The following is a 144,179-nucleotide window of genomic DNA, read 5'->3' on the forward strand; positions in this document are numbered from 1 at the left end:
TTTGTATGACCTTGGTTTCTGTTCCGTAACGATAATGTATTTCATTGTATTGTGATAATATTTAAAAACTAATATATGTCATCAACGTTTAAAAACACAATGACTCCTAAACGATACATGGTTATGAAAAATACACTCTACCGTCAACCTAATAAACTTTAAAGTGCATAAACATTAAATGGCTGGCACATCTCACAACTTTTATCCTTGCTGAAAATTAATCTTCGATGACAGCTGAAATTTTCAATTATATTGATTAAATACTCCTTGAAGAAACCCGAAATATCTTGTTGTTTTTACCTTTTCCGATAACAGTGCCTTGTTCAATTACCCAAGAGCTTAAATTAAATGTGCTCCATGCTTGTAACATTATTGATTTTAGGCGACATTTCATCAAATCGTTTGTGTGTACTTTCAAAATGAATAGATAACAAAACAATCTGCATTCAAGGTCATTCTTTACCGATGTGAATTTCATTATTAGATCGCTTGTAATTCTACTTCAACATCAGCAGTAAGAAGAATTAGTCTAGACTGATAGTTTTATGATAGGTCAATCTTTTGTTAGATGTTTTATTCAATTATGTAAGCAGATATGAATACAGTAGATATTCTTTGTTACCTACCATACATTGTTATAATAAATAAACAATAAAAGAGATGCCGAACTTCTAGGGCAGCCTGTCCCTTTATAATCACCAATATAAAGCAAACAAGGTCAATGGTATTACATTAACAATGGAAAATCGAAGATGGCAATGCAATGGAAACAAATACGTATTATAAAGTATAATATTGATACTAAATTACTAGATCTTATGAATTAATGTTGAATAATGTTAAAACAAGTGAATACTTAACATCTATACCGTAATGCTATTTTATACAATGTAAATATATATATTACATGAAGGGCCACAAGCCCTCCACCTCTAGGTCGCAATTTCGAATCTTATGTAGGGCGGTTGTCAGGTACTGACCGCTGGTCGGTGGTTTTTCTCCGGTTTTCATACCTGACACGTCCTTAAATTACCCTGACTGTTATAAAACTAAACAAACAAGTATATATATATTATGTACACGAGATTAAATATTGTCTTTGTAATTACTGTATCGGTTCTAATTATAAAACTAAACAAACAAGTATATAATGTACATGAGATTAAATATTGTCTTTGTAATTACTGTATCGGTTCTATGTTTATTCAATAACTATTTTCAAGGTCAACACAGCTAAATTCAATCTGATTAAAACGAAAGCAAGTCTTTGCAAGTTAAGTATCGCAGTGTATCATCAATCCAACATCATTGGTTTTTTGTTTGTTTGATTATTTTAACGTCCTATTAACAGCCAGGGTCATGTAAGGACGGACTCTCCAATGCATGCAGTGTGAAGCGTGTATGAAGTGCGAGGTGCGTGTTTTGAGAGACTGTGGTATGTTCCGTTGTGTCTTCTTGTATTGTGGAACTGTGATCATTGGAAAGCCATAATTGAGGTATAAAAATATATAGTGATATTTACGTCAATTGCAACTCATGCTGTTATTTATGAATGGAGTACGGATATTTTACCTAATCATATAACATGTCTTTTATAAGACATCTTATAATATATCTAAATATATAGTATATCTAAATGAACAATATTATTAGTTTTATTCTCAATATATTTTGGGGACACTTGAAGTCATAGACAAAAAACGGAAGGACATTCCTCATAGACGCGAATGTTCGGTTTGCTAGTTATCCTAATGCACATTGAAACAGAAATCAGCTTAGCAAAATCCATTTTGAACTTCTTGTTATCAATATATATCAAAAAGTTTTAGATGGATTTAACATAGCGGTTTTATGTATCTGTGTGCTCAATTATGGCCAAGAGGCCGGAAAGTTTTAAAGGAAGAGACAATTTGATTGTTTATATTAAATCAGTAAGATCAGAATTCAATACCGTGTGATCTAGTTATCTATATGACATATGACATATCATTCTTCTTGTCTTTTTATTTTCATGGAGACGTGAATTATCGTGTATGCTTCCAACATACAGTTAATCTGTCATACAGTTAGGAATCAAAATTTTAGTTACAAGTGTTTAGATGACGATAGCTTTATGATTTCGTCTATTTCATCGGATTGTCTATTTGGTTGTCTAATCGATGAAGAGGAATTAAATCATTTGAAATAGTTTCTCCGTGTTAATAATTTTGTTTGTTTTAGCTTACGGCCAATCGACAACTAAGGTCATTTAGGGCCAGACTACATTTATGCATTAGTTTTAAAGATTCAAATAGAAGATAAAAAATAATTGCATCTAAACTACCATAATACATAGACATATAAGCTAAAACACAATATTGTAAATTATTATTATATAAAAATATTGTATGGGATAAAATAGTTTTGGCTGAAACACATATAAAAACCCATGCACAATGTTGATGAGACGATAAAATGTGGATGAAACGATAAAATGTTGAGTTGATACGATGATTGGAAGGGAAAACGTTCATATACCTTGTTATTCAAGAAATAAAACCCATAAGGATAGCGTGTTGTGGCATACGACAAGCTATGACATGAGGGACAATGATACTGTTGATCAACGGACTAAACTTTACGCTGATGAACTATGTTTTGGTCATTTCCACAGCGATGAACATCATGATCATATAACTAAATACTAAGTCAAGTCGGCACTGACCATGTAAAACCATGGCCATGTAAACCGCTTCCTCAGCCTACGGCCTCGTGAAAACAGTTCACATGGTTCGTAACAACATCTGGAAAAACAATTTTAACTGATAAGGCATGAAGCAATGTAAACTGTGATAAACCCAAACAGAAATAATCACGCGAGGGGAACTGTTCCCATTGTTGGTCTCGCGAAATTTTCGTTCTCTTTAAGCTATCTTATAAACTTTTCTTCGTGATATCTCAAATACTTCTTTTATACCGGTTCACTTTCCTTTGTGTTGAGTGTTCACCCTTATGAGGAAGAATATGAACATTGTTCTCTTGCTCAAACACATCATCGTATTTTAAAGTGGTAGTTTCTGCTTGTGTGCCCTTTGTCAGTGTATTGTGTCCGTGTCTTTTAGTGAGATAACATTCTCCCAAGACACGCATGCACTTCACGCATATAACTCTTCGCATACGCCGTCCAGGGGTGTAGACTTCGTATGTGATCGAAACCGCTGGAGAATCGAGGATGACGCCGTTCTTTAATGGTCCAAATTGTTAATATGGTGTTAAGCACAACAATCAACTAATTAATTACAATAGCATATTAGCGCACACTTAATTACCTTTATTCTGTGATATTGAATATTAGAACAAAACTTCTGGGTTAAGAAGTGCAGATCAAAACGGCTAGCCTCAAGGGAAATATCAGACCTGAATTCAAAAACATTGAATGGCAATTTAATTTAGAAGCACAACACCATCTGATGAAATATTGCAAGCTATTTTTAGATTGTTTACTTCCATTTCAAATCAATAAACAGATAAAATGTAAAGTGGGCTTGATGGAAACGATGTTCCCTTGTGGCAGGTCATATGTCTTAGTCAAATCCACAATCCACTTAAAGGAAACGGAGACGGGCATTTCAACGAGACGCGGTCACAATACGGTGAAACTGGACCACGGGGAACTCGGTGCTTTTAAGGGTGGCTAATTTGTTACCTTAAGAAATAGCATTGATCACGCACAACTGAGGGGTCATAGGGGTTTTATGAGCGACTCTTAGTGAAATATCAACTGTATGGCGCGGTTAAAGGTTGAACATTGGCCGTCTTATTAAAGAAGATGTAGAGTGTTACCATTGTACGAGGTTTGTGAAGACGGCTGTCTTTTTGTAACAAGAAACTTAAATAAATAAGTATAAACTGTCACTTTCTTAAAACTAAAATAAGCGCAGTATCACCTAAGTACTAGCAGCCGATGTCTCCTGCAGGTCCCAACACTTTTTAACGACCTGCTTTTGGGAGAACATACTACATATAAAATTTGAGACAGATCGCTTCAGTACTCTCTGAGAAATAGCAGTAACAAACTTCAACTATTAAAATCCAAGATGACTCTTTGGCAGCCATCTTGTTGATTAATCTTTTGGACCGATCGGTCCCAAAACGCAATATGCACAACGAGGGCCCTAGGGGAACCTACATATGAAATTTAAGAAAGATCCCTTCAGCACTTTCTGAAATAAATAGTGACTATTAATATTTAACTATCAAAGTCCAAGATAGCTGCCTGGCGGCCATCTTGTGGACCGATCGGTCCCAAAACGCAATATGCACAACTAGGTCCCTAGCGAAACCTACATTATGAAATTTGAGACAGATCCCTTCAGTGCTTTCTGAGAAATAGCGATAACAAACTTTAACTATCAAAACCCTAGATGGCTGTCTGACAGCCATCTTGTTGACTGATCGGTCCCAAAACGCAATATGCACAACTAGATCCTTAGGGGAACCTACTTATGAAATTTGAGAAGGATCCCTTCAGTACTTTCGGACAAAAAGCGATTTGAATAGTCCACCACCTGATGATGGTGGGCTAAATAATGTGATGGTGTTCTTCATTTTGAGCTATTATGGATCAAGTCTGGGTATTTGACGCAAATTGTGATTTTGATGGAATTTAATTGTTTTAAGCATACATATAGGTACACGTTAAACTAAAGTAATATTTGAAAAATTTGTTGTCTGATAAGTATGGATATTCGCAAAATTGACAAAACCAATGATTTCCTTAAGAAAATAATGATATCACACAGTTAATCCATTATTTTTTATCAGAATAGCTGTATATGCCCTGCCCCTCATATTTTGAAGATAAAAATACCTGGTTTTTACAAATTTTCACACATTCAACGCTTCACAGAACAAGAGTTCTTATGACTAACTTACAGTTTTTAATATTTTCAGTTCAAACGAAAACAACGTTGCTGTTTCTTAAACCATTATAAAATAGGGGGCAGTGTGCTTGATTTTTTGCCCGTTTTTGCTCCGTAAAATGTAAGATATTTACTTTCTTTCAGAATGACCGCCAAATATGTCCTTTCTTAAAATGCGTGTATAAAAGCAATGTAAGTCTATTTTAGGCATATTTTCTATATGGTAACTTGCTACAAATACAGACTATTAATTATTTAAATGATAAAAACTTTGATTGAAATTGAAACGAGTCTTCAAAGAGACAGGTAATTAAACACAGGAAATCAATTTATATAAGAAAGAAATGTTAAAATATACATGTATCAACCATATTCCACGAGTTACTACCACTGTCGTCACATCCACCCTGGAAACTTCGTCATGGTAATCTGAAGGCAGTTCAGGATAGAGATAACTTACCAATCACAAGGCTGCATAGAATTATATTTGAAAATTACAGAGAGAAGCCCAACTTAAACCACATAATGGCCGTTATACGATTCCTTTGAAGTAAACCAATGGACTAAACAGACTACCTGTATCATTTGCTATATCATACCATATGGCCTTCAGCGTTGCTATGGCGTAGTCAAGGGAGAATATAACAACAGCCCATTTGTAAAAGTGACCCCTGAATTGTGTAAGATTGACACAGATTCGGTTATAACCGGAACAAGAACGTTAATCCATATCGGTCAATCAAAGTAACCCCTTGAATAAGCAAAGGGAGTACTGACAACCGTTTTCAGGAAATATAACAACACTGAAATGACTTTGACCTAAATATTCTTGGTAATCTATGAAGATATGAAACTGTTAAAGTGAGTATGATGCTGTTTTCTTAAAATAGTTACGATGACGTTGACCTTGATCGGTAACCTTGAAATTCGACCTTGACCAATACATGTTGATTATCTATTTAAATAGATTATGAGATAATCAATGAAAAAAATGAGCAGTGCAAACAATCTCCAGCAGGATAAATGGAGATGACAATTTACTTGTTATAGCGAATTCCAATTTGTAATCATTGGTTTAATACATAGAAGGTCTGCAACAATAGAAAGTACAATTACTCTTAAAAGTTAGTCAGGTATGACGCATGTTTGGCGCTGTGGTAAAACATTAATCTTCAACCAATATGAGAGGTTCGATTACTTCATCGGACATACAAAGGTATGGTGTAATGGATTGACGGCTTAGTTTTGTTATATTTCATGAAAACACTTGTAAACATGTTTTGCTTTTAACTATGCGGACTAGAAGTATATGTTACAAGGGACGTAACTCGAACGGGTCATTCTGAAATCCGAATAATACAAAGTCTAGGATACTTCTACAAATTTCAGTACGTATGCTTTTGCATAGGTCTCAGTTTCAATCGATTTACCTGGTACCGAAATTTTAGTTTAATTTATCCATGAATAGCATTATCTCTACAGTCAGTGTCACTCAAAGACCTGAGCGTTTATGAGGATAAACAAAAGCAGTAGTGCCTGGAGAAACTACTAACCTATTGTGAATTGTAAGTCACGCGTGGGGGATACGTAGGCAATGTATGGGTAACGTTGATTTGATGGTTTGGGGGCTCGTACCTAATCTATCATGCAAATTCAATTGAATTCTTTAAAATATGCTACGTTCAAGTCATCGAGATCGGGTTATCTCAGTCCCAACCGAGGTCGGAATGTTACAAAATCCTAGCCAGAGAATGAGATACCCGATGTCCATCACTTAAAGGTAATAGATCTTTTTCTTGCGTCTCTAAGATATAACAAACCCAATCTATATAAAATTATCCCGTCTTGGGCCTCCTTGTTCAAAGCCGTTTAAATATGTCATCTGTGCTTCGAATTCAGTCATTCCGCGTAAAACTTTAGTTCGGTTACATCAAAGAAAACTATGATCAATTCGTAAATACTGTTTAAATAATTATAAACAACAACCAAACAATGCTTGTTAAATGACTGAATGTAAATTTTATTAATAATATTGATTATCTGAAGCCTGTTACGTCAGCAATTCGAGAGTATGACGTCACATGCGCGGACTGTTAAAAGAATGGCGTAAAATTCTGCTAAAAATCACCAGACAGCTCGGACAAGATAGAAAAATCTAGCACTAGCATCATGTGAGATTTCCCTGTCCGAGGTGCCGGACTTGTGAGATTTCCCTGTCCGAGGTGCCGGACTTAAAAGCAATGAAAGCATAAAAAATGCAGTCCAAACAAAGAAATGACAAAAGTCTCATACAAATTTACTTTGAGCACTTTATTAATGTCAAAAGATTCATTCAATCACACAGCCATATAGTTACATAATTTCAAAAGGAACATTCTTTCATTCGCAGACGGGGTTATTAAGTGTTAAAATGATTAAAAGAAAGGTAATTACACGTTCTCGATGACATTCAGTAATACCGTACAGCTAATTTCGCCAGACATGGCTATCCGCGAATCATCGAGAAATGGTTGAATCGTAAGAACCCTCGATGCAAAATCGAAGAAAGTTAAAACCGCGAAAAATTCGACTGACTGGTTATGCGTTATACTGGATGGTTCATCTCGGAATTGCAAGGAAAGTGAATACGGGTGATCAAAAAATGTAGAGTATCGCTCAAGTCTGCAGTTTTTATATTCAATAGATATATGTAATGTTAGTAGCACTGGCTATATATGCATCACTTTACGATACATTAGTCAGTAACAAACGAAACGTTCCTTTTTCCGGATTCGTACCAGTTGTATATGTACATGTATATACTAAATATTACTCAAAATTTGCTAAGGATCACATTTAAAAGTTTAGTTATAAAAGACATCATTATTTTTTTTTATGTGCATTGAAATAAATTTGATACACTACAAAATAAGAGTCATCCTTGGTAAATTACTTATTTGATGTGACATTTAAAGGTACGCTTTTACATTTTCCAAAATGGCGACACTCATATGAAACCCAAGCTTCAAAATAGATAAAAGGATATTAAAACAAAATCTGTAATAGTTTTGGCATATTTTGAAATACAGACAAACCTGTTAATAAAGTCCACCCAAGGGACAAATGAAAGAAAAAACTGAATTCTAAAGCGCAGTGGTCTTTTTACACGGGTCAAATGATGTTGGGCATTGGAAATCCTTACAAATTTGTATTTAACGGGAAGATTTTATACAGATGTTGTCACTAAGGCAGGTTTGAGTGTACAAATATATACACGATTATCTTAAGAGAAAATTATGTTTTCTTTTCAAGCGATAAAGAATGACTGGTTCGAATCCGGTAATTGAACACACGGCAAGTTTCTAACTTATAGAGAAAGCAAGTCTACCTTATGAATACATTAACTACTTATTATAACTATTAATTAATTATTAAATTCATTAATTACATTATTAACTACAGCCTACAAAAAGTATTCTAAACGAAATAATTTTCGCGTTTCAATGCCTATTAAATTTAATATCGCGATTTATGCTTCTATGTATTTAATTTACCTCGATTTGAAACATTTTCATGGCTATCTAATTTCACGATTTATTCTTATCTGTATTTAATTTACGATTTGAAACATTTTCACAACGATTTAATTTCACAATATATTCTTTTACTAATTCAATTTACCTCCATTTGAAGCATTTTGCGGAGATTTCATTTCGCGTTTTCATGTGTAATGACATTATCACAACGATGTAATTGTGTACGTACTGTATTTAATTTACATAAATTTTTAATTTGTGAAACATTTTCACGGCAATTGAATTTCGCGTTTTCATGCATAATGATATTTTCACAACGTTTCTATGTATTTAATTTACGATTTGAAACATTTTCACGACCATTTACTTCTTATTGCCCACGGAATACGGATTATTTAATCGCACGCGAAAATAAGTGGATTTACAGTATCCTGCTTTGGAACCATACACAGCAGATTACCGTAATTAAGAACTGATTAAGAATAAAAGTAATTAATCATGGTTCTTGGTCAGAGAACAGGATTCTATAGTACAAAAATTGTATTGTTCAACTGTTAGTAATATACCATCCTCGACACTCAATGGGTACTATCGTTAAAGTTCAAAGCAAAACTGCATGCAGTAAACAACGATCAACTGGCCAATCACAGGTCTTCAGAGACGTTTTAAGTCTTACCATGTTACGTTATTGGATTCTTTTGATGTACCTCATTGGACCTAACTACACGTACATGTACACCGTTATCGCACACTTAGCCTTCACTTTTGCTATAACATGCAAATGTAATCCAGGTGTAGATATAACGACAGGGATAGTAAGCCATGGCGAATCGAGGATGGAGAAAAAAAAACATACATATGTGGATTTTATCTATTAAAAAAAACATATAGATATGTACATGATAAGTACGGTTTTAATGTAAAGATTTATAGTGTTTTCTCATTATCACTGATTAAATAACAATTGAATTGATACATGTGCCACAATTGGAGGAAAATGTTAAAGTGAACAGTCGGCCAAGGATGGCTAAAGTCGGTATAATTGTGTGAATGTATCCAGTATAATTTCTTATGAAATGGAAAAATAAAATTTCTCGCCAAAATCTGTGTGCGTACGAAGAAATTAATTTAAAGTATAGGAATCCTAATACGTCCTCCCTGCTGACTATGTCCGTGGTTACATTTACACGCAGCCTCGCTTTCAATGCTTTCAATTTTCCTTTACTTTAATGGTCAGAACTGGGAAACGTAAGCAGAACTTGGCCGTCGTATTAATATGTGAGAACTTTTGGAAGCCCAATGAACGCATTTAGACTGGTTTTCTTTGCCCGACTATTCACTTTAACATGTTATTTTTTCTTCAGAAATCTATTAGAAAAAAGAAGTTTGATGAAAAAAGCTATGGAAAGGCACATACAAAAATGTATCATGCCGTTAAAACATAAGTTACAACACATATTTTGTGGACTGTAAAAGTTATTATTTTTATGCTTCATGAATGTTAAGATGAAAAATGTCTGCAGAAGTCACTTAACAATTACTAATAACACTGCAAAATGTGCAATGAAATTGCAGACATCAATGGATTCATAATCTGACCATATGTACTCATTTCACTTCACTGTTAACATACATATTATCATTATTGGCAGTACTGTCAAAATTCATTTAGAGATATTATTTGTCTGTGTTAAATGAAAACTATGGATTGTATGCAGTGTTATGCATTGTTATTTTCAAAACGTTGGTAATTTTTGGTAGTGAATAACGTATTAAAAGCTCTTCTTGACTGGTGAGAAATAACGGTACATATAACTTTAATTAAATGCTAAAGCTAAAATTATTGGTACCATTCCATGCTTGTACTTATTATAACATTTATTAATAATAATTGTGCTTGTATCTTCATATTAAAAATACACAAAGGTGTCAAGAGCGAAAAAACATAGCTATATCTAGCTATTCCATTATCTAACGTAATTGTACTTTTCAGTGAATATTTGATTTAAAAAAAATACTTCAGTATAAATGATACTCGCGTAAATTATAAATCGATAAATAACAACCATGATAGTAAAAGATGAATTACAATATTAAAGGTAATATTGAATATGTCTGACTATGTATTCGGAAGTGTACTGTCTCTCATTTTTATTTTCTTAAGTTTGGATTTGAATGACGGTTTCTTTGTCTCATTGTGGTGCTTCCGAATGTGCTTATGAAGATCGGATTTTTTCCAGAAGTCGGCCCCACACTCTGTACATATCAGCTCCACAGGTTCGGGAGTATAATGGCTTTGTTCGTGATTATCCAATTTTTCTTGATTCACAAACGTCTCCTCGCAGACAGAACATGCATACACCACCGGTGTAGCATCGCATGCATCATCATCTGGTTCTGTTTTGATTTCGGCAGAAGCCGTTGAAAATGCTTCATGGCTTTCTCGATCCTGCAGAGACTGGTCGCTTTCCCCAATGTCCATTTGTGTATCACTGTATGCCGCAGACATTGGTTCCGTTTCTCTACCAGCGTCCGTTTCCATATCAACATATCCATCAGAAATTGGTTCAGTTTTAATAAAACTGTTGTCTATATCGGAGACAGCTTCCGTTGAATTTTCACAGGCGTAGTGTTCTTTCATGGTAGCTTGTTCTGATAAATTATCATCTGTTTCCTGCGACTCTGTACCTAAAGAAAGCTGTGTTTTCTCCTTTATGGCGGAAACAAATGATTCTAAAGAAAAATTGTTCTTTTTATTTCGTTTTTTCGGCCTAGATACACCTGAACTAGTCTGTTTATCTTTATCGTGTTCCAGTGCATCCGACGGACTTTTGTTTTGCGACTGATCTTGATCAATAGTGTCGTCTCCTTTCTTTGATTTGTCACTGCGACTTTTAGGTGTCATTTCTTTATCCTTATTATGACTTTCTTCGTGACTTGATAAGCTGCCCTTGTTAATGTATCTTTTCCCACATATCGAACAGCTGTATGGTCTGGCTTTGGCGTGCATAGCGGAGTGCGTCCATCTTTGACCTGCAGAAGGAAACACTTTATCGCAGAATTTACACTTAAATTGCTTATCTGTTTGTTCCTTAGAAGTTTGTTTGCCCTTTTTACCCGCTTTTGATGGGGTGAGTGTCTTGTTAGATGGCGGAGTAGATGTTGTGTCTAGTATGCTTCCATCCGATAAGTGAGAATCCATATGAGACGAGAATGAAATCTCTGTTCGGTAATTTGTAATACAAATCTGACACTGAAATGGGCTGGCAATAGAATGGCCATTTAAATGAGTACAGAGGTCATCTTTGTCCTTAAAATCGTGACCACATATACCACAGGTATATGACTTGGAGTCTACGTGAGTTGTTTCGTGTTTCTCTAGCCTATTCATCGTATCAAAGCGAAGACAACAGAGAGTACAAACATGCGTCTTCCCGAAGAAGTGTGAAGTTTTCACATGGGATATGGCGATCTTCATATCCCCGAACGTAATGTTACAGACATTACAACCAAATGCGTCTGCGTCACATGGACCACGCCGGTGTTGCTGAAATAATGTGAGATCCTTGAACACCTTTAGACAGTGTCTGCATTCAAACGTTCTCTCCGTCGTGTGGGTTAGTGTATGAGACCTAAGACCACTTTTCTGACGAAATGTCTTGGGACATTTGTCGCACATGAATGGTTTCTCTCCAGAATGGATCCTCCTATGGGCGTTCAATGCTGACGCGGACTGGCAGCCATGTCCGCAAATATCACACTTGTAAAGTTGTATCCCAGCATGTTTCATCATAATGTGTTTCTTTAACACGTTGTTGTATGCGAACATATCGCCGCATATATGGCATTGATGAATGTTCAACTGGAGATTCATCGTATCTGCCACTTCAGTAAAACGCAAGCCTGTATTTGATCGTTTCACACTTTGCCATGTCTCGTTTGAACTGTTTGGTATTGGTACTTTGGTTAGTCTTTTAACCGGAATGCTAATTGGTGTTCCTGTAGTGGGCGCTCCGGTTGACTTTAGTGCATCAAAAACCACAGGATCATTTGACTCATCCACATGACCGTCAACATTTCCCCCTATGTTTTGATTGTTTTCCACGTTAGTCAAAACCGCATCTGGATTTTGTCCCGTCTGCATTTCTATCCCATTACGTTTCTTGATAGGTTGTCTTAGTAACTGTTCAAGACAAGATATCGAAGACGATTTTTCCACAGTATTATCATCCTTCTCGGTACTGTCTACGGTTCCAGTCTCCGTGTTACTTTCTATTAAAGTACTGCGATCGCTGTCCTGGCCATCTGTTCCATTCTCATCACTGCCATTGTCACTCTTTGGCGTTTCCTGTTGTGTACTATTACAAGCATCACCATGGCCAGCATCACCAGAATCACCAGCGTTAGCGGCATCACCAGAATTACCAACATCTTCTACCACCTTCGTTTCGTAATTGGCGGATAAACTATAAGGCACTGAATGTTGTCTCATGTGAATTCTCAACCGATCTACTGTCCAGAAGCCTTTCTCACAGACTGGACAAGTATAGGAAATTTCCCCAGTGTGAACACGCAAATGACTCTTAAGTGTAGTTTCATGGAAAAATTGTTTTAAACAGTGAGGACAGTTATAGCGTTTAGTGAAAGAATGGCTTTGCATGTGGTTTCTAAGCTGTGTTAAGACAATGAATTTCTCGCCACAATGGCAGCATCTGTATGGTTTGGCTTCAGGGTGGATGTCCAAATGCTTCATTAGGTCTTCTTTACTGTCTACGATTTCCTCGCATATACCGCAACTTATTTCTTCACACTGGCCGTCATGTAAGGCTTTGTGAAACTTCAAATCATCCGTGTTGGAGAAACGTCTGCTACAGATATCACAAAAACACCGCTTGTCGACAAAATGAGCGTCCATCACGTGGTTTCCAATTTCAGCAAAATCTTTCGCCACAAAAATGCACATGCTACAACCAAATGGTGACAAACCGATGTCCGATTTAAAGCTATCTCCAGATGCATCTAACGGTTGATAACTGGCAGGCAGGGTTAAAGAAATCTCCTGTGCCTTCTTTGTTAGCATGTGGTTGGTAATGTGATCCTTTAGTTCTTTCTTTATTTTCAACTTCTCACCACAAATACTACACAAGTACATTTTGTCCGATCTGTGTACTCTACTATGAATATCATGACTAAACTGGGTATTAAAACCAAGCTTACAGTGCTTACAGTTGAAGGGCAAATCTCCAGTATGCTTCTTCATATGTTTCTTAAAGACACTCTCATAGGTGAAGATGTCTTTACATTGCTGGCATTTGAAGATCTTAACCTGAAGATTTTTAGAGGTGCCCTTAATACTTAGAAGATTCCCTTCGAGATTTTCAAAGACGAATTGTGATTTCTCCCCTATTTCCGTGTCTTCCCTCACTGTGTTTTTCACTTTTTCATTGCTATAGTTATATGGTGTGTATTCTTCTTCCGATACTCCATCATGATCACTCGGAACATAGTCTTCATCACGTTCATCACCTTCATCTATATTGAATTCATCACCAAATTTGTTATATAACTTTTTCGTAGCCTTTCGCCTCCTCCTTTTGCTAGGCGGTGCTGTTTCATCAATGTTTCTGTGTCTCTTTGGATTCTGTTCACTTTGCTGAACAATGTCGTTATTGGATTCATCGTTTATGTCATTCCCTTTCAGTAGATATTCAGAGAAAACATCGTTTCCTGTATCATTTTCAATCACATCATCCTCGTCTGTCAGAGGTTCCTGTTTTATCACATAGGACACGGTATCTTGTGAGTTTTCAGAATGTATATCCAGATCAGTTTCGGTTTTTACTGACGATGCCATCATTCCTGGAAAAACGGTCTGTGAACTTGTCTGATAGTAGGTCCCAACTGCTTCCTCTTCATCAGACACCGGTTCTTTCTTGATGTCATTTACCAGCAGATCTGTAGAAACGTTCTGACCAAATCTTTCAGAAAACACCATGCTGTCACTGGAATTGATGAGAGACTGTGCAGTGATTTTGCTGTCATTACCTGACATGGCGTATCCTTCCGCTGAACACTCCGACATGGACCCGCTGCTGAACATGACATCGTTTTTAAACTGAGCAGATTCAAGTGCATGCCCAATGGGTGAGCAACTCCTTCCATTCATAAAACTGTCAGTTGAGCCGATTTTATTTTCTGTTGTAACAGGTGACTTTGACATACCTTGGAGCTTTTGGCGTTCTTGTATCAGAAAGTTCAGTGATTCGTTATATATTTTGGACAAATCCATTTCGGCACATCCACTACCAGACTCCATTTGTTGTAGTTCCCAAACTGGTCTCTCAGTAAAGATTTCTGGAGCTTGTACAGCACATCCTCCAAAATCTCATGAGTCTCAGTCTGAAAAAGAAGAGAACAGAATTGTCATTTAATAGATTACAATGTGTTGTTAACATCATAAATGTATTTTAATTTATCACATAATTGGTCGGATACATGTATCCAGTGATTTAATTCATCCTTGTAATATTTTTGCATATATCACTATAGTTTAATAAGTAAATTATATGATCATGACATGTTTGGAAATTCATTGTGATGTCATTCATGACATAAACAATAAAATGACGTAAGGAAAAATTATAGGAGATCAAGATTTCAGAGGACAGCGGACAAAATGGCAGCCTCCACTGGATAAAGCAATATATTTTGATATTTTGAAATTTATGTTGATGTAGTTATGTGATACAAAATACTTTTAAATTGTGTTTGTTTATATGACATTTTAGGAAACTTGTCTCAAAATTTGAATTTTTGCTTGTCAAGGCTTGAAAACTTACTTATAAAGATGTTCTATCACCGACAGTGCATACACATGATTTGAACAATAACTGATGTTTAATCGTGTGTATATATATATATATATATATAATTAACACCAAATATACTATAAAATAATTTGTTTTGCCTTTGGTGGAAGCGTAATCAATGCTTTATTCCATATAGGGCATAGTGCCATGGAATTTATTCGGAATACAATCATTTATTTTTAATCATATTTTGTATCATAAAGTAAAATAAGAAGCTCAAATTTTACACTGATGGTAATAGTGTAAAGTAAGAAACTTTTATAACTGAAAATAAATACTAATTTGCCTGCGCCTGATTTTCATTGAAACATCTTTAAGATCCTATATTACAGTACGTAAATACCCAATGAACATCTCTGTTCCTATAAGCACCCTTCCCCTTTTTGAAGCCTCTGATCACATGCCCTGATTTTGAATTTCTATTGTTATGCAAATTGAAAACATGTATTTATTATACAGTGAATGATACACTGTAGGAGAGCTTCAATGCATTGATATAAAAACAGTATGCCAGTAAAACCAGTGTCACCAATATATACCCAGGGGTTACTATCACCGACATTATATCCATCCCTGGATTATCTCATAGTAAAACTGACCAATCACAGGCCTGCAGAGACCTCTTTTGAAGATTACAGAATGAGTGATTCAAATTCAGTGATGCCAACCTTCAAACCAACACAGTCAACCGGTACCACAGTTCACCATTAATTAATTCCTTTGATGAACATCAAATTGCTTATATATTCAGTTTCCTTCAGTTTTACTATAAGATAGTCTAGGAGTGGATATAAAAACCCTGGAGTATCGAGGATGGTATGTACATGACCCGGTAATCAAAATCATTTCTCAAAACCAAGACATAACACTTAGTGATAACATAAATTGTACTAGGGATGTATCATTACATCAGACTATTGATGTATTGCTATTATATGTCTCTCAACTCAATCAACCAATAGAAAATTCAAGCAAGTGACTTCATGAAGTTCACAGCAATTGCAGATATTTCGCCAAGCTATTGATAATTTTAATATAGTCAAATATTATTCTGTAACATAGACTAAAATGTACTCACAGAAGTTTGATACAGTAACCACTAACAGTCACAATAAAATGTTACTTTTTTCATGCCATTCAATCAAAAAGCAAACACTGACAATATTCTCAATCCCAATGGTCAGTGTGTTTCAATTGCTACAGATGCTTACAGGTATTGGTATATTACCAATTGGTGTGGGTATTGATAAAGATGTCGAGTGCATGCAAGCGCAATGTCAAACACTTTTAAGAGAAAATGACACAAGTTTTGCTCTCAAAATCATGACATAACAATAAATACCAACCCCCCCCCCAGGGAGATAACTCTGTAACAATAAATACCAACCCCCCAGGGAGATAACTCTGTAACAATAAATACCAACCCCCCAGGGAGATAACTCTGTAACAATAAATACCAACCCCCCAGGGAGATAACTCTGTAACAATAAATACCAACCCCCCAGGGAGATAACTCTGTAACAATAAATACCAACCCCCCAGGGAGATAACTCTGTAACAATAAATACCAACCCCCCAGGGAGATAACTCAGTAACAATGTAATAACAATAAATACCAACCCCCCAGGGAGATAACTCTGTAACAATAAATACCAACCCCCCAGGGAGATAACTCTGTAACAATAAATACCAACCCCCCAGGGAGATAACTCTGTAACAATAAATACCAACCCCCAGGGAGATAACTCTGTAACAATAAATACCAACCCCCCAGGGAGATAACTCTGTAACAATAAATACCAACCCCCAGGGAGATAACTCTGTAACAATAAATACCAACCCCCCAGGAGAATCTGTAACAAAAATACCACCCCCCAGGGGAGATAACTCTGTAATAAGCAAAGCCGGAATACAAACTTGTTGACAGACCACTACTTCAGTCTGCAACTTTAAGCACTAATCTGATGCCCATGACTAGTAATATTACAGCTGGACTAGTGCTTATTATAATGAACTAGTCCCCTTGGACGAGTGGCTCCCAAACCATTTAAAATTGGTAAATATCATATTTTCAAGAGCGGTGGTCAACAGCATTTTTCAACACATTTTGAGTACATTATGTATGAGATTATTTCAGTATGGATTCATCAATTTAACATGAGAAAAATATTACCATTTCCGGATGTTTGGTTTCCTTTTTAGAAAACTAACATGGGTTGCTTTGAAGACTTTTGACTAATAAATCATGGCCATGCAGATACTTTTGCCAAATAAAAGGTCCATGGAGAATATGTATGAACAAATTCAATGTCTGTGGTTTAATTTTGAATATTAAGGTTTTATTTTTTCATACCATCGAGTATTACACGAAATGAACAAAACAACTTTTAATTTTCATCACGGTGTGGTTTCATTGTTTTGATGTGCACAGGCTTGCAGAGCGTACGGAAGAATGCTGTTTCACAGCATCAAAAATGCAATACCGTCCAGAGAAAAAACAGTAACTGTCACATCAATGTTTTGAACCCTCAACCTAGAGATAGAGAATTTGAATGTGTCAGAACTTCATGCAGCACTTACAATATATACCAAGACCATGAAGTCAAAAACCATCTGAAGAATAAATAAATCACATTATTTTGTAAGATGTATTTACTCTAATCATGCAGGGGAGGCAATCCTCCAATTTCACCTATGCAGATTACTGAGTTACCTCCCTTGTCAGTAGCTATAGGTATCTGTTGTGGCGTCATTATTTAGTGAGTGAAACCAGTAACTATAATCTCACTTTTCTAAAAAGTATGACATTACAGCTACCCACACTAACACAATGACATCACAATCAATATCTACAATATATGTTTACCAGCAAAGACAAATTATGTAATTTGAAAATACAGAATAAATTTAATTACACCATTAAGTTTTTCTTATTACTTTTTGATGAAAACCTGAAATAAAATGTTATACTATTCTGTGTTCATCTCCACATTTGATAATAATAATAATAGTATTAAATTCGATGTTTGTTTCACTTTTCTATCAATGCTGTACAGCTGGCGTAAGGTAGGTTTGTGTAAAGCCTGTTTGATTATTGGTAAATATAACTTCCAGGGCTTTTTTTCACTGAATTGGTAAGGAGCCTTTTTACTTTATTTTGAGAAAGAAATTGGCTGTGGGATGGAAATTTCCAGGAGTAAATTGTATTTTTTGGGAATTTGGCATAAAATTGAAATATTTTTCATTGGGAATGGGGCCCATTATCGGTCCCAAACAGCCCCTAGAAAAAGCACTGACTTCTAAAATGACATGCAATGTTTAGGTGGTAGAGGAAAGCCAGAGTAACGTTAACTGGCAGTCAGTACGTACCTAACCCAGAGTAAAATGACTGAACAGTGGTCAGTACCAACCTGATAAGATACTGACCACTGGTCGGTGGTTTTTCTCCAGGTACTACAGCTATCCTAAATTAATAAATTTTGTTTAGTTATGAAAGTAATAGCTTATTCAAATTACCTTTACAATTCATTTTACAAATACACAACAAATATATCTATACTGCAAATATTTGGAAACACACACCTGCAAGCAATTTCCACTTGCTGATGGATCATCTACTTCTCTTTGTATTTCTTGTAACCACAGTTGTACCTGTAATAAGTATAAAATAATGACATAAGATAGATGGCTTTGATGCTCTACCTACTGAGCTAAAGAGAAATTTCCTTAACACAAAGCTAGAAGCTTGTGATGACTGTATCACTAGTACTATGCGCATTTAAAACCTGCTACAATATTCCCCCTTTCCAAATACGTTCCCGAACACAACTTGACACATATATATATGTGATACAGTTATTACTAGACCAACCCATGCCAGGTTCTCATGATCTCCAACGAAGCCTCTAAATCTATTATAGGTTTCGCTTGGAGTGGTCTACAGCAACATTTCAAACATATCTAGGACGAGAGTAGCACGAGATACTCTTGCCCTGACGCCAGAAGTAGGCATTATGACAGATAGATGTCTGGTGAGGGCCAGAGCACAGTGCTATATCAAAAGGTGAAACTCGCCGACACCGTTTAGAATTGGTCCAGGTCATCTCCATTTGAGACTGCTTATAAAATATTACCTCCGAGAAGTGTCACTTAACTTGGTCTTTTCAACAAATGAATAATTTATCTACCCACAGCAATCCATTTCATCGATATCATGCATGCAAGTTATATTATATCAATACAGCAGTTTCCTTTACGTAACTTTAAATCTTCCTCCTCCTCAATGGCATTTTCACAAAGTATGCAAAATTGCAAATCGCCCCTAATCTTGACGAATTGCTATATTTGGGTAGATAAATTATTCATTTGTTGAAAAGACCAAGGAAAGTGAGGTTTCTCGGGAGTCAATCTGAATATTGAAGATGACCTGGGCCGATACCAAACGGTGTCGGTGAGTTCCACCTTTTGATAAAGCACTGGCCCTCACCAGACATCCATGTGTCATAATGTCTAAGCTTAAGTCTGGTGTGAGGGCCAGAGTATCTCGGCTAGGGTGAGAGTAGCGTAGATGTGCCACCAGCAGGGTTCGAACCTGTGACCCCGGACTTACTGGTCAGCCGCTCTACCTACTGAGCTAAAGGGAAATTCCCTCTAGCACAAAGCTAGAAGGCGACAATAGAACTATAAATAAAAAAAATGAATAAAAAAGTGTCTTAATTGTCATGTCAAGTTGTCGACAATTCTTTTTCAAAATGTGTGATGATACATGTATGTGGATAACAGTATTTCAGTTGTATAGTCCATCTGCTTGCTTTTTTTGTTATTGTGCAGATGAGTGTCAGTACAGTCAGTGTAATGTAGTTATTATAAGAAACGGTGAGAACAGTCAAATCAATATCTCGCATGGGTGACAGCTCTGTTTATTCGGGCACAAGCCTCGGCACATTACAATAGATGAAATTAGCTTTCATTAATAGAGCAGCTCTAGACAGATAAATTCATAGGATAATGTACATTTTTCTTTCTATAAATTTCGAATCCCCAATTGCAAGCAACCAGTCTTCAGAGCAAGTTACATTAACTTGCACATATTCAGTTATTGAATACATATCAGATTAAGTTAACTAACTTTGAAATAAACTATAACATGCGAATTACAGTATTTAATTACAGACACACACGTAACGACAACCGTACGTATACAGAGGTCTACGTTAGATAATTGTAAACTAGGCTTTCATGTAAACAAGACATTAATACTAAAAGGTGGGCACGCCTTGGAAAGAGTCCTGCAGAAATAGGCCATGCGCAATCTGGTTAAGCATATGCAATCTGCTGAAAGAAATGATAATAAATTACCGTGATATATTACCTAGGCTTCATAAGGATATAGAGTTGGTACATTATCTAAAATACGATCTCACATTGATGATACTCATTTTCAGCTCTTGGTCACAACTATACCGGATATCGAGATGTCATACTAAATAGGAGGCGGAGGAATCAAAATTCCGGATATAAAGAATGTGTAGCATTTTAGAAAAAGAAAAAAATATAAATAAATACTAATAAGACTAGATAAGAGAACAATACAATAATAGTTAGATAAATGAATAATCTATCGCTATAATACAGTAATAACTTGTTTTAGGTTATGCTATATTAGCATGTATTCTATCAACATTTTTAACCTATGCCATATTGCAATCATTGGTATTGTACGAACCTTGTCTAGATGTTTTTTTTTAGTTTGATTTGCAGAATGTAGCATGGAACTTTTCATACAGCATCTCGTTTAGCTTTGCTTTTGTAACATGTCCCATAGAATGTATCTACTATATATTGTGAGTACATTGTATTCTGTTTTGAAACTAAACTGCATGCTGTATTAAATTTAAACTATTTATAACTTGACATTGTTATTACTATTATATCTTTTACATTAATACAATCTCCTCTGATGTTATAAAATGTTTATACCTTTGTTTGTCGTAAGTCGTAAGAATAGCTCTACAAAGCTAATGTTATTTCATTGTATGTATACGACACTAAATAAAACTTCTTGTATCTTGTGTCTACATGTAATTCATATGCACGTTACAGATACATGTACACAGAGAAATCTGTGATGTACATTATGTACTGTACAATGTATACGTACATGTACGTACAATATTGTATGTTTCAAAGCTTTGTTTGAGTGTACTGTACAGTACATAATGTACAATGTATACCTAAACCGAAAAGGTTTTTTTTTCAAAATGGAAATGTAAATTAACGGGTTTGAAAATTTTGTAGAATAGCAAAAATATTAACTTACCGTTAACACTATATACGTATACATATGTACACATCATGAATCAGAGATCTATCTTAATCTCTGAATAAATCAAATGTTAAAGGCCCGCTACTTTTCCGAAGCAAAATTTAAATGATTCTTAAAAACTTTAATAATATAAGAAAACTATAGAGATGACCTAAAATGAGGAAATAACACCAAACATATGCAAGATTCCCTGCCATCTGGCGCAATGATATAGAATATATATACATTATGTATATATTTAACTACCGCGCGGTATTTAGGACGACGGCGGGAAGACAACCCGCGTTATGAAAATTAACATTTTATTTCTTTTGATTAAATTTTTCAGAAGATGACGATGAGTGTAGTATTAACGGTAAGTTAATAACTTTCGCAACTCTAAAAATCCATCGAGCTCGTTTTACATTCACAATTTAAAAATCGAAAGTCGTTTCAGAAAGGTAGTAAATGTCGATTGCAGTGTACTTTTTCCAAAACAAAAATTAAAGTTTCTTAAAAACACTAGAAACCGAAGAAAATGTATTTTATAGCCTAAGATAGGGTTACAACACAAAATAAATACAAGATTTCCTCCGGCCGTAATCTACATTTGTATGTTGACAATGAAGATTCATTTCGATCGTTGTTGTGTCGTTTATCTGACGCAGTGAGAGTCAAATATATATGTAGCTATCTACCTGTATGTAGCGATAATTAGGACGATGACGGAAAATCTAAGACGACCCGAGTTGTCAACATTAATATTTTTTTTTATTTTAATTAAATTGTTCAGAAGGTGATGATGAGGGCAATATTAACGGTAAGATAACAATGTTTGCGACTCTATAAAATTATCGATCTCATTTTGCATTTCCATTTTAAAACTTAAAAGCTGTTTAGGAAAGTTAGTGGGCCTATAACAGGTGTTCACAATGCGGGTCTTCTTACATATGTACGTACAATGGATAATGTACATATATATATATATATATGTATGCTTCCCACCATCGTCCTAATTTCCATGTGTTATGTTAGCAGGTAGCTGGAAGCGGACATAGAATAAATAAAATTATTTCATCTGAACGAAATATTACTGCAGGATAATTTTATTTATTTCATGTTCGCTCCGAGCCATATCGTATTACGTATCCACACTATGTACGTAAATATCAACTAATTATAAGGTCAAGTTATATTCGCCCCCGATATTGTTAGCATTTGTATTACAGTTGAATCAAAGAACAAAACTTCGGTTTGTTTGACTAAATAGGACCCACTTAGCGATGCTCAATACTTATTTGTTTTCTATCAAAACATTTCTGAATCATTATTCCTCATGTTGACTTCGATTCCGTCCTGTCTCTGCATGATTTATGACAGGAATTTATAAATTGTTCTCAACATTCTTCTAAATCATGAAAAAATAAGACAGATACGGGTATTGGAACTTTAAGGAACATCTCAGGAGAGGAGGGCGTCCTGATGCCCCAAAAAACTATCTGGATCCGCCATATCATGGGGCCGAGACTTAAGAATGTATACGTACATGTATATAGTTGTGGTGATCATCGAGACATGAAGGTTGGAGTGGGGGGAGGGGGGCGAGTCAAGTTCTACATGTACATGTATTTGCCTTGTGGTCTAGTACGATGAAACAAAACTGGTGATGCGTGGATGTTACAGAAAAAAAGCCTGACGAATTTTGAATATTTTGGTTTGATTTGATATTACCAAAAGTTTTGTTAAAATCTAATGTTGAAAAATAAGACCATTAAAACCCGTAAAATCGACTATGGACACAATATCTGGTTGGTCCAAACGTATGTATAAAGTTAACTGTAACTAATTCATACTCAGATCGCTGTGGACAGAAACTGTGATACTATACTCCAAACCACAATACAATATACAGTGTATATTACATATATACATTGTAAATGTTGGCACTGTACCAAAGACGTAAAAAAACATTTACATTTAATATTTACATATATTTACGTTTTTCCCATCTGTCTTTGCTAACATTGTCAGTATAATGTGACCGGGTGAAGCGTGTTGCTTGGTATCTTCGACGGCATGCTTCAGTGATATAACACTATAAAAAGGACAACAGTTCCACTATACAAGAAAATAATGTATGGTCCAAGGGAATACATTGTATCTATCTTTGGCTTTCTCGTGTAGCAATAAAGCATCGATTTATGACGCGCGTCAACTAATTTCGACTAGTCTTTAAAACGGAGACATCTTGCAATAGGTAATTGTCATGCACCGCCCGAGAACACCAATTTCAGTTGCGATACTGTCTTATTTTGACAGACACAAGCTTAATAAGTAAACAAACGAATATATGTGTTTCATTTCGTTTACTTTCGTATAATTTTCATTTAAATTACACAGTACATACAATCACGAATTCGAACTCGTCTGTACTTTTCGAAAGAAATACACGCATTCATAACGTTAAAAAGTGAACAGAAATACTCATTTCCACATATCAAGAATGTTTTCTAATCAACACAGTGCCAATACAGATGGATAAAGATGATGTCTTTATAGACGACCACAATGAAGCTATGACAATTGAACGCATGGGCAGTTCTACAGTGGATTTGGGACTAGCATAAGAAAAAACTCAAATATTGCATCAATTTAAGTTCAGGCGGGCAACATTGTAAATACCCGTAAATTTGCAGTTAATTCATTAACACGTTCACCTCTGAAATTTCAGAATGAACAAGTCTAGTCTTTCATTTTGAATGACGTAAATGGGTCGTCAGGGGTGAAAGGGATAATTGCAATTAAAACTACGCCTGATGGCTTTAGATAGCCGCCTTAACTTTCAGGTATATTATAAGTAAAAATCTCAGGATTTTCCGGACTGTATACTCTGCTGAATGATATCTAGAAATCTGTTCATCACTTTCATCTCCTCATCATGCCATTCTTTCATGCATTTCAAGCGTTTTTCCTCCCTATCCCGCTGCTCGTCACAATAACGCTCAAATGTGGCCAAAAGATAATCCAATTCTGTCTGTTTCCGTCTGCGGCCTCTCTGAAATCGGGAGGTCTCGGATTCGTCTATGTTACCCGATGAGCTTCCGAGTTCCGAAGACCCATGGTCGTCACTTGCGAATGTTGGCGGTCTTCGTGTGTGGTTCGTTTCGCTATTGCTACTATTTACGACGGTGTGATTTGGATGGTGTGTGCTTATACTAGACCCGCCACTGACGTTACGATGGTGTGCCGTTTGAGGAAATCGTGGAAAATGCTGCCGATTAAAGTTTTCTGTTGGTGAGGAGACAGTGTTTACGGGACTACTTTGATGCGATACAGCTACTTGGTCATGCCTGGTTACCATGGAAACATGATTTGCCTTGGCCCCGGAAACGGCGTTGGTTAGTCTGTTCAGATATTGCGCGTTGGATTGCGCCGATGCTGCATCATTCTTCATGATAGGGAATGCTGGATGTGGTGCGGCCATTACGCCCCCTCTATCAGACGAAGGGGCATGCATCGGTCTGCTCATGTTGGAGGACATAGTGTTTGTACGATCATCCTTATTGCTATTATTCTCCATACCAAACGTAGATACTTCACCATTTCCTTCGAATTTGAAAATACTGTTGAGTTGGTCATAGAAAGCACAGCGTTTCTGGTTACCAGTTTGTAAATTATGATCAACTGTGTATCTGTATGTTGTTTTTAGATTCAAGAATTTTCGTTCACATTTTTCCGAATCAAACATATGACCAGCTTCATTCAGTCTTTCAGAAATTCTTCTCCATAATAGTTTTTTCTTGATGTGGGGACTGTTGAACTTGTCTTCATTTTGGATGTATAAGTCTAACAATAAACCGGTGGCGGGTGTTGTCCACTTGCTATCGCCCACAATCACAAGGGGGCGGTCGATCGAATCATCAAAAGCGGAAGTAGTTATGTGCTGCATATCCGGTTGCGGTTGCGCAATTGTTCCTGTGGAGCTCAGAGAACTATCCATGTAGTAGGTGCGTGGCCTCTTGGCTGCATAAAAGCTTAGGTCAGTGGATGATGCATCTGAAATTACAGATATACAAACGGACATGTATAACCCATTTTTACAAATAGATTAATTTTGTTTAATAGCAAATGCACATTTCAATCAAAGACACAAACTATGAAAGCTGTTAAGCGGCAACTTAAGCCCCATAATGTTTATGTAAATAATTTGTTGATCAGGCTTTTCATACAGACTAGGAATAACCCAAATACATGTATAGCAAGAAATCCCAAGCCAAAGTTGAGTGGCACAGACTTTGACCTTAGCTATGTTTGCCAATACAGATGTTGTTGGCAACGCTAGGGCATAGCTTCATCTATTTTTCACAAGAATGTGGACACTATCAATATTGTCGATAAGGCATGCGCAGAGACGCTCATTCTTCTGTAACACATGTACAGTTTTGTTCGTGTATCTGTTCTTTCTCTGAGGTCACCGGTACTCAATCTTTTTCTTTAGTTATAACTTACTTTCTTTTAAATAAAATAGAGATTCTCACTATTTCTAATATTTTGAAAATGTTAAATGTCTGCTTTGTTTAATATATTACGTACTCAAATGCAAAGTGTACGTATCACGGCAGTCAACTGCAACATGTCGGAGAAATTTCCAGCAATTTTCGGAAATATTTCCGGAGATTGCCGGAAATATTTCCGAGATGTTTCGATTGCAGCGGTGGTATGTTCTTACCATTGCTTTCTTCTCCGGATACAACCTCAGTCTTGACAAACACGGGGTCTGAAACAATAACAGAAGTCAAACCTCATTAGAATTTTTCTGGAAATCAAAATACATTAACAAGTATTGTGACATAAGGCCCATAATATTATCAATTTTTTTCAAATCCTAATGGAATTGTAATATACACTGCCCTCCACATGTTCTGTTACACGTGCAGTTTTACAAATATACCTAAAGTACAGAAATATGTACACATTTTAATACAGGCATTAGTATACATGTGTGTTGTTTATCAACTTATCTATCTTTTCTAATTCATTTTTTTTTTCGAAAGTGTTCTCAGGGGTAAATCGCAAGCAAGTGTTTACCTATGTAACAGAACTTTTAGAGGGCAGTGTATAGTCATGCTACAATTGTCTTGAATGATATATTGATAAATATTGTACTTTATTCCTAAAATTATACATTTTTGGAATCTTAACTAATAAGCAATTGATAAATGTAATCATTATATATTATAGATAATACAGTGATTGCATAATGCTATTTAACATTTGCTTATAGGAACATCATACTCGAAGCAAAACGATTTGACAGGTGATCAACCCATGAACCCACATATCAATAAAATATCACAATACCACTTATTTTTTTCTTGTTTTAACAAGATACAGCTACACAATTATGTTTAGTAACAGTATTGTTGATTAAATATCTTTCTTTCGCTCATGCATAGATTTCAACTACTATCTCAACTGTATGTGCTCTTAAACTTTTTCAGGCAATATTTCATTGTCAAATATAATGTGATATGAGACAGATACATATTCGGTTACATGCAGGTAACGTGAAACTGAGTAAGTATTGATATTATTAGAATATGGGATCGACAGTATAATATTCTGTTACATGCAGGTATCATGACATTAAATAAGTATTAAGAATATTAGCATATTGGATATTCAGTGATAGATCCTCGATACTCCAGGTGTTTCGATCACTTACGATCATCGTGAGTGATCGGAACTCCTGGAGTATCGAGGATACAGTATATAGTATATTTCAGTACTGTTGTGCGTAGACAAAAAGATTGTAAAATAACAGTAAAATGAAGAGCTGTTAAATGAAAATGTCACTATACATTTTGTATTTATAAAATAACAAATTTTGTAAAATCGATTATATACATTGTATCACGTAATTATAGAAAACATATAAGTAGATATCTATATCTGATATCAATTAAACCGAGAATACAACTGTATACGTACGTTCGTGATTATAGGTAATGGATACGTATTTTAATAACCAGATTGACAGCAGAAATTTGCTAATTGTTCAATTTAACATTGTTGGAAACTGGAAAGGCCGAGTTAAGTTTTTTCAACGCTTCAATGAAATCAGACCACCTATCATGATTGGATTGGCCAGTTTTTCTTAAAATCAGACTCCTATAATATTTATATGTATACGTAGTAGCAGAACATTCATATGTGTAGTCATAGTCAATGCTAGTCGAGCATACTTGTGCTGATTTTTGGACTTACAGGTACAAGAGGATATAGGAGCGTAAACATTACATTATTTTCTTGGGTCGATCATGTCTCTAGGCCTTTGCTATGCACATGTGTAACGTACGGGGTGTATGTGCGTCTATCTACACTTGTACATAGAGAGCTCGAGCCGAGCTGTAGATGTAGGTCAGTGTGTGATCCCAGTCGATAAATAGATTACAAGAACTATTTTATCGAGGCATTAGATGTAGGACATGTTGACATATCTCATTCGGCACTACAATGTGTATACGGAGTGTCAAGTTATCATGTTGAGTGCATATTTATAACACAATAAAAAGAAGCGTGAAATTAAACGCCGTGAAATACCCTGCTGGGAGCCCCCCATAGTATAGTTTTGCTACAGCCGTAGGCAGCTATCATGATTTCACGATGATTGTTCTGTTTTAGACTGAAAATGCAAACATTAAGCGACATCATGGCAATTTGTGGAAGTGAAACATTCTTACCACTGTTGCCATCAAATCCAGACACATCACTCGCTGTTTCACTAGACGAGGGAGCCAAACTGATATCCTGCATTGATCGACTGTTTACCTCCGAGTCCGCCATATTGTATGCCCAGGCCGACAGCGATTTGTCAATCATGTTTATGATTACAAGTCGAAATGGGGCCAATATGGGGTAACCGTAGGATGATTGATTGATATTTAAGTAGGCAACATACGGTGTAACGTATGAGAGCGAATCTGTAGAGAGAAAAAAACCTGATAACAATCTCTCGATGCCTGGTTATAACTTGATGGTTACAGTACATTTCCACATCTGCATGTACATTCGGTATATTCATACATATAATTATTGTATGCATGTGAGTACGTATGTATGGTGTGCGCCGTTGCAATTAGTTTAAGTTATATATAATTTATTATTCAACCTAGATTTATACTTTATTATATTTCTCAAAATTTTATGAACTTTTCAAGCTTGATTTAATAAACGATTAATTAAAGCATTAATTAAGTTAAGCTTATTTCGTTTTAATTAATTATTGCATGTTAATTATATCTATGTTTTTCACTTAATTCATGTTACAAGATCCTATATATATATAAAGGCGTTCACACGCAATAAAATGTTGCTTTGCACGTATTAGGTAATACGTAAAGTTAACACGTAAAAACATTGCATTAAAGGGACAATTCACTCAGGCTAATTCTTTAACATAACCAAAAAAACAAAATATGACATAAATGTATTGTTTTACATTTCTTATGAAAAATGTAACATAAAATATTGACAAATCCACGTCATTGTTTAGTATTTTAATTGATACCATTGTAATTACAAATCGTTGGTCGATACGATTAAGCAGGTACAATATGTTCGCTGTACCCATACCCGAGCCAATGTCACGCACGTTAAACAAATGAACTACATAACCACTGAAGAGGTGATAAAATTATTTTTAGGCAAGACAATTAATCTAATAAGGTAAACACACTACTGTCGGAGCGATTTGAGCAGTTCTAGACAAAAGTTGCATTACTCTACGAGCAAGGGACAGGGTTCGGCATACATGATGTTTGACCACAATGTGTAATGGCGGACAGCGAGCGAGTTTGAACATTTCACACGCATTTCACCACCATGGGCTTCTCTGGCATATCACAGTAAAACCGACTGATCTAATTTCCATTAGAACTGGGGTTTTTTCCGATATATGTACAAATGTTAATGTTCTCTTAGACTGAATTGTCCCTTTAATATTTGTATGCATTTTTATTTTATTCTTATTAAAACAAAAATTAAAAGAATGCCGTGTCAGATTTTCAATGGTATGTGATTTGGTCGAAAAACTATCTTGTAACGATTCGATATCATTACACGATTGCGTTATTTTGGACTGAAGAAGGCCCTATAGTGGCTGAATATCTTTTCCATAGAAACGATTTTGATTTTACTTTGAATTTATTTTGGCTTTTTATTTCGGATTATTAATATACTAGCTTTATACCATTTTTACCTCTTTATGATTCGATATCAGATTGGTCATGTGAGGCCAATACATTTACATGTTGCTCCTATTACAACTATTGCCATATTGCAGCGGGGAAAAAAGAAATTAACCAATGACACTAATATTGAAATAATTCTTTCGAACCAACCTAAATTATTCATTCATCGATCTTGATATAAACCAGAAATAAAAGATACTGTACTTTTCTTTTTTACAAAAAATTGTTCCCATCTCCTGAAATAGTGCGAATATTTGTTAATAGTTTATTACTACTTTTAGCACAAAATTGGCATAATCTCCTGCAGCCTCGATACTCCAGGGGTTACTCTCATTGAGGTTTTATCCACTCCTGGACTATTTTATGGTAAACTGGAGACAGGAGCAAATAATTGACCAATCACAAGAATTTCTGTGGAGATTACATGGGAGCGACGCCAAACTTCAAAGCAACACTTTTAAACACAGTATTTTGTTATACAGTTCCTTTAATGTACATAAAATAAACATTTTTGTGTCTCATGTTGCCTCCAGGGGTGAATATAACATAAGTGGTAGTAACCCTTGAAGTATCAAGGATGGATCGCCGGTATCATATCATTACATATTGTTGTATCTGGTTTTCTTTAACAGAAATACCTATGTTTCCCTGTGAGGTAGGTGTCTGTGCCCTAGTTAAGAAACATATATACGTTTTATGGATAGGTTAAATACACAGTTTTATTACTGATCACGTACAAGATGCACGTACCGGTTCTGATTCTGTTGATTCTGTGTCTATCTCAACACGTTCTAGCGAATTGGACGACATCAGAACCGATGTTTCCGGACCCGTCCGATTCTGCCCGTCAGACAACTAATGACCCAGAACACCCGCTGGCTTCAAGAGACGAAATTATCCGTCAACTAGAAAGACGAATTCAACACCAAAATGACGACTTTATGGAGCTTAAACAGAGAGTTGTTGAACTCGAACAGCTAGTAACTCGTTTAAATTCGCCCTCCATCGTCAAATCATCAACCGGTTCTTCAAAGTTTTCTCGTAACCTGCGGCCCGGAGTTAGCGTATACGTAACGAACGACTTGGATTTGTCGGTTGACAGTGCTTTTAGAGTCATTGATGGTTCTACTAAAGAGAATCGTAAGTTTTGGTTATTTTGGAGTTTCACCTCATGTAAGGGTTAACTAATTAACTAATTAATCAATTCATAATTAACTAGTTAATTAATTTACATCATTTGAATTTATTAGTTAACTTATTTTGAATTTTGGGAGACTGCAGTATGTTCGTGTTGTAATAGTGAACCTTTTGCCCTTTTTAAAGTTCTATCTCAATGAAACATGCTGTCAGAGACACAGAACAACACACTTTACTCGACATCCTAATACTGAGAACGGACGAACCAGTCGTCACACTCCCTTGCATTCTGCTGGGCGTTTAGTAAGAACAGCAACTACCACTAGACTATATGGTGTGTCTCAGCCATAGTCTTAAACTCAAACACTGTTCAAAATAGGTACATTTTATTTATGACTAAATTCAGTTGGGAGCATAACGTTAGGCAATCAAAAGCAATAAATACAACCTTACTATAAACTCACTTATGTTTTCATGCCTAAAGACTTTTGATATACTTCATAAATAACATTTATGCGACAATTTCCGCGGGGAGGATAAAACAAATCATATAATTAAAAGCAGGTTGCGAAATTAAAACCCGTTGAAATCCATTTACATTTATTAACTATAACAGCGAACACCGAAATTTCATTCCGAAAATAACCAGGCCAAAATCTGTAATTCATTTTCAGGTGTATCGTCTCTCCATTCTGTTGCTTTCCACTCCTACCTATCTTCAACAGTCACAATAGGAACTCAAGCCACAGTCGTCTTCAACCACGAGTCTCTGGACTTAGGGAACGGATATAACCCGAGTGATGGAATCTACACTGTACCTGAGTCGGGGGTGTATGTCTTTTCGTGGACGATACTGTGTGATTTACACAAAGCCTTCCAGACACAACTCGTCGTTAACGGAGTTGTCAAGGGAACGTCCTACACCGATTCGGACGAAATCAACGACTATCATCAAACGTCACAGTCAGTGGTTTTGGTATTAAGTCAGGGGGATCACGTATTCGTCCGTGTCGGTGACGTCTTCCGTGACGGGAAGGCTGTCGTGAAAAGTGATAGTACATTAGCTCGTCCGACGTTTTCATGTTGGAAACTTCAGTAGTTTGTTTATAACTCATTTATTACTTGTAAACAAATACACCTGTCTAATGCGACTTTATTTTGAACTTCCATTGGTAGGTCACTTTAGACAAGTTTGACTGTATTGTTGGATATTCTTACTCCTGTAATTATATTTGTTAAAAAAAACTTTTCCCCTGCAAACTTGGTGTGTGGTTTTAGTTATATCCTGCGATACAATTAATTATTGTTATTCCTTTAATGATATTGGTTGTACTTGTGGAATAATTACATTTATATTTTTAGTTAGGAACACAGTTGATGATTGGTCTTTGTTAAGAAATGAACCAGCATACTATTCTCTACGAAAGCTAGTCCTCGTATATTGTTTTAAACATTGATCATAATGCTGTGTTTCTTTAACTATGATTACATTTGGTAATACTTGTGAAATAATACGATTTTCTACCACATTGTTGCATAATGGTTAGCCGGTAAAACGAGGGATCATCGGGATATTTCCATATATAGCTATTTCTAGTAAATGGTTTTAAGTACTGGACAAATGTTGACTTGTCTCTTGCTATTATTATATTTGTTGATATTTGTGAAATTAAACATTTAAAAAAATATTTTAAAAGTTGATGTAGTAGCCTCAAAAATCTTTTTCAAGATATATTCTTTTTATTGATATACATTATATTAACATCTTGTTTGTATGGGTGATTGGCTGTATAATTTTGAAGGCTGCATTATCTTAGCGTTATGTCCTTTTCAATGGTAGACACTATTGTTTAATTTACAGTGCCATGTCACTGAAGCATGTCACTAGTGACTAATAGAATCTTACATTGGTCTGTGAAGGGGACAGGGATCTCTCAACCCGAGTGAAAGATTTTGGCCCGTCAACCCGGGGCTCGCCGAAGGTTGACGGCCAAAAACTTTCACGAGGGTTGTGATATCCCTGTCCATTTCACAGACCCATGTTTGATTCTTTTTCTCCCATACTAAGCAGAAAAAAATGAGGAAATTCCACTTAGTTTCAAGCTTTTTCATCGCGCCATTATTACAGAAACGTCGTTAAAATTGATGACGTCATCTACAATGCGCGCCGCAGTTACGCCGCATGTATTGATGACGTCACGTTATGGTCTAGCGCGTGTAAGCTGTCTTACACCCCCCTGTGTAAGATAGAGATATTTTTCCCTAGCAACCATGGGATATACATGTGAAGTATGGGAGAAATATATGCTGACAATAGGCAAACCCGTCGTCCCTCAGCGTTAAACTGGAGCACAACTTACCACTTGTATAGACCATGGTATCGGTGTCACAAATTAACAGCGGTAAATAAAAAACAACCCGGGTTCGATTATCCGTCGAATATTCGTCTGTACATGTAACTGTGTAACCTCCTTTGCGTGTATGTATCCATTTTGACATTATTATTTTATTATTATTTTTTATTTGTTTTCATATTCAATTCGACTTTCTGATTGACAAATTCTTTTTCTTCATAATACTATATTTATTTTTATTTGTTTTCATATTTAATCCGACTTTCTGAATGACAGATTGTTTTTCTTCATATACTATGGGAAAAAAATCAGAGAATGACGCGAAAACCCGACGTTATCATGGCGTCACAATAGAGACGTCGACGGTGCATATTGATTCAGAAAAAAATAATCCATTGTAAAATCAATGGAATCGTACGTTTTAGCGTTATTCATATTAGCAAGTAGTTAAAATTTAATTATAAGCAATGATGTCACTATTTTTCAAATTTAATTTTTTTAAAAACTTTTCCAAACTTTTATGAGACTCCGCTATGCGCGGGTTCGCACAGTTTGTAAACACATGACGTCACAATCAATACCTACCTACAAAGGGCAGACAACTCTAAAATATGCAAATCCAGAAAAGTGATATATAGGCTATTAATTGCTTGTAGACACGAAATTTCCCCTGCCATTTAATCTAGAAAACAACTCAAGTAATTACCATCGAGTCATCAAACTTATTATTGTAAGCTGAAATAACATTCACAATAGTTTTGGAAGTTATAAAATTTATTTCGTTAAAAAACAGCTAAAAGAGTTTGAAAGAAATGGTAAACAATAACCAAGGACGTAGATGAGATTCTTGACAATAACAGACTGAACTTTAGTCTCTCCATAAACCATACTACTCACAAGTGATCTAAAAAATTAAATATGCACAAAAACTAGGTAAGATAAAACCTAGCAGATTTCACATGTGTGCTACTCACAGGGGAGTAGAGTAAAACACGATGGTATAACATAGATAATATGGTAGATAAAACAGTGCCTTTTGATGTACATACATTATTAACTTTGAACTGTCTTCTTGTTCACAATTCTAGTTTTATTTGTTGGCTATTCATTCTCAATAAACGTTTGAAAAATCACATTAATATTTTCTCACCATAAGCACAATAGTATTGTATATTTAGAGTACAAAGTATGTACTTCTGTATTCCAAATCGTCGTAAACATGTATCAGTTTGGTTTGACTTTATTTTATCGATAAAAACATAGAAACATATCTGACTCCGATCCTCATTTTCATAAAGTCATCCGAATTAATTGAGAGCGTAACCAATGCCAAGAGCTACCATAAACACCACTGTCGATACGAGGACAGTGAAGAGAAACAAACGGAGAAAACTTTTATCTAAACGCTGGCCAATCTCTATCCAAGTAAAACTGTCCTCTGCAACGTAATTATTACTTTTAATTGTGTCATTATTGTTATACTTCGTTGGGCTTTTGCAGTTTTGCTGTTGATCAGTTTCCAAACAGTCTATGTCATTTTTACGCTTGCCAGTTAAGCAACACCCACTGCGATTGTTTGATCCTTTTTTCTGGAAGGTGATTTTCATTAGAAAGGTTAAAGTGTTGTGCAGCCATTTTGGAACTTCCTCTTCCGGGTCAGTGTAGTGGCATTCTAGTACCAAAATAGTCAGCAAGACTGACACCATACCGAGGGCCAATATAAATACAAGGTATACAGCTGAAACACAACAGACAAGCAATCAAATATAACTCTAAAAGTACAAAAAAGAAGAAGAAAAATCTATAGTAGTGTACAAAAAGAAATATAAACAAGCATTTAAATCTACATGTAACTCTAAAACTAGAACGTGCCCATGATACAAAGTAATATTTCATTTTATACTTTTTGAGTTGTTGAATTGTGCGTTATCTAAAAAATTGCAATTGCTTGTATTTACTGCTCTTTGCCATACAGTTGAAATGCTGACAGCCAATTGCAAAGATATAGTGTTGCGATTCAATACACAAAAGCGACAAAATAAAGCTTAAAAACATTGCATTCATTTCAATTTTCTACTTTTCTTCCATCCTTTGTTTAACCCTTTTTTATTTTACATCATATTTTTTTTTCAAATTATTTTTTTTAAACAACAGTACTTACACAGTAGTGATGTTTTGACGGAGGTAGTAGGGATATTGGTAGATACTAGAGTAAGATACACTGCGTATGACAACAGCACCGTGAGACAATATCCAATCCTCTCGCCAGACTCTGGGGGCAGTTTAAACGCCATACAGCTCAGAAACGCCAGCAAAATAGTAGGGGTAAGCGTATTAAGAACATGGTACGTTGGGCGACGCTTCAGAATCATGTGAAAAGTCAAAGAAAAAAACGAACTACCTCGACGTCTGTTGGTGCTCCAACTGGTGTAATATGATACGAATTCCCATTCGCCGTTTTCTGTGAAGTAAGTGGTGTCCACAGGTGTAGAATCCAGAGCAAGTGTGATTTCCCTGGCAGTGTATCCCCATGTACTTATGGTGATGCCGCAAGTTTGTGTATCGAATGGGTAATACGACACATCCGTTTCACACTGTGTTTCGTAAATACCGGACGGTGTCCAACTGACTGTTCCATCTTTGAAAACACGTATCGGTATTGCATTATCGCTCATAACAGATATGTCGCTGACCCTGAAATAAATATATCAAAGCAATCCATTAATTATACTTTTTTGTGTTATTATTTTTAGATAAAAATATATACTGTTTGTTGAATGTTTACATAATCTTTTATTCATTCCGCTCGTTGATTTAATTGATGATATGTCATTTTACTCACTTTTTGCTATTATGTACATGCATATTAGAGATTTATCTGCGCTGGCGTTTAGTTCCCGAATGTTACGTCATGTTTTTGATGGGTTTAGCGGCATATTTGTCGTCGAAAACGGCGTAAATTATGTTCCAGCTATCCTGATGTAGGCTAACAATCGATACCTACTCGTAACGGAAATAACACTGCAATATGCATAAAAAGGGAATTTCAATTCTCCTTACATTGGAGAATAATAGAGATGTACAGAAATATAACACTTACGAATTCGACAGGATGACAGGCGGTCGCCATACTGTGTCCTCATTGGAGTAGAACACAGATACATCCCGACTATAGGTCGCATTATTAATCCAAGAGAGCCTGTCATCACTCCAAGTCTAGAATAGCAAACATTTACTATAAGATTATAAATTATATCATCCCGACAATCTAGGGCTTATTACTATCGTAATACATTATACACATCTTTGGACAATGTCATAGTACAACTGAGGGCGCTGTCTACGACAATGGATGCGCAGTTAAATTGGTCACTTGATATACGTTAAATGAATCTAATAGCGGTATATTGTGTATGGTTTTGTGACTTATGAAGTTCGACGTCACTCTTTGTAATCTTTAGAAGAAGTTTCTGCTTTCTTGTAATTTGTCAGTGTTTTTTCTCATGAACTGCCACTAGTTTTACTATTTCATTCTATATAGTCCATGGGTGGATATAACGACAGTGAAACAATGGCATAGGAAGATGAAACGTAATGGAGGGAGGGGAGGGTCCTCAATATTTTGTAACAACACCCCCCCCTCGCGAGCCCCACACCCACAGGAGATACTTGATATACTTTTTTCCATTTATCATTACACACAATCCTTGTACCCACCAATAAACAGTGGCGTCGCTATCAGGAAATTAATGAATACGCAAATTAGCGTGCGAGGTTGTGGGGTCCGGGGTAATCCCTGGAAAAAACCATTACGATTTAGAATGGTTGAGATGAGTTTTTACGATGCATTTTGTTGAATTTTCGAGCGCCGAAGGCGCGAGATTTATGTGTTTTGGGGGTCTCCCCCGGGAAAAAATATACGATATAGAATGACGGAGATGAGTTTTACAATGTATTTTGATGATTTTTTCGAGCGTCGAAGGCGCGAGATTTGAGTGGGTTTTTTTTTTATCCGGGGGTGAGTGGGTTTTTAAAAATTTGTACGATTTAGAATGATTGAGATGAGTTTTACGATGCATTTTGTTGAATTTGTGAGCAACGTAGGCGCGGGATCTTTTGTTTTTGTAGGGTCCGGGGGTCTAGCCCGAGAAAAAATATTAATATTTTGTATTTCAATGATTTTAAAGCGTTCTTAACACGTTAATTTTTCGATTAAAAGTTACCTCCAATTAGAAATGATAATTGTGAGTGTCGTCTTACCATTATGCAACAGTGCGCGATCTGAACATATCGGATTCACACCATCGGCACATTGTTGTGTAATTCAAAATAATATTGAATTGATTGTCTTGCTAAGACATATAAACAAATTAATCTTTAAAGAAGCTTTTTTTGGGGGGAAGGGGGGGGGGGGGGGCAAAATACATGCCCCCCCCCCTCCTGGGGAACGGGGAAAAATGCTTAGAATAGCTTACTTTCTGCAGTGTCCTGAATATAAATTTCGAGAAAACAAAGGTCAAAATATTAGGCATGACTCGGTTTTGTCTCCTGATGTTTGCTTAACTTAACGAATGCTGCTAGTTTTGGACAGACTGAGTGTATACATCAGAAATATAGTAAGACAGTGCGTAAGGGTCATCAGCACATAATTGCTGGTGTCAAGTCTTCCATGACAAAATGAGAACTAGGATTTCACTTTATCACCACTGACCCCACTAAAAACTCCGAGAAAAATATTTGGGTTATTTTAATTAAATTGTTCACTAATTGATGATAAGTTTAGTATTACTGTTAACCTAATAACTCTTGCGACTCCAAAATTTATCAATGTCGTTTTAATTTCCCAGATTTGAAAAAAAAGTAGGAAAGGTAGTGTGTCTTATTCCTTAGGATAACTACATGTATGTTGCGCATTTTAGCCAAGAAAACCATCATCTGATAATAATTAATGTTCAATAACCTGACCATATCATTTCCACTGAGAACCTTCGAATCTTATGTTAACTAATTTATGTTATTGAATATACATACAATTGTAGCATATCTTCACCGCTACAAAATCAAACACGATTATGGTAATGCAAACACGAATATTAATTTATGGAATCTTTCCTTACCTAGTTAGAGTGACAACGATATCACAACCCGATGGGTAATTCATGAACGTCTAACCCGAAGCTTGCCGAGGGCTGGACATTAAGGAAAAGCCCCTGAGAGTTGTGATTTTGTTGTCACACCCTCATAGGTATGGAACGATTCTTTTTCTTCCTTATAAATAAAGGAAAAGAAGAAATAATAGCCTAAAAAGAAACATTTTTACCTCGAGATGGACATGGTTTCGTGGACTGCATCTTAATATTGATGATGCTACGATTACACCGCATGAAATCATGACGTCGTGTAATTGTTTTCATGTTCAATCTGTCATACCCTAAGAGTTGACAAAACAATCTCTCACTAAAACCGATGACAAATCCTTTGATCATAGGAGAACATATTGTAATTAAATGATATTACCGGTAATCATTATGTTATAAAAAAATACATACCAAACTGAAATAGCCAGTAGTTGTCAAAGACTGGCCTCGAACATCCTGTTAGAAATAAAAAAAGATCATCTATGCATTATCACAAAGTACTAAATTAATATTCTATTAAGAATATTTTCATCATAATAGATATTAAGTACGCTGGCAAATTAGTTCCAAGAATCCCAATTGGGAACTTTTACTGTATAACCGTTAAAATACGATCACATAGGTGAATTGGTCCAAATATAATGGAAGTTTAAGATAGTTTATTGCTAAGACTAATCATTAATGACGTCACAACAAGTTACGTCATTATTTATTGACTGGACATTATAAAAATTAAAAACATTATAGAAAAAAAATGTAAATGTTGAAAGTATTTTTTTATTTTAACAATATTTCGATCATCACTTTTTAACTGCAGCGTGACATTTCGTTTCAGTATACAACATGTAATAAACATTATTCCCTTTGAACTAAAATCCTATAAGGACTTGGCACTGCACATTAGTGCAGATCATAAAAAAATCTGACATAAAAATGTCTACCTGTCAAGGTCGGACATGTGTTGGATATCTCCAGTTTACTGACCTTTCTCAAACTGATGCACACACTTACAGTGGCTATCGGGTTCATTTTTAATAAAGAAACCGAAACACCTGACAATGTTGGGGACACACTACAGATACAAATATTCTGTAGCTCTCCATTAATGGAATCCCTTTTGTCATCCACACAAACAGTACATACCAGGGTGTTAAACGTCAGAACACTGAATGTGACATGAACTTTCACTGTGGCAGTCGGTCTAGTCTGGACCTGGTAACCGTTTGTTTTGAACAGCTGGGTCCGTAAATCAGCCTCCAGAGCGTATATAGAATGCACAACAGGTAATCCTTGGAGAAAAGATAGGCCATATCATATCAATGCAGGTCAATCTACAATGCAGGTCAATCTACACATTGGAAACATTTCTCTATATTAATTTTATATGTGTCGTAACTGGGCGAACATTTAACATTTTACTTTTTCTTCAGTCATCATTTGAAGACCATCATGTTTGATAAATCTATTCAAATGAACAGAGAAACATCTATAATGTATTATTATCATTAGATATAACACAAATGTATATGTCGTATGTATGTTTAGATGGAAATATAACTGCAGAATTTACTTTACAGTTACCAAATCACACTACATGTAAATACGTTAAATTAATCTTACACCACAACTTCATGGTATGACCATATGTGCCTATTTCACTCCAATTTAGATGTAAATATGATGACGTTTAAAGTTCTTTTTCTTTTCCTTGTAAAATGAAAACCTTTACAACATTATAGGTATTGTAATTCTCAACATGGTGAATAACATATGAAAAGCTCTTATTGATTCGTGAGTGTGGATATTACGGCACATATACCGGTAACTTCAGTGCTGTGTTACTGTATATATATATAAATGTCTTCACGAGTAGTTTGTGCTCAGTTCCCTTTCTCTACAGACATATGTTTTGTTTTTCGTTTGTATAAATTAATTAAAATTATTAACACTTTCTTTCTTACTAAGTAATCATAATACGCGCAATTACTACGAATGCAATGTATTTAAATAATAAAATTTCCTCAAATCGACCTATTTCTCAGATGCATTTAAGTATTTACTCATTTAGACTAAAATAGCTCTGGCGAATGTTTTTATTGTCAGATAACAAATTCTCAAGACTCTACACACACTAGTACTGTAGCTTTGGTTTACATGATATACTTTATTTTCATTCATTATATACTGCTATAATATAGCCAAATATATAATATGAAGATATTAAAATAATGATAATGATGATAAAAATCAAATACCCATCGTACGAATTCAATGTTGTGTGACGATTGGATCACCTGCTTTATTGATAGCACAGTATTGTAAACACTTTAAAAAAACGAATAATAAAGTTATTTTAAACCCCTAAAACAGTGTAAGTAGAGTAATGTATGAATTATTAATTTTTCGCTGATTCCGCGTTTGGTGAACATACCTGCTGTAATCAGTAGAATAACAATTACCGGCGACTTGTCCATTTTGCCGTCCAATCCCATCCAAAAATTAAAACAAACCCGAACAACAGATATATGACCTAATATAGGCTACATTGTCGCGTATTAATCCTTGTAAGTAGATTTGTTATTAAAGTAATCGCACCTTTAATACTTTCTTGATAGTGCTCGAAGCCGACGACTTTACCTTGTAGGGTCGGCTACCACTATAATACCCTTCCTGTAAATCCTAATGGTTAAAGACACTCGTCACGTTTATGGACTAAATGCTATAATAAGTATTATTTAATGCTCATACAGATTATGTTATCGTTATAATTCAAAATTGGATTAGGCTAACCATTGGTATATTGTACATGATTTATTATTTTTATTTAATGGATAACGTTTGGCTAATTACTACTTGATGTTTATGTGTATATATGTGTGTGTGCTTTATATACATTTATGTCATAATCCGCCTGTTGTTCCGCATATGTTACAAGTGTAATGGTTCAAGTTCAAGTTCATCGTCACCTTGAATTTTAAAGTTTATCAGCGTAAACACTAATATTTTGTCATCGATCATCATATCATCATCATCATAATCATATTATCATCATCACCATCACCATCAACAGCAAAAACAACAGCATCAGTGACTCATCATTTATCATGATCATGATCATATCATCATCATCATCATCATCATCATCATCAACAACAACAACAACAACAACAACAACAACAACAACAACAACAACAACAACATCATCACCACCAACAACAGCAACATTACATCATCATCATCATCAACAGCAACATTACATCATCATCATCATGACCATTTCATCATCACCATTAATCCCACGTTGCGATGAGCAAATTAGAAATAGAACAAAATAGCATTATCAAACATATAGAAACAAAAAGATTTGAATTTGTACTAAAGATTATTCACGTTCAACTTGCCCCAACTAAATAGAATTCTAATGAATTCATACGACGCGTTTCGTTAATCGAATTGACCGTCTGGGCAACGACAAGTCAATACGTCAAAGCAAACGAAAAATACTGACGCATCAACTGCATTGTATTCGACGCATACAGATCTACAATATAATATATTTGTATGTAAAAAGGTAACTTGAACTTATACGATATAAAAAGATTATACAGTACAGTAAAACAAAGACTCAAATTATATATATATATATACCAATTAGACTCACTAATATTTGACCGAAATACTAATATTTGACCGAAATATTACTGGTTTCAAGACTGATAAGCACGACATAAAAGTACGTATTAGAGCGATTATTTAAAAAAATAAACATTAAAAAAACTACGAAGATTTTCTTCACAGCATATTATTAAAATAGCTGTACTGTGAAAAGTAAAGTCGAATTTCTATTTTCATTTTCACTGGAATATATGTTAATTCCGACTTTTAATGTAAGATTTCTTTCGTCTTTTATTGCTACTGTAATTTCATGGATGTTAAATCAAAAATTCTGAAAAACCCTTTTCATCCTTATTAAAAAATGGAAATCTCCTAATAAGCTCATTATTGTTTTTTTCGCGTCATTTGAACTTGTAAATACATCTGAGAAATTCAATATTGTTTGAAAATTATGTAATGTTATTTTATCCTAATATTATAGATGCTCCACCGCTGACAGAGCACAAACGATACTCATCATTTGAACAATAAGTGGTGCTCAATCAATATATTATAAATGTATGACTAATTAACACAAAAATAATATCAAATAATTCATTTTGCTTTTGGTGCATCTGTAATCAGAACTTCATTTCATATAGGACATAGTACCTTTGATTTTTTTTTCGGAATGCAATTAATTATTTTAAACAGTTTTATCTTTAAACAAAATTTGAAGCTCACTTTAATTCGTCTGCTCCTGTTTTTGAGAGAGAAAAAAATACCACTTCTCAGCAGTGGAGCATTTTAATATTCGCTGTGAATGTATACAATGACTGCTATTTAGTTATGATATTTTTCTTTTCTGTTTTAATTTTGCTTTCATCTAATAGATATCGGTCAATGCGTGTTTATATATATTTTTTTCAAACAGTTTAAAAATATCTGCACTCGGTTTTACCTCACTGAGAAACATATATTCTCATATATGTTTCTAATGCAGTAAATTATAAGTGATCAAAATCAAGTTCTTTTGTAGATCAGTCGATATATAGACCTATATATGAATATGAAACTTTTGGCTGGTAGATTAAAATTCATAGGAGTTGCTTCTTTTTATACTAACTCATAGAAATTCCGGATCAAGGTATTTTCTCTTGATCGTGACATTAGTCTCTCCATCAGAATTCCTATTTCCGGTTTAGCACTTCCGGTTATGGTTGCTGACTACCATGCAATCGACATGCCGTGCGGTTAGACGTATTGTGAGGTATATTCAATCAACACTTCCTGTCGACCCGTCGAAAAGAATGGCGCACTGTTATGTCCGATCTGTTCCTGACGAAGAACGTTTGAAAATTTCATTTCAGTATGGCATCGAGTCAAAACCGCAGAGGTTATTTAATTTCGAACGACGTTTTGACGAAACTGTTGGCGAACTGGTAAATCGGGTCCAAGCAGGTATCGAAAAGAAATGTTTAAAAAAGAAAAAGAAGAATAGTGAGACAAATGAAGAACCAGTCCTCCCACATATTTCAATTTCTTTAAACGGAGTCGACTTCAACAATGAAACGACCATCAAAGATTCAATGGTGGACGGTAGTGTCTTAAAAATAGCTGATTGTAAACTTTCGGTTGTTGTCAACGCACCAACAATAACTAAAATATCACTTCCAGACTCATCAATGGCTGATTTCCCTGTGATTCCTCTGATAGACGCTGAATTTCTTGACTTAAATGACTCATTATTTATATGGAGTAGATTTAAGGGAGATAATGCAGCTTCAAAAGTACCAGATTTCAGCGACTGTGAAGAATTAGGTCGTGAATGTGTTTACAATACGACTGTTGACGACATAGGTTGGACACTCATGTTGAAGTGTATTCCGAAGAGAGGAGAAATATCGGGAGTCGAATCGTCTGCAGTAATGAAGAGTCCAATATCCCCTGGGCCGGGCATTTGTCCGTTCCAAGCAAGACATTTGTTTACAGAACCTGTTTCAGAGACAAACTGGTAATTCAATATTTAAAAAGTCTATTATCAGGTTGAAAGTATCCTGAAAAGATGAGAGTCTCAGAAATACAAAACAAATTTTATTTATAGCTAGTTTAAATACAAGTAAAAGTCAATTTTTATTGATCAAATTGCAAAATGTATACCATATTCGCCATGATAAGTCCCCATGGCACTTAAAAAATTGTAATATAGGGGGTTCTTATTAGCGAATCAAAATGTAAGCTGTGGACAAAAAAAATTGGCAATATTTGCACGCGTTCTGTACACATGACACAATATTCTGTTAAAGTAAATATGCATATGCATTTCTAGCCAATGAGACGCATCATTATGTCATGATTCACATCTAAAAGACTCACAAGTTAATGTAATATTGGATTCAATGCTGATGTTTTCATATGTTCTTTTAAAACATAATTAAATTCATGGGATGGGTCCTTTATACAACTTCAACTCCTTCTCCAGAAAAGGGAAGGGGCATTTAGAGGAAGGGGTGCTAATTTTAGGGAATAGCTGAATACGATGGTCGTAATATAATTATTTTATGTGTAGAGTGTTTATCAAAAATATTGTACATATCTTCAGAAAGTGGTAAAACAATGGAACCCTTATAATATAATCCTCTTTGTAAATGTATTCTGAACTTTTCTTGGATTTTTTATTGTGGTTCTAAATGAACACAAGTTGAATTACCTTGAGGTCATGATTGGTCATGTTAAGTGTAGATATTTAATAATAAAATCCCTTTTTTTTCATAAAGTCATAGTGAATCTGGTTTATCTGTATACAAGCAATGTTAATTTTTATCTTGATTAATATGAATATTAAATGCTACATATGTTTGATCAATTAAAATTCATATCCATCCATATTATCCGGTCTTAATTGCAGACCAGTGCAAATAATTGTAACAAATTAAATATGGGTGTTTTATTAATGAACCAAATTTTAAAGTTGTTGATGAAGAAAATATTTTCAATCCTTCTGAACTCGTGGTACATTAATTCTGTTGCAGTATACATGCATATGCCATTTATTCTTTACGACACATTATTATGCCGTGATTCACATGTCGTGATTCACATGTAAAAGACTCGCAGGGGCCGCGGTGGCCTAGTGGTTAAGATGTCCCGACATATTACCACAAGCCCTCCACCTCTGGGATGCGGGTTCGAATCCCATGTTGGGCAGTTGCCAGGTACTGACTGCTGGTCGGTGGTTTTTCTCCGGGTACTCCGGCTTTCCACCACCAACAAACCTGGCACGTCCTTACATGACCCTGGCTGTTAATAGGACGTAAAAATAAACAAACCAAAGTAAAAGACTCACAAGTTGATGTAATAAGGGATTATGGGATACAATACTGATGTCAAAGGCATCACATGTACATGTTGTGAAAAACTGTTATATCCATAGGATTGGAGTGTTTATACAACTTCAACTCTTCTCCAGAAAAGGGGAGGCACGCTTATTGGGGGATGGGGGCTAGTTATGGCGAATACAGTATATAAAAGTGTTGATACCAGGTACCATATTCAATAGAGACATATGTTCTGTCAAACAGCTCTTGTTTTAACATACAATGTATATTCTTATATGTTGATAGATTCGTGGTGATGACATATTCTAGATAGCGACATAAAATATTTTATAAACATAAGTGCTTTAAAAATGATAATCTTATACATTGATTCAATGCCTTTGAATGTCAAATTCTATATTGATAGTATTCGTGTGATGAGCTATAACATCCTGGCAGACTTCTATGCAGACACAGACTACACCAAAGATATTTTATACAGCTACTGTGCACCCTACGCTCTTAAAGGGGACTACCGTAGACCTCTCATCATGAAGGAGATATATGGTAAACACTAGATAGCGACTGAATATTTAGATATCTTAGTAGCATTAAGTGTTTAAAAATGAGCCAGACATATATTGGTGTAATCAATTTGTTTTTATAGTACAGTTTTTATAATGTAGTGTATAATATTGTGTTTGGTAAAGACAACTGTTGTTTACAAAGAGTCTAGGACTTAAGATCATAAAACTGTTTTAAGACATTCTGAAGATCCTGGAGTTTTGACTGCCGCTATATTTTCTGAAATTTTGAAACAAAAATTAAAAATTGATTATTAGCATATAAGTCAGAACATTGATATTGATGGCCAAAAATGAAGTGAAAACACCAATTAAATGCGAGATTCCCTATGTAAATTTATGTGTTGTAATGACAGTCAACTGCAGCGTGATACATGTAATTAGAGAGATGCCGGGAAACATAAGACAACCCACATCATAGAAAAAAAAGTTTAATTTATCTCTTTGAATTGTTGTCAAAATGTGATGTTAAGTGTACTGTATTAACAGTAAGCTGATGCCTTTTGGGACTCTATAAAATTATCAAGCTCATTTTACAATTAGAATCTATAAATCTGTTTCAAAAATGTAGTGGGCCTTTGAATATGAAAATAAAATATGATATTTTGAATTTCCAGGCTATAACTGTGATATAATGTGTCTACAAGAAGTGGACAGGAAGGGTTTTAACTCTTATCTAACATCAGCAATGGATTCCATAGGCTACACTGGGTTTTCACAGTGGAAGGGACCTAATGCACCAGAGGGGGAAGCAATTTTCTTCAAAAGTTCCAAATTCAGGTATGTGATCTTTGTTGTTTTTTCTCCTGCATACTTAACAGAGTTATCCCCTGTGCCTGGTTGTTTAAAAGGTGATTAGATTAATCACTGTATAAGAATTAATTTCTAATTAAGATAAATTAATTTCATGAAATATCAACTTTACAGAATTTTATAAGACTCTCATGATCTCCATTCCTTACTTACTGATTTAAGTGAAGATATAACAGTTTTTGTAGCAAATGAGAAATGAAAAGTTCACTAATCATGTGATAAAGCTAATCACTTCTTGAGCAATGTACAGGGTCCTGGTTGTTAGAGAAAAGATGAATCTGTCTTCTACCAGGTTATAGTGAAACTTCAAAGTGCTACATGATGATGTGATGTCAATACGGCGCTCATTGTCGTTGACATGATCAATTTTTGTGCATCACCATGTTCCTGTTAGGTGGATAGGATATATCTCGACCTTTATGTAAGATCAATATATCTTGCACAATGATTTGGGAGCTGACCACTTGACAGACATACGTAAGATATTTTAATCAAAATTTGAGTTCAACTTTATTTTAGACAAGTTACTAGTTTCTTGTCTTGACAGTGTATGATTTTCTAAAACATGTGGATGTAGAGTAAAAGATATAAAAATACCATTTAATATATTATAAATCCTTTTCATTTTTGACAGCTTTGTAGCAGATCACAGCATTCTCCTATCTGAGCAGCTGAAGACTAATCCTGTGTATGCTGATATAGCAGAGAAAATCAGCGTAGATAGAGAATTAACAACGCTGATGGAAGGTCATGGAGCTGTGCTGCAGGTTTGTAAATTCATAAACTTAGCCCAGCTGATGCATTGTGTTTGCATCCTTTAAAAAACGATGTACATATGCTGCAGTAAAAAATGCCCGTTGTATGATTGATGGTTGTTTTATGTCATTAATGGACAAGCCAGGTTTAAGAGGTGTAGGAAAGACTGAGTACCGTATTTTCCGGACAATAAACCGCACCTGTGTATAAGCCGCAGAGGCCTTTTTTACGATTTTTTCAGGTTTTGTACACGTATAAGACGCACCGTTAGATAAGCCGCACCCAAAAGTTAGGCCCATGCACCCACGTAACCATCTATGTATACGATCAGAAACATACGATCGATCTCTATTGAAGTATACGGTAATGCTTATCGATCGTTTAGAATTACGAAAATTGTCTGTAAACTTGTACTGTAAATATATAACAATAAAACTCACTATGATGTAAATATCTTTAGCAAAATGGACTTGGTCATGTTTCTGTTCGTTGTTTATTCTGCCATTACATAAGCCTACTTGTGTGTAAACAAACATGGCGGCCGTACGAATTCACGCTTACTCTCTCTCTCTCTCTCTCTCTCTCTCTCTCTCTCTCTCTCTCATATTTAAAAAAAACCCTCCAAGCTGTGGTCAGTATCTGACAACTGTCACATATGATGTTTTGTTACCATGTCATTGTCTTTAGTGTCATTATAACAACATATCTTATTTTAACAACTTTGTCAATTGTTGGCCTGATAATGTATAATTTATTAATTGATATGCTTAATATGGAAGCATAGCATGTATCCACTATATTATAATCCTTTCATCTCATAGTACATGTAAGTAAATATGATAAAGAGTGTAGTTTCCACCATCCGTTAAAAGAGAGTAAAACCTGTGTTGACAATTTTCGTTAAAGGTTCTAGTCCTGAAGAGTATAGACGATCCTGATCAGGTGTTATGTGTGGCCAACACCCACCTGTACTTCCATCCGGATGCTGACAGAGTCCGGATCCTTCAGTCTGTGATTTCAATGAAACATCTAGAGCAGGTCAAATCAACCTACAAGGAGCAGGTGAGGTCATAGCGAAGAACTAACTGATCGTGATGGCATCTTACATGGTTCTGTCATGTGGACAGGGATGACATGAGTGTATGATTTTGGCTAATCAACATGAGGCTCGCAGAGTGTTAACAGCCAATATATTGCACTAAGGTTGAGATTAATAGAAATTTTCCTGATCACCTGACAGACACATGTTTGTCTGATTGACATTCAAATCATTTTGTTGACCTCTTGGTTGTCAGTAACAATTCTATTTTTGGGAGGAGGTCAATTAAGTAGACAGCTTTTATAAAATTGAATAGTGTTTTAGAACTGTTTTTTATCTTTTTTTTTATCAGTAATTGATTGATTGGGAGATATTCATTGGATAGAAGAGATCAAATGTTTAAAGGTTAATACTTTAGGTTGTCAACCTCAGATGAAGTCAATAATATTTTTTAGCAATACTTTATGTACATATGTAATGTATATGATAATTGACAGTGCAAAAAAAATGTGTTTCTGTTAACCCCATTTACCCTATGATATGAGTACATTTTGTACATACCCCAAAACTTTTTATCAGTTTATCATCCATCCTCGATACTCCAGGTATTACTGTCACTGATGTTATATCCACCACTGGACTATGTCAGAGTAAAACTCTAGGCAATCACATGCCTGCAGAGACTTCCCTTGAATATTACAGAGAGAGTGACACCTAATTTTAAATCAACACAGCTAGTCAACCAAAGTGTAGCATTATAAAATTCCGCTAATGTACATCAAAAGATCAAATTATGTCAGTGATACTAACCCCTGGAGTATCAATGATATGTATCATCAAGCAAACAAATAACAATTATAGGTTGATGTTTTATGTTACAGGGAGTAGACTTGGCTCTCATTTTCTGTGGAGATTTCAACAGTAGTCCCACTTCTGGTGTTCACCACTTTGTAACCCAGGGTGTTATACCAAGTGATCATCCACACTGGGATCCACCAGGTAAGAACCCAGTTATTATACCAGGTCATTTTGGTGTGTGCTTGTTCGCGATCAGTATATAGTGTTGCTCCTGTTTAGCTCAGTATAAAAGTAGTAGGACAACTGATTTTCCTGTTTTCAGTATAATTTGATACTTTGCTGTGGTGTGCTTGTTCGGTGTCTTTGCAAGTTTGCTTTAGTGAGATAGCACTATGAAAATGACAAGAAATTCCATATGAATAACATGGATATATAACACGTTTATACATGTATACTACAGCCTCCCAAAACGTACAGACATTCACACCCCTCATTTGATTGTGCATGTGGGTACTGGTCGTCCTTCAATAAACATGGCTGTAAATAAATAGGACGTTTCACCTAAATCAACCAAATCCAGCCTTTAAGTAGTTTAGTACTACACTGTTTACCATATGTAACCCTGGTCAATACTAGCCGCAATATATCGTTCGGCTAGAGAACTTCTCTTTCGCACGATTGGTTGAGCGTCAGACTAGTAATCCAGAGGTCCCGAGTTTGATCCCTGGCAGAGGCAGGTATTAAAATTTATTGTAAATCTTGCACCCTGTTACATTGGCCCCCATGTAGAGATTTGGGAATGATACTTCATGATACATGAACATGCGAAGGAATCTTTGTGACCCCTGGAAACTCAAGGACGAGTTGATTCCTGGAGGGGGAGTATGTAACCCTGGTCAATACTAGCCGCAATATTTCACTCGGCTAGAGAGAACTTCTCTTAAGCTCGATCGGTTGAGCGTCAGACTAGTTATCCAGAGGTCCCGGGTACGATCCCTGGCAGAGGCAGGTATTAAAATTTATTATAAATCCTGCACCCTGTTACACATATATAAATACAATGTTAATATGTACATGTATTTTGTCTTCATAGAACTAGAATTTGAAGCACTAAAGTGGCATTGCAATATATCTCTCGAGCTCATGTTTGTATAGATTCGCTCAAAATAAATCGTTGAAAGTGAAATGGCACTTGTTTAGATGTATTAGTGTTCTTTCGTTTACTAATGTATAGCGTACTAAGGGTACTTAGAAAATGCATTTCGGTTGCTTGATTAAAATATATACATTGTATAAACAGTTCTTGTGATTACAAAGAAAAACACTGTAAGGATACTTCTTCACTTGTATTGCAGGCTTATTCATGCTTTTGCATTGTTGGATTGTAACATGATTGTCTATATAGTCCATACATATGTTACTAGTATATAAATTTTAACTTTCTTGTCACTATAGGTATGTGAGCGAGGGTTTGAATTTTGTGCTGATGCCATGCCTTGTTTCGATTAGTTTTGAAGCACTTCACAGATGTAGAGCTGACTGTCTTTTCTTAAAGAAAATTATTATGAAGTGGATATATCATGACATTATGCGTACTACCAATGATGTAAATTGAACATTTTAATAGATTTAGGACTATCTCTTTTTAGTTTTTTTTCCAGCTAATTTTCTGTATCGTTATTTTCTGTTTTTCAGCAAAGTCTGAAGATGCTCAGCACGTCAGCATGGAGTGTTCTCATAGCCAGAGTCTATTCAGTGCTTGTGGTTACCCAAAGTACACAAACTACGTCGGCAACTTCAATTCAATGTTGGACTATATCTTCATAGACAGCAATAAATTTAACGTGGAGAGAGTTATCCCCCCTCCCGACCATGAAGAGGTAATTTTACACACAGCTCTACCTAGTGTTGTGTTTCCCTCGGACCATATAGCTCAAATCTGTGATATCAAATTTTTCAAGGCTGAAGAAGACCAGGCAATGAAATTGGACTGAATCATTGGATCTTAGTAGATGGGTACTCATTAAAGGAGTGTACTACAACTGAACCCATTCATCTCTGCAGACACATTTTATTTCCTCTGAAACTACGGTTCGAACAGTTAGTTATAAAATTTCAGAGAAGAATGAGCCTTTCTCTCTTTTTTTTTTTTTTTTAAAGATTTACGATCTTAATGGTGCTTCAAGCTTCAATAACAAAATCTGATTTGTTTTAGGATAAAAAATAAATTTTGAGATACATTTTTTAAGACGTTTCAGTATGGTAGGCATTGAAGGAAATTGACCCTTAAAATGGATAATTTTCTCTTCAATGTCGCTTTCATTAATTTGAAAGAGAAAAATATTGAATTTAAAACTTTACTTAAAAGTTAGTGTTTGATTTTAATTTCCTAATTTACCATGGTTGTGTAAAATTCAGTCAGACTTTTTTGTTAATTTTTTCAGATAAAAATATGGTACTGAAAATTGCCATTATCATTTTGATAATAAAGCTGCTCATCAATATTGTTCATTTGTTTGTTTTTGTATACTGTCCTACATGTATGAAGACGAGACATACCATATGATTACAATATACTGTGATAAAGTAAAACCCTACAAAATTTTAGAAAAACTACAACAAATACCAAATTAACACATACATGTATTTCCTATTATACAAGTAGTTTGGACAAAATCACAAATGAGACTCCAGATTGTAGAAAAGTTTATTGTTGAATATCAAAAACATCAAATGTAATAATATAATTTTAAATGCGACGGTTATGAATACAATAAGGAATGGAATACAGAACAGATAACATTGTTAACAACATATTGGTTATTGAATAACGATATTTAAAGAATCCAATCTCGTTTACATGGGGGCTTTTGCAAAGGATTTGAGCAATGATTCACAATGATTAATAAAGGTGATTTTGATTTAGCATCTAAATTTATTAAAAAGATGATTCTATGAAAAGGCATGAGTGGTTTTTTTTACTTGTATCCTCAAAAATACTATTGCAGCAAATTGCAGCTTCAGAGAGCCACAGGTGATTGCACTTCACAAATTCATTATTTGCTGTGTATAGCGTAAGCCAAACAACTACGGGTCTATGTTTACACACATAATGCAACCTCATGGCATCACTGCGTAAACAAAATTGCTATTTACTTCGTGAATTTTAACATTATTTTCAGATATCATGTGGATTTTACTATGAATTTAACTTGTATTAAAATATCATGGAAATTTATGTTTAAGTGATTGATCTATTTGTAGTTGCAGTTTTTCTTGAAATGGCGGACTATCATAAAGGGAAAATTGTAATATTTAGGCCTAATCTAGATATAAGAGAAAAATTCTCTTTCGTAAGTAAAACTTTGCAAGCCTTGGGTTTTACAACATTTTGTGTCCTGCAGGTAGTATATAGCTATCCTTCATAAGTTCATATCCACATATGAAAGAGTTAACGTGATGGGATGAATTCGAGTACTATTATTAGTAAATAGATTATTGTCCAGTTTTACATAAACGCATACAACTGACATAAGGGAATGCACATATATTTTAAGTTCAAGAAGGATTTAAAAGAGCACATTAAAATACGAAATGAACAATCTTGTCTTATTTCGTTCACTCGTTTTCGCATGGGGTGTCTAAACATTCTACATATATAATATTATACTGTTACAGTACTGTAAAACCTAGGATGGATATAACGACAGTGAAAGTAACCCCTGAATTATCAAGCATGATGCTTTACATGTGAACCATGTGTTCCACTCTGTTTTAGCTATTTTTGGAAATAGTACATGTTCAAATGTTTCATTGGGAAGAAGGAAACCACTCATTCCCGACATACACGTAATAATAGGATAAATTATACATATAACATTTCGAAGGCCAAATAATGGAATCAAGAAGCTCCACAGAGAGTTAATCTACATCTTATTTAGTTACAGCACGAGATGTTACAGCACTGAATTCATTTCCAATGATTTCGAAAATGACAAAAAGGCATTTGATGGTTGTCACTTGTAGCCCGTTCACTTAATGTCATTCCTTGGGCTGTGATGAATGTTGAAACCGTGTACCAAAAATGTTCACGGAACACAAACAATCTACATAAGGCATAAGACTACTGGAAGTATATACAGTCAACTTAATTTTGAAATGCGGAATTATAAGTTACGGATGCTCTAGCACATTTCAAGTCCTTCACAGTAGAACAATGAAACAGGTCCTTGAACTGGAAAACAGGAACAGCTAAAATACATGTAATGATAATCATTATATCAATGCTACTTTGATTAAAATGTATCGATGCTTATTATGTATTTTGTCCAAAGCCTCTGTAATTTTTATTCCTACTATGAAACAAAAAAGCGATGAATTTTTTATGCATATACATATATCAAAAACGTGGTTTTGACATAATTTGATTTCTATTAGGAAGACATAAAAAACGTATAGCAAATTGTACAGTTGGATAAACATTAGCTACAATAATCATTTTACAATGGATTTGAAACTATATACAAGAATTAAAGAAAAATAAATACACTTCTGCAAAGAGTGTAAGCTTATTTATTTTTCACTTCTTTTTTTCTTCTATGAAAATGGTAGAAATTGACTCGAATAGCGTTGTTGTTGCTTTTTCATCCTTAAAGGGCCACTACCTTTCCGAAACGGCTTTTAATTTTTAAAATGGGAATGTAAAACGAAATCAATAATTTTGTAGAGTCGCAAAAGTTATTAACCATACGTTTACTAGCACACTTATCATCACCTTCAGAACTGTTTAATTAGAATAAATAAAATGTTAATTTTCATAACGCGGGTCGTTTTATGTTTCCCGCCGTCGTCCTAAATGCCGCGCGGTAGTTGACTATCACTGCGCCAGACGGCAAAACAGCGAAATGACTCTCCACTGTTATCGTACATTAGACAGGAAATCTTGCATATTTTTGGTGTTGTAACCTCATCTTAAGCCATCGATATATGTTTTCTTTTGTTATTAATGTTTTTAAGAAACCTTTAAATTTTGCTCCGGAAATGTAGTGGGCCTTTAACAAATGCTCACTTGCGATCTCTCTAGCCCTTAACATCAGAAATGAATTAAAGTTACTAGTAATTGACATATAAATGTAAGTATTGAGAATAATATCATTATTGATTTTACTATTTTTAACTTCATATGGGTTGAAAGACATTTCATTTGCAAACTGTGTAAATGCGCGTAGCGGATTCTCACAAAAGTTTCCAAACAAAATTTGTTTCATAACCCGATGAAGTGAAAATATTGTTACATCAATGCTTATAATTAATTTTTCAGACTATAGCTACTTGATAATATAAAATAAGTTTTAACGTACGATTCCATTTATTTGCCAATCGATTATTTTTTTTCTAAATCAATACGCAAAGTCGACGTCTTTATTGTGACTTCATGATAAAGCCGGGTTTTGCGTCATTCTCGGATTTCCTCTTCACAGGATATTGAAGAAAAAGAATTTTCCAATCAAAAAGTCGGATTTATTATGAAAACAAATAAAAAAATAATTATATAAGTATCAGCAATAAAATAAATACACAACAAACTACTGTTTAAACGTAGTTGCTTGTATAAGCGGTGATTATATATTTCGCTATTTTTGTGGCCAAACTTTAATACTCGCGAATACAATAGAACAAATTAAAAGATCAAATTCTGTACGGCTCCATATACTTCTAGAAATCGACAAGGCACTAAGGCTTCTTTCTCCTCGTTAATTACTATCAAAGAAAAATTCTCAAAATTTTTCTTCCGCGAAACTAAATAATAATATTAAAGAGTAATAAAATCCGTCACTCCTATGGGGTGAGACGGAAGAATCTCAACCCGAGGGATAAGATTCTTTTAAAAGATGTCAGACACGAGGCTTTGTCGAGTGTTTGATAACCTGATAATCTTATTCCGAAGGTTCATATTTTCTGTTTCACCGCCAAAATGAGTGAATTATTCTTTTCTTCTTGACCTATGTGAGCATGTGCTAAGTTCTCGTGTAGCTTATATTTACCATAGGGCGAGATGATAAGATTCTTTCATATGTGGATATGAAGGATAGGGATATTCTACCAGAGTGTCACAAAATATTGTAAACCCCTCGGCAAGCCTTTGGTTGGGTTCTACAACATTTTGTGATCCCGAAGGTAGAATATACCTCTCCTTCATATCCACTTATGAAAGAGTATTTTTGTCTCATACCTCGATGTTTTATTGCAATTTTCCAACTATTATTTTCCGTCATTTTGAAATAATTTCGAAAAAAATGCTACTGCAAGTCAATTTTCTATTAATGACAATTGCGTGATATTTTCAACGTAAATCCGTTGTTTGTATCTTTTAAAGTAAATCCAGACTAGTTTCTGAAAAAAAAAACCCTTAGAAAATAGTAATTTGGTTGACGTCATGAGGCTTTATTGCAAGTGTAGCCATGCAATACAGCCACTGGCGACATGTGTGTATTGCCCTAGGCTAGCCAGTATTACACGTGTAGGTATGAGAGAAAGAAATTCACAGTTGAGTGCAATGCGCTGTACTACTGCTAAGTATAGCTTAGGTGTTATGCAGTCAACCGTGGATCTCCAACAAGAAGAGAAAACTTGAATATTTTGACCTGTCTGAGTAAACGAATGTACAATACCACAAATGGCTCACACGTCATCAATTATACATTACCCTGATTTACGGTCGTTCCGCAGTACGATGCAGGACAATAGACACACCCATTAACCCTAATACTGGTGTTAATGTCTCTCTAGAGCGGGGGAGACTGCTGAATATAATCACATGCAATATTGACATCACTCATTGTCCGACACATTCAATATACATAAGTTATTGGTTGTGATGGACAACTCTAGCCTTTGAAGTTATTAACTGATAAATCAATAATTGGTCTCGTTTATTCTGCTTATTGTTCAATTAACAGCTATAGAGTCATTCAAGGAAGAGCCAGATTTAGATCGTGGCGCAAACAAGAGAGTACCAGACGACATAAAAGCACTGCAGCGGTCAGTACCTAGCACTTGAACAACATGGGTTTCGAACTCGCGATTTAGGGGTGGAGGGGTTGTGATTATACAAATTTACATGCATGTATGATACAATGTGCCAGAGTAATGGTAACCCTTGGATATATATTATCTAATCCTAGTATTTGCTAAAAAACGAGATTTCAAAACAAGTCAAAAACTACCATACAGGTTTGATATAGTACATAATCACATGGTTGGTTGGAGGATAACAAAAATAGCAATTATTATATATTATCTATAAACAAGTTTTACATCAGTACAAAATACGAGGTATGTAAAATATGTGAAAGCATTATTTGATTGTGCCTTATCAGAAAAAAAAAACAAACAAAAAAAAAACACCCCAAAAACAAAACAAAACGAAAACGCTTAAAACACTGCCGAAACGGTTATCATATAACATCCAATGCATATTAGTGTACATACGACTATTATCTAATATAATGGGTTTATTCCATTTAAAAATGTAACAACACAAAATTTATTTGTTTTCGTTTAATTGAGCCACCAAAGAAGCAGAAATGGAAAATTAATTGATTAAGATCGTAGATACACGTAAACGGGGGTATTCTAAAATGCTAAAATTTGGAGATATATTAGAAATGGAATAATAAGGAAATGGAAGGTGGTGCTCACTTAAGACGGAATATGTTAACTAACCTGATGATATACGATATATAGGTCAACAGCGCCAAATTCCAATCACATACATTTAACGAAGATAATAAAAATGCAATAGCTGAAATGTAAAGTTACCAGAAATATATTTTTCTGACATATAACTATAGCAAATATGAAGGACGAGAGGAAAGTTTCATGGAATGTACTCACACGATTGTTCTCTTATAACTATGCGTAATAGGTAGTTAATCATTCTAATTAAATTGATTTGAACTGTCCCTATTGTATTTGATGAATGTTTTAAAAAAATCATAAAGACTACAACTTTCATATACAAGTATTATAATAGATAAAACACCATATTTACAATAACGAGAAAAATGCTATATATTATGATTAAAAAACGCAGAAAACCTTATTAATGATCTTTGCATATAGAGAACAGTCTCAAGACATTCTTAGCATCAACCTATAGTTATTTAACAATCGATATATATATGCATGATTTACATAATAAACAATTACCGTATTACTGTAATTCAAATTATTTAAGAGCGACTTTATTTTGCGTTAACATTCCGAACAAACTGCTCGTTTGAAGCTATATTAAAACTTAATAGTATTCACGCTATAAATGATAGGATCTCGATTTTTTTCATGTGACGGACTGGATTTTGGGTAATGACTGTGATATTTATTTGCGTATTGCAGACTTATCTACCTTTGTTGACATGCTCTATTGTCAGGGTAACGTCATTTAGTAATCAAATACCGTTTGTTAAATGGTTCATGCTTCTAAAAGTGTTGAACGTTTTGGATTACGAAAACATCAAACTGTGATAAAAGATATAGTATAGCGGTGAGACGATAGACAAACACATCAAATGATGGTTGTCTGTATACAATGTTTGGAAACACACCAATAAAATGATTAATGTCATTATTGTTATATATATATATATATATACCAAATACATATTAAAATACAGACAATGATACTATTTACAGCTAATTCTTGTACAGTTAAATGTAGTTACGCAGATTAAGTATCCTGTACAATCGACGGTTTATGCAAGTTTAAAAATGTAATGGAAAATATCGTAATAGATATAAATACATATATATTCACTTGAAGTTTTAACGATACCAAAAGTATAGACGCTCAGTAAATTTGTACATGCAATTTGTTTGACAATAGTTCATGCACTTTTCTTTACATTTCTACGTCTATGTGTCGAATGCTGCAACACACTCGAAGATTGCAATAATCTATTAAATTACACTTACCAAAAAGAAATTATGTGTAAAACATAATCAAATAGACAAATATTATAATGTATATCGTGGAATATCACACTTACTTTATGCAATTAACCTAAACTTTGATTATCTCATTAAAGTAAAACTATTACATGTAGTATTGTTACGTGAAGCATTTGCTATAGATATGTTTTTAAATTTGAAAAGGGTAAAAATGATTGAAGACATGATCAGTAGTATTCTATTTGCTAATAACTAAATGAGACCTTAGAAATCGATACATCGATTATTCCGTCTTTGCATATTACAGAGTTAGCTCCCTTGTAGGTAGCTAGGTATCGATCGTAGCGGATTCTCACAAAAGTTTGCAAACAAAATCTATTTCATAACCCGATGAAATTAAAAAATAGTGACTTCAATGCTTATAATTAATTTTCCAGGCTACTTTATAAAATGAAATACGTTTACACATACGATTTCATTGATTTTTTCCAAGGGATAATTTTTTTCTAAATCAATACGCAACGTCAATGTTTCTATTGTGACGTCACGATAACGTCGGGATTTCCGCGCCATTCTCGGATTTTTTTTCCATCGTAGAATGAAAAAAAATGAATAGGCCAATCAGAAAGCCAGTAACAAAGAGAAAATTAATTATTATTTTGAGAGCGCAATCCACGTCATTTTCTCCGAAAAGTATGGCGTTACGCTCGCAAAAACATGACATCACAATTAATACCTACCCGCAAGTGCAGATAACACTGCAATATGCAAATCCGGAATAGGATAATTAACATAATAAAAGGACACTTCTTCTTTGTCATTTGGGTAGGATTTCCCTCTTGTGTAACATGTCGCATATGGCGCAATCTGATTAAAATACAGATCCTTATTATCACTATGTTTAATAAGAGGATCAGAGAAAATCCCATTAGGGGTCATGTCCAGGTGACCTTTGAAAGTGGCCAATCAAATTGCTACTTGCAAAATTTTGACAGTGAATTTCAGGGGACGAAATTGTTTCAAAAACTGTCAGAATTATTTTGGTTAACGTAGTCATCTTGCCCAAAGAGCACACAAAGCTTATTGTGTGTGTTTACTGCGACGAATGATCGTTTTCAATTGATGTGGCAAGGTGTAGAAAATGGATTTGGTATGAATTCCACGTGGTTTAAAGGTAATGTGGACACCCTATGGGATTTTGTCAGATCCTCTATTTAACGGAGTGGTTATAAGGATCTGTATTTTAATCAAATTGCATATGGCGTGTTCGATTCGGAATGACAGTTTAGAATTACTGATCTGTAACGAAAAGAAAACACATATAAGACATTGTCTGATTGTAATTAATTGATGAGAATAATTAAAGTTAGAAAAAGTGTAGTCTTCTTTTCGTTATAGCTAACTGAGTACATCACAATAATTACAGATTTACATAATTCATAACAGTAGCTTTTACTGATCTGTAATGAAAGATGACACACACCAAAATATTGCCCGATTAAAATTACCAGTAATTAAGAAAATAATGTAATCAATTAATGTCGTTTTGTGTTCAACTGCCTCAGTAAACTATACCAAATACTCACCAGGGAGGGTATGCTATCCTAAATGCTGATTAAGGATACGCGCTGATCATGAACGCCTGGCCTGAGTGAGCTCTGACTATTATATGCGTAAGTCTACACTACTTATCCGGTGTGCTAGCCTGAATGTTGATAAAGGATACGAGCTGAACGCCTGGCCTTAGTGAGCTCTGACTACTATATACGTAAGTCTACACTACTTATCCGGTGTGCTAGCCTGAATGTTGATAAAGGATACGCGCTGAACGCCTGGCCTGAGTGGGCTATGACTACTATATGCGTACATAATGTACTATACTACTTACCCGTTGTGCTAGCCTGAATGTCAATTAATGGTACGTGGTGATTGTCTGGCCTGAGTGAGCTCTGACTACTATATGCGTACTATACTACTTATCCGGTGTGCTAGGCTGAATGCCAATTGATGGTGCGTGGTGATGGTCTTGTCTGACTAAGCTGTCCACTACTTTATTGTATATGCTTATTACATTACTTACCCGGTGTGCTGGCCTGAATGTTAATTAAAGGTACCGTCATTTCCTGGCCCGAGTGAGCTACATGTGTCTTAGTGCCCTCTTCTTCAGCATTTTCTGTTTTGGTCATCGATGGCGAACTAGGTTGATGTAATTGATCTAAAACACAGAATCCTTGTTTTATTATTCAGGTTTGTTTTTCTTGTTTTTGTTTATTATTTTTTTCTGTTGATTTTGTATCAAACAAATTATGTCTGCATTTGTTACAAATCACTATTTTCATAATGTGTTAACGGTTATATCGCCTGAATTATTGATATGGACAGTTTAGACCTAGAAGGATCATAAGAATTTGAACATTACTGCTCAACACGTCTTTCTTTCGAAAACAATTAGAAACGGGAAGTTCTGTCATTCAATTGAAATGTCTTGTACATGAGGGATATGTATTTATGAATAATCTGGTGGATTTAAAAAATATAGAACATTATATTTCTATGAAATGTTTTTTGAACTCACATATTTCTTATAAACGTTTGTCTAGTTATGGTGCATTCTAACCTGAATACGAGCTCCAGTGCCTTGTTTGTAGCCTATTGCCTCATTACAAAGGCAATAATAACAAGACAAATTCATTATTAGTTATTAGTTTGATTAACATCTCTATCCCAAATAATGCATTTTACAACGTATTTCAATTTTTATGTATATCATAAACAGACATTCTCGATGACATGGTATATGAAAACATTATCCGCACACCGGTCCACATATCGTAAGCTAGCTGAATTTTGCACGTATCCATGGAAACCATTGCATGGCAGAGATCAGACACGTGATTTGAAGACATATAACATGCTATCTCTAATAAGTACACTAAGTTTAGATAGGCGTGCCCAATAACAGGTGTTTATGATAATACTGCCATGTTATATTGATGTCTAAGGCCACAACTTTGAATCTGTTTTATACAGCTATCCGTAACCATCACCTGACATACTGATATCTTAAGGACAATATGTGCACTGACGTCAGCTATACTGTAGATAGCAAACGGTTACTACAGCGGCAGCTCAACCACAGTGTACGATTTTGGCTGATCAAAATGAGACCTGTGGAGTGGGGACAGCAGAATCTTACAAAATGTATGAGATGTCTTTGTCTACTCTACAACCCCAAGTTAAATGTATCCCTTACATTTAGAAAATAAAACATGACGAAATTCCAATCGCTTTTAAACATTTTGGTCGCGTCATCACCACAGAAATACATCGCTGTTATCCGCAAGTATTGACGACACACGAAATCGTCTATAGTGCATGACGACATAGTTAATGTTGACTTTTCCCTAGCAACCACTGTGAAGTATGAGAGAACACTTATACGGTCTTATTTAAAAAAGCTACACTGAATTACAACAATGATTCTATCAAATCTAATTATATGACATTTCAACGACGCATTCTGGAATGACATTTCACAATTTAAGTGTATCTAAAATTGATTTTGGTTCCTATATATTTCAGATTTTAAATTTCCACTTACATTCTAGAATTAGTTTGGCAATTTCTTCAAGGGCAAAAAGAAGAGAAACCTATTTTTATTGATAAGCTGATGACAGTTTCTGCATGTATTCAAACGAAACAACAGAGTTTTTAACCATTTCACTTTATCTTTTTTTACGAAGCGCTTTCAAAGATAATTTTGTCCTATTAACTTGTTGTTTGACGGTGTAATGTTTTGACCATAGCTTCCAAGACATGAACCCGATGCCTTCGTATTGTCTGACACTAGATAACTACATCATATTGTACTTACCAGTGCCATTCTGTTCTTCCACGCGTTCGGTAAATCCTATAAGTTCAGTATCAGGCTGTTCCGTCGGATTTATTCCTCCCTCCGAAAGGGAAACTATATAAATATAGTCATCATATGAATAAAATAAATAGTAATTATGTATCAGTTATTGTGTTGAAATGTTTGGTAAAAGAGAGGTTTGTACAAGATGCAATGACTGTAATGTTTTATACATTTTTACATTTAGTACATTAAGTTAAAGATTCTCATTCGATACCTATCAAATTAACATGTAAAAGGGAGAGAGACGATTGATTTGCCCTTTGTAAATATGCTTCAGTAAGATAGCACTATAAATCACTTACTTTCTTTTTTATTAGATTTTCTGATCCAGACTAATTTCCCAGTATGTATTTCCGGTCTACGTTGGCAACAGCAGCAGTACAGTACAAGACACAAGCCTATCGGGATCACGAAGAGTGGAATCATCAGAAACAAGAGCCTGGAATAGAGAAAACATTGCTGATTTAAAATAATTTTTTTTCAAAAATTTTCAAAAAATATATGATATTTAGACATCAACATTCACGCACATATTCATACAAATCTAACATTCTAATTTCTCAGGGACGTTCAAAGTGTTTTTTTACAAAATATTTAATACTGAAAGATAACAAATATACACTTAAAAAGTTAAAAGAAAAGAGGGAGAGATACAGGGAGGTAATGTTTGGGAGTTTAGGGAGGATGCTTAAGGGGCGGAGGAGTTGGAAAATCATCCCCGATATTCAAGGTGTTACTATAACTGCCATAACCCATCTATGAAAAGTACAACTAAGGACATTAATTTCAGGACAAAAAACGTAATTGACTTGACCAATCACAGATTTACAGAGATGCCTTTGGAAGATTACCTTCAGTTTGACATAGGCTATAGGCCACGTGTGGATAAAACTACAGTGATAGTAACCCATGAAATATCGAAGATATGGTAAAACCGATTCCGTTACGTCACAGACAGTACAATTTAAACATGTTTGGAGAAAATCAACGGCGTACCGCCTGAAGCATCTGGTTCTATCCTGACTGTTTTTCCAATGTGAACATTTTAAACTAACAAACCCTTGTTCAGTAATAAAGTAATGTTTAAATTATTAAAAATAAGAATTAATATTATATAGTCTTTAACAGAAATGTTACCAAATTGAGCATAGCATAGGTGCAGTATAAAAGTAAGTATCGTTTTCATCATGAATTAAATTTGAGTCTATTTGGTCATAAATTTTTAGTCCTTAATGTGTTCTAAAATTCACATGCAACGGGTATAATTGAAGGTGGGGAATGGAAATACCAGATTTCATACCTTCACCTCAAGTGAGCGACTGACCAAATACTACTATAAATTGAAATGCATGCATTAAACTGTACAAAATAAACTTTAATTAATAATTTAGTCAACAGATCACTTCGTGTATCTATACCCTATCACAACAATGGGGTATATCAGAAATACGTCCCTCAAATAAACATATGGTTAGGACACATACATAATTAAAGCTCTAGGTGTAAAAGTTTCCGTCATGTTTCTAATTATTTTTGTATCATGTAGTGACACGTTATCAGGAGGAATAAATCCTATCATACGCACACTGTTTCATCTTGTGTATTCGTTTTCCCGCCTCCGGCTACCTTTGGTTTGCAGCAGAACTGTTTGTCTTTATCGCCACAACATTTTGTATTTTCCTCCGCGTCATCGGTCATTGGACAGAGGAAATGTCCATCTATAGTTTCATTGCCTGTTTTGTTTAGATTGGCACATATTGTTGGCTCTAAAACACAAATAAATAAAACATATTCGACCAGTTAAACAAACAATGAGCAAGACTCAAAGGACGATGCTAAATGTCAAAGAAGCTCACCGTCGACAGAGCATAGACGATACTCATCATTTGAACAATAACTGATGTTTAATCTTGTATTTGTATTTGTCTAATTAATGCAGAAGAACATATAAAATAATTCGTTTCGCCTTTAGTGCATGCGGAATCAAACCTCTATTTGATTTTTGTCAAAATGCCATAGATATTATTGGGAACGCAAAAAATAAAAAATATATATCTTGAAGTAAAATGAGAATCCCATAATATGGTATTGGTATATGCATATGCATATTGTAGTACTATTATTTGCAACTGGAGGAAAATATTAGTTAGTCTGTTACTATTTTTGAAGATTCGTGAGTGGTGTAGCATTCTTACAGATACTTTCAAAATGTTCATTGATATAGTGCGTCATAGTCTAGCAGTGGGTCCCACTCTATAAAACTATTGAAATGAACATTCTTAAAACGGTAAAGCAAATAATTTTCGCGCGCGATCAAATTCCGCGTAGTTCGCGATTGATCAGATATCGCGAAGATATATCGCCACGACCAAGAAGTTATGCAGGAACACGCGAAATAAAGTCACCACAAGTTGGTTTACAGTATATGAAAAAAATTACGGGAACAAAAATTAATCATTATTCTCAATACATTTATTCATTATAGACGCATCCGTTTGTTTTTGTCTATAACTTAATAAACCCAAAAGATATTGAGAATATTACTTAAAATTTAATTTGAAGAACACAGCAGTATACATATTTGTCGTTAATTTTCGTGGTTTTATTTACTTTTACAATGAAACAAATTGAGTTGTGATGCATTGATATCTCGGCCAATAGTATAGTTTGATCAATGACTGTGGCGTTTTTAAAAATTACCGCGAGAAAGTTCTTTGGGTATAAGGTCATAATACTCGACATACAATTCTGTTAAGTATATGCAAAATAACCTCCGACTTAGGTGTAGAAATAGGTGTAACATATGAACATAAACTATATAATTTTATACCTTGAGTACACACAGAGAGTTTATTAAGACATAAGAACACTAATGTTACATATGCTGTTATTTCAAAAGGAAATTAAAATATGATACAATGCGATTAATAATCAGATGGAGATGAATTTTCATATATTTCTCATGCATACTTACGAAATTTCGGATTGTCCTTAAACCGCTGTGTCGTTTTGTATTTTTCCATTAATAGACTAAATGTGTCGTTTTTGACATCATATCCGTCGGTATCTGCTTTTGTTGTGTTCTCCCCTATGCTGACGTCACGCCTGACTCGGAAGCGATTCATAATCCCACGGTCGTCGAAGGCCAAAGTCTTTGCATATGTTAGCTCTGAGCTTAGTACAGCCAGCAGGGACACAGTCCAAACTGAAAGGGTCAAATATATATATATATATATATTTAAAGTCTACGGAACGTTAATTAATGAAAAGAGTTAAACCTTAATGACTCTTTGGCTAAACAAAAGTTTTATGATGTTCATGAAAAGTAAAGATTTGTTTAGACATATATTTCATGATTAACAGTGTAAGTTTGATTATGATCTCTTAATTCTGACCATGAACTTTTTTGAAATGTTATTATTAATATTGCATTTATTTATTATAATGCATGCATCCATTGATTTAGTGCTTTTGTATTCCAAATTGTAGTATTGAACATTTTGTAGCTGAAGTCAGCATTATGTACACCGATGTATTGCATTGTCAACACTAATAATGCTCTTACCAATATATATCATGTTGATTCTAACGTTTTATGTTAATGTCTACCGCTTTTAAGCCAGATACATCGCCTGTCGTTTGACAGCATAATCCTCCGCTTTCTACCATTAAAGTTAAACAATTGAATGCCTCATCGCGCAATTTTTGTTAACAAAACAACAACAAACAGGCATATTGTTTCCGAAAGATCACCCAAATATCTTAAAATATCGTCATATATACCAGTCTGTACACTTTATATACAAAATACGACTTGATGTTCTTGTATGTATTGTCGGTTATTATTCCTAAAAAACTGCGACATTTTCCAAAAATGTATCATGCAATGATATCGCCTTGGAGTGGTAAATCTACCAATCATTGTCATCGGAGATTAACATGTCTTTACCATTTGCCGATGGCAATTATACTTCACTTGCCAACAATGCAAACAGTATTCACAACTCTAAAAATAAAGATGGAATATTGTGAAGCACATACACACAGGATTTTAACTATTAATTGTAAGTATTATAACAAGTAGTCAATAAAGAATTAACAAATTCTACTGATTTCATTTTGGGTTTACCTTTCGTTGGGACTCAATGTCGACTAAGCAGATAATGTGCTGAAGCATCTCAAAGGAAATCGTTATTTTTCTGTTTTATACCATCACGTCAAATCGACATTTATGATAAAAATGTATGACTTGATTTGAAAAAATGCATGACTTAATTTGAAAAATAAATATAACAAGGACATAGTCATTCAGATCCCCCGCCAATGGAGATATCAAAGCTGAAGTAAGTTTGATTATGGAGACTTATGTGTATGAAAAAACCCAGGAAAAAGGAAGTTGAGCTAAAGAAAGATGGTGTATAATTCAAGTAGAGCGGGGCTGCAATTGTTGAATCAGGTATACAGCCTTGACATTTATATTAGACTATATACACAAAGATGGGTGGAGTTTTGCAAAGTAACATTTACCATTTACCATGATATTTTCAGCAATGTTTCCATGGTAACGGAAAAAGTGCAAAAAATGAAAACCTTAAAATAGCAAAAGGTACAACTACATGTAGACCATAAAAAGAATGTGTCTATGAAGTTTCGTGGAAATATCTCTGCTGGTTTTAGAGTTATGCTCCGGAAATGAACCTGCTACAAAAATATGATATTTTCAGCAATGTTTCTATGGTTACAGAAAAAAGCACAAAAAATGAAAACCTAAAAATACCAAAAGGCACTACTAGACCATAAGAACAATGTGTCTATGAAGTTTCATGGAAATATCTCTTCTGGTTTTAGAGTTATGCTCCGGAAACGAACCTGGTACAAAATATGATATTTTCAGCAATGTTTCCATGGTTACGGAAAAAATGCAGACAATGAAAACCTTAAAATAGCAAAAGGCACTACTAGACCATAAGACCAATGTGTGTATGAAGTTTCGTGGAAATATTTCTACCGGTTTTAGAGTTATGCTCCGGAAACCATTCGTACGGACGGACGGACGGAGCCTATTTGTATATCCCCCGCCAACTTCGTTGGGCGGGGGATAATTACAAAAAACGTAAAGTATATTTATTTCGATCCACGATTCTATGTAAAAAATATCAGTAATGTATCTTTAGGCGTATTATTTGTTACAGCCAAGTATTGTTCTGTGAATCGATATAAAGATTAAGAATAAAAGCGGTTTCATTCAAATGTTAGACTAGTGCGATATTGGGATACCGTCGCGAGCTACTGTATATCATATGGGTTTCATATCCTCATGTTCAGCTATTTACTCGGTATGTTGTATTTATTGATTTAGTTGGAGGCATTGACTTTACTATAAAGTTATCCAAATCTGCAGAGTAAGCAACAACAGTTACAATAAATCATAAATCATGCTTGATATGTTCCGAAGAACATAGCGATAACTTACGTATTACCAGAATACGTATAGGAATTAAACAGTGTTTTTTATTGCGTTAAAGGTGGGACGAAAGCGATTGGATAGACATATTCAATATAGCGCGTTATCAACATAACCAAAACATAAAATCATATTTCAGAATTGACTTAAACGTATTTGATTTGTACCAAATATATTCAGTGGGTTCGGGCACAATATTTCAGAAACACACACCTATATATATGAGAGACATTCTTCAACGATCGAAAGAGGGTGCGGTTATTTTTCCTAAGTACTCAATGTATTTTTAATATAACTTTGAAATGAAAAAGCATTAGTAATTTTCAGACGGCATGAGCACTGGATTTGGATGACAAAATAATGGTTTTAACTGGTATATTGATAAAGTAAAATTCACTTTCGGTTTTGTATGTATGCTTTTTTGAGAGAAAAAAAAAATAAACATGTAAAATTGCTTATTTCCATGTTTGTTAAAACACATTAAAGCCGGTTTGGATCAAAAACCTACCAATATAAAACCATTGCATGATGTTAAATCTTTTAAAATTATATTTAAATTTCAATCTTATTGATAGACTATACTAATACGCAGTTGCCTAAAATGTAACTAAACTGGATGCCTCTTTGCCGTCAGGAAAGACAATGCAAGAATCTCAAGTTTTTATTGTATATATGTTTCTGTAGTAGTTAGAAGGTCTGTAACTGAGTTGTTTGGATATATATTTGTACTACATCCATAATAGTCATCGACATCTTGGTTAAGAGTTTAAACCTCCGCGGCACTGACCGTATGTCGGCGTTTAATTTTCCTCCCCCCCCGTCCACCTCGTAATATAATATAACCTTTGACATCTTCAATGACGTTAGCTGTTTTTAAACAGAACAAATTCAAAAGTCCACGTATTGCAAAGCACCTGCTAAGAGAAATCAATAGCTACTGTTCAACCCTTTATATCTTATTAGTACAACAAGTATGGAGTATTTGTTCACGGAAGAGGTACTCACTTGTCTAGGAATATCTAAAGCGTGCAAGATTCACATAAAATCGGTGTTTTACTGCATTCGATTTGTGATGCTTTGTTGTTGTCGACTCTTTTATCTGTTTCGACAGGCAAGGCCCGGGCAGACGGTCCTGATCACTGACCAAGGAAGACACAGTTTTATCACGAGCTTGGCATGAATGTTCAACCTAACATGGTATTGTGTATTCTGTATTTGCATATTGCAGAGTTATCTGCCCTTGCAGGGAGGTATTGATTGTGACCTCATGTGTTTCCGAACGCAACGTTACACTTTCCGGAGAATACGACGTGAATTGTGCCCACAAAATAATGACGTCACAATGGATATCTACCGCAAGTGAGCTAATTCTGTTATATGCAAAGACGGAATACAATTTTTTTTACAAATGTTGGTCCCCACGCATTTGCACCCAATTTTCCTTCTTCGGAGAATTTTGTATTTTATTTTATTTATTATGAGCTAAATCATTTGCGCTAAACTAACATTCAGTATAAGTCATTGATTCCTAAATACGCAATTAGTATATTTCTATTTATTATGGATTTGAGGTAACTCTGTTTAAGACATACAGTATATTCATGGACAACTAAATAGTAAATTTATTTTAGGTTCTTGATTGCTGGCATACGGGTATTAATTGTCATCAGTTGATATCTATTGAAATGGAAATTAATATCCTAAAAATTAAACCTTTATCTGAAAGACAATAGGCCGGGATCTAGGGGTTCCACGTGCACCCCCACAACTTAACGAACCAATGTTTTTCTGAAGCCTTATGACCCACTGATAACAAAATCGAGAGGCGGCATTGTATAAACTGGGATAAACTTCCGTCAAAATGACCACAATAGAACAACAAATACATATCAGGACCATATAATCCAATATATGTAGTTGTTTCTAGGCAGGAAATGAAAAAAAAATCGGATTATAATCGGATTATAAGCTCAAAAATTCAAAAATGCCATTTTTGAGCATTTTTTCATATTTGGCTTGACGCACCAAAATGTTTTCCAACAGCAAACTATTATTTCTAGTCAGTTATTTGACCTCTTATCAATCAGTAAAAACAACACCACCAAAAAAAACCCCAATGTTAACATTGTATAAGCTACGGTTATGACGTCATCAAAATGGCCGCCATCTCGAATTTCACTAACAATTGAAAAATAGTCATAACATTTACATTTTTCAACCGAAGTAGACAAATGAGGTATAAAAATGATCATAATAGAACAACAAACTCATATAGGGACCACATAATTCAATATATGTAGTGATTTCTAGGTAGGAAATGAAAAAAATCGGATTTTAAGCTCAAAAATGATAATTATTTAGCAATTTTTTTCATATTTGGTTTGACGCAGCAAAAATGTTTACCAACAGCAAACTTTGATTCGTAAACAGTTATTTGACCTCTAATCACTCAGTAAAACAATAAAATATATAGAGATACAAAAAAAATATTGTTATATCATCATTAAGTTTACAAAACATCACCGGGTGCGTATACTGGGTATATGCTATTTTTCTAACTCCAAACCGCTGACACTACAGTTTCCTGGTGTATTATAATTGACAATTGGCGATTTATAAGTAGGAAACATGAATGTAAAGTTGACAGAATATCTAGGTAGGACAAGTCACAGTTTCGTTAATTTCCTATGCATAGTATAAGCAAAATGTCAGATGGTTACCACAATGTCACATATTTCTTTCATTGGTTCTCAATTATAACCATAATCATTATGCGTGCTTTCCCGCCACTCTGCACTATCCTCTGACGTGACTCGGCATGTCTGGTAGCTGGTACATGCAGTCCGAATCAGAGTAATCGAGATATCAGTATCCAATTCGTCGAAAGCCAGAGCATCGTCTTCGATGTCGATGAGCTGATATGACACTACATTACCAGTGATGTTCTAGCCTGTCATCTTTCATGACCCATCCATGGCCAGAGTTTATATCAGGAACAACAGGTTCAGGGATGTGGGATCTCCTTCAGATTCTAACAAATGGTATATGCTGTTTCAGACTTCTCAGGAAATTACACGAGATTCAGATTCTTCGAATGGTGGAAGGATTCAAACACCATTCATCAACGTTGTAGACACTCGTGCGACTATAGATGGCACAAGTGATATCCTCGAGGTCTTTAATGAGGTCATAAATGTTAAATGTTTTTCATTGGTCAGACTTTCCCCAGTCCCTTAAAGGTACTGGTTGTGTCGCATCTGGTGTATGCGTGGATACACCATTGAAGACTCTCCAGAAAAAAGTTTTCTACAGTGCTCTCCAGACTTGGCAAAGAGAGGAACTTCACTGTAGACCTCATTTATGACCTCAAAGAATTCACCTGTGCCATCTATGGTCACTGAGGGTTCACAAGAATGAGGAATTGTGCTTCATACGAATTAAGGAGAAGCAACTCAACCCTTCGCAGAATGTGGCTCTGGTGTCTTTTCCATCCTACCGGAGAGGTCTGGAACATCATATACGATATGTGAATCACTTGGTTTAAAACAGGATGAGCTCCCACATCCGCGAACTAATGTTCTTGATGTTATGTTGGCCATGGACGGTTGACAAGTTAGAACCACGATGGTAAACCGGTAATGCAATGTCACATCAGCTCATCAGCTCATCGACACTCTGGCGAGAAAGCACGCACAACGATAATGCTTATTATTAAGAACTATTGAAAGAAATATGTAATACTGCAGTAACCATCTGATATTTCCTTACGTTATACACAGAAAAATAAAGTTAACAGTGGATACGCTATTTCTAAAGGAAACAAATTTCGGAAAGTGTCGTGGTATTAACGGAAACAAATGCTGTCTTCAGTTTTAATTTGATACCCTATAAGTTGGCGTTGTGTTGTAAAAATTCATTTTGAGACGCTTCTAGTCTACAAACTTTCGAACATGAAAATGGATTATGTTAGAAAATTGTCAAGTCCCACTTAAATATTAAGCCAACTTAAAATTCAAATGTGTTAAGATATGAATCGTCAATTGCCAATATTATCTTCAGGAAATTCTAAGACATCCGGAAACTGTAGTGTCAGCAGTTTGGAAAAAAACAGCAATCATATACTATACGCACCCGGTGATGTTTTGTAAACCAAATGATGGTATAACAATTATTCTCCTTAGCATTTCTATATATTTTTGTTGCTGTTGTTTTTACTAATTGATAAGAGGTCAAATAATTGATTACGAATAACAGTTTCTTGTTGGGAAACAATTAAAGCCGCGTCAAGCCAAATATGAAAAAATTGCTAAATTATTACCATTTTTGAGCTTAAAATCTTATTTTTTTTCATTTCCTGCGTACACATCACTATTTATATATGATTATTTGGTCCTTATATGTATTTGTTGTTTGATTGTGGTAATCTTGATACCTCATTTGTCCACTTTGCTTGAAAAATGTCTATGACTATTTTTAACTTTTCCGTGAAATTCGAGATAGCGGCCATCTTGATGACGTCATATACAGCTTATACAATGTTAACATTGTTTTTTTTGTTGGTGTTGTTTGTACTGATTGATAAAATGTCAAATAACTGATAAGAAATGATAGTTTGCTGTTGGCAAACATTTTTGCTGCGTAATGCCAAATATGAAAAATTTGCTTAAAATTACCATTTTTGAGCTTAAAATCCGTTTTTTTCATTTCCTGCGTAGAAATAACTACATATGTTGGATTATATGGTCCTGATATGTATTTGGTGTTCTGTTGTGGTCATTGTGATGCCGCATCTGTCTTCGGTTGAAAAATGTCAATGTTTTGACTATTTTTCAATCTTTAGTGAAATTCGAGATGGCGGCCATCTTGATGACGTCATAACCAGAAGTTCATCCCAGTTTATACAATGTTACCTCTCGATTTGGTTATCAGTGGGTCATAAGGCTTCAGAAAAACATTGGTTCGTTAAGTTGTGTGTGTGTGGGGGAGGGGGGGGGGGGGGTGCACGTGGACCCCCTCTAGATCCCGGACTACAATAGGTCCAGACCATCGTCATTTGTAAATCATACCCATGCATGCAAGGTACCATTCTTGCATATATTCACGGTTGGCATGGTGATCGACACCGTTACAACTACTTTCACATTGTATTATCGTTGGTTGGAATATCATTCTTCTTCTTGAATATATTTTTTTTTCAAAATTTGCATTTAAAAAAATGACAACCGCGTTCAATTTCAGATAGAGAGTGTTTGCTTTTAACAATCGTACGATACGGCAGAAGAAGTCTCAAAAACGCTATTTAGAAATCTGACCTATGATATATCTGATATGTTTTGTATGTCAAATTCATGTTTTCATGATTTAATATTACCGTCTTATTGATATGTTTAATTCCATCCAACACACTGACAACTACAGTTTGCGGTGACCATTATTTCATACATATATCGACACCGTGAAAGTGATGCTTTGAAATAAAATCCATTATATTATCGAGAGGTTCAAACGCTCTTGAAATCCGATAAACGTTATATGTATCAAGCAGAAGCTCTGTGTTATCGCTCTTAATTTGCAACCGTTCAAGTGACTTGGGCCAGCTTACAGACAAACCCTCCTCTATAAGTTTGGTTTTGGATGGTTTAACGTCCCAATAACAGTCAGTATCATTTAAGGACGTGCTTGGTGTGTCGGTGGATTAAAGCCGCCGGACTACCCGAAAAAGCCACCGACCGGCGGTTAGTACCTGCCATCTGCTCTATATGGGATTCTAACTCGCAGCCCAGAAGTTGAAAGCCCGTGGTAATATGTCTGCACAACTTAACCATCTTCATCAATAAAAGTCGTAATATATGTTCATTGTCAACATAAATGGAGTTGGAAAGTAGTATTTCCCTTTTCACAATAAAGTGACCAGACTAGTGTTTAGAGAAAGGTATACACACCAACTACCGCAAACCACATTGTTTTTGCGAAATACAATGTTATGATTATTTTTCGAGAGAGTTTGAGCGCGAATTCATATTTTAAATAGATGGTATTAACGTATGGATGAAAGTAAAGTTAGCACCGCGGCCGTCGATTAAAACAAAGTGACAAAAGGCCAACGTATAAACTGGTTCTCCTGATGCCATTTTTTACGTACTTCTTCGATTATACAATAATCTGTATATTCCTCATAATTTAATTTCGATGATATGGCCATAGATTTAATAAAATGCCTGGAAGTTGTTAACATCATATCTTATTTATTTATTTTCCATCAAATTTTTCATCTTTCGCAAATCATTCTCGATGACTTGCTGCAAGCACGGAGTTATTCGTTAATGTGTACTGAACGACACTGCAAGAAACAAACAATTTCAACCTGTTATTCCCCTTCACATATTATGAGGGGAGCTTAAGTTGTCAAATGTAAGGCTATTGTTGTGGTCAATTTGTGATAACGATTCTACGTAAATTATTCACGCACAATAAAGTGCAATTCCTTCATGTTCAATATATCGTTTAATGTATTTCGAATTTAATGCGAATCTTTTTCATATCGACGCTTATAATACTGAAGCAGTGATGAACAAACTGTAAAATTTGTTACCTGGCCTATGACATGAGACCTATTACCCAACTATATGACCTGACCTATGACCTGAGGATATATCCATATAAATATATTTCAGTCGTTTAAGGATGTTAATTAGAAAACATAGTTACTCGAGTTGTTTAAAGTGAACTAATTGTTAAAATTTTCAAATGATTCCATGGATGGAAATATTTGTGGCTATCCGACGTAGAATTACTACAAATAATATAACTAGATTCTTGTTTTATATAAGTGGTTTCATAGCAACGAAATGTTTCTACAGAACGAATATTCCATGTTTACTCCGGGTACTACGGCTTTCCTCCACCAACAAACCTGGCACGTCCTTACATAACCCTAGCTGTTAATTTGACGTAAACTAATAAAACCACTAAACAGTATCTCGAGCCATAATTAACCTGCGAATAGATCCAACATCCTGTCATCCATTGTAATATCAGAAGGAAATGTCCGGCAATCTACGGAATCCGATTATTACCGGAAATGGTCCGAGATCAGCCATTATTTATAAATATCCTCGGGGACTCTTGCTTTATAAAATAAGGACAATTTGTTTACCAAAACAACGTCCTGGTTTCAGGACTAAAAACAAAATGGTGTCGTTGTTATATACTCAATCCGAAACATCTTAAATTATTCATTTGACGTAGGTCGTTGATTTTCCTATAACATACTGCTCAATATTCTTAGAATCATATGGGACATGTGGGAATAATATTGGTTGTCGGGCAACACTGGTACTTGGTCCTAATTTTCAATCTTTTGGCTCATAAAGATGTTTATAAATGCATTTGTTATATTCTCAATTTCTGACTGAAGGAGGAAGGAGTGGTGTTAAATCATATTAAAGATATCTTGAGTGATTTAATGTTTCATATGATCTAACTTTCTAAAAAAAGGGGAAAGATATACTATCAGAACAAATATATATGTAATACATTTACTGTGACATGTTTAAATGTCCCCTATTTATGTGGATATTGTTTGATTATCTTTGTCTTTCTATATGGTTACCTCACCATCAGTTGTAGAAAAGACTGACCATTTACATGCGTTTTTCACGTACATTTCATACATTTAAATATGGTGATTATGGAAAACCATTTCATTTGTCCCTAACATCTGTATGGTGACATTCACATTGCTTAATTAGACCATGGGACAATGCTGATTTCCAGGAATTAATATCACTAGCTACCATGTTGTCCAACACTGGACTATGTCATAGTCAAATGAAAGGCATTTTAAAGAGAGAAAATCACTAATCAATCGCAGGCATACCATTATTCAATAAACCCATTTCTTGTACATTCATGTCCTTCAAGGACAATTTTCATTTTATACTTTCGCGATGACATGCTCTAAGTATCCCAGTGGTGGTAATAACGATAGTGATAGTAACCCATGGAATATCGATAGTCCAGTAGTGGCTATAACAATAGTGATAGTAACCCATGGAATATCGATAGTCCAGTAGTGGCTATAACAATAGTGATAGTAACCCATGGAATATCGATAGTCCAGTAGTGGCTATAACAATAGTGATAGTAACCCATGGAATATCGATAGTCGAGTAGTGGCTATAACAATAGTGATAGTAACCCATGTAATATCGATAGTCCAGTAGTGGCTATAACAATAGTGATAGTAACCCATGGAATATCGATAGTCCAGTAGTGGCTATAACAATAGTGATAGTAACCCATGTAATATCGATAGTCCAGTAGTGGCTATAACAATAGTGATAGTAACCCATGTAATATCGATAGTCCAGTAGTGGCTATAACAATAGTGATAGTAACCCATGGAATATCGATAGTCCAGTAGTGGCTATAACAATAGTGATAGTAACCCATGGAATATCGATAGTCCAGTAGTGGCTATAACAATAGTGATAGTAACCCATGGAATATCGATAGTCCAGTAGTGGCTATAACAATAGTGATAGTAACCCATGGAATATCGATAGTCCAGTAGTGGCTATAACAATAGTGATAGTAACCCATGGAATATCGATAGTCCAGTAGTGGCTATAACAATAGTGATAGTAACCCATGGAATATCGGATGGTCCAGAGCTTGGTATACGGGATTAGGCCCTTATAGAGAATGCCGAACTTGAGGACATAACTGTTTGTTCTGGACGGCAATTCATAATGATCATATGCACGTCCTGTATGTTACGGCTAACATGTGTTTATTGTATATGATTATGGAACATGTATTTATGGGTCTACTAGGCGCAGCTAATTCTGTTACTAGTTACCAAACAGCTTAATCATCGCATGTCTGTTATGATATTTGTCTGTAATGTTTATGCAACTGATTCAATTTATTTATATCAACATACTCACGTATGCAGATTTAATTGATACCTCTATTTGTACTTTTTTTGGTGAAACAATATTTTTCACCAATTTGTTTTATTTTTTTAGTCAAATACAACAATGGTATATTCTTATCTTGAAGGTTAATTAAATCCCCAAATCAATGCTGGTGGACCTGTCGGTTTTACTCCATTTTTTATATTTATTATTAATTTTTTTTTTTAATATAGTTTTTAGTTCATTAATTTGTTTATGATTATTTTTGCTTGTGTGTGTGTTTTAAAACGTCATTAATTGCCTTAAATTTAATCTTCCTATTAACAACTATGGTCATGTAAGGACGGCCTCCCATGTATGCGGTGTGTTGCGTGTATGTTATGCGAGATGTGTGTTTTGGGAGACTGCGGTATATTCATGTTGTGTCTTCTTGTATAGTGGAACTGTTGTCCTTTTTATAGTGCTATATCACTGAAGCATGCTGCCGAAGAGACCAAGCAACACACCCCACCCGGTTACATTATACTGACAACAGGCGAACCAGTCGTCCCACTCCCTATATGCTGAGCGCTAAACAGGAGCAGAAACTACCATTTTTATAGACTTTGGTGTGTCTCGGCCAGGGGACAGAACCCAGAGCCTTCCTCACAACGCTCAACTCAAGGCCTCAATTAACTGTACAATGAGTTTGATACAGCTGTTCAGAGTCTTGATATTTATCAGCTTACCGCAAATTATACACTGATTATCACTTTCAGTTTAATGTTATACATATATATTATCTGTACACTTTCATAATGCGGGTCATCTCATGTTTCCCGGCGTCTTTCTAATTACCGCTAATAATCAATACAAACATTCAGGCCTTATAAATATAAACAACTTTTAATTGTTTGTTTCAGAAACGTAGTGACCATTCAATGACGTGTTGGTTGTAGGGGGACTGTGAACGCCGATATTCATTCAGAATAGCCATGTTATTGTCATGAATATTCATACACACCTTGCAGACGTCTACTTAGTCAATTACCACTACTATAGCTGGCATCAATATTAACATATGAGTTTGTTCATCGTGAATTATTCATAATCCACTTAAGTTATATCCTGTTAGCAATCACCATCTCTACTTAATTATATGGAGTTACTAAAAAATGTGTTTGAAATAACGAGTACAAATATATATAATGAATTATATGGAGTTGGTGGTTAAATGTGACTGAAAGAATAAGGACAGAAATATATAACGTAGATGCCTCCTCATTACGCAAAATACCATCTTCAAACACAAGTGACACCTTCTTAACACTATTACTAATATAAAGCTGTTGTTTATGACCATTACAATATTTCATTTTAAATAAAACAGTGTTTGTATAGCGGGTTGTTTTCGCGGAGATGATTTCGATTTCGCAGGCGATTGTTATGATCGCAAAAAATTCTATCAAGGTCAAAATAATTTGCATTAAAAAAAAACCAAAAACTGGAAGCCGCCATTTTGTCTCTGCGTCCTAAAACCCAGACGTCACGTCATCCTTTGTTGACGTAAAGCCATGTATGTCGCCATAATGAAGTTCTAGTTCTAGCCAATGGAATACGCTCCAATATATTACAATGGTGGTGTATACAAAATTATTACACGGATGAAATCACTAGATTACGTGATAAAGGTTTTGTTATTGTATTATAGGCTTTAATTTCCATACGCAAACACATCAATGTACTAGTATCTAATGTAATACCATCACACATATGGCCACATAGGTGACTTTATAGTATAAAAAACAAAGCCTTGTGGACGTGACATGCTTATTTTTTCAATAGTCCTAATTATTTTGTCGTTTCATAATGATTCTTTAATAACACATTTTTCTAGCGATTAATTGAAATCTACAATATCCAAATAAATCATGTCAGTTTTTAAACGTTAGCATTCAATGGCGTGTGGCAATATTTAATAAAATAGTTTTTTACGTTATATAATAATGTATGTTGTCAACACTTCTATGGCAATTCCATTATATATCGTGTGTTTTAAAGGAAAAAATTTAAAATTCCTTATTTATGACATATTTTTGGAAGGGTATAATTATAGAAAATGTACTACATTATATAGCTTCCGTTTTAAAGATACCGGCTCATACAGACGAAAATCATAATGTACTTAAAAAAACTTATCACATTAAACAATGGTTTTTGGAGTAGAATTATAATATCGCAATGTTATATCTATTTAGAGATTCTATGAAACGAGTTTGGTATACTGAATATTAAATCGTTTGTATGTGCAGTTACAGATCATATATCATATTGTTATATTTATTGGTAACAAAAAATAGTGTTGATATTAGATTTATGGTCGTCATTACATTTTACTAACCTGTCATTACCGTTGGTACCAGTCCATTCCTTACATACGCCCACATCTCATAAGTAGCCATCTTACTATGTCAGTTGTTGCCGTTACTCAACACGTACGCACGACACTATACAATTCAAAATGGCGTCCTAAAAGTGGCGTCATCTGTCAAATGGACACAAATACGTCATATTATCCAGGGTATATTCGAGATCTAAAGCCTTGATAGAGACGATAGAATCATTTCTGGTTCCCCAGAATGTAAATTCACAACAGACACGATTAATACCACGTTAGGGGTCTACTACGGCGGTAGCTGAAGCATTGTGCGTGGAAAATCGATACAAACAGTGTTTACATCGTCTCCATTGACTCATGTTCTCCATCGTCCGGGATAGTAGCACAGTGTTGGTACTAAACCCCGGCTGTGGGATGGAGAATCACGCTATTGTCGGCTGAATAAACAAAGTAGGATAGGATGTCATTTGCTATTATATGCTGAATTGTATACTAACTGCAAATCGTGCTCACTATCATGTACTGCACTGTAACTGACTTATGACGTCATACATTATATTACGTACAAGTTGTGTACTGATATAAGATAGAATCACTTATTAAATACTGATGTAGGACCCATGTACTATTACATTTACTTTTATATTGGGCAATTCCCCTATCATATTCTAAATTTGGTTTTTTATTTAGTAGTTATATGTACCGTTACATTTACTATTAAGCATTTATTGGGCGATTTCCCAATCATGTTCTAAATTGTTTATTTTTAGCTTGGAGTCATGTACCGTTACATTTACTATTAAGCATGTATTGGGCGATTTCCCAATCATGTTCTAAATTGTTTATTTTTAGCTAGGAGTCATGTACCGTTACATTTACTATTAAGCATGTATTGGGCGATTTCCCAATCATATTCTAAATTGTTTATTTTTAGCTAGAAGTCATGTACCGTTACATTTACTATTAAGCATGTATTGGGCGATTTCCCAATCATGTTCTAAATTGTTTATTTTTAGCTAGGAGTCATGTACCGTTACATTTGCGATTTCCAAATCATGTTCTAAATTGTTTATTTTTAGCTAGGAGTCATGTACCGCTACATTTACTATTAAGCATGTATTGGGCGATTTCCCAATCATGTTCTAAATTGTTTATTTTTAGCTTGGAGTCATGTACCGTTACATTTACTATTATATTGGGCAGTTCCCATATCATGTTCTAAATTGTTTTTTATCTAGTAGCTATATGTACCGTTACATTTACTATTAAGCATATATTGGGCGGTTTCCCAATCACGTTCAAAATTGTTTATTTTTAGCTAGGAGTCATGTACCGCTACATTTACTATTAAGCATGTATTGGGCGATTTCCCAATCATGTTCTAAATTGTTTATTTTTAGCTTGGAGCCATGTACCGTTACATTTACTATTATATTGGGCAGTTCCCATATCATGTTCTAAATTGTTTTTTTTTATCTAGTAGCTATATGTACCGTTACATTTACTATTAAGCATATATTGGGCGGTTTATTTTTAGCTAGAAGTCATGTACCGTTACATTTACTATTAAGCATATATTGGACAATTTCCTTATCATAAGTTCTAAATTATAATATGATATAGGAGCCATGCAATATAACATTTACTATTACACTGATATTGGACGATATCCCTATCATATTCTGAATTGTATTTTGATGTAGGAGGTCATGTACTGTTATATTTTCTTTTATACAGATATTGCACAATTTCCCTGTCATATTCTGCATTGTGTTATGATGTACAAATGTAGGAGGTCATGTAGTATTACATTTACTATATTTATACAGATATTGGACAATCTCCCTATTTTATTTTGAATTGTTTTTTTTTTTATCTAGGAGCCATGCACAATTTCATTTACTATTATACAGACATTGGACGATTTAAATTTCGAAGTCTGAAGTGAATTATGATGTAGTAGGTTATGCATCAATACATTTACTATATTTATACATATATTGGACGATTTCCCTATTATATTCTAAATTGTTTATTTCATTTATGAGCCATGTACCGTTATATTTACTATCACACATATACACATGTATAAGACGTTTTTCCTATCATTTTCTGAAATTTATTATGACGTATGAGACATGCACTATTACATCTATTTATAAAGTGATATTGGACGATTATCTTATCATATTCTAAATTCTAATATGATTTAATGAGTTTTGCACAATAACATTTACTATATCATATATTGAACGATTTCCCGAATATATTCTTAATTGTATTACTGTATGATCTAGAACGTTATGCAGTGATATTTCTATTTGCTCGGGACTGAAATTATATAACTTTACCAACTAAAACGGGAATTTATGAGATCATAATTCTATTATAATGAAATGCAGTGTGGGACGTGCAATGCGTGTTTTGGGAGACTGCGGTATGTTCGTGTTTTGTCCTCTTGTATAGTGGAACTGTTGCCCTTATATATATGGTAAGGTGATCGTTATAAAGATATTACACCACCGACAAATTGTAATTTTATCATATATCATAAAACAGAAGCAGACGAATCAGTATTCTTATTCAATAACAAAACAAAATACCATACACAATAACCACCATTGAAAAGGGTGAGTTTATTATTATTCTTCGGAATAAAAATATTTCTAATGATTTATTGAAATAAAAAAAAACCATGACAATATGCCCTATATGGAATGTTTTACTGTTGCACAGACAACAAAAGCAAAATAAATTAGATTATAGATGTGTTTGTGTTAATAAGAATTAATATACCTCTACTTTATTTACACTATATAAAAGTTACATGGTTAAATTGACTAGCTCCCTACTTTTTTTCCAAAACCCTCGCTCAGCTGCGTGTTAGTATTTCGAACTAACACACCCCTGGAAACTAGCAAACACCTGGACTCGGCTGTTTCCGTTTCACCAATCAGATTCGAGGCAATTGGGCGGAGCTAGTTTCTGATCACGCCATCTCCGTTGACGTAGTCAAACGACGTTAGTATCGATCGGAAACTGTTACCGAACACGTCGACATGTTTATCTTGTAAGTGAAAGGTTTGTGAAAAATGTAATTGGGCCAGAGGACAATACCTTCATATGTACATGTACGTAGAGTTATGTGCTTTTTTACCTATAAGTGGTTAACGTCTCCGAATTTCAACAATACATGTATATAAATTTAGAATTAGGCCTAATGGTATGGAATGTTGAAATATTGAGAAATCAAAGCCGAATCAAATTATAGCCTGCGGTTTAAATAGAAGCAAAACAAAACGGACATGGAATCACAATTAACATCTCGGAATAGTTTGAATATTTGAAGCTAAGATTATGTAAGATATATTGCAATTTAAAATTCTCTCAATCTCTAATGAACATCGCCGTACGCGACAGGAATATAGCGTGTGAGAGAAATACATTTTTAGTCTAATCATATCTTTTGTATGTATCTGTATATTAAAACAGAGAAAGTATGAGGTTGAGATATTTAGCAAGTTTCTGGTTTCCCGAGACTTGTCTATTCCTCTCGGCTCCGCCTCGGGAAATAGACAAGTCTAGGGAAACCAGAAACTTGCTATATCCCTCAACCCCATACTTTAACTGTATACTAATGGTCTCTCAATTAGTTAAATTTATCAGATGAAGACATAAGATTGTTTGTTTATTTAATTTATCAACGTCCTATTAACAGCTATGGTCATGTAAGGACGGCCTCCCATGTATGTGGTATGTTGCGTGTATGTTGTGCAAAGTTAGTGTTTTTGGGAGACTGTGGTATATTCATGTTGTGCCTTCTTGTATATAGTGGAACTGTTGCCCTTTTTATATTGCTTACACTGAAGCATGCCGCCGAACATTAGAGTTACGCCCCCTGTCCTTCTATAGCAGCGGAACTCTGCAGTTGGGAGGTGGATACAATCCTTTTTAATATAGTTTACGTACAGGGAAGGCGCACAATATTTGCTCCCATAGATTTGTTTGCCAAAAATGACGCATGCTGAAGATGTGTGGTGCCAGCAGTAAATTAAGTCCATACGGATATTCTTTGTGTGTCTGTTATACAGAATTGTCATGCGTGGTAAGGGAAATCGACCCTCGAGGCTCTCTACCAGCCCCTATGCAAGGAACAAGAATGGTTCCAGGACGTTGAGTGCAGCAGCCAGTCGGAGTGAAAATAGTCCCAGTACTTCGAGTGTTACAGCTCCATCAGTAGCTAGTGGGGGTAATAGGGAACCGGTCCATGGTCCTTTATCAGCGGATCAGCTGGAGTCTGTTTTTGAGCAGGTGTCTGCCAGGGTTGCCCCACAGCTTGTGGAAGCAGTCCATCAGGCAACTGAGCCGGTTCACATAACTCCCTAACCTGAAGGTATTAGTATAATTCAGAATTCATTACAATCTTCGGCATTAGATGTAAACGATTTCAACCCAATCCTACACCAGATTCAAAGCGTTTGTGACGGTTTGGGTGCTTCAGTATCATGCACTATAAGACAAAAGATAATCAATAGGGAATTTGTTGGCCTTGGACAGCTTTTGTCGAAACCAGCTCCTATTGTTGAAGATAACATTTTTCTGTTGCTAACGGGTTGTTAAAGTATATGCATAGTTAGGTTAGGGGATAGGAGAACTGGGGGACTGTCATGGAAATCTTATGACGAATAGTTTCGCCTTAAAAAGGCTCGTCACAATTCGTTGCCATGGAATCAGATGGACCAGGAGTTGTGGCTCCTCTATATGTATGGAAATTCTGGAGTAGTAGGTGATAAGTCTGGTCAAAAACAAACGAATATCGGTAATGTATGTCAAGACTAAATGAAAGAGTTGATAGCCGTCTTCCTATCTCACCAGTTTGTTTGTTTGTTTGATTAATTAACGTCCTATTAACAGCTATGGTCATGTAAGGACGGCCTCCCATGTATGCGGTGTGTTGCATGTATGTTGTGCGAGGTGAGTTTGACTGGGAGACTGCGGTGTATTCGTGTTGTGTCTTCTTGTATAGTGGAACTGTTGCCCTTTTTATAGTGCTATATCACTGAAACATGCCACCGAAGACACCAAGCAACACACTCCACCCGGTATCTGACCAGAGTTGTTAGTTAAGTTAATAGAGATAGTATCAGTGCTTTGTAGTCAGTATTATTTTTATTTTCAGCTCGCTTTTTACATTTGTTGACCCACCAGGGGGGTGGGGAAGATGTAGCACAATTTAATTCATGCGAGTTAAGACAAAGGATGATAAGGATTATTGACGAATTTTCAGGATATGTTCCCTACCACTAAACTGGTGTGGTCTTCCGTTTTACCTCGCATTATTTGTTTGGGTGAAGTTATTCAACAGTTAAACTGATTCCAGTGAGAATCATTAGTCAGATAGGGCCTTGCATTGTTAGGCGAGGTGGTTGTTACATAAGATATCCAGAAATAACTGAAAAGATCCAAGCTATGTTTTCCGATGGTTCACTCGAGTCAGCTAGGTAGTAATCTGTTTTTGTATCGTTTGCAGCAAGCCTTGCGGCATTTGCAACTAGCGCAGGAAGAGTTTCTTCTCCTTTTTGCGAATTAGGCACTTAGGCTTGGTTGCTTCAGTTTTAAGCAAATATAGTGGGTAATTATTTGGTGCACGTTTCGTTCAGTTGGTGCTTGCAGTCAGGACAATAAGAAAAATTGATAACAAAATTTATTGATTGATTTTGTTTTGCTATGCTGCATTGATTTGTATATTTTGGAGGAAGAGTTTGGTATTGCTGATTTTATTTGTGGTCGCCCTAATACGCCCAAGTTTTGGTTGAGTCGGTGTCCACTTTTATGCGATTTGCATAATTTTTCTGCGTATATTTGTTTGGTTACGCTTCCAACAGAGCAATTGGCTCATTTTGACATCTGCTCTTCCTCTCATATTTTGGCACTTTTTTGTATGATGCATCATGTTATAAGCATTTTATATGCCATATTTTGATATGGCTTTACGCAGCAAATTTATTTATATTTTGTCCATTTTTACTTGGAATTGTCCTGACTGTAAAGCATTTCTGTTGGCGGTGACAACATTTAATGTTGCCGTTTGGCAGTGTTTCACTTGGAGCAACAGAAAATGCTGATATAGAATTTGTAAGTCTATTAAAAACAACAGCTTCTATTTTGTGGAATTTCTTGTTCCCAGTTTCCATTTTAATATTAGCTGTTTTTAATTCTCATGTTGAAGCTTTGGCCAACTTCTGCCATTCCTATTAGGTTAAAAGAATATTCAGATATAGTTTAATATTCCTATTTAAGGCTAAGTATTATCATGTAGGTTGTTATTGATTGAATATTGAATTGATATTTTCAATTAAAATTTAGTCTTGGTAAATATCAATTTTGTGTTTTACATGATGAAACATCATCAATTAAAATTATCGTTAGCGATTGGTCATCTTGTGGTCATGGTGGCCGAGGGGTTAAGATGTCCCGACATATTACCACTAGCCCTCCACCTCTGGGATGCAGGTTCGAATCCTATATAGGGCAGCTGCTAGGTACTGACAGCTGGTTTTTCTTCGTGTTTTCCACCTTTCTCCACCAACAAACCTGGCATGTTCTTACATGTACATGACCCTGACTGTTATTAGGACATTAAAGTAATAAAACCAAACTGAAGCATCTTGAGTTGTTTACTTTATGTACATATGCCAACTTTCCTTTACAGCGATTTACTTTCCGAAATTTCCTGATCAAACTGATCGATTATTTATCAATGTAATTATGGTCTTTCCAAGACGTCTGTCTGTCTGTCAGGAATCTTATTATATTGAATCTCTAGAACATCGGCGAAACGACCGAAATTGTTGTCAAGTTCCTTGACCAAGAACACAAAAGTTGAGGCTTACGAAGTAATCGAAATGATATTTTCGGATTTACATATATTGTTCTGTATAAATGTAAGAAAAATAGAGAACTACCAGTCAGTTATGTATGAAACCTTTACAGTTGTGACCAGGATCGTCTGCACAGTGTCTATTTTGTCAGCCGATCCCATCAGAGGCCTGTTTTGAACAAGTGACCACATTTTTTGTTTGTTTGTTTGTTTAATTAATTAACGTCCTACTAACAGCTATGGCCAAAAATTGTAATTAACTTCTGTTTTTCAAATGTTTACACTGTCCTACTATCAAAAAACATTATAATTACATCGACGACGCATTGAAATGAGTACATACGGTCATTTCACATTTTTACAGCGCAATTTGTAATTGTGATTTCTGCATATATGGTTCTATCTAAGGATACTACGGCATACAAACTAGAATTTTACGAGCACACATTCTGTGTTGGTTGTAATATTTTTTATAAGGCATCATACATGTCTGTCTGTCTATTTGAATGTTTTCACAGCTTTATTCATCAAACCTAGTTTTCAATAGTTTACTGATAAGGGAAAATATAAATGTAGCATGTCACAAGAAGCAAATATAATTCCGTGGCGTAAGGGCGGTTACTCTAGTTAGCGATTAGATACCCAATACGAATATAACCACTAGCTGGGGATAGAATCCGAAAATAAAATAATTGAGTTACTTAAATTAGTTCAGACTTATTTTTATAATTATTCAATATTTATTTTAAATCAATCGCATCCATCTGAACGTTATAGACATAGGACATAGATTATCTATTTTACACATTATGTTAAGTTTTGATAAAGATGCCATTCAATTTAACTTGTAACGAAATTCTTCTCTGACATCCTTATTACTATGACAATGGGAGCTAGGTACCCTAACCTCACACACGGTATACAGTGGTTGTCAGCTGAATATATTCCTTGAATCTGATCAACTCCAGGGCATGGTAGTATTTGTAAACAAGTATAGAGAAAATGCTCAAAATGCGGTCTGCTGTGTAATAAAAATTAGAACGTAGAGGGCCTGCCGTATCGCTCACCTGGTTTGTAATGCCAAGTAATGTTCTGAATACAGGTTCATTGCTTCTTTTCTGAAGGAATTTTAATATTAACCTCTGAGTCCCCTATTGGGCCCCACCCCTCCTGCCCCTAGGGGGTCAGAGCCAATGTTCTGTTCTCCTTCCCCCAAGGATGTTTATGGCCGAATTTGGTCACAATCCAAGCAAAACTCTGGGACAAGTAGCAATTTATAGGATTTACCTCTATTTCCCCTATTGGGCTCCACCTCTCCTGCCCCCAGGGTGTCAGAGCAAAAATTTATACAAGTTCTGTTCCCATTCCACCCAGGGTGTTTGTGGCCAAATTTGGTAACAATACGTGCAGAACTCTATGACTAGTAGCGATTTAAAGGATTTACCTCTATTTCCCCTATTGGGCCCCGCCCCTCCTGCCCCCGGGGGATCAGAGCCAAAATTTATACAAGTTCTGTTCCCCTTCCCCAAAGGATGTTTGTGGCCAAATTTGGTTACATTCCATTCAGAACTCTATGACTAGTAGTGATTTAAAAGATTTACCTCTATTTCCCCTATTGGGCCCCGCCCCTCCTGTCCCTGGGAGATCAGAGTCAAAATTTATACAAGTTCTGTTCCCCTTCCCCCAAGGATGTTTGTGGCTAATTTTGGTTACAATCCATGCAGAACTCTAGGACAAGTAGCGATTTAAAGGATTTACCTCTATTTCCCCTATTGGGCCCCACCCCTCCTGCCCTTGAGGGGTTAGAGCCAAAATTTATACAAGTTCTGTTCCCCTTCCCCCAAGGATGTTTGTGGCTAATTTTGGTTACAATCCATGCAGAACTCTAGGACAAGTAGCGATTTAAAGAATTTACCTCTATTTCCCCTATTGGGCCCCGCCCCTCCTGCCCCCGGGGGGGTTAGAGCCAAAATTTATACAAGTTCTGTTCATCCTCCCCCACGGATGTTTGTGGCTAATTTTGGTTACAATCCATGCAGAACTCTAGGACAAGTAGCGATTTAAAGAATTTACCTCTATTTCCCCTATTGGGCCCCACCCCTCCTGCCCTTGAGGGGTTAGAGCCAAAATTTATACAAGTTCTGTTCCCCCTCCCCCAAGGATGTTTGTGGCTAATTTTGGTTACAATCCATGCAGAACTCTAGGACAAGTAGCGATTTAAAGAATTTACCTCTATTTCCCCTATTGGGCCCCGCCCCTCCTGCCCCCGGGGGGTCAGAGCCAAAATTTATACAAGTTCTGTTCCCCCTCCCCCACGGATGTTTGTGGCTAATTTTGGTTACAATCCATGCAGAACTCTAGGACAAGTAGCGATTTAAAGAATTTACCTCTATTTCCCCTATAGCTATTGGGCCCCGCCCCTCCTGCCCCCGGGGGGTTAGAGCCAAAATTTATACAAGTTCTGTTCATCCTCTCCCATGGATGTTTGTGGCTAATTTTGGTTACAATCCATGCAGAACTCTAGGACAAGTAGGGATTTAAAGAATTTACCTCTATTTCCCCTATTGGGCCCCGCCCCTCCTGCCCCCGGGGGGTCAGAGCCAAAATTTATACAAGTTCTGTTCCCCCTCCCCCAAGGATGTTTGTGGCCAAATTTGGTTACAATCCATGCAGAACTCTATGACTAGTAGCGATTTAAAGGAAATGTTGACGGACGGACGGACGGACGACGGACGACGGACGCCGCGCCATGACATAAGCTCACCGGCCCTTCGGTCTGCTGTGTAATAAAAATTAGAACGTAAAGGAAGGCTGCCCAGCCGATTTCGTACATAACGGTAACAATAGGGCGCATCATGATAATACTGGATGTGTTGCATTAACGCACTAACGCTTGGCTACCCCTTTTTAATATTCATAACAGTTTTCTGTCAACGGTGTAAACAGTTTCACTTCCCAATTTTAGGCCAAAGGATCAGCATTCTTGTGTAGCCGTTTCCTTAGAAACTAATAGGGACATCCACTTGATATTGGTAACGTATCATGGCTATGGGCAGTACTACAACATGAAATGGATGACCTTGGAATACCGAAAATATATAACCACAATATTTTGCAAATATGCTACAAATTCGAACTTTCGTAGCATATTTGCAAAACACCGCAAAATATTGCTATAAGGTTGAGACACAATCTGATTAAAATGCAGATTCTTATTATCACTACGTTTGATAAGCACTGTGGGAATCCGTACACGGATACTGGTATCGAAGAGTCGGTGGACTGTCACAACAGGGTAAGCTATCATTTTCAATTTTAGCGTGCATATTAAAACTTTTACACTATCCCAGGCTCAGGTCAATTTGAATGGATGCAATACAATTCATTTGGGTTAGAGTGATGTCTTATTTTGTGTCAAATTATACATATTGGACCTTTAGTGTTCCCAGGATGTAGTCCAGGATCAAAGAAGAAAGCAGAGGGAAATTTCAATCAAACAATTTATATGACACATATTACTTTGAACATGTTGAGTTAAGCAGGACTTATTTAGCCAAAAAGTTTTTTCTTGGTTTCACTGAAACTTTTCCCATCAGTATCAAAATAGAAAGAACGGATTCCTGAGTTGGGAACAAGGACTGTATACACAGGTTTGGTGTTGAAATCTAATGAATCACTGGGTTTGTATCATAATAGTGATCGATCTGTGATCACTGATATACCTCATAACCTGCCAGAGTCTTTACTTTAACCAAACAGCTCTCTCAATGTTTGCCCTGTGAAGGATACACACTTAGATCTATTTGCCATATCTCAGCGTGTATCCTTGTCCAGGCTGGGGACGGGTTGTTTGTTTGATTATTTTAACGTCCAATTAACAGCCAGGGTCATGTAAAGATGGCCTCCAATGTATGCAGTGTGTAGCGTGTGTGAAGTGCATGGTGCGTGTTTTCGGAGACTGCGGTATGTTCATGTTGAAATATGTGACACAGGTAAGAAGGTAAAGTTATGTCATGGCATCCAAATGAAGAAAAATATTGCATGTAGTCGATTCCATACATTGCAAACTTGGAAAAGTGGATCACAGACTGGAAAACAATTACGATCATTGAATTGCTTGATGGTAGTAAATTTCACTTCTGAAAATAATGTATGTAGAACGTCATAATTGACCTTTGGGTACACAAAAGTCAAGTACAGCCGATTGAATTAATAAAACCAAATATATTGCTTCAGCATTAAAGAAACTAATACCACATGCCAGTGATACTAAAATACAGCTTTTAGTCAGCAAGGCAAAGAACACAGGGAAAGATCCGAGAGGCAGACGTTTGACCAAAGACATTATATCTGTGCGAGTCCAACTGTTCACCAGGAGCCCCCAGAGGTGGATTGATGCATTCAAGTGGGACCAGGAAAATGGCTTGTCTCTGCACAGAAGGTTGACCACAGAGCACCTGTTCCCATAATCTCATTCAAAGATGAGAACTCATCTTGCTGAAGACGCATTGAATGCTGATATGCTGCAATTGCTACTGGAGTACCAATCATCATTAGGTAGCAAATTAAAGGTACTATCTTTAATGGTACTATTCTGCTGCTTAACAGACATCAAAGTTGATAAACATTACCCGAGATCATCGGCCATTCCGGGAGAAAGATGATGAAAGACGGTGTCTGCTTTCTTGGTTTCTGGAATGGCAGGCGTCCATATTAGAGAAGGAAGGTTTGTTTGTATATGAGGATTTAGATAATCCAAGTTTGTAAATACGGTTTTGTTTGTTTGTTTGTTTGATTAATTTAACGTCCTATTAACAGATATGGTCATGTAAGGACGGCCTCCCATGTATGCGGTGTGTTGCGTATATGTTGTGAGAGGTGCATGCCGCCGAAGACACCAAGAAACACACCCCACCCGGTCACATTATACTGACAACGGGCGAACCGGTCGTCCCACTCCCTGTATGCTGAGCGCTAAGCAGGAGCATAAACTACCACTTTTATAGACTTAGGTGTGTCTCGGCCAGGGGACAGAACCCAGAGCCTTCTTCACAAGGGCGAACGCTCAACTCAAGGCCAAAAGTGAGGCGATGCCAAGGTAGGCATTAAGAAAGATAAAGTCAGTTAGGAAGAAGAGAAAAGATAAGATCCTAAATTTAGTCGCCTTTTACGATCATGCAATAGGGGAAGCAGGTACAATTCTAACGCCAATACCTGCAGGGCAATTGATAACGTATCATGCCTATGGAAAGTACTACAACATATGTCTAACAACCATGTTTTGCAAGTATGCTACAAATTCGAACTTTCGAAGCATATTTGCAAAACAAAATATTGCTACAAGATTGAGACATAATCCGATTAAAATACAGATTCTTATTTTCACTACGTTTGATAGAGGATCTGAGCAAATCGGGACCTGTGGAAATGACCAATCAAATTGATGCTTTCAAAATTTTGACAGTGAATAGCTGTCAGATTTATGTTCGTGTACGTAGTCATCTGGCCCAAAGAGCACAACAAAGCTAATTGTATTCTGGGGCGAAATGACGTTTTCAATCGATGTAGCAAGGTGTAGAAACAAACTGATTAAAATATCACTACGTTTGATAAGAGAAACTGCATTTGATCTGAATTTAATTCGCAGTCTCCCAAAATACGCACTTCGCACTACATACACGCTGCACACCGCATTCATGGGAGGCCGTCCTTATATGACCCTGACTGTTAATAAGACGTTAATTAATCAAACAGAGATACCAATTAGACAAAAAAAAAAATACATTTTGTTGTTTTTACCATACACAATGGTTCAAGGACACAAATAAGTTTAAGATCACAAGTTCAATAGGGCACCAGGTCGAAGGTAATTGTCATCCTGAAATATATGTCAATGGGATCAGCGGACCTACATATTGTAATTTAGTGCCCTACAATGCTTCTTATTTTTTCAAAAAACGGACGCTATCACTTAAAGTCTTAAACTTATTAAAGCACTGGAACGATCGTAAGGAGAGAAACATGACTACGCGAAATTAATCAATTGTGTCATCATCGAACAAATTTGTCTACTTGTCCATACATCGATAAAATTCGGGTGTGGAAGTATAGTTTATAAATTATTGCGTAGCAAGTATTTTTGAAATGATATTCATATTGTTATATGATATCACACAGTCGTTATTTAAACAGGAAAATAATCTGGCAATTTTAAGTTAAAACGAGAGAATTAAATTTTATGCGGTTTAGCTTTCCGCGATCTGGTTTCTAAAGTATGTATCAGCATGTATACAGGATTTAATCTCTCGGTTTTTGGTCAAATGTTCCAGTGCTTAAGTATTTTCGCGGCAGTTTCGGAACACTCACGAACTTTAATCACAGGTGAAATAAAGTTTTTAAAGTGAACAGTAGGCAAGGATGGCTAAAGTCGGTAAAAATGGTGTGAATGTATCCAGTATAATTTCTTATGAAATGGAAAAATAGAATCTCTCATCAAGATCTGTCTGCGTACGAAGAAATTAATTTAAAGTATGGAAATTCTAAAACGTCCTCCCGGCTCACTTTGTCCGTGGTTACATTTCCACGCAGCCTCGCTTTCAATGCTTTCAACTTTTCTTTATTTCAATGGTCAGAACTGGGAAACTAAGCAGAACTTGACCGTCTTATTAATATGTGAGAACTTTTGGAAGGCCAATGAACGCATTTAGACTGGTTTTCTTTGCCCGACTATTCACTTTAACAGTAAGCAGAACAAATACGTCCCGAACCACTTTAAAACTTTCTTTTGTTTAATATACTGTATGCTACAAACTAGAAAAACAGTGAAAGGACTATATATATTGTTTGGGCCCTTTTTAATTGTAAAGAGTTATCTAATTTTGCAGTTTCAGTTGCCATGATAACCACTCGAAATATGCATTGAGAATGAAACTGATCGGATACAGTGGTTAAGCCGCTCACCTTTCACCTAGCCATCTTTTATTTATTGGAAGTGCATAAGTTTGTTCAAGGATGCACTTTATAGTTTCATAGAAAAAAAACTTGAGAAAAGGACGAAATTTTCAACCTTTCCACATTTTATAGTTTATGCGTGTTTTTGAAGGATACAATGGCAAGTACACTACAAATGTAGAAAACTAAATATTTAAAATACAGCAAAGTAAGCACTAAATAATACTTTTGAAAATAACATGGATTTTGGGGCCAAAATGGGTCCAAACTATAGATAGTCCTTTTAAAAGAAAACATGAAACATTTAATATATTTCATGTTTTGGCATTATTATGCATCTGCAAGATGTCTACTAGATATTGGCGGTCATTTCAAAATCATCTCACAAAACCGTTAACAGAAACAAATGTTGAAAACCTTTCCGAACTCGACAAACTAATGCTTTGTGAGTGACCGAATTTTGACGAATCCGTTCCCATCGTATTGAATTCAAGGACTCATTGAAGACAAGACACCCTCTCTGATATTACACATTCCTGGTGTTCAAACTACAACATTTATAGATTATGTTGTGCTTTGTGTATTACTTTCAATAGGGAAATAGAGCAATCATTTAGTTGGATACACATTAAAGTCAATGTGACCAACCTATAATTGTTTTTTCTTCTTAAGTTTTTGTTTAGGTCCGAGGAACATTCGTATATGGATTATTACTCTCAAAGACCTCTAAACAACTAGAACTATATGGCAGACATTTTGCCGAATGCCGAATGGACATCAGCAAAATGAACGGTATAGCCAGAAATGCAGTTCCAGTCATTTCTGCTACTCTAGAGGAGGACGATTGTCGGTTTTGCTTGTCGCCTTACGACTACATGTAGGAAACGCTCCCTAGCTTACTGTTCAATTAACAATTATGCTTTTTAAACACTATGGCGCCATTACGCGAATATGCGTAGACAACAACCTCATTCACTGTTCTTCAAGTAAGAGGCGGTATTGTTACGTGGTAATAACAGGAAGTAAAAGCAAGCAGCAAAATTTCAAAATTAGTTTAATGATATATACAAGGATATAAAAAGATAATATACAATATCTAAGTTATTGATGGTGGTGCAAAAAATACGGGAAAATGCTTCTGTAATCCTTAATCCTTCCGTGTTCCGAATTAATAATGTTAAAAAATCCACAGAAAATATAAATGTTCATACAAAGTTTCAAAAGTCTCCGACGTTATTTTCATATTCACACAATATGTTTTAATATTCAAGTTACTAAAGCTATATAATTCTAATACGGCTTTGTACAAATCTGTAACAATGTTTAAAGATGCTCCACCGCCGACAGAGCATAAATGATATTCATCATTTGAACAATAATTGGTGTTTAATCGTGTATATATATGTATAATTAACACAAAAAATAATATAAAATAATTTGCTTCGCCTTTGGTGCATGCACAATCAGTACTTCATTCCATATAGGATATAATGGCACGAAATTTTTACGGAATGTAATAAATTATTTTTGATATTTTTAACTTGAAGTAAAATTAGAAGCTCAAATGTTTCAATGGTGGTAATGGTCTAAAGTAAGTAACTTTTGTAACTAATGAAAAATACTAAATCGTCTGCTCCTGTTTTTGATAGTGAAAAAATACCATTTGTCAGCGGCGGAGCAATTTTAATGTTCAAATCATGGGTATCGTTTATGCTCTTTCAACTATCTCTGTTTAGCCCTCGTGTATCATTGTACCCGTAAATTGATTATATAATCGTAAGAATTACCTACCATAACAGCTAAAGTACATATATATTGTGGCATATGGTTCAGTCATATTTTAAGATTATGTACATGTGGATTGCATATAGGTTTTTTATCCGTGTTCTGGTCTGACAAACCTTACATGTCCTTAAACCATCCTGGACGTTAAATTAATAAAATCAAACATAATATTAACACACATGTTCTTCAAAACAAAAGTTTACAATAATTGTGAGTATGTATTGTGACTATTTACCATCAACATTTTTGACCATCCTATTTGAAGTGGTATCACTACAAGTAGTTGTTACGGTTTTGTAATAATTTAGCGTTCTGCCGAACAGCATGGATATATTTTTTGTAGATCCGGCCTTCGGCTGGCACTTGCGGAAGGGTAAATTGCGCTCCATTGTGCTGTATAGTTTAATATTTGTCCTGCATTACTGTTCGTATCCTATTATGTAATCGTGTTCGTTTTGTATGTCTTGATAAAGGGGCAGATCGCCTCGAAAAAATGACAATTTTGTTTTGTCCACACGGTTAGAATTTCTTCCTTGTCCCAGGTTTTGTAATAATAGTATTTTACTTATATTAAATCAGCATTTCCTGCTCGCCAAAGCTCCTCGAAAATTGTAACATCTCCAAAACATATGACATAAACGCTCAATTAACATTTAATTTCATGATATGATAGATATTTATTTTTACCATGCAGACTCAGAGTACAGTTGCCTTTAGTATAATCAATGATAAATACAGGATGTATTGTGCATAAAATGGTGCATCTTTAACAAGTTTGATAAAAAATTCTTGAAAATTGACAGAAAGGAAAGAAAGCATGCATATTTGTAAAAGTGATATAAGTGAACGATTAACTTTTGATCTATTGTGAGGATTTTAAGATATTTTTATCCCCCGCCCAACGAAGTTGGCGGGGGATATACAAATGGGTTCCGTCCGTCCGTCTGTCCGTCCGTACGAATGGTTTCCGGAGCATAACTCTAAAACCAGTAGAGATATTTCCACGAAACTTCATACACACATTGGTCTTATGGTCTAGTAGTGCCTTTTGCTATTTTTAGGTTTTTATTTTTTTGCATTTTTCCGTAACCATGGAAACATTGCTGAAAATATATTTTTGTACCAGGTTCGTTTCCGGAGCATAACTCTAAAACCAGAAGAGATATTTCCACGAAACTTCATAGACACATTGGTCTTATGGTCTAGTAGTGCCTTTTGCTATTTTAAGGTTTTCACTTTTTGTACTTTTTTCTGTAACCATGGAAACATTGCTGAAAATGGCAGATTTTTGTGTAAAAATCGTTTCCGGAGCACAACTCTAAAACCAGCAGAGATATTTCCATGAAACTTCATAGACACATTGTTCTTATGGTCTAGTAGTGCCTTTTGCTATTTTTAGGTTTTCATTTTTTGCACTTTTTCCGTAACCATGGAAACATTGCTGAAAATATCATATTTTTGTACCAGGTTCGTTTCCGCAGCATAACTGGAAAACCGGTTGAGATATATGCACAAAACTCCATAGGCACATTAGTCTTATGGTGTAGTAGTACTTTTTGCTATTTTAAGGTTTTCACTTTTTGTACTTTTTTCTGTTACCATTGAAACATTGCTGAAAATGGCAGATTTTTGTGTAAGAATCGTTTCCGGACACAACTCTCAAATCAGAAGAGATATTTTCATGAAACTTCATAGACACATTGTTCTTATGGTCTAGTAGTGCCTTTTGCTATTTTTAGGTTTTCACTTTTTGTGGGTTTTTTTCTGTACCAATAGAAACATTGCAGAAAATATCATATTTTTGTAGCAGGTTCATTTCCGGAGCATAACTCTAAAACCACCAGAGATATTTCCACGAAACTTCATAGATACTTTCTTTTTATGGTCTAGTAGTACCTTTTGCTATTTTTAGATTATCATTTTTTGCACTTTTTCCGTTACAATGGAAATATTGCTGAAAATATCATGGTAAATGGTAAATATTACTTTGCAAAACTCCACGTATCTTTGTGTATATAGTCTAATATAAATGTCAAGGCTGTATACCTGATTCAACAATTGCAGCCCCGCTCTACTTGAATTATACTCCATCTTTCTTTAGCTCAACTTCCTTTTTCCTGTTATATTTCATACACATAAGTCTCCACAATCAAACTTACTTCAGCTTTGATATCTCCATTGGCGGGGGATTTGAATGACTATGTCTTTGTTAATCATTGTTTTTGCCTTATTACCAAAATATTCCCTTAAAATTAATAATGAAGAAAAGGTAAACTTTTGAGAAAAAAACATCGATATACATCACATGTAGTGATACATACATGATAAAACATTTTCTGTTAAATTTTAGCTTACGGGACATATTTACCTAAGATGAATATGTACAGGAATGGTTAAAAAGGACATAATAGAAAAAAATACAGGTCAATATCTTTGAAACTCTGACAGAAAGTGCATAAAAACACGGTTACTTGATAAAACAAATATAAAAATCATTCAACTCCGAAAACAATTTGGGTAAAGTGAGAATACCAACTAAATTGTGCATATTTACACTATAGAGAGTAAATAGTTATTGAGAGCAAGTTAAAGGCAACATAAATCTACGAAATGTGTCTAGATATGACTTCTAAACGACTAGGATTCTCTGGCGCCGACAGACAAATAGCCTCGTGATATCACAGAAAATCAACAAAACGAACGGTATAGCTAGGAACACAGCTCCGGTCATTCCGATCACGGCAGAGGAAGGACGATTGTCTGTTGCGCATGTCTTCTTACGAATGACAGCTGGAATTGAAAAGGAATAAAAACTGACTTGTATTATATACGAGTAACATAAATATCCTCGCGATATGCCAGGGGTTCTAATCATCATGGTCATATCCACCCCTGGATTATCTCATAGAAAACCTGGAGGCAGATAAGGATAAATTACAGGCATGCAGAGAATTCCTTTAAAGATTACAGAGAGAGTGACTCCCGACTTCAAGACATGAAATAAACCACAGTGTACCGCTATTCGATTCTTTTGTACGTGCAATGACCTAACTCAACTGAAATTACATGCGTCCTATATACAAGTTGCCTTCAGTATTACTATAGCATAATCCAGGGGTGGATATAACGTCAGTGATAGTAATCCCTTTAACATCGAAAATGCAAAAATATTAATTCTGCGGCATAAATGTAAATACGGTAAATGATATTTCGATACAAAGCGCTTCTTAATAGGCATCCACAAATTTTTTAGCATAAACTATGGAACACAATATAAAGACATTCCTGAACGAGAAGAACAATTAAAAGACAAGAATTTGAAGTAAAAGACTGAAACAAATGACTTTTAATAAAATTATCGGAATACGTACATGACAACGTGGCTTTGTTCAGTGAGAGTTCAGATTTAAGCTTATCGATGGCAGATTGAAGTTGGGCAGTGGTCAGATTGGTGATCGGCCTCTTTGTGACGCACGAGCAGCAACGTTCAGTGTGAGTGGTTGTATTGTTATTATTATTGAAAGGAGTGGATGCTGTGGTTGAAGTGCTAGAATGAGTGGATGCAGTGGTTGTAGTGCTAGAATGAGTGGATGCTGTGGTTGAAGTGCTAGAATGAGTGGATGCTGTGGTTGAAGTGCTAGAATGAGTGGATGCTGTGGTTGAAGTGCTAGAATGAGTGGATGCTGTGGTTGAAGTGCTAGAATGAGTGGATGCTGTGGTTGAAGTGCTAGAATGAGTGGATGCTGTGGTTGAAGTGCTAGAATGAGTGGATGCAGTGGTTGTAGTGCTAAAAGGAGTGAATGCAGTGGATGAAGTGGTAGAAGGAGTGGTAGGAGAGGCAATATAAGTATCGTTTGTACTGTTATTAGTTGATGAAGAAGTTAAACTTGTGGTAATACATGCATTGGTTGGAGTTGTTGCCATGGCAGTTTCGTTTGTGATCGTAGAACTGTTTTCCTTTATACCTGTAAACAATATATAAAACAATTTTACATAAATAATCGCAACATATTGTTGGATAAATTGATATTTGTTTCAATGTTAATTATTGGTAGTAGATAGATAAACGTTGTATTGCATTTCGAACTCGTGACACAGAGGAGGAAGGTTTGTGCCATGCCATCTTATCCTCTCGACAACTGCGGACCCCTCTAATAATTGTTTCTTAATCGTATATCGTGATTTAGTGTTTTTTGATCAAGAGCTTACAATTTTTTTTTCAAACATTTATTACTATATTAGATAGATTGCATTTATAGTCGAATCGTTACAGATATTTTCTCTGGTGTATATGTCAGATGACTAGGCATCAACTTTTATCGACTGAAAGGATAGTTTTCTAACAGTAGGAGGATACCTGTCAAATAACGCAATATGGACCTTCTATCAATCAATAACGGTATCATTATATTTTTATGTTTCTTTTCCTTGTGTCGTCTTTTATTGGATCACGCCCGCTTGCACAAAACTTCTCAAATATGACTTTCATGAAAAATCTCAACTCAATTGTAGATCGATCTCAGCTGAGATGGTAATACTATAAAGTTGAAAATGAAAGTAGATATTTTATAATAGAGCGGGGACTCTCATCGTGATCAAAACTTATTTGGATCTTTCCCTTACACCTGTATATCTGTCTGTGAAATTTAATTTGAATTTAGATGCACATGTACAGAAAGAAGATATGCATATATCTAGATAGGTTTTGCTTGAACACAATATGTCTGGGGAGGCTTAAACCTGAACTCGAACTCATGATCCGCGGCACCCAACCGCCTATATAAACATATAGGCCTACCGAAATCACGTCTTGATAAAAGAATGTTTCAATGACGAATTGATGGTCGGCCCAATATATGATAGTCGTTTATATTTAAAATATATCCAGTACCTGGATCGCATTGAATATATACTTTATAAATATATGTATACATGTACACGGATACGAATTGTACACAAATATATTAACTTATCATCAACAGATTATTTCTTTATTAGTTTAACGTCTAGTGCAAATCTAGTGGTTAACAATAATTTGAGTAATTTTAGTTACATATATAAGTTAAAGATGCTCCACCACTGACAAATGGTATTTTTTCACTATCAAAAACAGGATCAGACGATTTAGTATTTTTCTTCACTTACAAAAGTTACTTACTTTACACCATTACCATCATTGAAAAGTTTAAGCTTCTTATTTTACTTCAAGTTAAAAATATGAAAAATAATTAATTGCATCCCGAAAAAAATTTGTGGCACTATATCCTATATGGAACGAAGCACTGATTGCGAAGGCACCAAAGACGAAATAAATTATTCTATATTATTTTTTGTATTAATTAGGCATACATATACACGATTAAACACCAATTATTGTCCAAATGATGAATATCATTTATGCTCTTTCGGCGGTGGAGCATCTTTAAAGTCAGCGACACTTTTATAAGGTTATAATAAAATTGAATAATATATAGTCAAAAAATTAAATAATCATGATGATATAGTTTCAAACATAACATAACATGACAATTCTACATACTATTCATTTTCATTTATCCATCTTTATTAAAAAAGGTAGAGTATTGTCATATTTGTATCTTATTACTAACACATGTATACTGTATCCCATATCTGATATAGTATCAATCCTTTCACCAGACTGGGTTCAATTCATCGACTTCATTTAACCATGCCATCTTTTTTTTTTTATAAAATCAACATTTACAATCTGAAGTTTAGTTGTTACTTGCCTTTTTTTCTTATCTTGATATATTAGATGCTGTCTGGATCATTGATACCAATGCATGAGTTGGAGTTTGAACATGAATGACCTTAGTTTTCGATAGGCCGTAAAATTCAAACAAGCAAACAAACAAAAAACAACCAAAGCTTAGTGCCACCTGGCGCATGCCTGTAATTTAAATCTACACCATTTTTTTCAAAGAAGAAGCTGATTTGCTATAAACCTTAGTAATAAAAAGATAGCACATTAATATTTAAATATGACCTTACAGATTCGATCATGGTCTGATTTGATATCAATGGGAAAAATAGCAATAAAAAAGGAAAATAAAACAAATGATTAGAATAAAAAAAACCAATACATATATGTTGAAAGAAAATCAACATGGTTTTATGAATACTATAATATTTTTTAGATGTGTTCAGTATTAAGTTTTATTGATATACCAATAAAGCAATACTGTACAATATAATAGACTACTGCTTCCTCTTGTCAGTTCATGTCCAATTCTGCCATATCGTGTAAATACCCCTCCAGTATTGTCTGTTTCGGTTACCTCCCTTGATCGGTGCATTTGTGTTATTAGCGTGTACGATGTATGTATCGAACAGTGAGTGTGTCCACTTTTATAATTTTTAGGTCATCTGACCCGAAGGATCAGGATGACCTATAGTCGTCATGTTTCGTCCGTCGTCGTGCGCCGTCCGCCGTGCGTTTACTTTTCACATTTTGAACTTCGTCTCAAGTTCTACCAGTGCGATTTGGTTGAAACTTGCATGAAATGATCCCGACATGGTCCTGACAAGGTGTGGTTATTTTTCAGGTCGATCCGAAATCCAAGATGGCCGCCACAGCCGCCATCTTTAAAACACGTTTTGAACTTCTTCTCAAGTTCTACCGGTGCGATTTGGTTGAAACTTGCATGAAATGATCCTGACATGGTCCCGACAAAGTGTTGTTATTTTTCGGGTCGATCCGAAATCCAAGATGGCTGCAACAGTGCGATTTGGCTGAAACTTGCATGAAATGATCCTGACATGGTCCCAACAAAGTGTTGTGATTTTTCGGGTCGATCCGAAATCCAAGATTGCTACCATGGCACTATATCTAATTAATTTCCTACATGTTAAGGCCCTTGGTCCTGACAAAGTGACACTATATAAAATTAATTTTGCTATTGCCAATTAGTCAGATGACCGTTAAGGCCCTTTGGGCCTCTTGTTACCATAGTTTCTGAACAAAGATCTAATACATATCGATTATAACAATTACACAATATTGTTTTTTTCTTTACGGTTGCGTTAGCATATTGACCAAGAACTGAAGAATGCTTGAAAGGTGATAGTAACTTTTTTTGGGACATGTCGCGGTCATAACCGTAAAAAGAATACCCAAAACAATGTCAAGGCCACATTAAAGTTGCGATTAGTTGCTTTTTAATCTATAGGCATAATATTCGTTCTCTACTTTGTTTCTTTTAATGTTTTACTTTAGATTAATGCATTGTTCTTTTTCATATACTGGTATGGCACTCTCAAGGCTCCGATTGAAAATTTGTTTTAAATGAATTGTAAACTTATAAGTTATAATTTTGTTTTTGATCAATCATGGAGTTTGTGTTGAATCACTGTTTCATGACTTAACTTGACGAGAAGACAGGCGATAATGTCTCAGATTTGAGACTGCACTTCAAATATTTGAGTAAAAATTTCAAAGTTAAATCTCAGTTTGAGAAGTTTTGTGCAAGTGGGGCTAGGTGTTAGGTATTCCGAATTTGAATATTACAGAGTTATCTGCACTTGCGGGTAGGTATTGATTGTGATGTCATGTGTTTGGGAGCGTAACGTCATACGTTTCGGAGAAAACGACGTGAATTGCGCTCACGAAATAATGACGTAACAATCGATGCCTACCCGCAAGGGAACTAACTCTGCAATTTGCAAAGACGGAATGCATTCCTTTTGATATTAGGTATGGCATTATTTGATCTTTTTGTTTTAGACTGTCTTGGGTTAAATTAGCAAAGTTTGGTTTTTCTCGAGTTTTCGTCACACGAACGTCAGCCATCTACAAAATGTATTTAAAGACAAAACAAAAATATCTTAATAGAAATAATACAAGACGATTTCGTGATGTTTTACATTTGAAGCTGATGATCACATCACTTACCTGTATCTGCTCTTTTTTGTGAAAGGATGTCATTTTTAATCCAATCACAATCGAAACTGAAAGTTTCACATGTCACTACATGATGTAGAATTATCTGAAAGGAAAACAGGGTAACATGTATCGTTATCAAGTTATACAGATGTCCGTCTGACATAATAATACAGTAATCGTGCTATTTTCTCAAATCCAAGTTATCATTCTAAAAATCTGCAGAATAATAAATTCATCTTGTGTATCTTTCACATGTTTAGATTACTTATTTTAATCCCACGGGGAAATTCGTAGGGGTTTAATGCAAATGAAATAAGCAAACCTTTACACACGACGGCTCATTCCACTTTTACATTATCATTATTCAAGGGATATATTAAGACTAATAAACCAACAATCATATGAAAAACCCTATTACAGTTTCCATGTGTTTAATAAAGATATAGATTTGAAAGGTCCGTGATAGAAAGATCACAGAGTAGAATAAAGATATGTGCAATGAGCTTGTTAATGATAAACTTAGTCCACACTGAGGGCTATTGATAGCTTATAAAAGCAATATATAAAGTCATTTTTGCTCGATTGCTGAGAATATGACTGAATTTTGTTTAGCAAATTTGAATCATATTTTCAAGGAAGAAAAGCGAGATCATGTTCAAGCCTAGCCTGGTTTCGTTTTAGGCCAGTGGTACCAATACGCCTAGTATAAAGCATTAACCTGTATCCGACTGTCCTTTACATCTGATCGATATGGAAATCCGACATTGTCTGAATAGTAATGGAACTGAGGAAACAGAAGAAAGCAAAGCTGTCTATGAAATAGCATGTAGAGTTTAAACGTCAGAATCGTGACCTTGATATACGTCAGTCTAGCTTAAATTTGGTTGAAACAAGTTTCTTGCTGTAAAATGCAAGATAAAGTATTTAATTTAAAACATACATTAACCTTTATAACTGTATGACTATATTTATCGTGAGAAACACTTTCTATTATGGAACTTTATTAGTACCTTTTCACAACCCCAACCATTAATCTTTTCTTCACTCCAAATCGAGTAACGAATAGGTTCTTCTAGGTGTAAAATCATCGGTATAAGTTTGACTTCGCTTATATTAAAACCATCAGTAATTTGTACTGCTGCCTCTACTCATGTAGTGTCTTTGATGATAATACCAATTTTATTCCAGGAGTCAGCTTTCGGCCGATCCATTGTCACAGCCTCTAATATCCATTCATCTTCTGAAACAAAACAAGTGATCATCGACATATGATAATTATTCCATGTGTCGTATATTTGATCTTGAAGTGAGTTCAGGTTGGTAATTAAATAAATAATTTGTTTAATACAGAATGTTAAGTAATATTGCATTTTCAAAAAGCCCGCAATCATAAATTTCGTTTTCTTTATAAAAAACAGCTTAAAACTAAAACATATAATCTTAGCAATGATTTTATTAAAAGACACATTTTTAGCAAAATGTGGTCAAAACGCTTATCTTTGACAATTAAACACTGGTATCGAATCAATTTATTCTTATTTTGTAATGCAAAATTGAATAGTATGACAACGTTTTATGGTGTTGGTTATTACGTTCTGTAATGCTGGTAATACTTGCACAGAAATACTTTGATCTGTTGAGAAATGGGGCATTAGGAAACCAAATCATCATGTCTTACAAAGTATGGAACAGTTCTCATTACCTGTAAAATGTCCTCTTTATAAAAATGCGACGTCATTATGACGTAAATGCTTTTGAGTAAATTCTAAATATTTCTTTATAATTCATACAACAAAATATTTGATTGCATGCCTACATAGAGCGTAACTATTTTTTTGTTTCTCGGGTATGTCAAAAGCTATAATATTTTAAACTTGTAATATGAATTATGGAACACCCTGTATGTACCCAGAGAAAAACTACCAACCTACGGTCAGAACCTATAATTATAATTAGCACAATAATTGTTTTAATATGGTCATGGAAATAGTTCTAATATCCACCCAACACAAAGTGAGTACGTTTTTACTAGTGTAAAGGTAATGCAATAATTGCCGATTACAATTGGTTGGTGTAATGGTAAATAAAGTCTAAAGATATTTAGTAAAACCTTTACACATGCAACAAGTAACAACTTAAATATAATGAAATGTGACTGAGCATTCATTATAACGAAAGGCTTGGCGTCAGTGAACAATCATTCGAGGAAGTCGTGACGAATGACGCTGTATTTTTATAAAAAGTAATATTACCTTTTGCAAAAATGGTTCTGTTGTTCTGATCTGTTCCCAAACAACAGTTGCACTCGAATGTGAAATAATATAGGTAATTTTCCATGATCAACTGCAAATCAAAATTGTGCATTATTGTTATTCAAACAGATAGTTAAGATTTTGTCCTAAATTTCTACTTTATCCAATAATACTGAATAAATGATAATATTATTAGGTCACCTGACCATAGGTCACGGTGACCTATTGCCATAGCCTTTTGTCCGTCGTGCGTTAACTTTTTGTTGTGAACAAGATAACTTGAGTAAATGTTAACCGAGATTGATGAAACTTTGTATGTAGCTTAATATTAACAAGATCTCGGATGAGTTCGAGTTTCAGGGTTGCTGGGTCAAGTGCAAGGTCACTGCTACTATTTTTAGAAAATCCCTATCAGCACTCTAGCGGCTTCATTCCTTGAGTGATTTTGATCACACTTCACACATAGACAAAAGATCATGATATCTCGGACAAGTTTGAGTGTGAAGATTGCCAGACTAAGATCAAGGTCACTGTTACTATTTTTAGATAATTTCTTTGTCAGCACTCTAGCGGCTTCATTCCTTGAGTGATTTTGATCGAACTGCACACAAATACAAAGGACTAAAAAAGGTTTGAGTTTCAAGGTTGCAGGGTCAAGGTCACCGTTACTATTTTTAGAAAATCCTATCAGTGCTCTAGCGGCTTCATTCCTTGAGTGATTTTGATCAAACTTCACACAAATTTAAAGGACCAAAATATTTTCGACAAGATACAGTTTCAGGATTGCCCGGTCAAGGTCACTGTTACTAGTTTAGGTCACCTGACCATACGTCATAGTGACCTACTGCAATAGCCTATTGTCCATCATGCGTTAACTTTACTTTGTGAACATGATGACATGAGTAAATGTTAACCGAGTTTGATGAAACTTTGTATCTAGCCTTATATCAACAAGATTTTGTACGAGTTCAAAAATTGGAGTTATTCGACAGTAACGTACAAGTTAATTAGGCTTAACAAGTAATTACGCTTCTCAGTCATTCCTAAATAACACATCATTAGGTTGCTTTTCGCATTATTAGGTCACGGTCACCTTTTGCCATAGCCTTTTGTCCGTCGTCGTCCGTCGTGCGTCGTCTGTTAACTTTTTGTTGTGAACACGATAACTTGAGTAAATGTAAACCGAGAATGATGAAACTTTGTATGTAGCTTAATATTAACAAGATCGCGGACGAGTTCGAGTTTCAGGGTTGCTGGGTCAAGTTCAAGGTCACTGCTATTATTTTTAGAAAATCCCTATCAGCACTCTAGCGGCTTTATTCCTTGAGTGATTTTGATCACACTTCACACATAGACAAAGGGTCATAATATCCCGGACAAGGTTGAGTGTGAAGATTGCCAGACTAAGGTCAAGGTCACTGTTATTATTTTCAGATAATTTCTTTGTCAGCACTCTAGCGGCTTCATTCCTTGAGTGATTTTGATCGAACTGCACACAAATACAAAGGACTAAAAAAATGATTCTCTCTTGTCGGGCGGTCGACAAATACATGGCGGACCCTAATGGCACAGATTCAAGAAAAAATGTTTAAAGGTTCATGAACACTAGTTCAAAGTGACCAATCCCCCAATCATAATCGAAATTTCAAGGTCACACATGCCATAGGGCACTAGCTATTCTCAGGAACAATAAATCCATATCCACATTGATTTTTCCTGATTGCTTTGCTAGTATATCATGATCAACGGTAATCCCGATGATATCAGAAATTAGTTACTCATTGTATGTATTGTATATACTATTCATGATTGATACGTTATCTAAGCAATTAAGATTTTTGAATATGAATGAGTGCCTATTTGCTTATGATGAAATCACTACACCTTATTTGCATATATCGACAAATAACGTAATCTTATTTATGGCCTTCTTGAATATCATTTCATTGTGGTAGAAACAAGTCACATTACTCGGGGTTATTGGATATGATATTATTTCCCACTCTTTAGCTATTTTTCCAAAAGTTACAAAAGACTCTCGCTAAAGCCCGTCTATTGTAACTTTAAAATCAATTCCATATAAGGTGTAGTAATATCATCATCAGCAAATATGCACTCATTAATATTAAAAAAATAGGCTATTTCTATTTCGATTACTTATAATCGTAATCGTAATCGTGAATATTGGCAGCCAATATATACCTGTCGGTGTCGGACTGAAAGGAATGGTCGCTCAGGTCATCATCCATATCCAGGTCAGACATGTCTGAAACAGGATCGTCTCTCTCGTTCCCTTCATCGCTACTCGAATCGCCAAAATCCGAAGTATCTGATAGTGCTGCCATTTTCAAAGAGTATATCACGTGGGTACAATGACCCGCGAAAAGAACGGATATCGATTCAGATGTCTAATGTCCAGTGCATATTGACATGCAGAAAATACCGTGAGCAATACAAAGCGAAAGTGAAATAAATGGAAATTCCCCGAATGCTATAAATAGAACATACTGTTCAGGGCTACATAAAAATAAAATATTTACATGGATTTATCTGTAGGTTTTTACCTCCTGTATATTATGCATATTGACATGCAGAAAATACCGTGAGCAATACAAAGCGAAAGTGAAATAAATGGAAATTCCCCGAATGCTATAAATAGAACATACTGTTCAGGGCTACATAAAAATAAAATATTTACATGGATTTATCTGTTGGTTTTTACCTCCTGTATATTAGCAATTAAAATTAAATAAATTTTCGATGCAACTCTCGTGACAGGTGCTCGATCCGGAAACGTTTTTGTCGTAACGTCACGATCGCGATCTCAACACTCCGCACTTCTGATCATGCAGCAGCGCAACGTAAAATTCAGTGTTGAGTTAGGTGATTTCGTTGAATGATGCGGGCTTTTCTAAGATAAGTTTTTACTCAACAAATACATATTCTTTTTAACATACACTTCATCTCATGTTTCAGCATTTTTCATTTATTTTATATTCACAAAAATCTCCGGAAATACCCTACTTTTCGAAGACGTATGATTTTGAAACCTCTCTAACCAAAGAATTGTCTTCGAAAAATAATTTAATTTAAATTTTGCAAAATCTAAACAGACAGAATTTAAATATTGGTTATAAAGGATATATGTGCAAAATCTGGAGTATATAACGTGGTTATTTTTCCGATGCTACTCGTTTCAAAATAATACGTGCACATCGCCAACGACGCTGAAAGTAAACACGACGTCAACAATCCAAATTGTCGAAAAAAAATTGCCTCGTAATTTCAACTTGAAAATAACTACGGAAAACTTAGTCCAATAATTTTTTTCTTAGAATGAAAGTTGTAGGATATTTTCTCTAGTTTAAGTAGGTGTAATTTATATCTCAATAGCTGTTCAAACAACGGAGATATCTGACTTTTTCCTACACTGTCATGAAAATGCGTAGAAATGCGTAGTTTGGAGTTAAGGGGTTAAGAAAGTGCAAAAGTCAAATTTTGTGCTCTAGTTCAACTAAAATTAAAGATAGATGTAACAGTGTATATTGATCTATAAATATCTTTTAAATTTTGTTTTCTGATGAAGTGTAATGCTCAAAGACATAAATAATGAAAATGAATTGTTCAAACACTCGTCAGGTACATTTTATAAGCAATTTTAAGTCTCCAGTGTTTCCATAGGCGTATATAAGAGCACACTGTGAGAAGCAACGGCAAACGTTTTCATAAAAGCCAAGAAAGCTATAGACATATTTAGTTATTTCAGGGAGTATGTCCTCAGATTTCCAATGCACTTGTTGGTTTGGAAAACAATGGGAAGTCAATTAATACTTCTTGAAATACCCGTTAGCTGTATTTTCCACCTGCACAGTCAACCAGGATTTTTCTGTTAATCTCCAAAGCATAAGTCACGTTTTTGTCTTAAAAATAATCCTTCAAATTGTATACTTTCACATATATTTCATTTTTACATACATTGCATTGAATAATCATGAATATAAGAAAAAATATACTGCTACTATTAACAGATTTCCGTTTTCGCACTAGCAGAATCAAGAATAAGATTCCAGGTTTAAGATATTAACCTATTGTGTTATACCTTCATCTGCATGTGCAGTAGCTGCAATATTGTAGCTTAAAAGACTTTTTGACAGATAATGGTGTCGTCTTTAGAGCTACAATTGGTGCCTATTACTGCTAATGGAGCAAAATCATGATTATGCAAACTATTACTAAAACGATTTTATTCATTTTATTGTACTATTTTATATCGCTTACCTTCTAGGCAATAATACTGAACCGTATAAAGTATGAAATTCACAACGAGACATTATTTTTTCACATATAAATATGAATGTCTTTTTGAAGGGAAATAATAATGCAAGTCTACAAATTGTTAACTTGACGTCTTGTGGTACGGTAGACATTTAGAATGGTCTGTATGTTTGTTTTGGACAATAATAACATCGATATGCATTTATACACATTAAATAATTGGAAACCTACAACAGGAAATTGGGGATGGTACAAAAATCAATACACATGTTTAAATTGTATCCTGTCTGTACACGAACTTTTAGACAATTTAGTCTAAAAGGACATTAAAATTTGTACATATTTCGGAAACAAACCAGTTCTAATAGAAATTAGATTAGTTGGTTAGATTAGTTGATATGGCAGAAAAAGCCCATGGTATTGAAATGTTTGTGAAATGTTCAAACTCGCTTACTTTCCGCCATTACACATAGTGGTCGGAAGTCTTGTATGCCGAACTCTGGCCTTTGTCAGTGGAGTAAAGAATTTTTTGTCTAGAACTACTTACAATGTGAAGCTCTTACAGTAGTGTGTTTACCTTCTTAGGTGCATGTTCTTGTCTAAAAATAATTTCATTAACTCCTCAGTGCTTATGCATTTGTTTAACGTGCGTGACTTTAGCTCGGGTATGAAGACAGCGTACATAGTGTACCTGTTTAATCGTATTGCCCAACGACTTGGTAATTCAAAGGTATCAATAAAAAACTTAACAATGTCGTGAAATTTATCATTATGTCTTGTTACATGTTTCATCAAGAATGTAGAACAATATATTTATGTCATATTTTATTCCGTGGTTATGTAACAGAATTAGCTTCACTGAATTGTTCCTTTTATTCTTCCAGTTTTCGAATCAATAGTGTTCACAAAGCAACAGATGGATATGAATGCCCATAGAAAGTTTCATGGCAATTTATATTGTGTCCACATATTATGTTGTAATAATCGATAAGTCAAAAATCCATCCCATTCAATTATCATACGACTCTGTGCATTTATGTTACATTGTTTAAACTAATTCTGATAAGCACTTTCACATATGGAGTATAGATAACTCATTCCTAACTTCTAGAAAGGTGCCGAAAATACTTATTTGTAGAAATATAAAGATAAGTAAATAAACCACCTCACAAAACATTCTGGAAAGAAAATGAAGCGATTGTCTCTATTTATTGGCGTTTAATACAAACAATCTACTGGTAATGGTAATTTCGGTTGCATTATTAACGAACGGCGGTGTTCTTTGTGTTGGTATCTGACATGAGTAAAACACTATATCGTAGTTACATAACTGTTATCAGAATTTAATACATTATGTCTGTACTTGTTCGGACACAGGTATTGACTTTATATGGAATATTAACATTGTGACAATCATTGGGGAAAAACAAATCGGCTATTATTACTTAATTTTTTGCAGACATGTTAATGTCTTATGCCAAAATTCGTTAATTAACTTCACTGACTCTATACTGGTTTTATACCGGTGCTTACAAATCATAATTGTCAATTTTTTTGCATTTGCGCTAAAATTTAACTGCACTAAAATTAATCTATATATGAAAGAAATGTTAAACGCTAGTCTTAGTGGTTACTCTGTATACTGGTTAATCTATTGCGATACACCCATATTATCTGAGGCTGTATCATATGGCTACCTATGTAATACAACTTCGTTACTGTTTTCTGGGGAAAATAATTAATATTTCTTTTCAGAAACTTGGCTGAGTTTATTGTAAAAGATGCAAACAATTCGATATGCGTTGAAAATATCACGCAATTTTCATGTATGGAATTGCATATTTTCGAATATATTTCAAAATCTCGGGGTGCCATAGTTCTAAAATTACAATAAAACGTCGAGGTACTATAGAAAAAATACTAATGTTTGTGGCCCTTTGGTAGAATATCTCTATCTTTCATATCGACATATAAAATAGTTTTATAATCCACTTATATACGTTGCCTAGGAGGTAAGGAAAAACTTCTCAAACTTTTTACTGTGTTTCACTGGCAGCAGTGGTCACCAATTGTAGATCTATAAACGTCACCATAACCTGCTCACAAGTCTTTTGACCAACAATATCGCAGATATATCTAGGGGCAACAACACTTGTTTATATCACGAAGTACTCACAATCAGGTTCACTTTTGACTGGGCTTAGAAAAATGTAATAACTAATACTGTATTATGTACTTTCACAATTTCTCAAAAATTCTTGCCCCTAGTACGTTGCACTGTCAATGAGTACAAGATTCTGTCGCCAGTTATATAAATTATGTATAAGAAGAACACTATATTTACATAACGAACTTCTTAGTATTCCTTTTGTCTTGTGTTTATGATACATGCTTGTTATCCGTTAAATTATTATGAATACCTATGCTTCATAAAAAATGTTCTTTGTACTTACAATATAAACACGTTTTCCTACCATAGTATAGTAAACTTATGTAATCATCGACCGACATAATAGCCATCAAATACGACGTCAGTCGGCGGGTCATGTATGCGATAACCAATAATCAACCTAGCCATAGAACATGTTCAGGATGCATAACAGACGTTAATCATGCATTAAGAACAAATTAAATGAGAAATGTTTCACTAGATTTGCGGACAATGATCTTTACCGTGACCTGGCAATCATGAAATTAATACAACCGATTGATGGTTCTTATCTTATGTTTCGATGACAGGTACGGTTATATAAAATTGATGAAAGTAATAGAGTACACACGGTACCTGTAGTTGATTTACAAAAAATAATGTTTTCTTGTTCCGCGTTTTGATGACAAGCATGCAGGTATGTTCATTGTCATTCTCATCAAACAACTATACATCCTTGTATAAACCACACGTTTTCAGTGACTTTTCACAATAACGTAAAAACGGTCATTTAGTGAGATATTTAAATCATTGAACATCTGCCAATAAATGTTATATAGGAGAATTCCCTTTTATAAATAGAACAGCAATGGTCAATTTAAGTCGAATCTACACGAATGGACACACACTATATAATCACTGATGCCAAACAATAAAACAGGGTTTTATTCTGTCCGTCCAAGTGTGCGATATTTATTTAAGCATTAAACTGTCCTCCTGTGGAATCCATGTTCTAAATAGATGCAAGAGCTTTGCAGACAATCTTCATAATTCGCGTTAGCTATGACAGTTACGTTTATACACAAAACACACAGGAATTTATAAATGGCATACTTAGACCAACCGTCATGTGTAAGATCAGAGAATGTGTCTTGCCTGTAGAGATATTTACAAATTCAATATATAAGTAGAGAAAATCGTAAATCCAGAAAAAACGTATACGTAGTTGTCCTAGTTGATGGTAGACATTTCCTGACGTGGTTCTTACAGTGGTTATTTAGTTTAAATGTTAATATTTCCAAATCGAAACACCACTTATATGATTTAAACGAATTATACCCAGATATAATGAAACAATACCTCCCAGAGGTTAAACACTGCGTTCGATAGCTGCCGATGAACCCTATCTGTGAACGCCGAAAGTGCAATACAATTACGACAAGTATCAATAGTACACTTACATAACCAAAGACAAGTACTTCGCGGCGTCGGGAATCTAAACGTTTTCTCATTGAATGGTTCGTTTACAAGGTGGGCGGGGCCAAATATGACTTAAAGGGCACGTGGGTTTACAATTTGGTGTTTGTGCCGAAGATGGACGGGCCTTCATACATTTATAAGCATACATGTGTCAGCGAGGACAGATGATAAGGCAACATAAACAATTATAATATTCTAATTAAGATTTATCAAGTTATTGTTGGTGTTATTTTCTTTATTAATGAGTACCCGGCTTAGTTATCAACAATATGAATTCGGGATGGTCAGGAAACTCATGATCTATACATAAAATCTACCTTGCATGCAGTTCAAGATTGGAGATACACACACATGAAATGTACGACCCTTAGTACTGTGCGTACATGTAGAAATCTTACATCTTACATCTTACATCTCTGATATTTTGATATATTGTGCCTATCATTCTGCAAGGTTATCATTTTGCCACATGCATAGGCCAAGGACGCATAAAGTCTTGGCATAGACCTATAACATCTGATTTAAATTGCAGGCGAATGTTTGTGACACAAGTAAAATTAAGACGTGGGATTTGTATAAATTTTGATATCTCTCAAATTCGACCTGAATACAAAGGACCTCTTTCACGAACAATGGAAATTTGCCCACTAACCAATTTTAAAATGTTACATGTAGCAATGAAAATTCGAAAGAAAATTAAAAAAAACTCGAAATCAAACTTCAGTTGATTGATCACAAAATGTTCTGAACAATCTAAATATTAAACTGCTAAGAAATACTTATATAGTAAAATTAATACATTTTTAAACGAAAAAAATCATATATCAATTTGTCTATGTTTTTTTAAACAAAAACTTGTAATGGTGTGATTTGATGCCATTGCCAACCCTTTGAAAGCACAATATTTTGAAAAACAACAACATTATACATATATGCACTAATATACGGGATGTGTGAAAATTGGTAAAAACTTGATTCTCTTACATAATAGTCTACTCCAACCCATTTTTTTCTAGATTTTGTTATCATTTTACTTTATATGCCTTTCAGCTGTAAATAAAAATAATATTTCTGAGAATGCAGTTGCAATCATCATCTAGCTTGAAAAGTGAATGATAATGCCCTAAAAATTCCGAAATAAAATTCCGAAATACTTTGTTATTGTGATTCAATATTTTGATTATTCTACAATATATAGGTTATAAAATCATATATTACTTTAAATTTAATGTAACTAATGAGTATTAAATAAGATTAAGAAATTAGTTTCTTTGTTTTCTCAATTTTATGATTGAAAAGGGCCGTGGTACAACCACGGTGTAATACTGCTAAAAATAGACCTTGCCTCATTAAGACCTTTAAACGATTTACCGGTCCACAAATTTTTTTGAAATTTTCATAATATTTACTTCAGGTAATGAGCCAACTTTTTAGAAAATATTTTTGGTGCACTCAAACTGGAAGTTGGTGAATCACCATTGTTAATAATTGACATGGCCGAAAATAATACCCAAAATTTCGATATTTTCTGTCTTTAAAATTTAGTCAAAATTTCATTTGTCCCATTTTGCCTACATATTTGTGATCATAATATATAATAATTTTTACTCTTCAGAAAATAATACAGTTTTATGACATAAAACATTATTTTGATAACTTTTTGGATCAAAAAGGGAACCCTGTCATACACCTCTACTGGGCAACATTAATTTGGCCATAGCACAGGCCCCTGGGACCTTTTGATTTTTTAAAAATGTATTTCAAGGGTTTGCATTTATATTGCTACATATTACATTTAATTTCAATAAAATTGGTTCGTGGGCAAATTTCCATTGTTCGTAAAAGAGGTCCTTTACGATTACAAATTAAAAACCGTAAGGATATCTGTAATAAACTGGTACAAATTACAATGTATGTGTTAAATACAATACAGATATATGTAAGCTTATAATTAGGTACCGTGAAACCCGTCATGAACTAATGAACTACGAGTTTTAAAAGTGAAAGGCAGATACGTATACGAAAAACCGTAATGATTTCTCTTATAAATCGATACAATATTTGCTAAATGAATTTTAGTGATAGCGAATGTATAATTGAAGTAATAAAACACATTTTATGGTAAAGAACTTAATTTCAACGATAATTTAATTTACATAAATTACAACACAATTTTTAAATCCAGTTGAATTTGATATCGTTAGGTTTTGAAAATATTTAACTTTATGAAATAATGTTTAAAGTTGGATAAGCAGCGAATGTTTACTTGATAAAAATGGAAACTTTTTATAAAATGCCCGTATATTACCATCTCCAAATAGTATATAAATAATAAACCAAGAAGTATAATGATTAGAACACAATCAGGTAAAATCCATATGAATATACTCGTCATTAAATTTTGACATATTTTTTAGATTTATAACTTTTAGATATTGCCGAGAATTTTGTTTTGTGATTTATCATTTTTTGAATAAAACGAATCTGTATGATAATGACAAATATAATAAATTACTGTTAAAGGAAATAGAACTATTTTATCAACGAAAGTCTAGAACTACAAAATTGATTTAAAGATTAAATGCACTGCATTTTTTTCTGCTGTTGTAATCGCATAAAAATGAGGAAATAAAGAATATATATCAACGTATATATCTGTTATCTCTAAGGTTTATGATCAATACGTTTAATCATAGTTTTAGCCTCACTCATGCTTATTTTACGAGCAGGAGAAACTGTGAATTTTAATTAGGTGATTGTCAAATGTCTAGAGAAATGTTTTTGCAAATTGGGCTGGTAATTCTTAGTGACGGGAATGCGTATGTATAGAATGATTTTGTAAGGAAAATAATCGCTTTTTTCAAGCGGTAGTAGCAGTTGTTATAAGGATGTGCTAGAAATGTGTTTTTATAGCCGCTTATGGTAGGCGGGTTAGACAATTAGCCGCAACGTTCAGCTAATGTTTGATCTTCAGCAAATGAGACTTCAATCCATTTTACCTCCGCCTTTTTCAAGTTCAGTAAATCATCGCCACCTCTTGGTGAGTGGGACGCGACTAATTTGTTGCGTCACTTCATTCAATACAATGTATACTCGCTATCGTAGTATAGTACTTTCGTCGTTCACAGATATGATTCAACGGCAGTAATTCTGATTAAATCTTTATTAACAAGTGATCAGTACCTAGTTTGTATTCATATATTTCATATATATGAACCTGGAATTGTGCTAGTTCATTGCAACAGTTATCTTAATTTACCATTTATATTAGTGAATAAAACACTAATGTGAAGTCTAGTGTTCTGTGACATGTCATATTTTGTTCAAAAAATGTGTTAACCTGTACAGCCTGAAAATGATTATTGAGAAATATAATTAAATGCAAACTTACTATTGTACATCGCCTCCATGTTGAATGCCCTATTCATGTCAACATTTTAATGTTTGAATGAATTATATCAACTGTAATTCTGGAAACCCCCTATGGGGGAATTAATTACATGTATGATAACAACTTTAAAAGAATCATAAAAAATCGGCTTGATTATTTTTGTCTCTACTAAATGCCTGATTCTAGACCTGAGTTTTAAACTAGGGGAAGATAATCTAAAGAAAGTAGAGACAGTCTTATCAGCTTAGCAACTCTAGTCTATGTATCACATAATGATGCTGACGACAATTCGCAGGAAGTTTCGAGTGAACGATAGAAAGCCAAACGACGGACATGATCATATAAACATTTTTTAAGTTGAAAGCTATGGAAGCTGGTTTAGCACTTTCGTTATCGGAGGAATTCCTATTAGTATCAGTATAATTATACTAGTTATATCACTCTGATGAGCATAATATTTATAAAATCTAAAAACAGTATGGCCTGCACCTAGACACGTTCTAACGGGCGACCGTTACTTTCAAGAGGCTTATTTCCTGCACAAATGACTGAAAACTGTCGAGTAGTGAAATTGTATTTCTACTTTCAGATATTTGACTTTCAAATATTCGACTTTCAGAGAACGTTTATTTTTTGCTTCTTCGTAATCTGTCACATTTCGTATGTACTGCTTCATAATTTGTTGGTACATTCCTAAAGCGAAATGTGTGATCAGGTAGAGAGGTATTAAGGTCAAACGATATAGACAGTTAAGTAAAAATAATAAAATGGTGGAACCTAGCATTAATTAATGCATACAGTGACTAGTGTTGCGGTTATCGTCAACTTCTGTTACTAGTTTATAGTCAAATAAGGATCCGAAGTGGATTTCGACTGGTACAGGGAAATACATCTTAGGTAGGCTAGGTTATAGATAGTGTATATTTAAATAGAAACTCTAAGATATAACCAGAAGTGAGCGGAATATGTAAGTATTGGAGACAGTTTTCCCTGTGACGGTCACGGAGTTGCCTCCCTAAGATACCCTCTACAGGTGATTACCAACGTGGACCAAGTGTTGTAGGTTCTAAATATATAGCTAACAGCTTCACATTATAATATGTTATTTTACCAGTGATTTTACATTCTTCATTATATCTTTATATTTCTTTTCTTTCATTAAAGGGGGACAACTCAAAAATAACTTCAGAAAGACAGCATGTGTATAGGAACGTGTTGTTTATAAATAAATAATAAGTTTTTTCATAGATAGAACTAGAGCAATGTCAATCATTAACAGACAATTAAACTATTGTCCAAGACTTATTATCCATGAGATGTTATCGATATTCAATGCATTCAAAAAAATTTAAGAGACTAATTGTCTTAAATATATCAACCGGAATAAGGGAACAGAAGAAGTCAATGAGTTCAATTGTGAACTGATCATATCACAACACATTATGAATTTTGTCCCTTGTGGCGCAGAAATGTACGTCACGTATGCGGGTATTCAGGTATCACTGTCCTACTAAGACGGATTTCTTCATCAGCAACTTCAAAACAAAAGGAACAAAATGAAAGGATAAGCAGTTATAAAACAAGATACAAACAAAATGAATAGTTTAGCAACTACAAAACGAAAGAAAAAATGTTAACCGAACACTTAATTTGGGTGTCAAACTTCAATCACACACGAAAAAAAGGGTACCGGCACAGACGTATTTTGTGTTGTTAAGCAGTGCTTTGAAAATAACAAAAGACGACAAGAATTATTTCCAGGATCATATTTCGTTCCCAGGCTATCGTCACATTACCTGGATTATAATATCGTTTTAAAATTTAAAATGACAACACGGCATATCCGATCTGTCATCGCCAAAATCATCACTGTCATCATCGTCGTCTCGTACGTTATATTCAATACGATCAGGAATTCGCCTGTAACACAGTCACATTGAATGTATTCATTTAAGGAATAGATTTTTATTTCGTTGGGGTTACGAGGGTATAATGATAATGGGGTACGTGTAAATTATGTAACCCCAGCAAAGCCGGGTAACATAAAATTTACACGGGTTCCATTATCATTATATCCTCATAACCTCAACAAAATAAAATATATTCCTTATATTTACAGTTTGTCACATAACTGAATAATATTTATTCTTGCGGCAGTTGTACATTTTTTTATTAAAATACCAATATTTTTTTTCTCACCCGTCATCGTCAACGAATTTGATTGAACAGCTGATTGGAATCGAGTCATTCATATGTTCCCACCAAAAGTGGGGTCATGACCCCACGTTGCTACGTTATCGACTATTCCCGTAACAATAGAATTGGAGCGCGTGTTGTGCTATCATTATACACTAATAATAATAATACTAGAAAGCATGGTTATTGAGTCCATGTCAGTGCAAACTGTAAATACAATTCAATATTATTAAAACAGTGGGCATGTTATAAAGGTATCTGAGTGATGTGTTGGTATTTTTAAAAAACAAAAATCAAAAGAAGTATCATCAATGGCATTATAAATAGTCTTCTTTACACAACATGCACTGCTTTTATTTCAGTGAATTAAAGTATGTTATATCAGCTCCTGATTTTACTACATATCAAAGGCTTAATTCACATGGTATGTCTAAAGGTACGTAAATAATCAATGATTTGGGATCATCGGATATTTTGGTAAAATGCGCATGCTTATGTTTCATACTTTTGAAGGTACATAAGAAAATTGTGTATTAACTGACTGTAATGACAGACATGAACTCGAAGTTTCGAAGTGGTATTATGTCACACATCAACAAAGAAATAATACATTTTTTAAATGAAAAATTCTTAAAGTAGTTATTAAAATATACACCAAATTCACATACAAACATCCATATTGCCAGCCATATTGATAGTAATTGATTCCAAACTTATAAGGAATAAAATATCTTCCACTATCTGAACTATTCTGGCATCATTTTGTCATATCTCTGATTATTAATGTTTCATGTGTCATAGCTGGTTGAAAATTTTATCTCTTCTTCGAAAATTCGTTTTATCATGAAAAACTAAATATCTGGATATCACGATGCATATAGTCTTGACACTCACCATTTGTATTCATATGGAACTTATATTGATGTTTAAACTCATAAATTACATTTATAAGTCATTAACATAGTCATACTTGTGAATAAATTAATTAATCAATCAATTAAAAAATAATTTTATTCTCATTAATTTGATGTATGAATGTCAGACTACCTTCTTTCTGTCATTGCAACAGCTTTGTTATAAAAAGGTAAATTTAACTTTTATGATAATGCATAAAAACTAATGTTGTCTAGTGTCATTCGGCATTTCACATACTTATCTCAAAACATATCAATTTTCACCTGTATAGATTATACAGTATAATTTAATATAACCTTACCTTGATAGTACGTCACCACCATGCTGTATGTCCGATCCATGTCCGAATAAATGTGTAAGATATTTAAATCAACTGCAAATTCTGGAAATATTAAGTCTGTCTCATGACATGTGCAAACGGCCGAACTCTTGTTTGTATCAAGGGCACGTAACTGCGTTAGCCATATGTACTCAGTAAGAAACTCTTCCTGAAACATACTTAATGTAACGGGCGAACACTTATTCATAGTTTTAGTCCGGTGACGTATGTTATTCCTGATGAAGATTGACCAATATCAAAATGATCAGTAGGACAGCCTTATTCAACACAATGACTACTTGATTTCTTGCTCCAAATAATAAATCAACATATACATTCAGCAGGATACCATTCCATTTGTTTACTCTTACTGTAGTTAAAGGTGACCAGCTCAAAAATCATGTAATCAAGATCAAATTCATACAATTGTTATCATATGCCACTAGCATAATTACTGACATACAATCAAACTACTATAATGTCCGAGATTACAAGGCCGTGACAAACAGTGTTGCAAGGAATACGTTGTAACTGGCGAACACTACTTTGCATTTTAGTCCGGGGGGATTTTTGTGAGATTGTCTTGATGGATGTTGACATACAATATTTATCAATTTGTTCAGTAGAACACTCTCTTTATCCAAAATTAATGTGTTTTTTTTTTCAAATAATACATTAACATATGAATTCTGCATTATATGATTCTATTTATTTCACTCTAGTTAAAGGGAGACAATTCAAACATCATATGAGCAAGATAACATCTCAGAGGCAATTATGAAATTGTCATCATCAATTTCAAGTGTTATTATATAACATTACAGTGATATAAATTATTGACATACCATCTAGGAGTGCAAGGCCGCAATATCTGGGACATATTTTTAAACCACAGAAGTACAATATATATTATACGGAATATTTGTGAACCTTTTGCATTGCATAATTTATTATGGTGTAGTTCATAGAATTCGCTTCACACAAATTGATCTTTAAAACTCGGGATGGCTACTATGCTTTCCGGGCAGGTCTTTAGGGCTACGACATAAACATAGCACCTACAATATGTCACAACATCATAATCATTCACGTCGGTATCGCTGGGACAAATTTTCAAAGTTCTGTAGCATGCAACATAGTGTTGTCCATAAGAATATTTTTAAACACTTTGTATTACTGTAACATCATTTATTGTTGGTGTAGATCATAGGATGAACATTTTGGTAACACGCTTGATACGTCGTTATAGGGTTTAAAGGGTTAACGGATTATTTGTGATATAAGTAAATAATATTGCTTTTGCATGCAATCCCGCAGACGCAGTTACGATGGAAGTAATTCTGAATGATCTATTGATGGAACTATTGAAGGAAAAATCATGAAGGAATTTTTATGGACAGTTTTATAAATGACGTGAAATTGTGAATGTGTGGGTTATACATGTCATGCATTACGGACAAGTTTTATAGAGAATAAAATACACATGAATTATCGATCATCTATTAATTCCTTTATTCTTTTTCTTCCTCAATTCCTTACTTTCTTCTGTAAACCTTTTTTATTTATATACATAATTTTTGTCTAAATTGTATTTGCTTACACTACCATTAATTAGATAAAAGTTGCGGCTGTTTCATAAGTTGTCCCAATCCATTGTTTTAATCAAGAAAATACGTTCAAATCAAAATCAGTTGATATATCAGTTCATCATTATACGAATTAACAATGGTAACATTAAGCCGTTACTATAGCCATACTAAGTCATGTTTTGATATTAACATAATAACGATAACTGCATATCGGATTCAAATTTAGTAAATTATCTATAAATCATAAAATTGACGGGACAAACCTTATTACGGAATTATAAATCGACGATAAACTAACACAATTTTTCATTATGTTTGCCTGATCGTTTTTCGTCTGTCGTCTTTTTGCCCCAATTTATTTTGTCCATCACAATTTTTTTTTTTTTTTTTTTAATTATGGTGGTTTTGTCTAAATCCACTCTTTTTTCTTTGTTAGAGGAGCAATGGAAGGAGCCAATCACATTAGATGTTGTCAAAAAAATTAAAAGTAAGTTAGAAAATGAACTTTCACTTTCATTTCAGACAAATGATAAAGATCTTAACATTTTAAGAGCAGAACTCTATAGGCTGAAAAAGAATGGCCTGCGAGCCAAAGTTAAAGGCGGAAATCAATTTCGACGCTTTAAAAATTCCATTAGTCTTTCCAAATTTTCCTGGGATGTATCATTGGCCCTCCATGAAACTGAAATACGAGTCGAAGAAATGAAAAATAAACTTTTGTAAACTTTTGAAATGTGTTGAAGAAAAAAATATTATTGAGGGGAAGTTTTGTAATTTTGTAAGTAATACCAAGAAAAAAGAACAGAAGTTTGTTCAAAAGATTTCATCTTTGGAAAATGAATTGAACAAATCTTCAACTGGAAACAAACAATGTGATACTAAGTATGAGAATGACTGTAGTGCTAGAAAAAGGAAATCAATACAAGAGTGTTCTCCTTCATATCGGACAAAAATGAAAAAAAAAGATAATGAGAAATGTAAAAATGCCCTTGAAAACTTACAACTCAATGGTTGTAAACCAGTTAGTGTTACTGTTCTTAGAAATGGTAAAGAAGAAGTTATTAAACTTTTTCAGGCAGATGAGGATGATATGGAAAATGTAGATGAAACTAAGCTAGATAGTATTAATGCTTTATTGTATATTTTGGATACATTTAATGTGTCTCGGGAAGCCTATCATGAGTTAAGTTCACTGTTTAAGAGTATGCCCCGTGCTCATAATATAGCGGAGTATATTAAAAGTCTGAATCAAGGGTTTGAAATCATCAACACACCAGATGGTCTTGGGGTACAGCAGTCATTGAAACAGAGACTAGTTGATGTAGTTTCACAGTTATTGTTAGAAAACGATGACCTCATTCCTGATAACAATTTGAAGGTAAAAATATCGGGCGATGGCACTCGGGTTGGGAAAAGGTTACATGTGGTTAACTTTGCTTTTAATATTGTCAATGAAGGTTCAGCACATCAAATTTGCTATCCACTATGTATAGTTCAAACAAAGGAGAAGTATGCAGAACTAAACATAGCACTAGATGATCTGCAGCGGGATGTAGCAGAATTACAGGGTAGTAAACTGAAGGTTGGTGATCGAGAGTTCACAGTGAATATTTACTTAGGTGGTGATTATAAATTCTTGTTAGTTGCTGTTGGAATTTCTTCAGTTGCAGCTACACATTCCTGTATATACTGCAAATGTGAGAAAAAGGAAAGAATAAATTTAACAAAGCGGTGGTCGATGAAAGACCCGGTTCTTGGTGCAAGGTTATCGTACACGTCATCATCAGAGCCTGTGGATACCCCGGCAAGAGGCAGGTCCTCTAAACGGAAAAAAGTACAGTCTTATTCTATTGTAAATCAACCTCTTTTTCCATGTATTACACCCTTTCAAGTAGTATTAGATCAGCTACATCTCTTCCTGAGAATAACTGACAAGCTCTTTAACCTTTTAGTTTCAGAACTGAGAGTGTTGGATAATATTTCACAGCAGACAACATTTGTTGAATTAGATAGAGCAAAAATCAAGCATGTTGCTGCATTAGAGAGTGTATTACAGCAAATGGGTATTCCATTTGAACTTTTTGTTAACAAAGATACAAGAAAGTTAGAGTACAGAGATTTGACTGGGCCAGAAAAACTAACACTGATGGACAAATTTCAGGCATCTGATCTTCTTCCTGACAAAGATAGAGCTGACCAGATACAGAAGTTGTGGGATGATTTTTCAGAAATAAATGTACTTCTGAGATCTGAATCCCCCAATCCAGAAGATTTCCAGTTTAAAGCTGAAAGCTGGTGCAACATTTATGTTTCTTTATACCAATGTCGGGACATAACTCCTTATATACACACACTTCGGTACCATGTCAGTGAGTTGTTACAGCTTCATGGAAACCTTGTCAGATTTTCACAACAAGGGCTAGAAAAAATGAATGATATCATTACTAAGAGCTACTTCAGGGCAACAAACCACAGAGGCCTTTCTGCCCTGAAACAAGTAATGGAAAAACAAAACAGACTTGTTCTTTTGGCAAGACATAAAAGGAAAAAACGTGTATACAAAGATAGAAAGCAATAGATAGATTTGAAATATTTACTGGTTACATAGATATATCATGACTGCTGATCTGGTCATCATCTAGGTGTTTTAACAAACAATCCATCCTTTGTTATCATCATGAGTATAGTATATGTGTGTCACACAGTCATTTTGAATTGTCATATAGACAAGTGATATTACTTGGTGTACACATGTACATGATATACTGGTACATGTGTATGTACCAATTTTTTCAATGTTGAGTTTTTATTTTCTTTGTTATTACTGTTTATATTTTCGTTAATTTTATATCATTTTTAGTAGCACAAGAAGTGCATGTGATGTAAATTGTGCAATATATTGTAAGTGCTGAATCATAAATGTATGAATGTGCATGTAATGTACATGTATACGTGTCCATGCAATATAAAATGTGATTTCTCTTAAATACATGCAAGTTTCACATTCAAATATTCCATTACATGGATGCATATGCATTATATGAATAACATTAATTCAGAATTGTGGTGATATTTTGGTTATTTTAATTTATTTTTGATAGCAAAAGGAGTGCATGTGATGTCAATTGTGCATTAAATTGTAAGTGTTGACAATCAAATGTGTCTGAATGTATATGTAATGTACATGTGTCAAATATATAATCATATATAAATGTTCCATTCCATATGCATATGAATAACAGGAATTCAAAATCGAATATCTTAATATTGCATGGCAGCAAAACTTTTCAAGTTTTAAGTGATATATATGCAGTAATCATTAATATTGTTGTGTTGTTTTGATATGTCGTATTGGTATGATGATTATCAAAACATACAGACTGTACTCTGCATATGAATGTGCCAAAATATAAGTGTTGACTCCGGAAACCAGAAACATACATGTTTCTGACAGGTGAAGTTAAGCTCTATAAAGAATTTGCTTATTTTGAAACTAAACCATTCCATTAATACATTTTAATGATGTTTGTTTTTAATTAATAAATTTGGTGCTTATTAAACATTTGATTTAGTTTTGCGTTATATTTTTACCTACATGTGTATCAAATAACAATGTAACCCAAGATTGCTGGGACTTCCAATTAGGAATTAAAGATAGTGGAAAGGTCTACTCACGGAGGGAATTTGAACATGTACATCTTAATATGTTACCTACAGGTAACCATGTTCTGACAGTTATTTTAATTTTTAAATGGATCGAACAAGGTTTCATATTTTAAAAGCATGTTGTGGACAGCAAGTCTTGTCATGAACATGCATGCCTAATGTCGAAAACCATATTTCAACTTTGCTATATGTGGTTTAGTCCGCTAAACCTGCCTAAATTATTAGGCTTTTTTTATTATTTTTATATATTAAACAAAAAAAATAAATTTAAAAAGCCTAGTAATATAGGCAGGTTTAGCGGACTGTATGTGGTTAGCTACAAGGAACAATAACAAAAAGACCATACAGTTCAATATCTGACCATCAGCTAATAAAGGTAAATGAAAATATTTTGAACTCGGAGAACTGTGAAATGTGTTCCATATGAATGAGCATCTCCATATGTAGCTGTATTATCTGAAATATGGCAAAACATATATGCACTATATGTACTTTGTAGATGTAAATGAACAATATAAAAAAAATATGTGCATAAGCCATATGAATATCAATAATTGATTTACGTATAGGTCTATGAATATTTCATCTTTATTTGTGGATTGATTTTATCAGAGATTTAGATAGTATACTATTACTATTTAATATTCAATATTGGATACCAATAAATTTCCCAAATTACATCACTGATATCTAGAGATTTATGAATAAAAAAATAAAATAATAATACACACATTTACAGAGCCATGCAAATTCATTGCTTTTTCCACCTTGTCCGTATCTTTGATTTCATTACCATAGTAGGCCAAAACAAAATATATATCTGTTTAGGGTTACCTGACCTACCCTTATTTTTTATCCCTGACCCTCATTTTCCCCCACTTTTCTACGGAAAAAAAAAGATCTCAGACTCCGGTCCCGGTCATTATTTTAGTGTGAAAGACACTAAAAAAATATATGACCCTAATTTTTGTTTGCCAATATTTTTTTGGCCTAATCTGAATTATTTTCTTTATGTAAGTGGTGTCCTGAATATCAATTTCTGGTCGAAAAAATTGCCAAGATTCGAAATATATAAGCAAGAAAACTATTTTCATATATATCTGAATAATTCAATTACCGTAAATAATCCAGACGATTTATATATCGACCTTTTAAACGTATGGACATAAAGTAGACCCGGAACAAACGTACGGGGTACGATTTCCTATGTACACACACTAAGTTACCAGGATTTCCCTTCTATAAATACGGGTTTTTATTTTAGACTTTGAATTACGACACCTGATTGGTTGTTTAGAAAAATATTCGTTCTACGTCACATTCGTTGTAACTAAATAAAGGATGTGGGAAACTTCCGAAACATCCGATAGAGTTTGACCCTTGTCAGGTTTCAGGATGGCTTTGCTTGTCAAAATCGCTCTGGATGCCATCTCCTAATAATGAAAATACGGTATTTATATTGAATTGATACCGATTTTATTTTCAGAAATCGATAACATTTGTTTTGAAGTACACATGATCGGTAGAAATAGAGAGGGACAAAATGATGTAATAATCAACAACAGGTTTTACAGCTATTTTCGCAAAGGAATTTAGAGAGGGAAAGCTCTTTTCATCATACAGAGGGCGCTATCAGGGGCGATAACTCATATAAAAGATAGTCATTTCGTGATATGCCGCCGACAGAGCATAAATGATCTTCATAATTTGAACAATAATTGGTTATTGATCGTGTATGTATATGTCTAATTAACACAAGTAATGTATAAAATAAATGGTGTAAAGTAAGTAAATTTTGTAACTGAAGAAAAATACCTAATCGTTTGCTCCAGTTTTTTATAGTGAAAAAATACTATTTGTCAGCGGTGGAGCATCTTTAATATGTGATAGATCCTTATTCTGATATCAACCTTAAGTATGTATATAAAATGAAAAATAGAGTTGATTGTTGTTTTAATGTTATAACCGTTAATGTTGATTAAATTTGTCTAGGCATAATAACAACATCTAAAGCAAAGGACTATGTAAAGCACAGGACTATGTCTTTTTTAAAGTGAGTGCATTATTATCATTATTTACAATTATAAAATAATATATTTTAGTGATAACATACCATGATAATAATCAATTTTGAAATCTTCAGTGAATTAGCACTTTATTAGTACTCAAACCCGTTTTTTTTTATTTTTTTGTGTCATCTTGACCTCATTGTAATCATTAACAAGCTAACAGCTTACTGTCAATGCTTATGCTGGATATTACCACACACTGGGTTTAATTACAATATTCGGATACCGTGCCGTGCCAATGTAGGTATAATTTTATGCATGATATAACAAAGTATTTTAACACTTTTTTTTTACCCATTCGAATATAGAAAAATGGATACAATGACAATCCGGGATGTTGGAATGTTACCATGTTTAACATTAGTATGTTAAACACCATTCTTCATATTGGTTAGTGTCGCGACATTTCTAAGTATGATCAGCTCTGTTCTATTTTTAGAACAATATTTCCGCGTTCTACTCAATAAATTGGGACACACCGTTGAACATACCACAACCACTAAGCGTGCCAGTTTGATTCCCTCGCATGCGTTGATCATAACGTACATATGTACAAGTACAGCATGGAAGTTACTGTGACATTCCACCTAGATCTCGGATTTAATAGTAAGTAATTTGTTCAGATTTGTCAGCCAACTTACATCAATTTTACTCATCACATGGATAGTTCTGTTTTAAGATAAACAAGCATTGACCAGTTTATTTTCATTTCATTCTTTGTTAAGAACTTCATTATACATTATCAAACTCGACATTAAGTAAATTCTATATAACGTATGCTGCTTAAATATATGTATACATTTACCTTTTCGTAACCCAAAATATTTCTGTCAAAGTTATTGCAATGGTGTTGTGGTATTATTCAGATTGCGTTTAATTTGCTCTTGGTATTACTTATAATTAATTCATTTGCATCAAATATTGTAACCTGAATCAACAATATACTGTTATTACAGCATGGAGTGAGGCGATAACTTAAGATGATATCAAACAAATGGACAATCTTCACTTTGACCAATACAGGTTACAAATCCATAAGTTGTACCAGAGACAAACTTCCGTTGAAATTTAAACTCAACTTCCAGAAACTTATAGATTGATGTAGTTAGTTTCGAAATATAATTGTAATATCAGAAATGCATTACAAACTACATCTTTCACTGAGGTACCATCTCACAATATCTGATTAATCTAAATTTTCAAAGAGACTTTCTACGAGAAAACGACGCATATCGTATCAAGTAACTTACTGTAAGAGACCGTAGTGTAGCCTGACGTAATGCTTGAAAGTTTTAATGTTCTAATTGTGTTCACTGTTTGAAATGTATGCAGTATCAAAAACATTTCTAAAAATAAATTATGAATATTTATTTCCAATTACTCTATCAATTTCTTTTATATACTGTGGACATTCAGCAGTGCATTATCAATTTGGTTTATACAGCTCCAGTTCCATCTTCAACAGTCCAGTGGTTACTATCACTGTCTTTTTATCCACCCATGGACTAGGAGGTAGTTTTGTCCTTTAATACACATCAAACTACTCAAATACATGTTTACTGTTGTTTACTGTAGTGCTCTAAAGTTTTGCGTCATTCTCCCAGTAAGCTTCAAAAGAAATATCTTCAGACATGAGATTGTTTAGTTTTGATTTTATGTTTGTTATTGTTAGGGTGGACATAACGACAGTGAGAGTAACCCCTACAGTATCAAGAATGCTCTATTACGAATCAATCGGTTCAGTAAAACGTTACAGTACAGTTATTAAAGTAGGCCTTCCTATTTCTTTGCTATAGTTTGTTTCTTTTTTATATTCATCGCAGCATCAGACACGGACTCCGACACAAACTTTGACTATTTCTGTAGGATTTTGTATGGAAAATAAATGTTGGATTCAGACAATGATATTACGGTCTGGAATTCGATATTTTATTTTGTTTTTCTATAATCCTTTAAAACATGGACGCCGTCTCCGATTGTATGAATTAAGGTGATCAAAAGACAAACACAATACTATTACTGATAGTATTACCACATTGTCAATGATGTGACGTATATATATATAGTATCGGATAGATTTATTACGGTTCTTTTGTTATACATTTTGAGATGACCAAAATGGCGACTGCCCGTCCTTAGAAACGCAAGGGGTTGTCTCAGAAACGAATTTTGAAAAAAAAAACACTTTACTTTTTTTTAATCTCAAATGTATACTTTTTAACTTGCATTATAAGCTTTAAATATTGTCAAATAAATAGACATACAAAGCACATCCAGGTAGTCAAATCTTTTATTTGCCTAATACAGGTTACGACTCCAGATCTCTTTTGTGAAACTGGAAATATAAGTGTAATATCAAAAAATGCAATTAAACACTGCATCTTTTTATAACAGACGATATCATCATCAAAGTGACGATAATGAGCGAATCACCGACGATGACAGCGATGCTTATAGTGATGACAGAAGGTGTGCTTTGTGTTGTCATCGTTCTAAGATATGAGAATATACATCCAGGTAATTATGAGGAAATGCATATTTTGTTTGTTGTATGGGAATATGACATTTCAAAATAGATAAAGAGGCTATTCGTTGTTGTTTTAAGATAAATAGTAAACCGTGGATTTATGAGAATATCAGCTTCATGATTAAACAATTATTGATATAATTGAGATAAGGTATCTGATATAAACTTTTAAACTAAAACTCGAAATTCAGTGCATAATGCGTGATTAAAAGTGGCTACTTTTCGGGCGGATGTCCCCTTCCCCACGATCATCACTTGTTTACACAGGTATCTATGAGGTTATGCTATTACAACAACTGGACATCATTGAAATTAAAATTTTGAATAAAAAAAATCTGAAACGTTGGCGCTTTTAAAACATTAGTTGATGTGATAAAGTGAAATATTACAGTCATTATTGTATGTATGTATGAATTCAGCATAAAAGAGTTGGTAGAAAAACACAGATGTGAAAATGAAAACAATGGACTGTACAAATGTTGGGAATATAATGTTATATATACAGATGTAAGTAAATATAAAACTAAACTGGGACGATCGAATCATCAACACTTGACAAAACTCCATAAGTGTACGTGCTTATTTCATATATCAATCTATATTGTCATTCTTATATATGACGGTGCGAATAGATATATAGGCATTGGATATAAAAAACAAGGTGTACACACATGTGTATATGTGTAATTACGTTCATGCCCATACGCGTTAAGTACACAATTACGTAGGTAACAGTACAGGCTGTGCTGACACTGTCAGTTCCTTAGAAAACTGAGAATTAAAACTCTGAAATCTGATTGTTTTAATCTTTTTCATTAATCTTCTATAAAATGACAATGACTCCTACAGTTCCGTTCACGACATAATATCCGTACACAGGCTATGTGTATTGTACCTACCCGTGTTGAATTTAAAACAATCCTTCACATATACGGGAATAATTCGTATATCTTATATATTTCCACGATTATCCAGTTTGATGTAAAGTTATATCGTTAATCCTTTCTAAAACATTAAAAGTATTTAGCTTATATATCAACTACACCCAAATTGGCATCACAAATCTGTGTACGACATATCCAGTGTTTACTATGAGGGTAGAAATGTTTACGTCATAATCACGTGACCGATACCACCGCGAACTGGTTGTAACCGGCTCGTAAGGTATTTCACAAATTATTAACAGTTGAAGTGTACTTGTTGTCCTTTCCTTTCTTTATGTGTCTATATGATAATTAACCGACATTATCACTTTTTATATCTTTAATTGATATAAATCAATATTCTGTTGGGTCAATTAGATTCATTTGGCTATGTGATAACATTTAAAGATTAGGTTTGTAGTGAATTTCAGTTTCGTACATGTTTTCAATTATTTGATAAAATATTTCTTTGATAGCAACCATAACTGTGTTTGAAAGTCAACAAATGACAAAAAACTAATTTTTCTTTCTTTTTTTCACAGTTGATGGTGATGAAATTCGTCTAAGTCGAACTGTGATCCCAGATTACGAAGTCCATGATGAACATTACCATAACACGGAAGACTAAAGGAACATTATGATACAATTAATTGTGAACTAATATGACGTTATATACGTCGTATCAACTATACACGTTTATAGCAATCACATGTCATTGTTTAAATTATCATACACTGTATTTAGAAAATGAAACATTTTTCTATCGCCATCTAATGTACGTCTGTGGTGTTATTGATTAATGTGTATTGTCTAATGTATGTCTGTGGTGTTATTCAGTATTATGTATTGTCTAATGTACGTCTGTGGTGTTATTCAGTATTGTGTATTGTCTATTAAAGTAATTCCAATACTGGCTGTGATACATGGATTCCTTACGTTGCTTAGTACAAATATCTGAACCAAATTAAAGTTCTTACGTTGTTTTTAGCAAATGAGTACACCCTCATGACATGTTGAAATACATGGGTATTATACTTTGTTAGATGTTTTATATTTAGAAAATACAGTAGATGAATAACTGAGGTACAATCTCGTTACTGGTTACTAAGGCTCAACTACCTAATAACAGTTAGGACTATCTGATGACATAGAGTATAAATATTCTGAATAAAGAAATAGTTAGTGTAAATGTTTAGGAATCCTCTTGATAATACAATAATTAATAGTTAGTATTAAGTTGAAGGGAAACCTCCTATTCATACAATAATTATTAGTTAGTGGTAAGTTGCTTGGATCCTTTTGTTAACACAATGATTAATAGTGAGTAAGCGTACTCCATTTTTTTTATATGAAATAGTTATCTTTTCTTGCGGATTTGTCCTGAATGTAAAGTCATGTGTTTGCTACCACAACGTCATATTGTTCGGGTCTCGGTCCAATTTTCCTTATTTGATCTCGTTCCATATCATCAATAGTTTTTATCACATTATGAACTTATTTCTAACATTATTTTCACATTAGTTAAGTTTAAAAGAGGTCACTATTACATAAAATGTATTTAAGTCGATTTTGTAAAATCATCTCAGCAATTATTTCTCCCCATTAATAAATAATAATGTGAAACAAAATAATTCACGTTGTTCAGAATACTGTTTGGACTCCTTTAACACAAACTTTTTCCAAAGTTTCTATCTTATCATAGTCGTTCGAGTTTTCAATTTCCAAAATCAAACGAACAATATACGATTACTAACGAATATATATATATTAAATAATAATTCTTTTAAGGGTGAATCTGGTAGATGCAGCGGTATCCCTAGACCCCGGAAGTTGTGTACATATTGATATACATACCAAAAATGAAAACCATAATGAATTCAGACAACCACTTACTATGAGATAATTAATATATACATATAGGACAAAGTGATACGAGGTCGTTTGCAAACGTGACATTCATTTCTTGTACAAAGAAGACGAAGTTTATCCTGAGTTTTAAAGCTCAATTTGTATCAAGCGTGTTACCAAAATGTTCATCCTATGATCTACACCAACAATAAATGATGTTACAGTAATACAAAGTGTTTAAAAATATTCTTATGGACAACACTATGTTGCATGCTACAGAACTTTGAAAATTTGTCCCAGCGATACCGACGTGAATGATTATGATGTTGTGACATATTGTAGGTGCTATGTTTATGTGTCGTAGCCCTAAAGACCTGCCCGGAAAGCATAGTAGCCATCCCGAGTTTTAAAGATCAATTTGTGTGAAGCGAATTCTATGAACTACACCATAATAAATTATTCAATACAAAAGGTTCACACATATTCCGTATAACATCTTTGTTTTGTACGTCTGTATTTAAAAACATGTCCCATATATTACAGCCTTTCACTCCTAGATGGTCTGTCAATAGTTAATATTAACCTAGTATTATATGATAACAATTGAAATTGATAATGGCAATTTCATAATTGCCTCTGAGATGTTATCTTGCTCATATGATGTTTGAATTGTCTCCCTTTAACTAGAGTGAAATATAATTATAATCATATAACGAAGAAGTCATATGTTAATGTATTATTTGAAAACAAAAATCAAACATTAATTTTGGATAAAGAGAGTGTCCTACTCAACAGATCGATAAACATTGTATGTAAACATTCATCAAGACAATCTCAGAAAAAATCCCTCCGGACTAAAATGCAAAGTAGTGTTCGCCAGTTACAACGTATTCCTTGCAACACTGTTTGTCACGGCCTTGTAATCTCGGACATTATAGTAGTTTGATTGTATGTCAGTAATTATGCTAGTGGCATATGATAACAGTTTAAAGTATATTTTGTACATAACAATTGTATGAATTTGATCTTGATTACATGATTTTTGAGTTGGCCACCTTTAGCTACAATAAGAGTACAAAAAATAGAATGGTATTCTGCTGAATGTAAATGTTAATTTATTATTTGGAGCAAGAAATCAAGTAGTCTTTGTGTTGAATAAGGCTGTCCTACTGATCATTTTGATATTGGTCAATCTTCATCAAAACAATCCGACAGAATAACATTAATCTCCGGACTAAAACTATAAATTAGTGTTCGCCCGTTACATCAAGTATATTTCAAGAAGATTATCTTACTGAGTACACATGGCTTACATATTACTACAAACAAGAGTTCGGCCGTTTGCATGAGACAAACTATAAATAAATTTTCTAACGCATTTGCAATTGTAGGGAAAACATATATCGTACACATTTTATACGGACATAGATTGGACATACAGCATGGAGGTGACGTACTATCAAGGTAAGGTTATATTTAATTATACTGTATAATCTATACAGGTGAAAATTGATATGTTTTGAGATAAGTATGTGAAATGCCTAATGACACCAGACAACATTACATTAGTTGTGTACATGTCGTCTCCGTTCCGTAAACTTTAATATGACTGACGGCAAGGCCTTAAAGGACGCAGCCAGATGTTTTAATATGAATCATGCAAGGCATAGGAAGACAAAAGCACTGCTTGTTTATTTTCTTCTCTATTTCATCTAGAAGACATAATTTAGAAATAAAAAGACACACTTTAAACTATAGAAGTATATAATGTAATTATTGTCTCGCAGAAACTCAAAGAAATGAACTCAAAGATTCAGATTTCTCTGTGTCCATTCAAGGCCTAGAGTGCCGCATATGCGAATCCTATGATTTCGCGCCAAACAACACATGTACAAGCTGTCATAATTCCTATTGTCCGGCGAAGGGCCGTCGCGAGGCAGTTACATGTAGGTGTGACAGCATGCCGCGTGGTATCGGCGAACACCTGATCTGTACAGGTAAATTTTCATTCGAATCATCGAGTGTCAGTTACCTATGATTCTATAACAAATGGTCCATGAAAAAAGTTCGATACATCAAGAACTTCGATTCATAAAACTTCGATTCATACATGGGTTAGTTAGTAATGTTATATAGTGAAGAAATTCGGGACCAGACAAAAAGTTCGATACAGCGAGAAATTCGATTCATCGGAGTTCGAATCATCGAGGTTTGACTGTAGTTTGTATGCATTGTGATCATAAAAGTTAAATTTACCTTTTTATAACAAAGCTGTTGCAATGACAGAAAGAAGGCTGACGTTCATACATGAAATTAATGAGCATGACTTTAAATGTCATTTATGACTTTAGACATCAATATAAAGCCAATGATGAGTGTCAAGACTATATACATCGTGATATCCATATGTTTAGTTATTCATAATATATGAAATCTCAAAGTAGAGGTAGAATTCTCAATAATCAGAGATTCGACAAAATGTTGCCAGAATAGTTCAGATAGTGGAAGATAGTTTATTCCTTATAAGTTTGGAATCAAGTACTATCAATATGCCTGGTAATATGGATGTTTGTATGTGAATTTGGTGTATATTTTAATAACTACTTTAAGAATTTTTCATTTAATTAATGTATAATTTCTTTGTTGATATGTGACATAATACCACTTCGAAACTTCGAGTTCATGTCTGTCATTACAGTCAGTTAATACACAATATTCTTATGTACCTTCAAACACGGAAATATCATGTAGATAGCATATTCGTCCGTTTTTTTTATATCATTCAGTTTTTATTTTGAAGGATCATTGCAGGAAAACAGTAACTATATCATCATGTTTGTGATTAATGGTATCATGCAACTAAACTGCATCACACAAATATATTAAGGTCCAAGGATCCGGTGATGGTTGCGAGTTAACTAGCTAGTAGGAACTGTGCTGAGAGACACAGTTCAGTCTTTCCCAAGTATGAAACAATCATGTGATGTTCTTACAATGTTATCTAAATAAGGCTTGTCGTCTTCCTTTGTAATCAAAGAACTGGTTAACGCTAACAAAATACGTCTGTGCCGTTAAAAATCAATGTATTTTTTTTTAAAATTGATGTATGACACTCAAATTGAGTGTTAAGAAGCACTAAGATTTCTTTCATTTTTATCCTATTTCGTGTTTAATTTTTATTGTTTTTATTGTTTTCCTTTCGTTTCGTAGTTGCTTATCCTTTCATGTTGTCACTATTTCGTATTCTAGTTGCTTATCCTTTCATGTTGTCACTATTTCGTTTCGTAGTTGCTAATCCTTTCATGTTGTCCCTATTTCGTATTGTAGTCGCTTATCCTTTCATGTTGTCCCTATTTCGTGTTGTAGTTGCTTATCCTTTCATGTTGTCCCTATTTCGTTTCGTAGTTGCTTATCCTTTCATGTTGTCCCTATTTCGTATTGTAGTTGCTTATCCTTTCATTTTGTTCCGATTTCGTTTTATAGTTGCTAATCTGTCCAGTTTGTTCATGTTTCGTTTTGTTTTGTAGTTGCTGATGAAGAAATCCGTCTTAGTAGGACAGTGATACCTGAATACCTGCACATGTGACCTACATTTCTAAGCCAAAAGAGATGTGACGTTCTATGATAACATGTTTATTCTATAAGAATATTGAACTCATCGATACAAAGAGATATGGCCAGTTCACAAATATAATCATATTCATTATTTGTTTACATATCTCGGTGTATATGTTTTAGAAAGAAAGTATCTGAGAAAATGAAATGAATGATTTCGATGTTACGAATGTATAAAATATTGATAACATCCTCGAAAGTCAAAAGAGTTGTTATGCTCAATTAGTCCTGGCAGTAGGTTTGTAGGTCTGTAAATGCATTTATCTAGGTCAATAACATCAGTAATTTTGATATTTCATTACATTCCTTTACACATGTTGTCTTGTTAAAATGATGTTTGGGTTGTTCGCCTTTAATAAAATCAATAAAATGCTATAATAAACAATGAATATGTATGTTAATTTCTTATTTGAAAAATGTTCGAACGTGAGTCGCCTGAAATTCATATCTCTACCTTTTCTTGAAATAATAACGCAGCAGGTCTTCTATAATATACACAATTGTAAACATACTGTGTAGTACAGGTATGAAAATAATTCATAAACATCATGATTGGAATCACTGGTAATGTTAAAAAAAAACAACATATTATTCTATAAGGCTGTTTACCACATATGTAGAACCTAGAACACTAGGTCAATATAGTGGCCACTCACGTCACCGTAACAAAAAAAAAACCTGACACCAATACCAACATGTTTGTCTCACTTCTGTCTTAGGAATTCTATTCAAATGCACATTTACTATAAACTAACCCAGTTATGTATACCTAACATTTTTTTCCCTGTAACAGATGGAATGCACTTCGGATCCGAATTTAACTACAAACCAGTAACAGAGGTTGCCCACAGCTGTAACACTGTAGACAAGAACTATTGCTGGGTTTGGCCGTTCTAGTATATATACTTAACTGCCTAGTAACACGTTTGACTCCTTCTGAGCTTATCTTTTGCACAAATTTCAGACTATGAATAGACAAACAAATTCTGTAGTAAATAAGTAGCAGATGTGACAAATACTAAAGAAGAGAAAATAATTTTTCTCTGAAAGTCGAATCTCTGAAAGTCAAAATACATATTCAATCCCTGAAAGTTTTCAGGCAATTTTTCAGGAAATAAACCACTTGATCTTTGATCTTGACCCTTTCAAGTTCTCAAACGATTTCGCATATTCTCAAACATTATCATATTTTTTAAAAGGGGGCGAGACCTTCTGAACATTTTGATATATGATGTCAAACTTCATCAAGTAAAGCTCACGGAATCGGTAAGCCACCAGACTAAAATGTGAACTAGAATTCTTCCTTTACAAATATGCCTTGATGCAGGTAACAGTTAAAACGTTTTCACATGCCCTGTTGTTTTAAAGAGAGATTATGTACCATTATATGCGCATTAGAGTGCTATGATATTACTGACACTAATACACTAAATATTTAACATCAATCCCACTGATTAAGACTGAAATTTAAAAGCATTTTAAAATTTAATATAAAAATTCGTTATAATATAAATATTACTTACCAGTTTAATGTTCAAATCTTAATAACATATTTTCAGTTGAGTTGGTTCCCGTACGATAATTTGACAGTTACCAGTGTTTACACAGTAAATGAATACTAACCATTTCCATAATGTAATTATTGGCAATGGTTAGTATTCATTTACTGTGTATGGCACAGTTCCAATTCCAATGGTAACGGGCGAATAGTTCGTAACGATGTGCGTTCAACTTATTCAACGGGATATTTGCAATTGCATGTGGAGAACTAAAATACCTCTACGGAATAATTTAATGCAGTGCCACCATGGACGGACCATTTCATACTCATCGTAGATTTGACGGTAAAGTATTTTGAGTACATTCTTTTTTAGTTTTTATTTAAAAATTGAACTTATGATCATTTTGTTAGATCATACAAATACGTTGCTAAAATTGAAAAAAAAAAACATATTTCTTTTGTTGGTAATTACACCGTGTATACTTTATTTATCCTGCAATCTGTCCCACATACTGACCGATAACTACTGCCGGATAAACTTGTGCTTCCGTCAATACGATCACGTGAATTTGTTCCATATCTGACGGAACTTTTTCTAACTTGACCCAGAACTTGAACCTTCCGGTGAATGAAACGTCATTCAGTCCCGCTAAAACATGACGTAACATTCACCGAAATGACGTCATTTTTACGATATCGAAAATCTCGTATGGCGGTGCCGTCTTTTTCTTGGCTCATGGCAAAGGTATGTATTGTAAAGTTATTCTTTAATGGATTTTTTTTTTAAGTATTTTCATTTTGTTTCAATGATATATCACACTGAATAATATTACGGATACTGTTTGTGAATGCGCTTATTTAATTTCCCACGGCAGTAAAAAGGAGTACACTCTCATTAGGTTTACTGAATGAATCTTTACCTCCGCATCAAGGAAGCGTCTCGCTTCGAGCGAAACCAAGTAAATAACTGTAAATTTGCTTTCGTTTTGAATGTCAAAATGTTTGCAGGATAAACAGAATACACAGTTAGTATCTTACAATACAAGTTTTATTTTGGTGCTCGACACGGAAAGCCGGGATGACTCGGCAAAGCCTCGTCATCTCGGCTTTCCTAAGTCTCTCACCAAAATAAACCTTGTATTGTAAGATACTAACCATGTATTCTCTATATAATCAATGTCACGCTGTGGAACATAATAATTATAGTGACATTAGACCATCAAACACAAATCACATAATCTTTTTCTATTTCTACATAACTCTCTGCCTTTAATTACTGCCATTGATTCCACAATGATTTATTTACATATATTTACATTTCAGTTTTCTCTCTGTTATATAACCTTACCAACTGCGATATGTGTTTACACTTGCGTAACCGCAGAGCCTTGCAGAGCAAGAATACATTGTTGACAGCGACAGCAACAAAATTTGGCATGTTGCCAATTCTATCAATACACATCTACAGACCCAGAATTCATTTGTTAATTTTTGATAATCTACAGATACTTTGCACTTTCACAGCTCAATTAAAAATGGCATATAATATATTGATACGGTATTGTTAATTTCTTTTTTTTTATGTTAGACACGAAATATATTATCATAGTTTGTCCGTATTTTCCATTTCGATATTTGTTAAATAAATAAATAATAATACCGATTTGTTCATGGTTATCAATGTTGTCGTCTGCTAAAAGCATCAGTCAATGATGTCATCCGACTCGAGCTCCGAGGAATTCAACTTCGAAAAGGCTATGTATTCATACGGAAACTTTCAGGTTTCTTTAAATGAACAAAACGACGACGTATTTGTTTGTTCAGATGGTGAAGATATGGACACGTTATTTGAATCGATTGATGTGGGAGTGTTGCTAGCGGGTTCCGTGCTATCCGAGGTTGAACTTCAATCCATTTCCGAAGCACTTAAAAGTTCAGCCGATCCCGACCTCCCTCCCCCAGAGATGCCCTCAACAAGCTTAAGTTCGCCTACATTTAGAGACACTAGTATGCCAAAGCAAGAGTCGGAATCAACCACACTAACCGGTAGTTCTGTAAGTGACAAACATAGTAAAACATCCAGATTCAAAACTGTATCAGAAAAACAAATAAAGGACTACGAAGAAAGCAACCAAAGCAAGGCGACGAAAAAGAACACAGCGTGGGGTGTAAAACTGTTCCAAGGTAATTAATAACAACATCTAGACTGTCTATTTGTGCACAATATTTTTAGAATTAAATACTGCGACTTATTTATCACTAGATCTACCAATGAAACTAAAAACATACAGTATGATTACATATACTTCAATAGGCCTACAGTACAGGTTGAAATCCAAATGGTGAATTTATTCAAATCGTATACAACATTGTAAAAAGATACAATAGTGACGAAATAAAAGGAAATGCTTAAAGTCAATATAGCATTCCACAATCATTCCATCAATACACGACTTCGTTGTTGCTTCCGATGTGTAGTTATTATGCTTCTATAAATCACCAAACAGTAAACACATTAATTAAGATTGTAATGACATTACGCGCCCCAGTGTTAACCACCTGTCAAAATGTCAAAGTCTGGTGGTAGGTCCAGATGAAACTCGGACTAATCACATGTCATATTCTCTTTCAGAATGGCATGTTGAAGTGTATGGCATTGAACTTGATTTGGCCACTGTTGAAGAAGATGCTTTGAACAAAATTCTCGCGAAGTTTTATTGCGAGGCGAGGCCTAAAAACGTTCAACAACGCGAGGAAAAGATGGGTCTCGCCCCTCAACATGCCGCGGAATATCACAAAAACTCTCTAAAAAATCTCAGGGCAGCTAGTATCAGAAAATTACAAGATCTGGGCAGAGATATCGATATCGTTAGAGATAAAGCTTTTAAGCAGTCCAACAAAACTTTGAATGGACTTTTTAAGGACAGAATGGTATCGGGTATGTCCAGACCAACGGCACACAAAGAAATCATATCCCCAAACCACCTAAGACAAATATCGTCTTACCTTGAACATGGCGCACTTTCCTCTCCTGTGGTCCTCCGTCAAGCCGTGTGGTATTCCCTGGCAATACACTTCGTTTCCAGGGGTGTCGAGTTCCATCACCAACTCCGTGTTGACAGTTTTTGTTTCAAATCTGACGAAAACGGAGAATACGCCACACTAACTCATGAAATAAAACAAACAAAAAATTCCAGGCAGGTGTGTGTAATGTGGAAGCACAGTCAGACAAACGCATGTATGCGACAGGTACAGCGAATTGTCCCGTGAAACTTCTCATGACACTAATAAGTAAAACAGATCCCAAAGCCGAAAAACTTTTCAACAAACACACAGCTGATTCGCGTCTAGATGTTCTGTGGTACAGCGATAAACCGCTCGCTCAACGTACATTTTCCAACTTTAACTTCAATAAACAAATAATGGACATAAGTCTGGGCATGAACTTTAATTATACAAAAACACAAGAACACATACAAATTAATAAAGAGGATAATTTCCCCTACACAAAATAAACATGAATATATAGAGCTATAGGAGCCCGTGCAAGGGTCCAATAGGTAAGATAGTGCGTTACAAAGTAATGCTACTTATAGTACGACTATACGCAAACCCTCTACATCCATAAATTGGATGGGAGTGGTGGGTTTTCGACGAAAGAGCAGAGCACGCTAGCTGAGCTGTAGTGTCCATGATGCCTAGCGGACGAACAACAAAAGAGTTCGATACGGGGAGATAACCAGGATACACCTGTCGATAGCTAGCATGTTTAATATACATTAAAATTCAATTTATTCTAAATTATCAATTTAACTTCAATAAACAAATAATGGACATAAGTCTGGGCATGAACTTTAATTATACACAAAAAACCACAAGAACACATACAAATTAATAAAGAGGATAATTTCCCCAGCCCAGTGTTGAAAATTAAGGTTATTTAAGATATGGTAAGTACAGTTATAAGTATGGTAAGAATAGTGGTGTAATAGTAAGGGTAGTGGTAAAGGCAGTCAGCGAGTATGGTATTGCGAATAAGAGATTGAATCTCGTACTTAATGAGCAGGCAAGTCACAATTATTACAATGTCACAGTCACAGCCTCCAATGACTGACCATAGTTAACCATGGTCGACAATTGTTTTTCGAAGTTCGGTTCAAGGTAACGAAGCACTGCATCACTGGCCCAGTGGCCCATAGTCTTGATTTGGTCCACGGGGACACCCTGTTTGTGCAACCAGGTGGCTCCACCTCTCCTAAAGGAATGACCTTTAATGTTTGATGGATCAAGACCAGCTAGGCGGAGAGAGCGCGCGAGACAACTGCGAAATTCCTGGTAAGTAAGGGCTTGACGCGGAGATGACAGGAAAAGTGGACCCAAAGGGTCTGCCATGGGTGTAGATTTTAATAACTGACTGATAGCGCGAGCAGGGCAAAGTACATGGTTTGTGGATATTCGTGGTAGTAGAACCTCCATCACCTTCTCACGATACTGAATAGTTTTTGTCCAACGAAACCGGAGAAGGTAACCCCATGAACATGGGGAAACATCAATACGCCGTAGATCCGTCGTGCTGTTGAATGTAGAGTGTACGACCACGTTGCCTGGCCTAAGGAGACCATAAAATGCCACCAAACAGGCACACCAAAATGAAAGGGCAACTGTCTGTGAAAGGTCCAGAGTATTATACAAAAAAAAAATGTAGACCTTTATTAACACTTGTGGGGTTATCGCGTCCACTGGGATTTGAGCCGTACCTAAAGCCCGTTTAACCCCTCGTAACTCTAGGATTATGTTGTAGTCCTCCTTAATCGGGTCAGGGTATCCTGAAAGTTTATGGATGTGACCAACAATTGTGAGGTACTGACGCACAGTACTGTAGTGAAAATGTTTTACCGATGCTAAGTATGCCACATACAACTGCAGCATCTTGGAAGTCGCTGGTACAGGAGAATAATTCATCTTGTCACAAAACTCTGTATAACACTTGAGGTGCGAAGAGTAGGTGCTAGATGTAGACTTAGCCCACGCCTGTTGCTTGAAGTCCTCCGCTGTAGACAGGAGGCTGGACTCTGTATCCCCATCTGGAATAGATGAAGTTTAAAGACCTATGATAAGCCAAGTTGCATGGTTCAAAAGTTTCGCATGACAAAGTATATGATGGAATGAGATCATAGAGTAGAGTTAGTTTATTCCTTTCCTGTAGCCTAGAACAAGTATCAGCGATTACATTGCGAGCTCCAGGTAGGTATATTGCTTTAAGCGAGACATTGACAGACGCACATATCCAGAATAATACGCGCAATATCATCATTGACAGTTTATTCCGCGAAGACCCTTTGTTAACCCATGCCGCGGTGGACTTATTGTCGGTATAAATGATAACTCGCTTATTGGCCAACACAGAACTCCAACGACAGACCGCGAAGTATACTGCTAAAAGTTCCTTCACATTAATGTGTGCACACTCAAATACGGGGGTGTCTATCTGCCAATTTACGTAAAAATAGTCACCATCATAATAACCACCTGCCCCTGTGTTGCAAGCGTCCGTTTGGATTGAGGTTATTGGTTTTGGGTCCTGTATCAAACGAGTACCGTTGAATGTCCTTAGAAAGGAAAGCCACCAATCTAAATCTGCATGGAATTCTTCGGATAACAAGATCTTATGATGACTGTGATGCACAGAGTCTTTAAGATCAATAATACGCCTTAGAAAGGTACGGCCCCCTGTGATTACCTGGGCCGCCCAACTCAGTTTCCCACACAAGGTCTCCAATTGTTTCCGGCTAGCCCGACGTTTAGTGGAGAATGCATGTAGCAGGTCTGAAAATTCACACAATTTCGCCTCAGGTAATGAGAGATTCATATCCACTGTGTTAATAACAACCCCGAGAAAACAGACTGTAGTTGATGGGCCTTCGACCTTTGACCAGTTTATAGCGAAACCCAAAGTACGGAGTAGCGCGATAAGTGTGTTGAGGGCACGTAAGCAGTGATTGAATGTGTCTCCAAATACCAGAAAATCATCAAGATAGGATATTGCAATGATATTAAACTTCCTATGCAAAATCCTGCACACAGCAGTGCTTAAACGTTGGAAGATTTGCGGGCTTTTAGATGATCCAAATGGCAGTTTGGTGTCAAACATATAAGATGGGGTCGAATCGCCAGTGAAGGTCCACTTGAGACCTGTGCCTGAATAATTGCTTGGATGAATATTTACCGAGCGATATGCATTTTTCAGATCCACTTTGGCGAGAAAACATCCAGGTGTGATGTGTTTGACAGCTTGTCTTAAATCCATGTAAGTACATGAAGTGTCTGAATTTATGTAATCGTTCAAGGAAGCACCATTTGGTCTGCTGGCATCGTGAATGAGGCGAATATTACCCGATGATTTAGGAATGGCACCAAGGGCACAACTATGCGCGGCTTTTTGTTTGTAACTATGTAATTGTTATTGTTTATCTCACATTCAATCTGTTTTTCTACGAGGTCAAAGTACAGGTGACACGACGTATAGTTTTCCATCTCCACATCTGTGAACGAAGTGTCTGGACTACTATCAATTATTTTAAAACCGTGTTGAACCCCCTCCAATATAAATTCTCGGTCAAAATCATCCTCAGGCAAATATTCTGTCCAGCTGTCCAATTTGAGATTGGGGCTAGACAGTTGGGTAGTGTCAGTCACTGATGTGTGGAGGGGGGTGGGCCTTTTTTGAGACTGGGTGTTTTGTTGCCGGGTGATCTGATGAAAAGCACAGGTTACAGTTATGTGCCAACCTGCAGGAGGGAACCTCACAGCTTTCCATGTTAAATCGGCGACAAATTTCCTTGCCATTTGGGAGGAAAGGGCCCCTAGACGTTTGTTATTACCGGTCTGCATATTCACTGACTTACTTTTGCCGTTGTCTGAGAGTATCTGGGCCGTTGGACCATTGGG

The 144,179-nt window shown here is 34.8% G+C and overlaps 10 protein-coding genes across 13 annotated transcripts; 4 read left to right on the forward strand and 6 right to left on the reverse strand.

Moving 5' to 3' along the window:
• Window positions 1-7,192: 7,192 nt before the first annotated feature.
• Window positions 7,193-20,755, reverse strand: LOC138310245 (zinc finger protein 62 homolog). 2 transcript variants are annotated; one of them, XM_069251365.1, is made up of 3 exons: window positions 20,657-20,755; window positions 18,868-18,936; window positions 7,193-14,815 (listed from the first exon to the last, which is right to left on the reverse strand). In XM_069251365.1, exon 3 carries the CDS (start codon window positions 14,730-14,732, stop codon window positions 10,536-10,538), a length of 4,197 nt encoding a protein of 1,398 aa, XP_069107466.1. In that variant the 5' UTR covers window positions 14,733-14,815; window positions 18,868-18,936; window positions 20,657-20,755; the 3' UTR covers window positions 7,193-10,535. The 2 variants fall into 2 exon arrangements, with proteins under 2 accessions (XP_069107466.1, XP_069107468.1); XM_069251367.1 differs by lacking the exon at window positions 18,868-18,936 and having other exon boundaries at window positions 20,657-20,751.
• Window positions 20,756-23,940: 3,185 nt separating this feature from the next.
• On the reverse strand, window positions 23,941-28,479 carry LOC138310662 (uncharacterized). Its single transcript, XM_069251956.1, has 3 exons — window positions 28,333-28,479; window positions 26,319-26,366; window positions 23,941-25,645 (listed from the first exon to the last, which is right to left on the reverse strand). Exons 1-3 carry the CDS (start codon window positions 28,469-28,471, stop codon window positions 24,456-24,458), a joined length of 1,377 nt encoding a protein of 458 aa, XP_069108057.1. The 5' UTR covers window positions 28,472-28,479; the 3' UTR covers window positions 23,941-24,455.
• Window positions 28,480-30,548: 2,069 nt separating this feature from the next.
• On the forward strand, window positions 30,549-32,692 carry LOC138311012 (uncharacterized). Its single transcript, XM_069252439.1, has 2 exons — window positions 30,549-30,981; window positions 31,653-32,692. Exons 1-2 carry the CDS (start codon window positions 30,582-30,584, stop codon window positions 32,075-32,077), a joined length of 825 nt encoding a protein of 274 aa, XP_069108540.1. The 5' UTR covers window positions 30,549-30,581; the 3' UTR covers window positions 32,078-32,692.
• Window positions 32,693-34,378: 1,686 nt separating this feature from the next.
• LOC138310051 (acetylcholine receptor subunit delta-like) lies at window positions 34,379-39,763 on the reverse strand (the record flags this gene model as incomplete). The annotated part of the gene is made up of 5 exons (XM_069251197.1): window positions 34,379-35,070; window positions 35,494-36,026; window positions 36,433-36,548; window positions 38,882-38,926; window positions 39,614-39,763. Coding segments are annotated over 5 exons (1,275 nt in total), but the record flags the coding sequence as incomplete, so codon positions are not given.
• Window positions 39,764-43,255: 3,492 nt separating this feature from the next.
• LOC138310272 (2',5'-phosphodiesterase 12-like) lies at window positions 43,256-51,991 on the forward strand. The gene is made up of 7 exons (XM_069251403.1): window positions 43,256-44,078; window positions 45,809-45,948; window positions 46,583-46,745; window positions 47,413-47,545; window positions 48,441-48,596; window positions 49,455-49,572; window positions 51,067-51,991. Exons 1-7 carry the CDS (start codon window positions 43,297-43,299, stop codon window positions 51,363-51,365), a joined length of 1,791 nt encoding a protein of 596 aa, XP_069107504.1. The 5' UTR covers window positions 43,256-43,296; the 3' UTR covers window positions 51,366-51,991.
• A 73-nt stretch (window positions 51,992-52,064) lies between these two features.
• Window positions 52,065-79,407, reverse strand: LOC138310273 (uncharacterized). 2 transcript variants are annotated; one of them, XM_069251404.1, is made up of 7 exons: window positions 79,002-79,405; window positions 65,211-65,441; window positions 63,822-64,002; window positions 62,539-62,675; window positions 62,195-62,287; window positions 60,401-60,535; window positions 52,065-59,619 (listed from the first exon to the last, which is right to left on the reverse strand). In XM_069251404.1, exons 1-7 carry the CDS (start codon window positions 79,060-79,062, stop codon window positions 59,612-59,614), a joined length of 846 nt encoding a protein of 281 aa, XP_069107505.1. In that variant the 5' UTR covers window positions 79,063-79,405; the 3' UTR covers window positions 52,065-59,611. The 2 variants fall into 2 exon arrangements, with proteins under 2 accessions (XP_069107505.1, XP_069107506.1); XM_069251405.1 differs by lacking the exon at window positions 52,065-59,619 and having other exon boundaries at window positions 60,393-60,535; window positions 79,002-79,407.
• Window positions 79,408-93,944: 14,537 nt separating this feature from the next.
• On the reverse strand, window positions 93,945-107,340 carry LOC138310991 (uncharacterized). Of its 2 annotated transcripts, XM_069252405.1 has the most exons (6): window positions 106,972-107,340; window positions 104,770-104,860; window positions 103,528-103,757; window positions 102,527-102,620; window positions 97,986-98,579; window positions 93,945-97,404 (listed from the first exon to the last, which is right to left on the reverse strand). In XM_069252405.1, the coding sequence occupies exons 3-6, from the start codon at window positions 103,603-103,605 to the stop codon at window positions 97,244-97,246; spliced, it is 927 nt and encodes a 308-aa protein (XP_069108506.1). In that variant the 5' UTR covers window positions 103,606-103,757; window positions 104,770-104,860; window positions 106,972-107,340; the 3' UTR covers window positions 93,945-97,243. The 2 variants fall into 2 exon arrangements, with proteins under 2 accessions (XP_069108506.1, XP_069108508.1); XM_069252407.1 differs by lacking the exon at window positions 104,770-104,860.
• Window positions 107,341-121,407: 14,067 nt separating this feature from the next.
• On the forward strand, window positions 121,408-124,646 carry LOC138310715 (uncharacterized). Its single transcript, XM_069252054.1, is given in 2 exon segments — window positions 121,408-121,793; window positions 121,795-124,646. Coding segments are annotated over 2 exon segments (2,181 nt in total). The 5' UTR covers window positions 121,408-121,478; the 3' UTR covers window positions 123,661-124,646.
• Window positions 124,647-138,937: 14,291 nt separating this feature from the next.
• Window positions 138,938-140,501, forward strand: LOC138310052 (uncharacterized). Its single transcript, XM_069251198.1, has 2 exons — window positions 138,938-139,415; window positions 139,864-140,501. The coding sequence occupies exons 1-2, from the start codon at window positions 138,941-138,943 to the stop codon at window positions 140,499-140,501; spliced, it is 1,113 nt and encodes a 370-aa protein (XP_069107299.1). The 5' UTR covers window positions 138,938-138,940.
• Window positions 140,502-141,311: 810 nt separating this feature from the next.
• On the reverse strand, window positions 141,312-142,193 carry LOC138310053 (uncharacterized). Its single transcript, XM_069251199.1, has one exon. It carries the CDS (start codon window positions 142,191-142,193, stop codon window positions 141,312-141,314), a length of 882 nt encoding a protein of 293 aa, XP_069107300.1.
• Between the last annotated feature and the right edge of the window lie 1,986 nt (window positions 142,194-144,179).

Source organism: Argopecten irradians, chromosome 16 (genome assembly GCF_041381155.1).
Source record: "Argopecten irradians isolate NY chromosome 16, Ai_NY, whole genome shotgun sequence".
NCBI classification, from domain to species: domain Eukaryota; kingdom Metazoa; phylum Mollusca; class Bivalvia; order Pectinida; family Pectinidae; genus Argopecten; species Argopecten irradians.

What these genes read in the sequence shown, in the direction of transcription:
- LOC138310662 (XM_069251956.1), bottom strand. Translation starts at nt 28,471, where the DNA reads ATGATTGACAAATCGCTGTCGGCCTGGGCATACAATATGGCGGACTCG. An exon ending in TGGATTTGATGGCAACAGTG is followed by an intron (nt 26,367 to 28,332) that starts GTAAGAATGTTT and finishes TTATTGTTTCAG; the next exon opens with ACCCCGTGTTTGTCAAGACT. An exon ending in ATCCGGAGAAGAAAGCAATG is followed by an intron (nt 25,646 to 26,318) that starts GTAAGAACATAC and finishes CTGTAATTTCAG; the next exon opens with ATGCATCATCCACTGACCTA.
- LOC138310245 (XM_069251365.1), bottom strand. Translation starts at nt 14,732, where the DNA reads ATGGAGTCTGGTAGTGGATGTGCCGAAATGGATTTGTCCAAAATATAT.
- LOC138310273 (XM_069251404.1), bottom strand. Translation starts at nt 79,062, where the DNA reads ATGGCTACTTATGAGATGTGGGCGTATGTAAGGAATGGACTGGTACCA. An exon ending in AAAATCTAATAAAAAAGAAA is followed by an intron (nt 62,288 to 62,538) that starts GTAAGTGATTTA and finishes ATATTTATATAG; the next exon opens with TTTCCCTTTCGGAGGGAGGA. An exon ending in GGAAGAACAGAATGGCACTG is followed by an intron (nt 60,536 to 62,194) that starts GTAAGTACAATA and finishes TCTGTGTTTTAG; the next exon opens with ATCAATTACATCAACCTAGT.
- LOC138310991 (XM_069252407.1), bottom strand. Translation starts at nt 103,605, where the DNA reads ATGATTTTACACCTAGAAGAACCTATTCGTTACTCGATTTGGAGTGAA. An exon ending in ATGGTTGGGGTTGTGAAAAG is followed by an intron (nt 102,621 to 103,527) that starts GTACTAATAAAG and finishes TTTTCCTTTCAG; the next exon opens with ATAATTCTACATCATGTAGT. An exon ending in ACAAAAAAGAGCAGATACAG is followed by an intron (nt 98,580 to 102,526) that starts GTAAGTGATGTG and finishes TATTGTTTACAG; the next exon opens with GTATAAAGGAAAACAGTTCT.
- LOC138310272 (XM_069251403.1), top strand. Translation starts at nt 43,297, where the DNA reads ATGCAATCGACATGCCGTGCGGTTAGACGTATTGTGAGGTATATTCAA. An exon ending in CATCATGAAGGAGATATATG is followed by an intron (nt 45,949 to 46,582) that starts GTAAACACTAGA and finishes TTGAATTTCCAG; the next exon opens with GCTATAACTGTGATATAATG. An exon ending in TCCACACTGGGATCCACCAG is followed by an intron (nt 49,573 to 51,066) that starts GTAAGAACCCAG and finishes TCTGTTTTTCAG; the next exon opens with CAAAGTCTGAAGATGCTCAG.
- LOC138310052 (XM_069251198.1), top strand. Translation starts at nt 138,941, where the DNA reads ATGATGTCATCCGACTCGAGCTCCGAGGAATTCAACTTCGAAAAGGCT. An exon ending in GGGTGTAAAACTGTTCCAAG is followed by an intron (nt 139,416 to 139,863) that starts GTAATTAATAAC and finishes ATTCTCTTTCAG; the next exon opens with AATGGCATGTTGAAGTGTAT.
- LOC138311012 (XM_069252439.1), top strand. Translation starts at nt 30,582, where the DNA reads ATGCACGTACCGGTTCTGATTCTGTTGATTCTGTGTCTATCTCAACAC. An exon ending in TGGTTCTACTAAAGAGAATC is followed by an intron (nt 30,982 to 31,652) that starts GTAAGTTTTGGT and finishes ATTCATTTTCAG; the next exon opens with GTGTATCGTCTCTCCATTCT.
- LOC138310053 (XM_069251199.1), bottom strand. Translation starts at nt 142,193, where the DNA reads ATGAATTATTCTCCTGTACCAGCGACTTCCAAGATGCTGCAGTTGTAT.